General features: G+C 42.8%; 1 protein-coding gene across 4 annotated transcripts; it reads right to left on the reverse strand.

Moving 5' to 3' along the window:
- Window positions 1-15,637: 15,637 nt before the first annotated feature.
- On the reverse strand, window positions 15,638-82,886 carry PLPPR5 (phospholipid phosphatase related 5). 4 transcript variants are annotated; one of them, XR_004081238.2, is made up of 7 exons: window positions 63,685-63,962; window positions 41,235-41,367; window positions 38,803-39,053; window positions 28,396-28,572; window positions 26,628-26,747; window positions 17,222-17,777; window positions 15,638-16,676 (listed from the first exon to the last, which is right to left on the reverse strand). XR_004081238.2 is itself a non-coding variant. In XM_031053471.1 (7 exons), exons 2-7 carry the CDS (start codon window positions 63,871-63,873, stop codon window positions 17,745-17,747), a joined length of 903 nt encoding a protein of 300 aa, XP_030909331.1. In that variant the 5' UTR covers window positions 82,822-82,886; the 3' UTR covers window positions 15,638-17,744. The 4 variants fall into 4 exon arrangements, 3 of the variants coding, with proteins under 3 accessions (XP_030909331.1, XP_030909330.2, XP_033920261.1); XM_031053471.1 differs by adding an exon at window positions 82,822-82,886 and having other exon boundaries at window positions 15,638-17,777; window positions 63,685-63,873; XM_034064370.1 differs by lacking the exon at window positions 15,638-16,676 and adding an exon at window positions 20,802-20,929 and having other exon boundaries at window positions 17,160-17,777.
- Window positions 82,887-112,127: the final 29,241 nt, after the last annotated feature.

Here is a 112,127-nt window from a genome sequence, read left to right on the forward strand (position 1 = left end):
ATGTATGCAAAAGACTAACACATCAAACTAATGCTGGATGAGGTACTGTAGGTGATGACCACATCTGACTTCTTTACAGGTTCTTTCTTGACCTATCATATTTAAGTTATGACTTTCCTATTATTAACAATTTATTATTTCCTATTATTAACTGCATACTGGAACTATTTCTTCCATAGAAATCCAGAGGGGATTTGCATGTCTTGTTCCTACATGTACAGCACCTGTGTCTTGTGTACTTAAACAAAAGTCAAGGCGAAGGGTACTGAAACACCATGAGAATGACACCAACATCCTCTCTGTACATTACACCCAGCTATGATTTATGCTATTTCCTTGGCTGTTCTCATCTACACACTGTTTGCTAGCTACACAAATCAAATTTTCAGCATTACTGCCCCATTACAGTAAGACTTCACCTTGTATTTTATTAGTAACCAAAACCACTTTGCCAAAACAACCCAAACCAAGGGTCTGCTTTTCCAAAGTGTTTGTGTATTTAGCCAGGCAGAAAGCAGGAACAATGCCACATCACTGATTTACTCCTTTCTGATCCAAACAGGTCAAACTGCAAATGCTAAGCATGATGATTAAATTATTTGTAGCCAATTCACAGATAAAAAAAAAACGTCTGAGAGAGCATTTGTAAGCGTAGACTCAACTGAGATCCATTTAGCCCAGTATGCAGTCTCTGGTGGGTATCACATGGGATTTTTTCACAAGACACTGGCTAAGAGCAAATATGAAGTAAAAACTCCTTATATGAGAAGTCCTCTCTTCAGGACTAAGATTGCTTCCTTAGCCTCTTGGTTTAATTCTGTTGTAAATGGCTTGTAATCTTACATACAATATTCATGAACACTTCCATTATCTATTCATCTAATTCAGTTCCTGACTCTTCCTAAGCTCTTCGCTTCAGCACAACCCTGTGGTAAGAGATGCCCTGAGTTGATTTTAAAGGGCATCAGTTTTAAGCTTATCTCCTAGGCAAAACCACCTTTGTTACACATGGTAACAGCTCCTAAGGAGCTGGAGCTTTCCTTCCCTTGCTTGCTTGCTTTCACCATGGCCTCTTTTACTTGTTGCCACACAGAACTGGGTTCAGGCTTCCCTGGAAGAAAACATCTATTTTGCAAAATCCTTACTACTCAACACGCATTATTTGTTTCTCTCAATATTCCTCCTTTTCTCAGATACATTCCGTTTTCTCAATTAAACCATTTTGCTGCTGTTTCCTTGAAGTAAACCCCAAACACCTTAATGAGGGTGACTTTTCTATAGCCTTATTTGCTGAGCAAGGGATGCACATCAGGTAACACCATAGTCACATTACGACTGTGAAACTGAGCACAGCATGATGATGCTAAAAGCCTGGCTTTAACACTGGGGTTTACCAGTGCCTCAAAACCTGCTTCACCACAGCCCTGCGTTGCTTTCACTTAGGCCAATTTCCAGTGTCAATCAGTGCACTGTACAAAGCCACAGGGTACAAAGTCTGATGTACCTCACTCCTCACCCATGAGACATCAGGGATGTAGAAGATGCTGCTGCTCATGAGGAAAAAAACTCTGTTTCAGCAGCGCTGTCTCATCTAACGGAGATGCAGTTGTTAGGATGTATGCACAGTGCCAAGCCCCTTGCAATGGTGCTGAACATTAAAACAAGTCCCTTGTGAGAAAAGCCTCAGAAAGCAAAGCCAGTTGTCCCGAAATGCTCACAAAGGGGAGTGGCAGCTCTAAAGGGCCCAGTTCTGAGTTCAGAAACTAACTTGAGGATGAACCTCAACTTGCAATTCCATCAGAAACTGTTCTGAACCATCCTTCTTCCCAAAGGACTCAGATTGTGCAACACAATCTTTTCAGAGCTTCCCAATGCAATGTCTAATGAATGCGATGGGGGCCAGGATTCCTGCTGAAATGAGACCTCCTCCCTCAGCAGTACCCATGACAGGATGCTCCAAGCCCTGAGGAGTGGTTGCAGGGTGTCCTTTGGAGGGTGTCCATGCACCAGGACAGCACCAGGCAAGGCACACGGCAGCTTCCCACCCAGCGGGAGGTGAGGGGAGGAAATCACCAAGGGACAAATCAGTTCTCAGAAGCCATGGGTGCACTGCAGACAGGAATGGTTGGGGAACAGCTTACGTTACTCACAAGTGTCAGCTATATGTAGTATATGTCAGTAATGACTCAGTAATAGGTTGGAAATAGCTGTAAGTAGTGCACAAGGTGCATGAGTAAGGATCATTTTCCCCATCTCATTTCTTGCACATAAGGTGCTTTGTACTCCCAGCTCCTTGAAAAAGTGAATTTTGTTTTCCAGCTCCCCAAGGGGGAAAGGAAAGAAGAAATAGAACCACTCAATTGATGCTCAAGAGCATTTGTTGACAACGAATCAAGAAAAACAAAACCTCCACATGCTCCATTTGGTTCCTCTGATGCACAGAGGTGATGCGTGGAGGAAAACACTAGAGTTTCATTGGGGATTATTACCTATAATCTACTATGTAAGCCCTGAGGTGTTCTGCAATAGCCTGTAAAGGGCAAAAGCACCTGCAGCAAACAGCATGGAGAACATCATTCCTGGTTAATTTAGTACTTAGAAGTAGTTTAAGTCTTGTTTTTATTTCCAACTGATCTCAGCATCCAAATGTACAAAGCACCATTATAGCAGCTGCAGATGGTATTAAGAGAACTGAATTGCAAGTACACTTTGGACTCAGTCAGTGACTGCTGGAGAATTTGTCTTCTATTATCTTAAAAGTATACATATTACCAAATAAAATAGTCATGTATTCCTGCTATTATGTTACAGCACAGTGGGTACAGTGCAGAGAAACCAGGAAAGGGTAACCAGGATAAGCCTGCAATTAAACCAGTTTAATAAGTTTATAGTTTAATTTGTTACGTGAAAAAATGACAAAAATGATACATATATACTCTTGATCTCAGAAGGGATTTCACTGTATTAACTGCATTACAGAAGATGCTTTCACATGATTGGGTTTTTTATAATTTAGAATCATAGAATGGTTTTGGTTGAAAGGACCTTATAGCTCATCCAGTTCCAACTCCTGCAATGCGCAGGGACACCACACACTAGAGCAGGTTGCTCCAAGCCCCTGTTTCCAACCTGGCCTTGAACACAGCCAGCTTCTGCCTTAGATCTAACCTGAACTTCCCCTGTTTCTGTTTGAACCCATCACCTCTTGTCCTATTGCTCTAAACCAAACCAAACCAAAACTTTCAGTCCTCGGCCTACAAGCCAAAGAACAATTCAGCTCCCTAAACCTTTTCTTCTCTCTTCTCCTTCCAAAAGATATTAAGCTAAACTGGAAGCTTCGCACCAACCTCAGAGGTATTGGCAAATTAAGCGTTGTGCTCCTTTTCTTTCTGGTTTACTCTAAAACAAGTAGGGACAGAAATACTACTGCATCCCATGTGGTATATGCTGCAGAACTGGGCTTCCCAGCTTGAACTCTGCACAGCTCTTTCCTGCTGCCTTGTAAGCATGGGGAATCTCTTAATAAACAGTAGAGGCAAAGTGGAGATTTCTTTGTTTCAGATGCAATATTCCAATAGGGAGCTTAAATAGATTTAAAAAAGCCAGAAACTGTGACTTCAAAAAAGGGCTCTTCAGAATCCCCGAATCCACCACTTGATATTCTCAAATGAGGCTGTGATTTTCAAAGATACCCAAAAGCTAATCCACAGAACTCACACTGCAAGCTAAAGCATTTGACATTTGCTTTCTCTCTTTAGCAAATCCCTCAACTATGGTATATAAGCACCTTTTCTTGACTAAAATGAAACTGCCTCCTGCAGAGACTGTTTCATGGCTTCCCAGCCAGCACAAATACCGCAGCAGGAAGAAGCAAGGCCACTTCATAGGGTGAGCACTTCTTGCCATGTCCCTGCTCAGGGTGAACCTGTGGCCTGCCTTTTCCACTACCCTGCTGGAATGAGTTCTATTCTCTGCTTTTGTACTTTTCATTCCTGGGATTCCTTCCAGGCTAATCTGTTCCTCGTAGACTTTGTGGGCTGCCTCTGCCCCTGCTAAATCAGTGATGAGGCACTCATTGTTTTCAGTCCTGGCTGGCTGTGTCCAATGAGCCCGTCAAGCGCTTGAGGCAAATCTCAAGTTGAGCTCCTCAGAATGTCTAGAAGCCCTTTGCTGTGTCTGTCCCACAGTAATGTGTTTCTGCAGCTCAGCATCCTATGCAATCATACTTCTCTGCATGGAGCCAACAAACTGAGATTGCAAGCTGACTCTTGTAGGTTCATTCCAGCATCAGCTCAGTACTGCCAGCATATTAGACCAAATCTAACTGTTCAGCCTCATGTTAGACTGCTTCATCCAGAAATAGGCACATTCAGGTAGATGTGGTCAGTTAGCGTCTTTGAAAAAAATAAAAACATTTGAATGATAAAATGCATTTGAAAACCTTAGCTCAAGGACACAGAATAGTAAAATTGCTACCAAGAGTTTGAAAAAGCTCAAGTCAGCTGCTGCCTTAAGCTAGCTCTACTAAGATAGCTTTACTAACACAGCTCTACTAAGCTGGCTCGACTAAGCTAGCTCTAAGATAGTGCTACTAAGATAGCTTTACTAAGATAACACTACAAGGATAGCTCTGCTACGGTAGCTTTACTAAGACAGCTGCTTCGCTAGGATAGCTTTACTAGGATAGATCAACTAAGACAGATTTACTAAGATAGTTTTACTAGGATAGCTTTACTATGATAGTCCTACTAAGATAGCTCTACTAGGATAGCTCTACTAGGATAGCTCAACTAAGATAGCTCTACTAAGGTAGCTTTACTAAGGTAGCTTTACCAAGATAGCTTTACCAAGATAGCTTTACTAGTATAGCTCTACTAAGATAGCTTTACTAAGATAGCTCTACTAAGATAACTTTACTAGTATAGCTTTACTAAGCTAGCTCTACTAGGATAGCTCTACTAAGATAGCTTTACTAGTATAGCTTTACTAAGCTAGCTCTACTAGGATAGCTCTATTAATATAGCTTTACTAAGACAGCTCTACCAAGACAGATTTACTAGGATAGCTCTACTAAGATAGCCTTACTAAGATAGCTTTACTATGATAGCTTTACTAGGATAGCTCTACTAAGATAGCTTTACTAAGATAGCTCTGCTAAGATAGGTTTACCAAGATAGCTCTACTAAGACAGCTTTATTAGGATAGCTCTACTAAGATAGCTTTACTAGGGTAGCTCTACTAAGACAGCTGTACTAAGATAGCTCTAGTAAGATAGCTTTACTAAGATAGCTTCAATAGGATAGCTCTACTAAGACAGCTTTACTAACATAGCTTTACTAAGATTGCTTTACTAAGTTAGATCTACTAAAGTAGCTTTACTAAGATAGCTTTACTAGTATAGGTCTACTAAAATAGATTTACTAAGATAGCTCCACTAAGATAGCTTTACTAGATTAGCTTTACTATGATAGCTCTACTAAGATACCTTTACTAAGATAGCACAACTAAAATAGCTTTACTAAGATAGCTCTACAAGGATAGCGCAACTAAGCTTTACTAAGGTAGCTTTACTAGTATAGCTCTACTAAGATAGCTTTACTAGGATAGGTCTACTAAGATAGCTCTACTAAGATTTAATAGATAGCTTTACTAGGATAGCTCTACAAAGGCAGCTTTATTATAATATCTCTACTAAGATAGCTTTACTAAGATAGCTGCTTTACTAGGATAACTCTACTAAGATAGCTTTACTAATACAGCTTTACTAAGACAGCTCTACTAAGATAGCTCTACTAGGATAGCTAAACTAACATAGCTTTACTAAGGTAGCTTTAAGAAGCTTTACTAGTATAGCTCTACTAAGATAGATTTACTAAGATAGCTCCACTAAGATAGCTTTACAAAGATAGCTCTACTAAGATAGCTCTACTAAGATAGCTCTATTAAGATAGCTCTATTAAGATAGCTCTAAGATAGCTCTACTAAGACAGCTCTACTAAGACAGCTTTACTAAGCTAACTCTACTAAAATAACTCCACTAAGATAGCTCTAAGATAGCCATACTAGCACCTGTTCAGGCCTAAATCCAAGCTTACAGTAACCAGAAAGAGATCCATCAGTATAAAAATAGCAATGAGTAAAATACCACACTTTCAGAAGTAACAAAGCTTCTGCCAAGAAGTATTTAGAGAACTTCCTTAAGTTTACAGATTAATAAAGAACAGCTCCATTAAAAGTACAAATTAGAATACGATTTTTCTACGAAGAATGAATTCCAAAGCACAGGCTACTAATTCTTATATTTGGTGCTTTCTAGACTGAATGTTCTGCTTAAAACACACTTCCTATATTCCCAACATATTCCCAACTCCCCATCTCTCCCCTTGTGCTTTTGCACCTTACAATAATGATTCATGCATTTATTTCACCATCCTTCAGTTAATTCTGTTTTCTGTAATGAGATGTGAGAAATCTGAGCCACCAATCTCTGCCCCAGACTTCAGCTGACCCCTGAAAGGCACTGTTAAGCAGGCTACAGAGGATGCAAATACAAAGCCTAGTAAACAACCAACTGCCTTCCAAAATGAACCCAGGCCACCACTGTCACTGCATCACTGGCCTCAGGACAGTTAGCCTTCTTCAACCACTATCAGTTTGGCCCAGTGACTACCACAGGTTGGCTGTTTTAGTGATGCACAGAACACCGAGCCAAATTGAAGAACAAGGAGTGAGAACTGTGATCAGCTTGTTGGTGGCACTCAGTAAATTAAGCCAGAACCCTGTGGCATTATTCAGAAAACAGAATGTGCTATAGATCTTCCCATCACAACAGCCAAGATCTTGGACTACAACTAAGACTCAACTTCACTTAGAAAAGGAAACAAGACATGGCTACAAACTTACATCTGCACCAAGGGAGACCTCTACAATGCCATTTTTAAAGAACAGAGAAAGAGAAAGATGGGCTCAGACCTTATTTTTGCTGTTGTCTGGTATGTCCTGCTTTGATACAAGCTGAGACGTAAGGACCAGGAGACCACAGAACTGGAAACAGGAGCAATGCTCACTTCTAAGAGCTGCTGCTTTGCGGTTGGAAAGAGCAAGTTTCCTGAGGAGTGGATTCCCCAGGGCAATAAGCAGTTTTTAATTAGAGTTAGGTTAAGCCCAGCCAAGGGATCAGGCTCTTTGCTATCAAAACTAATGCATGAGCATCAAATTGGCTGTTTTGGCTGAAAATCTGGTCAAATTGCAACATGTTCTGTGACTATACTAGGATGAAAAAAAAGGACTTTTACCATAATTTTACTTTTAAATACCTCAGAGACCAACTGCTTTAATAGCTGATGAGTGACTCCATCCTAAAGCACCTTCTCTTAGCTAAAGAGTCCTTCAAGGCAGAGGCCCTATCTGATAAATGAAGCCCTACATCCTTACCTAAAATGCTGAATTAGCACTTGCACAGCTGTGCAACTGCCTTCCTCATGTGCCCCCAGCCTGATGGATCCTTCTAAGCCTCTCCAGAAGTAAATGAGCAGCGATGAACATCAGGACTCTGATACCTAGAGTCACACTGCACCTAAACTGCCCATTTGTTTGTCTAGAGCCCTCTCAACTGCTGGGATTAGAAACTTTCATGCTGTTACCAACAGTGGCAGTTCCTATTGCTAAGGTTGTAAATGGAGTGATCTGGTTACAATCTCTCTTTGTAAGAGCATGGGTGTTTGATAAGGGAATCAGTGAATAACAGATCCAGTAGCCATCACCTCCAGCTCCTAAGGTGCTGTTAACTAGCTGACACCACAAGTCCTGGCTGCACACCCATATTCAGCACACAGTGATCCTGAGGAGCTCCATTCAGGGAGCAGCAGGTAAGGAAACAAACCCTGTTGTGTAAATACCATCTGTAAATACAGTAAACTTATAGCTGGCCTATTCTTTCATGGTCACTGGCTGCCTGGAGCATCTCAGCACCTGGAGTCACAGCTGTAGGTTTCCAGATACTGTGCTCAGCAGCGGGATCCCAATTGTTTCCTGGACATAGGAAAGTGTCTATGGTATATTACAGGTAACATTTAGTGGTCTCATTTGGGATGAAAGCTACATTTGATATGGTGCCTGGCAGGCCCAGATACAGGTAATTCACAGTTCAAACAATCTGCAGTCTAATAGAGATCAATCACACCACACATGTGACCAGATCATAAAATCCCAGACTGGTTTTAGTTGGAGGGGACCTTAAAGCTCATCCAGCTCCAACCCCTGCCACGGGCAGGGACACCTCACACTAGAGCAGCTTGCTCCAAGCCCTTGTGTCCAACCTGGCCTTAAACACTGCCAGGGATGGGGCAGCCACAGCTTCTCTGGGCACCCTGTGCCAGCGCCTCAGCACCCTCACAGGGAAGAGCTTCTGCCTTAGATCTAACCTGAACTTCCCCTGTTTCAGTGTGAACCCATCACCCCTTGTCCTGTCACTACAGTCCCTGATGAAGAGCTCTTCTCCAGCATCCTTGGAGCCCCCTTCAGACACTGGAAGCTGCTCTGAGGTCTCCACGTAGCTTCTCTTCTCCAGGCTGAACAGCCCCAATGTTCTTAGCCTGTTTCCATATGGGAGCTGCTCCAGCCCCTGATCATCCTCGTGGCCTCCTCTGGACTTGTTCCAACAGCTCCATGTCTGTTTTATGATGAGGACACCAGCACTGCACACAGTGCTGCAAGTGGGGTCTCATGAGAGCAGAGCACAGGGGCAGGATCACCCCTCTTGACCTTCTGCTCACACTGCTTTTGATGCAGCCCAGGATATGTTGTACCACAGATTATGTGGTAAGAGACAAATAGAGATATAAACAGTGCTGCTTCCGTGTGTACTGGTGTGTGCTAAAATAAAGTCAAAGGGACTAACAGCAGTGGGCGAGTCACTAGAGGAAGGGAGTAAGATGAGGGAAGAGAGTCAATATTGTGTTGCTTCCTTGGTAAAAATATGGTCAGTCTTATCTGAAGAATGGTGTGAAAACAGATGAAGTGCTACTTGCACTGACATATCAGCGTGTTGCCTATTGGCATGAAGGGGTAGGCAGTAGCAAGTGAGAAAGTGTCAGAAAGCCCACGCATTTCTGGCATCACTTAATCTGCTTTGAGCCTGCTGATACAGAAACAGAAGGATGTGGACAAACCAGCAGAATACAGGTGTTTTTCTAACAGCAGCACTGAACACAAGAGCAGGACTCCAAAAGGACCACAATTGCCTGTGACAGGTCCTGTTTCATGAGTGGCTGTGCCAGCAGAGCCATGAGGACACTGCTGCCTGGACCAGAAGATCTCTCCCTGCTTTTGGTAAGTCTCACACTTCTCCTTGCCTGTACCACTGGAACCACATCCACTAATGCACAAACTGGCAGAACATCACTGTTCCACCACTGCTGCAAAGAGGCAGGAACACAGGCATTGAAAAGTACAAGGCAAAGCTATCTATTTGTCTATCACATACTCTAAGCCAAATGCTAAGCTGCAAACCAACATAGAACGATGAAGAAGAGGACACAGACAATGCCTAAGTGTAAAAATCAGCAGAGAGGTACAGCACTGAAGGGAAATGGAACATTGTTAAAGCTAGATTAATGTATGCTGCAAAGCTCTTTGAGCCATCTGGTAATAGGAGCAATAAAAGACCAATATAGAAGACTGAATAAGTCAAAAAAGTAATCACGAAACCGGCATGTGAAAAAAAAAGACGGCATCTGTTACAGAGGATGAATGGAAATCACTTTTGTCTTAGACTAAAGGGGGAAGAAATGACAAACTGAAAGCCTATTCCAGTAACATACTGTCCTAGAAAAGGGCTAGGCCAGGATGTCTTAAAGCTTCTGGGAGACACAGCTGATGAATTCCCATGGTAATTCCAGTCTCCATCTGGCAGGTGAAAGATCCCTTCCCTGTTTCAGGGCTAACTGCTGCTTTAAGGGAGCCTGCAGCCTCCTGTCACAACTGTGTCAGGAAGAACAATACCAACATAACAATGCAAATGTGCAAATAGTCATCAGCAACTAAGACCACGGCCCTTTCCCCCCCCCCCAGCATGCTGTCACAGAATGGCTTGGGTTGAAAAGGACCATAATATCATCCAGTTCCAGCCCCTGCCATGGGCAGGGACACCTCACACTAGAGCAGCTTGCTCCAAGCTCCTGTGGCCAACCTGGCCTTGAACACTGCCAGGGATGAGGCAGCCACAGCTTCTCTGGGCACCCTGTGCCAGCGCCTCAGCACCCTCACAGGGAAGAGCTTCTGCCTTAGATCTAACCTAAACTTCCCCTGTTTCCTGATGAAGACATCTGGTACTCTTTTACCCTAAGGGGAGGGAGCATGGCTGTGTATCTCAGCTCTAGCTATGCAACAGCAGTGACAGGTGAAGCTGCAGCTCTCCTCACAGCTAATGCAAAAGCTGTGTTTGAAGCCTTGCTAATGGTGTGTGGTACAGGCTGGAGCTGGGGTGACAGCAGAGGAGAGATGCATAGGAGAGGTACTGATAAGCATCAGGTGACCTACATTTGAGGTCTAATTCACAGCCTGATCAGGGTTGGGTGTGAGTTCAGAGAGGGGATCACTCAAAGCAGGAGGACACAAGGTGGCTGAAGGGGAGTGATCATGACTGGGATTTTCCTGTTGTCTCCCGTACATCTTTATTGGTGATTTTCTTTGAGTAGCTCCACACAAGAAGCGTGCTTTGGAAAGGGCAATTTCTGCTATCTAGAGTGCTGCTCCTGAGTATTACGTGTATGACTTGATGATCTTAAAGGTCTTTTCCAATCTAAAGGATTCTATGATTCTATTTGAGAGAATCAGCAAACATATAGTCTGATTTGTAAATGATAACAAGATACAAAACCACCCTTCCCACCCTCCACTATGTCTTCTGTTTAAATCTGGAACAAGTCCCCTGACTCCCACCTGGAGTTACACAAAACAAAGGGAAAAGAGCAGTATCTAGGCCTTTCTTGACCAATTTGATTTGCTGCTCTATTGCACACTCAGTTTTCTTCTGGAACAATCTCATATTCTGCTGTTGCTCTTCTCCCATTAAAATAATTGGTACCTCCCCACATTTTTTCGACTTTGTGCACGTGAAAAAATCCATTTTATGTTGCCAAAGTCCAACTACATCTCCTGGTTATTACACAGTGTAACACAGCAATATGTAACATCTAATGGAAAAGACAAATGTAAGAAGCAGAGTGGAAAAGTGAGGATAGAGCACAGACCCATGTAACAAAAGGCTATGTAGATATACAAAGGGCCAGTGAGGATGAAGAAGGAAGCTTTGGTACCGCTCTCTGTTGTGTTAACATTTATGTTTCTCACCAATCTTTCTCACCAATCTGCTGAATCCACAACCACAGTGAGCGGTACATTTGAAAACCAAATTGCACACTTGAGATCAAGCAGGTCATAAAGAGCCTTGTAGGAGACCAAACCCATATGGTATCTCCCACTGCAGTGCTCAAGACATGCAGAAGCTGGATCTTCCATTGAGCCTGTAGAGGTGGCTGTCCACTCAGCTTCTAGTTGCTTTAAAACTTCCAGGTTTAGAAGCTTCTGGTTTCAGGTTTATAGCAGTATCAAGGTAGAAGTGACTTTACAATCCCAATTTCCAAAAGAAATCTCATCTGTGGGGGAGATTTCCTTAACCTCTCCATGCAGATCACCAGATTCCTGAAGAAAAACTGTCTTATTAATTAAAAAATGCAGAATACAACCTTTTACCTTAAATGTGCAGCAGCGGCAGGTCAACAGGCAGCAAATCAAAACCAGGAGCATCGTGTCCAGTGCCATGTGAGTACTGACTTGCCTTAATCTGACAAAGAACCAAAGATCAAATATCTCATGATTATCTGTTCCTATAAGCAAAATGGCAATTGAAAGAAACATATACATTATAAGCAGGCAACATTCCCACTGGACATCCAGGATGATGGAATTCTGTCACACACTCAGCTGACATCAAGTCCCTCATCACTTAGTGGCATTTCCAAATAGACTCAGTGTGGGAAAGCTCTCAACCTCCACTGACAAGATAGAGTTTGTTTAGTCTTTGTGTTCCCCCTCTTCTGCATTGGTGTTCACTGTCTTTGAGTGTGACTCCACAGAATCAATAGAATACAAAACCAAGGGCATTCTCTGTTTCTCTCTGGAGGACCAAATGCTCCAAGCTGCATCCTGGTAATGTTGCAGAAGAGAGAAAAAAGGTATTAATCTCCAAAAGGATCCAACACCTTGCCTTGACAATAATGCAAGTCTTGCCAGAAGGCAAAGGTCTTGTTTTGCTCCTAGTGTTTCCTATTAGGATTAGCTTCAAGCCCCTCATCTTCAGTGAGAGTCAAAGGGGCTCTTCTTTTGTTTTCCTAAATAAGCACTTCATCCTCGTCACATCAGACCTATTTTTAGACTATTTGAATAGCATATCTTTAAGCTGTCAGTTGCTACTGTATAAATAGAGGTTGCTAAGGAAGGAACAGTAGCTGCTTCCTTAAGCAACAGTAGGTTAAGAGAACGGAACAGCAGATGATTTCTTAGCAGAGACAGCGGTTCCCTTCTCCTGCAGTATTCCAAAGATGCAGAAATGCCATTCACTAAAGTATTGCTATTTCACGTTAGAACAACAGAGCAAAACTACCTCAAACTGGCACATTTGCTGCCAAGCGTAAGAAGGCATTTTCCCTGCTTCTGAAATTCAGCCTCTTCTCCATGTGCATCTCTAGTTTCTCTTCTACAGTGGGAGACATCTTCGCTCTCTCTTTTTAGGGTTATTTGCCTGCTTCAGAGCAATCTCAGCAGTTCACAACTCAAGGATCTCACATTCAGAACCACATTAAAGATTGACAGCAAGGCTACAAATTCCATGTAGCTGCAGAGTATGGATTTAGGTAGAACACTGGTATTTAGGGATAGACTTGTCAGGAAGAAAAGGCTTGGTTTCTTATTTGTATTTATTTAGATCTGAACGTTGTCAGTTGAGAACACTGGTGCCAAGAAATGGGGTCTGGGGGCTAAAACTCTTTACTGGGGCTTCTAATAAAGCTCCCACCTTACAGGATGGATTCAGTAATGTTCCAGCTGGAGATTAGCATCGTGCCCATTCCTAATCACTTTGAGAACACAAGTGGAGTCCTCTGCACCCAGCCCACTTGTAGGGAGATAATGTCGAGCTGATGATTCTGCTGATGTTCTCACTCCAGAGCTGTCTCTGCATGTTATTCTGGCTGTAGTCACTAGGGGAAGATACTACAACAGCAGAGCTCTTCTGGGAAAAGGCTTAGGACTTGCCCACACAAGGGACAATTCAGGACAGTTTATCTGAATTAGCTAGAGATTTGCTGTGGATTAGTTAGAATCATATAAAACCTCTTGGGTGTACACTTGGATTTGGAATTAAATTATCTTATTTCACTTTACAATAGCTTACTTCCAAATGTTTTACACAGCTAGTGAGAACAGACCAAGAGCTGAAGATACGTAAAAGTCTGCTGATGACCACAGCCACTCTCCCCTTATGCCTCATGAATATCACATCTTACAATAGAATGTAGTATCAAGAGCAGAGGAGTGGAATGGAAGAAACTGAATTTAAGGACATGGTAGGCACAGATGTCACCATCACCTTCATCAAAAATGCTGCTGGAGCCTGGGCACCAGCTTCCAGATCATCAAACATGCCTGGATCATGAGATCCTTAGGCAAGTGGGAGCTAAGCACCTTTGAAGCTAGCCTTAACAACAGCTGTCTTACCACCAACTTGTCTGGGAGGGTGTTCATCAGACATGGGACAGGTTCCTTACAGGACATGGTGCACTTACTAGGAATCTCTACAGAGAAAGAACAAGCTCCAGTACTGAGCAGGAAACCAAGTACCTAATCCTCTGTGTTAAAGCCAACTGGGGCTTCATGATAGAACAAATCTGGGCAGTTTAGTGTCAACAGTAAACCTACTAAGAGCTGTACCCTGGCATAGCAACTCAGTGAGTGCTGAGGAAACAATGGCGCTTATCACAGTCACACTAAGGCCTCCAATTCTCACCCCCACAGGAGTATCTCTGGGGTGCTGACAGTGTCCTCTTCCCAAAACATCAGGTCAAGCCTGAAAATCCTATTTTCAGCCATTCTCACACCGGAGAGGACGACAGAAAGGCAACACTGTGATTCAGTGGAAAGTTAATAGCAAGAGTAAACCTTACACAACCCTAAGCACACAGCAGAGGTTCAAGTGGGCAGAAAGACTGTGAAGCTTCCCTTTCCTTTGTGGAAGACCCTGAAAACCAAAAAGCCTAGAAAGAGGAGCATGTGAAAAGCTGAAGCCACAACAGGCCCCCATCCATTTGGCTTTCCACTTACCTAAGTGAAAAGTGCTGGTGTACAGCAGGAAAGTCTGGTGTGTTGGTGTCGAATCAGCCTATGGAGGCAGCTCTTGGTGACAATGCCCTTGCTGTGCCTGGAGGGCGGTGCTGCAGGACCAAGAGGTCTGGAGGTCTGCTCAGCCCTTCTGCCTGCAAATGTTCCCGTGTGTCCCCAAGGCCAAGGCTATGCAGTTGGCCAGGGATGGAGATGATCAAAACAGACTATGATCTGTTTCTAAAATGCAGTGCACCGTTTCCTGTGTGGCAAGCCTCAGAAATACCCAAATTAGATTCAGAAGAGTATAAAAAGCTGCCTGCTAACAGAATGTGCAAAAGGACTGTCACACTCACTGTGAACTTGGACAGCAACAGAATTAGAAGGCAGCAGCAAAGAAAACTGCAGCTAAAAAATACCCACATTATCCTCTTTTAATACATATTGTTGAAATGAACGTTTTCAAAGCTGAAGAGATGTGAGCCCAGATGCTAGCACCGTATGTCTTATGCAATTTCTGATTACGAACAAACAGCAGCATACATATAAGGGAATGTGAAATGGTAGGGATACAAGCCCAACTGGTGTCCCCATATGCCTTATGAATTCCATTTTTAGGGACACAGCAGCACATAGCATTAGAGGTACTTCTTAACCATCTCATTTATAGAGTGGAGCTGTTTCACTGAAGAATGCACAGAAAAGGTCCATAAGGAGCACAAAACCAGCTGCATCCAAACCCAGTGACGTGATTCCACTGCAGTGCTTTGATCAGGAACCACTCTGCACCAGAATATTCCCTGAAGGAGGGATGATGCTTGTTTGCCATTAGGCTCCTTACTGATGTGGTTTTTAAATGCAACCACCAAAAAGCCATTGCAGTCAGAAAATGCCAACTTACCTTTGCTTTGGCAAACTGCTCCTACCAAAAGCTTTTTTGGGTCCAGAATGGAAGAGAGATGACCCGAGTGCCAGGGCAGTGGAGAGGTGAGTTCTTGCCACTTCTGAACATCAAAGTATGGTCTGAGCTTGGCTGGTCCATGGTGTGGAGAGTCCTTCACCAACAGTCTGCGGATGTTTCTGCAATACAGCTCTTCCTCTCCTGCTTTTTGGTTGCAGCAGAACCACCTCTAAGGGAAGGGAGTGAACTGTAGGGATTCCTGGTTAATTGTGAAAACAGAAGCAGTTGACAAGAACCATTTCCTATGCAACCAAAACGATTCTAGAGCAGAGATCTAAAAAAATACCCCCACCCACTAAATAGGAATGAAAAATTATTTTATTTAAAAATACATTATACAGCAGAGTGTCTCTTGTTTTGTTTTATCACTGCTGGTTCACAAAGATCATATGGTAAATTGAACCCAAATATTTGACTGGGAAAGATCCTGAGAAAGAGACCAGTTACAAGCTGATGATATACAGTACACTGAAAAAAGAGTCATCTCTTTTAACATAAAAGAATCTCTTGGTAATCTTATAAATCAGATCTAAAAAAATGCAGGTTTACTACCATGCAAAAATGAGTGAAGATTTCATTTAAACCTGCACATGGAGAAATCATTAGTACCTTGGACCCTAAATAGCTAGACTAAGAGAAGGGTAAGTGCCTAACATGGTGCTACAAACTTTGGACCTACTACAATTGTGTAAACACAGTTGATAGTCTAATAAAGGCAGGGTCTCAATCACCTAAGTAACACTGTTGTAGCTAAGGGCTCTATTCTTGGACTTTTCTCACCACTGATGTGTTTCTTTCTTCTCTAATTCTCAGCTCAGCGCAATGACTTTGTGAGATACGCTCTACTGCACTCAAAGGCGACTTGGCCTTGCTCTCTTTGCCAAACACTATTTAGGTAGCTGTATTTTAGTGAAAGCAAAAGGTTCAAAGAAGAATTCAAAAAGCAAGTCTTACCTGGATGACTATGAGGGAATGCATTAAAGTTCATCATAAAAAAATCTATACCTGATTCTACAGCCTCATGCTGCAAACATCTTCTAACAATAAGGAATGCCCAGGAAATACACTGCCTTACGGAAAATTTAAGGCCTAGAATATTCAAGAGCCTGCACTGAACATTCCTGTTTCTCAATGTGTCTCTAAGTGCCAGCACTGTACCAGCTGTTGGAAAAATTCCTGGAAGATGTTGAGAGCATCTTCAGCATCTACAATGTTCAGATCCATTCGGTGCTCCAGTTTTCTAGGACAGCTTCACTATGAATAGTCAAGCAAGGCTGTCTTTTGGAGAGAAGGCTCAATTTGCTTATTCACAACCAGAACAGAGATCCAACAGCATTGCCTGAATGGGAAGAAAAACCAATTGCACAGACTGACAGGATGGTTTTGCAAGAATCTGGCCCTGAAACACAGAGATAGAAAGATTTATAGAGAGAAAATCTGCCTGTCCTGGCCACTGAGGCTGAAGGAAATGAACAAAACCAGTTTGTTTTTTCCATTACTTCTCCAACAGGAAAATGGAGAACAGAAACTCATCTGCATGTTTCTCGCTAAGCCAGTGACACTCATCTTAATACCCATTATCCCAGCACAGTATCAGGGTGTACAACAGATACAAGAAGATGCAGCCTTCCTTGATCATTTGTTGAAATTATTTATCCCATCAGATTCGCCGAGCTAAGAATAGAGCCCTTAACCTTTTATGGGCTAGCATTAGTAATAAAATAGGTATCAATGATCAAACTTCCTATATTATTTTCATTTCTTTTAACCTAGATACATACATACCACCCAAGACATCCAAAAACTACAAAACAACAATTCAACTACAATTATGTCAGGAAAATATCCAAATAAATAAACTTTTAATTATGATACAATACTTACTACAGTAAAAATTGGCAATTTTTCTTTTTCTCTTCAAAAGCAGAAGCACCAGTCTTACATATAACATACTGTTGGAATGATATCTTACATGGAATACAGCGGAATACAATGTGCAAACAGCATTTTCATACAGAACGTAGTATCTGTCTAGTTTATACACTGAAATCACCTCAAATGGAAACAGGTTCATGCTGAATTGAAAATGTAGAGTTGAAAAACCAAAGTCAAACCAAAATATGAAGTGCTGCTGGAATAGGTACATTAAAAACAATGAGAAGCCAAAAGAGAATTAGTGCTCAGGTTGTCCCATCCCAAAGTAAACAGTTCATCTTTTTGCTAGGAAGTGAGTGACACTCTGAGATTTCAGACCTCTTCGAGATGCCGGTATCATGTGAATGATGGAGAAACCAAGTCAGAGACAGGACTTCTAAAAACTTCTGGTTTTGGGTAACACCGCAATTATCGTGGGTGGGCTGTGAAAAGAGATGAAGTCCAATGGAGGGAATAGACCTCAGCGTCAACATCATGTAACTTCTGCAAAGGCCGTGATGTGGTTCTATGGGTTAAAGAAGAAACAAAGAGATAAACCCCAGAAACCCCACAGGCAGGCAGCAGTTGCCATTGCGACAGTCCTTTTGCCTCTTTAGGGACAGCTTTATGCTTCAAAACTATTGCAGGAGGATGGAAATCAAACTGGTTCTCACTGCATGCTCTCACTCACTCCCACTGCAGCTTTTTGTTAACTGCTGAAAGGCTGGCTAGGGAAGTGTGCTCAACAAAGTCATTGGGTGCAATGGTTCTACAGGATTTTAGCTTTAGATGGCTTTCTTTTTAAATTAAGTGACAATATGAAAAACAGAGTTGGCTGGACTTGTACTGCTACCTTAGTCATCATTTATAGCAAAATCTCTAGAAATTAAAATGACAGCTTCTGACAGATTATAATATTCTATTCCAATATTAATAAAATCATGGCATCCCAGACTGGTTTGGGTTGGAAGAGATCTTAAGATCACCCAGCTCCAACCCCATGTCATGGGCAGGGACACCTCACACTAGAGCAGCTTGCTCCAAGCTCCTGTGTCCAACCTGGCCTTGAGCACTGCCAGGGATGGGGCAGCCACAGCTTCTCTGGGCACCCTGTGCCAGCGCCTCAGCACCCACACAGGGAAGAGCTTCTGCCTTAGATCTAACCTGAACTTCCCCTGTTTCAGTGTGAACCCATCACCCCTTGTCCTATTGCACTCAGCCATTGAGGACTCATACTCAAAATTTCTATTGCAGAATCACTACAGTGTCCTCTTCCTTTGCAATGTTATTCTCTCCTCTTGCCTTCAACTGGACAATTCTTATGAACACAAAGAATGTGCAATACACTATGAGCACCTACACACCAAAGCTGCAGCATCCTGTGCTGTTTGCCATGCTCTAACCTAAGCGATTGCCTCTGCAAACATTTGGTAGGTGAAGACTCAACTGTCCAGTGATGTGCAGGATCCATAGGAACTGGATGTTCCTGTTCGGCACACAGTGACCTTGACTGCCACCATCTTTGATTAAACATGCAGCACATGGAATGAATCAAGGGAATCTTGATGTTAAGCCATGTGTTTGTTTCCCAGCACAAAAACACACAGAGGGAAACAACACCATGCAAAGCACTGATTTGTGTCATCACCTCCCCTCCTGGAGCAGACCAAAGTCAGAAAAGAGGAAGTGTAAGGTGAAGAGGAAGGGGGATGTAGATAACCCAGTGGGAGTGGGAAAGATCTCCCTTTTTTGCTTAAGAGCAGTTCAAAGTCCTTCAGAAAATCCCTTATCACATCCCATAGAAAATGCTGTGGAGAAGCAGCAACCACCACACACTTTTCTGTTTCTCAGTTCCTCTTAAACCTGTCTGGGTATTTTCTGTCACCTTTCCTAAGAGAACACCACTAAATAGCAAACATCTATGTACATTCTTCTCCAAGAGCGAATTGATCTATTCTAAATGAATCTTTAAACCACAGCTAGCAGACTCGCCAAAAAGCATCAGAAAAAAAGACTTTTGGTTCAAATGGTTGCAGTGGTGACAAATGCCATTGTTTCCAGGTTTTGATTCTGCAGAAGAAAAGCAAAATTAGATTTCCTAATTAGAAACCAGAGCATTCACATTTCAAAGCATTTTAGCTGGCTGGCCATCTTCTGCTTTCAGTACAGGGAAGATGACACATTGGGTCAACCTCAATGACTCCGGAGTCCCTCTGAAGCTATTAGGATGTTTTCTTCACAGTATTTACTTTCTTTTTCTCCTTATTTAGACCTGAAAATCCTCCTGGCAGCTTAAACCAGCATCAGTCTAAAAGTACTCACTGTGCTGGGTAAGTAAGATGGTTTACAAATGAAGAACTGGAGGAATAAAAAGTCATCCTTATTTACTCAAACCAATTCTTGCATGGCCTGCTGAATGTTCTTTAAGCAACACACATTTGTCTGTGATGCAGTGAACCAAATGCTCCTTCATGTAGCATTAATGCAGGACTAGATAACTATTACTTAGGAAAGGAGAATGTGGTTCATACTCCTGCCAGCTATACTTCCAAAATAGGCAGGACACCATCATTGGAAGGACATGCAGAGCATGGGCTATAACACCACAATAAACCTCAATAAACCCTCAGGAAAAACTGCTTAAGCTGCCACTCATGGAGCTATTAATTTGGACCCTTGTGAACATTTGTCAATTCATTTCCAATGGACTCAGCAGGGCAATGCATAAGTAGGTCAGAATTAATCAGTTGCTAATGGCAAGAATCACTGTTACAGAGTCATGCAACTGTCTGAAAATGGTGCTTTTTTGCAGATGTTATCTCCAGCAAAACTACAACTAAGCTTTGCTAAGACTCTTCACAGGCAAAACCCCAAACTAACAGCATCCCCCTTGAGTAACAACTGCATTTCACCTCTCTTACTATGCTCTTTTGTTTCTGCTTAGATTTACTGTGGCAAAGTTCAGTGTGAGAGATGAACCAGCATCAGCAGATTTACACAGATGCAGGGGACAAGCAACAAACCCCATCCATAAGACCTCAGCTGCTCCAATTCCATCAAAAATGATTTTCCCTATAGTATTCAAAAGAATTGGGATGTGCTGAGGATCTGCTCAATGGCAGCAGTTTCCAGGCATGCCAGCTTTTATAATGAATAAGAAATAATATAGCAAATGGACAGGATCAGCTTGGAGTCAGCACTGTGTGAACAAAACATGCTTCAAAGCCATGCTCTCACATCACCACCATTAAAAAGGAAAGCTAAAGGCTAAAGCCTTCAGTGCAGGCTTCTGGGGGGTAATGATCCAGACCTGTATATCTTCTGGTAAGATCTTAAATGCTAATTTATCATAGGACAATAATCATGTTATACAATTATCTGTGTCAGCAAAGTATATTTGATGCTTTTAGTGGACATATCACGTTTTTAGGAAAGAGAATGAGTTCAAATGAAATTCCCCATTTAAAAGGTGGCAGACCTGCACTGAATGCTGCCCCACACTGCATCTGCCTCTGCTTCAATTCCACACACACACACATATGTTTATTGCCTTATATGAAGATGTTCAAAACGGTCCATTCCTGATATCCAGGAGAAGAACCTAAGGATGCGTGCTTTGAGGGGATTTTGTTGCAAAGGATCTTCTTGATTGTTACTAATGGCTTGATTCTGTAACACCTACAACACGTACATTTGAGGATGTCACACTGAATATATTGTTCCATTTTCGTGTTTTATTTCATTTGAACATCAGATGTGGTGAGCGAGGTTTGCATTCAAACAGAAGTAATTCTTGTACAATCCCACAGAAGCAGATTTAAGCAGAAGGGTAGGACATGAATGCAATTTCAAATGCCTGACATCAAAACAAAATTGCTTATGGTCTTTTCTGAGCTGCCTCTCTTGGGTATGTGTTTCTGTATGTGAAACAATGCTGTATTGTATCTCCTTTAACAGACTTAGTCTCAAGAGAGAAGCATTATGACAACAGAAAGCCTCCTTATAAACTAATGTAAGCACACAGATGCTAGTCAAGCAGTTCTGAGGATACACATACATGTACTATACCACTGCACGGATACCTATATACACACAACAGTATTTAGATGCTTCTCATCTATTTTGAAGCAACAGAAACAGACACAACCCCTCTCACCCATTTGCCCACAGTAAGAAGAGCTAAAACATCTTTGTGTTTTGCTTTTAGGCTGTGAGCTCAGTGAGAGCCCCAGGGACCAGACCAGACTAAAGAGGTCCCACTGTGTGTATACACGTGCGCATACCAGTGAAAGACGTAGTACCAAACTGGTTAAGACCAAGGAAAAAGCAGGTAACAATGAGATTAAGTTAAAAATACCCTTTTCTGACACTGTGATGAAATTGTTCTGTGTCTCATGCATAATCGAGATGGAGTGAATAGAAAAAAACATTGTACCTTAAAAATAGAAGGGTAAACCTTCACCAGTCATAAAATATTACCAGAATCCATTGCAATATCGATACTTCCTATTGTTCAAATGTTTTATCACCACCACTGCCTTTGGCACATGCACAATAAAACAAGAATTATAGTGTCAAACGCAACAAGCCAACCCTGCGAGTCACTTGCAATTGCTATGATAGGCAATAAGAATGTCATGTGAGGAATTCCAAATGATTACCACCATTAATACAAGTTGGAAATGGTTGAGAGAGACATTAAAGAAGACACAGAGAAAGCACCTAAACTGTCTTCTGCTTCTAGTTCAGTGATGCTAGAGTCAGTGCTATAGGTGCAGTGTAAGACACCTAACTCATTGTAACAAGGAACAGTGACTGTGTTTGGGAATGTGGTTTGGGCATTGCTGACAGAAGTAGCACTTAGAAGGAATATCAAGCAGAGATTTTGGGGATAAATGCAGCTTAGCTGTCAAACAGAACACTGCAAAGAACCCACTGTGCAAGTAAGTAATACTGAGCAGCTACAGAAAGCACTGATGATCAGACACAGTAATGTGCCATCACCCTACAGGAGAAGAACCACAGTGCCCCTCCTGACCCAACACTTCCTAACCCAACCTCTCATCCCAGTATTCTACTTACTGCCTCAACCAGTCCTAAACAGCTCCATGTTCCCTTTGTATTTGATTTTTATAAAGGTAGAGTATTTAAAAACAAAAAACCTCAAAGGCTAAGAGACTCAGCAGCTATGACAAGATGTGCATGAGCCCTCTGTAACCCCTGGCCAATTTCAAGTGACTTCAGTATGAACTAATGTCAGTCTGCCCTGGAACAAAACCCAGACAAAATAGGTTACGACTGCAGTGGATGAAGCTAAACTTTCAGCTCTTCCAGGAACCACCCAGAATATCCTTATTTCCCAGTAACTCTTGCAAAAGAATAGGAGTCCCTAACCTTGACTGATGTAGCAAGAACGCATCCATTCCGTAGGACAGCACCAGCTAACTGAAACACAAGTTGACTTGTAGGAGATTAAGAAGGTCAGAGACAGAGGAGAAAAAGGAGCAGATGGATGAGTGATGAGGCTGCTTGGCTTTCATTCTTTTCATTAATTCTGAATATGTCTGCCTTGCTGAGCCAGCTCTGGCAAGGGTTCTTCAAGGAGACATAACGCAACGAGTACCCATGCAGAACATCTTCATCATCTGCATGCACCACAATTAAAGACAAGTGTCATGCAAACAGTGATCTACCCATGTCATCAACCAGCAGCAGCTCAATTCAGAATATTACAAGTACACTTATTCCTATTTCAGTGCACTTCAAATGTAGCTCTTGACCTCCACCAGAACTCAGACAGTGGTGGCATGGTCAGCATGACAAACATGCCAAGAGCATTCATTATCCAGCAGGAAAAAGCACTGGAATAGCAAGTATCAGATCTGGAAACACAACAATAAGCTGCTTCCAGGTCTGTGTGATGTACCATGCATGTGCTTATATTCATTTACAGGTAAACTTCTAATGAAATTGCAATGAGTGAGGTCCCATCTGGTAGGAACATCTAACAAAGTTATTCTTTAAGGCAGCATCTTTGACTTGCTTGCTCCCAGTTGCCCATATGGTTATTAAATACCATTAAGAGATGTATTATCTCATGCTAGCACTGCTTTGCACGTGATAACTTCCATCAGTCAGGATCTGTGCTATTCTTAGTAGCTAATTTCTGACAGAAAGCTGCCTTTGATACTGGCACAGGAACTTGCAGGCTGAGAATAAGGAAAAACAGAGTTTCAGTAAGCCAAATGTAAATGTATGTGCATTCAGAATGTGGAACTGGAACAGCCCTAACTGAAATGTAGTGAAAAGTAACTTGCACATGGCTAAAGTCAGCAAAGGCAAGTAGCACACAAATTATTTAGCACCCTTCTCTCTCCAGAGGAGAAAAAAGGATGCAAAAAAAGAAGGAAGCTAAAAAAGTAAAGACTAAGTTAATAACTCTTGTAGTGATGGTAGTTAATGGAGGTGGCTTCATTTAGACTTCAGTTCTACATAAGTGTTATTCTTAGTGCCTTTCATTTAACAGGGTCTGGCTTCTATCTAAAACTTTAGAAGCAGCACTGGGGGAAAAGGAAACATTCCACAAAGCCTCAACACCCGAATCACTCCCATCAAGTAACCTTTTCATCAATTATGTGTTGATTTTTGAGAGTGAAAAGAGCAGCAAGCATTTTCCTACAACCAGCAAAGTCTCCACGTTATCAACTTCTCATCTCACCCTCTCTATCTGGAAAGGAGACTTTGCAATATGGAAAAAAGATGAACCCCTACACTGAGATCTCACCAAGTGTAACACCCTGATGACAGCCCCCACTTTAAATCTACACAAAAAAGTTCCATGGCAGCCAACACCTACCCTCTGCTGCCACAGAAATATGGGTTTAGAAGGAAAGAAGCTCATTCACATAATGGAGTCCCTGGGCAGTTCCCAAATCATAGAATCCCAGACTAGTTTGACTTGGAAAGGACCTTAAAGCTCATCCAGTTCCAACCCCTACCACAGGCATGGACACCTCACACTAGAGCTCCTGTGTCCAACCTGGCCTTGAACACTGCCAGGGATGGGGCAGCCACAGTTTCTCTGGGCACCCTGTGCCAGCGCCTCAGCACCCTCACAGGAAGAGCTTCTGCCTTAGATCTAACCTGAACTTCCCCTGTTTCAGTGTGAACCCATCACCTCTTGTCCTATCGCTACAGTCCCTGATGAAGAGTCCCTTCCCAGCATCCTTGTAGCCCCTTTCAGACACTGGAAGCTGCTCTGGGGTCTCCATACAGCTTCTCCAGGCTGAACAGACATCATCCTCAAGCAGAGCAAGCACAATTCCTGCCACCACGTTCCCACACTACCCCATAGCTTTCCTCACAACACCTCAAACTTGCCTAGGCAAAGGCTCAGGAAAAGATCTTGCTCATCATGAGCAAAAGCACATCAAATTAGGTAGAAATACTAACTTAATGTGAGGTCTGTATCACAACCTCCCCCCCCCAAAAGACAAACAGCAAGAGAATGTGCGTCTATTGCCTCTGCTGGTTTTTGAACCTCAGAAATGGCTGCTATTGCAGGAGAGCCTAGTATGTAAATAAGACATGCTCTTCTTAATGCGGTATGTCCTAAGCCAACTGACAGCTTGTTTTGTTTTGACATGTTACAGAAAGCTTACTGAATGGGTGATTTGGAAGATACACATTCATCTTCTAAATGCTTGTTCAAGCAAATGAGACTCTGACCTCCTTATGACAAGGTATCAACAGAAGGAGCTTAGACACATCTGGTTCAAAAAGCACATTATATCATTTGGCAAAGAGATCTTCTTTCCCTTCAAGGAAAGGAAAAAGAAACTCAGAGCTAGCAGCACTGCTTCCTGAAGGACAACTTCCACCACTTCCAGTGACTAAGACAGAATGGAAATGGTTAAAAAAAATATTCATATTAAACATTTTTATTCATATTAAACACATGTTTAATATGAGTAAAGTATTAGGAGTAATTTGGATTTAAAAGAATGCCACAAAAAACATACTTTTCGTGCCCAACCCAGTGTAGAATTGTTTACTATCTTCAAACAGCGGAGTAACAGAAGAGATTTTGAGAAATAATGACAAATACAGTCATTAGAAAATGGAGAATTGCTTTCAAGCTTTGTTTTAGTAGCTCAAACACTCCTCTAGTAAAAATGACTAAAATGTTTTATTTGGTTATGCTATTTCAGTGCTTCTCGGTTCATGAAATTGTTCAGACAATTTTACCTAGCACTTGCATAGTAAAACATCATGGAATCGTAGTAAGGTTGGGGTTGGACAGGTCCTTAAGATCAACCAGTTCCAATCCCCCTGCCATGGGCAGGGACACCTCACACTAAACCAGGTCACCCAAGGCTCTGGTTTGGGTTGGAAGAGATTTTAAGATCACCCAGCTCCAACCCCATGTCACGGGCAGGGACACCTCACACTAGAGCAGCTTGCTCCAAGCCCCTGTGGCCAATCTGGCCTCGAACACTGCCAGAGATGGGGCAGCCACAGCTTCTCTGGGCACCCTGTGCCAGCGCCTCAGCACCCTCACAGGGAAGAGCTTCTGCCTTAGATCTAACCTGAACTTCCCCTGTTTCAGTTTGAACCCATCACCCCTTGTTCTGTCACTAACATCTTCAAAAAACATACACTTTCATTATAGGAAGCCAGATTTTTAACACATCACAATACTCATGCAAAAAGTCTTGGTGTACACAGGAGGCTACCATGAACATGTTCTAGTCCAAAATCCCATTTGCCTTGGCTGGAGACCATGGCTTCCGTGCAGATACTGTAGGCCCCATGTTACTCCCTATTATCACTCTGTTATTATTCACTACATTGCCCTGCTAGAGCAGATGTCAGATCCCCCACACTGCAAGGTGGGTGCCCTGCCCTGAAGCCAGCATGAGAAAAGCCTCACAGCCCCATAGGTCCCCTGCATGACCCCGATGACGTTTCCCGAAGGAACAGGATATATGCCACTCATACTTGAATAGCACAACCCCTTGGGCTCAGGGGTTCATTTTCCTTCTAAGCATTTCAAGCTCTGTGGACTCTTGGCCAAAGCATTAATCAAACTTAATTGAGGAACACAAGGTAACAGGGCCTCAATTCTATTAAGCCTGACTCCACCAACTCAGCAGTGGCTACAGCAGCAAACCAGCCTGGTATGTAGTGACTGCTCTTGGAGGTGACATGAAAAGCCCCCAAGGAGTGTCTCTGAGTTAATTTCTCCCTTCTTTGTTCCTCATGGCCATGGCTCCTTAGTTGAACTCTGATTAACTCTCTTGTCAAGATAGTCTGGGGCCATCCTTCCAGGAAAGCTACATTTTATATCATTGTTTTTAAGTAAGTCAGACATTACCTTTTCTAAAGGGCTTTCTACTCGGGGTATGCTGATCATGGGCATCTGGGCCAGATTATCCATATGAGAATGTTCATGCTCTGGCTGACGTCCTCTGAAGTTATTTACCACACAAACAACCTAGAAAGGATTAGAACATAAATAGAATAGCTAAGGAACAACTCATTTCTTGGAGCTTTGATCCTGACATCCGTAACTAGGCAGAACTGACACCAGCTTTCGTCACAGTAGAAACACAGAAATAGGAAGTTCATGATTTACAGAAAATCCTGAATTAACATTTCAAGACAAAAGATTTTCAACCAATTCAGTATTATGTGCATCATCCAAGAACGAAAAAAATATCTTATCTAAAAATCAAATCCATTACCAAAGCTGAATAATAGCAATTATGAGCAACATCATGAAGAGATGTCCAGAGCATGTGTAGCAGAATATGAACTTAAATTCCTATGAAGGACCAAGTACCATCTAAGTTTTGTCCAGCAAAGACCTTCTCAAATGGAGAGTGAGAAAAGGAGAATAAGAAGACAAAGACCATCTCCAAGTTTCAGCTAAGCTGAAAACGCTCTTAGGGCAGCGGTGCCTCTCACTCAGGGATATTAGAATGTGATCTAGACCAGTTTGTTAGTGTTTATATTAATTCAGACACTCATCTAAGCAGCAGTGTTTGCACATTTGGTTTTCCTCAAAACTCAACTAAATTGGATGCTACTAAGGGACTGATGCAATATACATCAGAGACTGTGAGAAAATACTCTGGGACAGATTCTAGGTTCTTTTCTGACTTTAGGGGTACAAATAGAATGAAAAAAACTTCAAAATGAACAACCAAATAGAACTCCTGGATACCTTCTATGGAAGCGAACGTCTGGAAGTGAGAGCAGATCTACTTTAAAAGATACCTAAAGCTGCCCTCACATTTCTTAGAGGAGCTAAGCTAACACCCACCTCAGCCATCCTGGTGAGAGTTCCCAGCCAAGCCAAGTCTTCAGATCCAAGATCTTAAGATCAAGACCTTGAGATCCCAGAGTCAAGCTCAAAGGTGTTTTCATGGGGAAAAATCAAAGGTGTATTTATGACTATTCCAAGCTGCCAGGCAGACAAACCTGCAGGCAGGGAACAGCAGTGACTATTCTGTGCAACAGCCTTGCAGTGAAGTTATCGGGGAAGATAATTTATAGATTAGCAGCAGCTTTCTGACACAGATCCTAGTCACTGGGAACTGTGACTAACAATCTACTTTTGAAACACGGTTCCAGAACAGGAAAAGGCTAAACAAGGGATTTTCTGATACAATTTTGTAACATAAAAGGTCAATGTAAACCTGAATTAGTATGAAAGAAATTCAACATTATTACTTTAAAGTCAGAAAAGAAATGTTTATCTTATTGCTAGAATTGCCTATCTTATATCCAGTGTAGAGACCTTCACTGACTACTTATTCCCTGATGAGTGTAGGTATTCCTGAACTGAAATTCATACTTCATACATGAAATCATAACTAGCTCTTCTGGAGGATCTACAGTTTCTTAAAGTAGAGCTTGATGGAAATGCTACAATCTGGTTGGTAAGGAAGTGAACAAAAAGATCATTGGATCAGTCCTTTCTTCACATTCCTGAGTTGGTGGAAATATAACTGAGGAAACTGATAAGACATTAAAAACGAGAACAAAAAAACCCTCTTCTGCCAAGGCCCCCAGTTTTAAGAAATACAAAGCTACGCTCTACTTGTTTTCACACAGAAGTGACACAGATACACACTTACCAAAAATACTGCTATAGATATTCCGATAACAAATCCTGCTATTACATCTGACCAGTGATTTCGATACTCTGCTACTCTGTTGATTCCAGTAAGGAAAGCCATGCACATCAAGCCCAAACACAGAACAGGTTTTGCAAGCCTTGTTCCTCTGGCTTTTACTGTGTTGGTGATATACATCTGAAAATTAGAAAGGAAGACATTACAAGGCCTGATCGATAGCTCCCACTGAGTGGTGAATAAAAGCTCTATATTTCGTTTGAATATGCTATTTGCATTTATCTTTTCTTTTGGTAAAGAAACAAGAAATCAAGTGTTAACATCATCACACCCTTTCCCGAGGGATATAGAACAATTAGCTTGTACAGCAAAATTACATTTCATGTGAACCTAAAAAGCCCCAAAAGAACAGGCAAATGAACCAGTCCTAAGCTATTACTCCCAATCTTTGTATTTATTTATGAAGAGAGGTAAAGAGACTGATTTTTCATGGCACAGTGTTGACAATAATAGCAAACCATCTTTACCCTGAAAGTGGCTACATCAAGGCCTTGTTATCATTACAAAATGCCTTTCTTCCTCATAAACAACTTCTCCAAGTGATTAACTAGAGATTTGTCAAAGAGCAGTGAAAATGAAGCTAAATGCCAGCATCTGCTTTTAGAAATAACATATAAAAGCTCCAACCAGCGCTGAACCAATAGAGAGCCCTGTGCTTCACAGATGGTGACTGGGGATGTTTAGTACCAGTCCCTCCCGGCACACAACCCAATCTAAAGGCAGAAACTTTTATGCATCAAACTGAGAAATCAATGTGCCCTGCCTGCACTCTAACTCTCCCTGTGCAATACTACTGAATTAAAAGCACTGCCTGATGACAGAAGGGCTCTTCTGCCCTAAGGGTGCATTAGTGACTACTAGCCAGCACTTTCCAAGCTCTGATGGGCCAATGGAAAAAATCACAGAATCCCAGACTGGTTTGGATTGGAGGGGACCTTAAAGCTCATCCAGTTCCAACCCCTGCCACGGGCAGGGACACCTCACACTAGAGCAGGTTGCTCCAAGCCCCTGTGTCCAGCCTGGCCTTGAACACTGCCAGGGATGGGGCAGCCACAGCTTCTCTGGGCACCCTGTGCCAGCTCCTCAGCACCCTCACAGGGAAGAGCTTCTGCCTTAGATCTAACCTGAACTTCCCCTGTTTCAGTGTGAACCCATCACCCCTTGTCCTATCACTACAGTCCCTGATGAAGAGTCCCTCTCCAGCATCCTTGTAGCCCCCGTCAGACACTGGAAGCTTCTCTGAGGTCTCCACACAGCTTCTCTTCTCCAGGTTGAACATGCATGAAAACCAAATCTTTAATTTCCATTTTCTTCAATCTTGGCATTAGGACTGCTTGAGAGTTGTTGCCTTTCATGAATTATATTTCAACTAACAAGATTTTGAGGGAAAAAAGGATGTTTCTGCAATTAGACCTCTGAAATCCCTAAGACCTTCACAGAGTTGAAGTTTTTGTATCAAAGAATGTAAATATTTTCTCTGGAGTTTCACTGGATACTCCCAAATGTGGAATTCTGTGCCTCTGAACTGCAAAGGGAAACAGATACAGATGAATCTGCAAAGAAGAACCAGTACCTTTTGGGCCAACAAATGGGCAATGCTTTCTTTTTCTGTACTGTCTGAAACCCAGCTGCATTTCCTGGGTAATCAGTTATGAGGTGCTGCAATAATCCAGCTAAGAAGAAGTTTGGGAAGCATGGTTACAGTTATAAACTAAGTGAAGGAGGTAGGAGGCTGTCTAAAGGGAGCAATATCTGGCAGCAATTTTTGTTCAGAAGAGGACAAATCAATGCTTAAGCTTAAAATCACTTAGCTTATAATCACCCACAGCTGCAACACAAACATCTTCAATGCACCTTACGTGCTGGTCAGCAAGATAGCAGCAAGCTTTCAACTAATGCAGACAGAGGAAAGCTGGGGCTGGGGGTGAGTTTTGGGGTGTGAGTCCAAGCCACAACTCCCCTGTTCTTCCTAGAGCATTTCAGAAACAGTGTTTCTCCATTCACTGACTAACCTTTTGTCTCAGCTCCTCCTCTTTTCTCAGGCTCTCTTCAGTAAGTTACTCTTATCATGTGGAACACTGGTAAGAGAACTGCAACTGGTTTTGTACATGGCACAGACAGCAGTGAACACCAAGTTACTCAGCAACCCTCCATTTAGTCTCCTTGTATCCCTGGATACTACCACCATTATTCACATTCACACGACCTCCTAGAACATCTGGTGCTAGGGAAAATAGTCTAATATCCTGAATATGCAGCAAGACCACCCAATTTCAAATCCAGTTTGGGTGAAGCTGACAACTGTTTAAGTGATGATACAGTGTTGCATTTCAGTTATCTCTAACACCTGCTCATCAACCAAGAAAATGATCTCAGTTCTTACGAAGTCAAACCAGATGTGTGTAAAGCACTGATTCTGCAGTAATCCAGCCAAACGGCAGCAGTCCTCATTCAAAGCTAACCTGGAAAGCGCTTTGCAGAAAATCCTCACAATCTTTTTACTGTCAAGCATGTCTCTCAAATGCCTACTCAAAGCACTGAGTGAGCAGAAACAACAGCAGACTTAGGCTGTGCCTCATATGAGTAGTAAAGACATACATTTGCTGAGTCCCTTCCTATATGTGCAGCCAAGACTGTCATGCCCAGCCCACTACTGAAAATAACCTGGGAGTTCTGTCAGCACAGGTAACATTTCTTTTATAGAATCCCTGACTGGTTTGGGTTGGAAAGGACTTACAGCTCATCCAGTTCCAACCCCTTCTACGAGCAGGGACACCTCACACTAGAGCAGCTTGCTCCAAGCCCCTGTGTCCAGCCTGGCCTTGAACACTGCCAGGGATGGGGCAGCCACAGCTTCTCTGGGCACCCTGTGCCAGCTCCTCAGCACCCTCACAGGGAAGAGCTTCTGCCTTAGATCTAACCTGAACTTCCCCTGTTTCAGTCCTTTTCTTCAAAGAACAGACAGCACTGATGGTAGTAATAGTATTAAATTAAAATATTATTAAAGAATCAATAGAAACAGGATAAACTTTTCCTGAAAGTGAAAATTCTGTACATTTACAAAACTCTATACAGCAAATGCAGACTCTTCCAAGGCATGATTCATAGATGTCCATTCTTAAACTTCACCTCTTGCAGCTCTAATGCAATACATTAACACTGTCAATTCATTCAAGGATCTGATTTGCACTAAGAATAAAATATAGGTAAGCAGCTGTTTTCTTCTTGATGCTGGAAGGAAAGCTATAAACCAGCACAATCAGGAACTGACAGCAAAGAAACATCCTGAAAGATGACAGTATATTTCCTCTCTTAATTTTCATAAATATTAAATGCAGTATCAACAAAAGAAAATAGCTCAGTGATTTAAAACATGAGTGAGAAGGAATTGTAAGTCCATCGTTACAAGTCCGTCATTATGAGTCCATCTTTACAAATCCATCTCAGTTCCTTATAAGGACAGAAACTGGGAGAGAAAGAATCTAATCAAAGAAATTGTTGAAATTAGCCAATGCAAGACCAGCAGCAGAGATTTTGTATGTAAAGTCAAAGATCGATACAGTAGTTGCAATTGATTTTGCAGTCTGCACATTGTCCTGTGACGTCAGTGGTAAAGCTTCTCCTGAAGAATTTCTGCTATTGCTTTTCCTTCTTCCTGAAATAAGATTTTAGTATGAATAGATATAAAAGGTGATACCAGCAAGTAGATAGTGGCAGAGAGCCATGTAAGGAGGTGCATGTTATCTGATCATTCTATAGGGTACAGAGTCAGAATGGTTAGGGTTGGAAAGACCTTAAGATCATCTATAGACCAATATTTACTGGCCTTTAAGGAGAACACAAACATTTGTCCTTCAGTCCTCAAGGTGATGGAAATGAAATCTTCAGAGAACCTCATAAATTGAAAGAAGAACTTTACTTGAAGTGGGTTTGAAAACAGGTATTTGAAAGAGTCAGAATCACCACCAGCACCCCAAAGATGAAGCTACCTTTAACTTGAGATTGCTGACGTGACTGTCTCAGGTCACAATTTAAGGAATAATCATAGTGTTGGAATTTAGCTTGTAGTGGGAAAGCTTCCCAAAGTGTGACGTTGCAAGTCTGACTCACATGAAGTATGTCCTAAACCTAGTGCAACCAAAATCATTCCGAAACCTGTTAAGAGGAGAACAGGACGTGTATGTCAAGTATGCTCACCAACGCAAATGGCTGTGCCCACAAGCACACAGGTAACAGGTCCCAGAGCCCTGTTCTAGTTAGAGCAGTGATAGTTGTCAAGCTGGCTGCACCAGCCAGGAGGGAGGTTAGTTTTCCTAGCTGATTCCATCAGCCTGGGGCCCAGAGATGCAGGTAGGAAGATCCCCTCTGTGCTTGCTATTTCAGTCCTTCCTGAAGCAGATGGTCTGGGGGACTGTCAAAGAGACAGACCAGTCCATTAGTGGGCAGAGAACAGTGACTCATGAAGCCACAAGCAGGAAGAGGAAGGGATCATGGTCCAGGCACCTATCCCAGGCAGTGCTACAAATATAAGAACTGCTGTGTTTTGTTTATGATGTGCTTTCAAAGTCAGGGTTGGCAAAGGGAAAAGAAAGCTTTAGAAATTCTGGACCTTACTATAAAGTTTCCCACTAGGAGCTCCCCACAGCTGTAATTCTAAACAACTGGAGAAGGAAAGAAGCATCCTTCAATGTACACCAGGACTGTAAGATACATCCAAATATTAATTAAAGCTAATTGAGTCTTCAGAGGTTATTATCTTGAGCAACTGAATTGGAATGAAGAATTGACTGACAGGGAATACCCCAATATTTTTAGATAAATCCCCAGATCACATTGTAATGTTAGTTTTCTATCCAGCTGGCAAGTAACTAATATATCCAATATATGAAGCCCATGATATATGCTGTACAAGCAATGTCAAGGGACACTTTCATTTGCTGTGGCAGACACTGCAAAGAAATTCCTTGTTCCTAACACTGCCTCTGAAAAGCAGCCAAGAGAATTTGTTAATTCTTTAATTTCCTGACAGGAAAATGGACAACAAAGCTGACTCTACAATAAGGTGATTCTGCTACTCCTTTTCCTCCTGAACACTCCCTAAAGCTTATCAAAGAAAGGTTTGTCATGCCTCTCCACCAGCTGCCCAAACAGGTGCTTCAAGATGAAGGAGAGGTGAGACAAGGCTGGATGAAGGAGTGACAGGGAGCAGAATGTCACCACGCTGCTAGAACTGTGGCCCACACTGCCTTGCTGTCTTTTCCCAGTGACCTATAAACACAGTAAATAGCAAAGATGATACAGCAGAATGCCAGGAGCTAGAACCTTGCAGGAAAGATGATCATAGCCCCAGCAAGAGCTCTGCAGTGAGGAAAATGTCAGCTTTACCTGCTAGCCTTGCCTGAGGCTGCAACTGAAAAAAGGGTTCACATTTACAAAGCCACATGAGCAGGCTACAGAGCTAAGGGCTATGTCAATTATGAAGACATTAAACCTACCCTCTGTCATTACAAATCCAATGAAATGTAGGCAGTAGCACTGAGTTCAAACATCAGCCTACAGAGGTTGGCTGCCAACTGCTCTTGTCCATTGCAATAAGTATAAAACAACAAAAGAGCAAGATTTTATACAATGAATTAAGACTTGTCTGAAACCCCAAGTAAAAATCCCCTAGGTCTGCAGCACCAAAGGGCTGCTGTTAGTCACAAGTCTTGTATTTCAGTCCATGGGAATAGACTGACTAAATCGTCATATATCACTTTAGAAACCCTACTAAAAAAATACTCATGACTTCTCATTTCTATGTCTCACTTGTGGAAAAAACTTGGCTGCTTCAGAACAGACTTCTAATTGTCCAGGCTGTGTCCGCTTACATCTATCAAAGTGTGGCTCATCCAATTATATTGTCATAAACTTGCAGTATTTGCCTTAATACCTACGTTAGCAGATGTTGCTCCAGCTGAGAAAGGTTGAACCGCAATGCTGATAGGAAACAAAAGCAGATGTACTCAGGTTATTAACCCAACTCAAGTAAAACAAAGCAGACAGAAGACCTAAGATGAGTTGGGCAGCTACCTAAGGAGAAATCCAAGTAGCAGCCAGCCTGGTTGGACATTTTGGGATAGATTTACAACATTTCGTTTTGAAGACTGTGGTACCCTGTGAAAAATAATCCTGAAAGCCTGAAGAAGACAGGAAATACATCCTTAAAAGTTTCTGTGTTTGGAGCAGGGTAGAGAAGACACTTCACAATAGTGCTGCCATTCAGCATTTCCATTGCTAAGTCCTTTTTGATAGGTACTGAGGGAAAGTAAAGGAGGCAAGAAAAGAGAGATCTAAATATTAGCAATACAATTGTTGGCAAAAGGCTGTACTTTGAGCAAGAGAGGAATTCAGAGTTACCATAGCAGCCACCCACTCTTGAAAGGAGGGAGGGGGAAAAAGAGAAAGACTCAAGAACTTAGATTGAAAAAAAAAGGAGCTTATTGTTAACAAGACAACGTGCACAAATGCCAGGAGATAAGGACCTGGCTGCACTTAGATGGAACGAGATAGGGGAATTAGTAGATAAAAGTATAGGCTTTGCTTCTAAATGGGTTGATGAGGGAAAGCACACAAATCTGACATTGTTCACTCCCAGCAAGGATCAGCTTGTTGCCTGTTTACAGCTCTAAGCTGGTGTTTTGTGCACAGCTGGCTGAAACGCCCAGAGAGGATTCGGGAACAATCCCTCTCTCTCTTCCAAACATTTCTGCTAACCAAAAAGAACATGCATTTTGTATCAGAGATTCTATGCTCATGAAATCCCAGCTAATATGTGACCATGTTCTCAGTAACTGTTGCACCACGGCTCACGCAATGACCTGGGTACTCTTTAAACCTTCTACTCGAGAGAACAGTGATGAGGAAGCTGTTATTCAGGGCCAGCTATCCTGATAAAATGACAGTGTAGGGATATGACCCCAAATATTGGAACACAGAACTTCATTCCCTGATTTTCAGCTGCAACCACACAACAGGATTAAAAAACTTAAGGACTGCCAATATTGCATCTAGAACCTACTTTTGCAGGCTACAACCCAGTTAATACATGATAGCAATTCACTTTATTAAGCAACATGTAAGAATTCAGAAGTCCTGAGAGCAGTTTCCAGTCCTTTAATTAAATGATGATAGTGTTGTATATCTATAAAGTCATGAAACAGACCACAACAGTTCTAATGGTTGATGCTGCTAACCACAATGACTAGAGAGGGCATAAGGTTTGCATACTCTCATTCATGTCAAAAGCCATTGATACTATAGGCATTGATTACCATTGACAGATATTAGTCTTTACTAATGCCTATTTCTTATTTTTAAAATGCATTAATACCTTTTTCCTTTCTGCTTTGCAGTAGCTGAACAGTTGGTTTCCTTTGGTTACTATGATTCATGGCAACAGTGGAAATCCAACTTTACAGATGGATGAGAAAAATAGGAGCAATTAAAATGAAGAATGCTGGATATTGTCTAAAATAGCTTGTGCCAAATTTAGAGGTATATTTCAGTGAAGCAAAGCCTTAGATATCTCCCCAAATAAAGACAATACTATGAGGAGTCTTACACTTGCCTCAAGTTAGAAGTTTATTGCTCATCTCTTATTTGCAGATAGCACTTGCCTGTACTAACTCAAGATCCACATCTCTTAAACAGACATTGCTCACCAGGAAGCAAGTAGTTCTAGAGTCATATTCAGAACTTCAAGGAGTTGGCAGTCTGTGGATGGGGTTGGGATCTTTGCCATGTTGCCAAGGATCAGTTTCCAGATCGATCACGAATTAAGTCAGCTCATTAAATACATGCTCAAAAGCAACACACATGTGTATATATATATATGCATATATATATGCACACATCCATATATAGAATCACAGAATGGCTTGGGTTGGAAAAGACCTTAAAGCTCATCCAGTTCCAACCCCTGCCATGGGCAGGGACACCTTCCACTAAAGCAGGTTGCTCCAAGCCCCGTCCAACTTTTCAAACCTAATGAGGAACCAGTCTGTCTCTTCCCACTCTGCCAACAGTGCAAGCAATAAAAAGTTCTTCTTGTGATTTCTTACAAAACCTTGGCATCTCTATCTCCTGCTTTGTATTTCCTCCTATTACTCTCCATTGCTTCTCCACACTTGGATATCTCAAAACCAGAGAACTGTATTTGGAACAATCAGAGGTAGAAATACACACTTTAGAAACTTGCAACTTGCTTGTGGTTATGGTTCCCCAGATAAAATCCTGACTTGTCTGCCAGGCTAAAGAATTCATACAAGTTGGGTTAATAAAAAGGCAGTATTTCCAAACTAATTACTTCCAAGTTTTGCTCCTTTTAGCATCTGGCCAAAGCTGGTACAAAGTTATATGGAAGATGACTAAACAGGAGCATGAGGTAACATTTAAATTCTTCAACCTAATTTGAAGAGCAATTAGCCTTCCTGTCCTGCCCAGAGATTATATCTATTTAAAGGCAACGACTACTGCAGTAATGCAGAATAACATACTGAGTTTATGTTCTGGTTTACATTAAAACCAGCTGGTTGGAGATGGCACCAGTGTTGTTCTGGTAGCTCGGCTTCGGTGTTGTAATAAAATGGAATGCTGTTTTTGGTGACCTTTCTGCTCATCATGCAATAACTGTACAATCCTGGTCAACATCTTGGTCAGACAAATGGACAGTGGGATTAAGATGTCTGTGATGGCACCGAGCTGTGCGGTGCAGTCAACACGCTGGAGGGAAGAGATGGGATCCAGAGGGACCTGAACATGTTTGTGAGGTGGCCAATGCCAACCTCATGAAGTTCAACAAAGCCAAGTGCAAGGTCCTACACCTGGGTTGGGGCAATCCCGCGCACAGCTACAGGTTGGGCAGAGAAGAGATTCAGAGCAGCCCTGCAGAGGACTTGGGGGTGTGTGCAGTTCTGGTGTCCTTAACATAAGGACATGGAACTGTTGGAGCAAGGCCAGAGGAGGCCACGAGGATGAGCAGGGGCTGGAGCAGCTCCTGTATGGAGACAGGCTGAGAACACTGCGGCTGTTCAGCCTGGAGAAGAGAAGCTGCGTGGAGATCTCAGAGCAGCTTCCAGTGTCTGAAGGGGGCCTATAAGGATGCTGGGGAGGGACTATTCATTAGGGACTGCAGCGACAGGACAAGGGGTGATGGATTCACACTGAAACAGGGCAAGTTCAGGTTAGATCTAAGGCAGAAGCTCTTCCCTGTGAGGGTCCTGAGGCGCTGGCACAGGGTGCCCAGAGAAGCTGTGGCTGCCCCATCCCTGGTAGTGTTCAAGGCCAGGTTGGACACAGGGGCTTGGAGCAACCTGCTCTAGTGTGAGGTGTCCCTGCCCGTGGCAGGGGTTGGAACTGGATGAGCTTTAAGGTCCCTCCAATCCAAACCAGTCTGGGATTCTAAGAACTGAGTGAGAGGTTAAGCCTGGCCACAGAGGTACGCACTGTCTCATTTCCCAATGACACCATTAGGGCAGCCCTCAGCCCATCCAAAGGGCTACGATGAGAAGCACAGGTCAGGGAATAGACTTCCACAGGCATGTGCTGTTTACTTAAGAAGAAGTCGTGCTTCTGCCTAAGACTAGAATGACATGTACTGCCAACTGAGCCAGGCACAGAGTTACTTCTGTGGGATTCATTAGTCACTCTGCCTCCCCACACTTCTCAGTAGCCCCTAAACCACCTCTAATACCAGCTGGTAAACAGCTTTCATCCCATCCCTGCTCATCACTCCCTGTATCCGAGAGAAGGAAGAAAAGCTGTATAGTCTTGTAGCCCATCTCATTGCAGAATAAGAGCCAAACGGACTTTGCATGAGCACTGAGGTACCTGTAAATACCAATTCTGGCATGCAGAGAAATACAGAGATCTGGGGAAACCTGCAGAGATCAGACACTTACATACACCCACTCTTCTGCTTTACCCCACCAAAGAATGTGCAATTCTACTAATCTGTACTGGGTTAAAACATGGAGAGGAACAACTACCAGCCACAAGCAATCCTTAGCCTTATTCTTTATCACCCAACAAACCTGGTTATCCTAAATCTCTCACCTCTTTTGGACAATTAACCATCTCTCAGCATTGCCTTAGCTTTCAAGGCTCAGAGAACCACTACGTATGTGATGCTCAGAATGAAGTCCAACGAATCAAATTCTCCAAGGCCTCACAGTAACTCATAGAAAGTTTGCACACATAAAATCAGCCAACAGTTGTTGCATCTTCTCCCCATTCCTCCCTCCTCCCTTCACACTGTGATCTGTTTGCTCCCAACAAATACAGCGATATTAAATAGTACAATATACTTACAGCCAGATACATAGCTGCATATACGCTTAGTGCTGCTTCTTTGGATGGGAATGTCTTTCTGGCTTTCATGATAAGGTCTGGATTTCCAGTACAGGCATGGACGCTACTGATGAACTGTGTATACTGTTTACATCCAAGTGCTGTATAGTTGGGTTTACAAAGTGCAAGAAAATGTGGTGCAAGATTCCCTGTTACTACTTGTCCAGCATTTACAAAGATGTCTGTAGCAAACAGTCCAAATGCATAAATTCCTAAGGAGGAAAACAAAGAGTTACATTTAGTGACAATTTCACTCCAGGGAAACACATTATAGGATTTATCATAGTAAATACCAGCTCCTTCAATTTAAGAACATGACAAACCCTCACATGTACTATACCCTAAAGATCCAGGCTCATGTTGGAGATGTACCTTCACAACCACAGCAACAACACTGCATGTACCTCCACATCTGATGTCTCTGCACCCTTCAGAGGAGCATGCTCAGCTCTTGTGCAAGTAGCCTGCTTCCCCAGGCCCCATAGGCAAGAATCTCCCTTGTTCAGGATAGCTAGCTATACTGGTATCTAACTTTGACCCATGTTCACTGAACAGGAGTGACAGAGGCAAATTCTTCACCCTATAAATCTGCTGGAGAACCAAGGAAGCCAGGCCATGATGGAGAAGCAACTTGAAAAGTCACAACATAGACTGGACGTCATTTTCTCTTCCCCTGCAGCTGTAAAGAAGCTGAAGTACTAAATAATTTAATATTGCCATGCATGAGCTGTCTTCATTTTACCTGCTACTGGGTACCTCTCTATGCAGAGCATATTAATCACAAGATCAACAGTGAGCTAAAGACCTATATATTGGAGAAGCTACGTATGCTAAAGAGGGTTTGTTTTCTGAGACCTATCAGCAAGACATTAAACACATGTAGTCATTCATTAGAATGGAAATGAATGTATCTGATCACTTAAAACAGATGAGGTCCCTTCCTATTCTTTTGGAAGCAGAAAATGAACTCTGCAAGAAAATACAAACACAGTACCCTGACTGGGAGGCAAAGCCAGCAGCTCTGTGTTCTAATCCCACCTGAGCTGCAGATTTCCTCATGGATTTCCATGGGCAAATCACTTTACCTTTCCCATACTTCAACTCACTGTGAATTCTGACCATTCCCAACTACATGGGACACCATGAGGGCTCTTCCAAGAGGTACACCACAGCAGACATGATCCCACAGAAACATACGTGTTTCTACAGGCCACTTGTTTCCCTCAGCAAACCTAGAGGACTGCAGACGAGCTCCGGGATCCTGGCTGGTCAGCAGCATCACACTGACATTAATTCACTTTGAGCTGCTTGACACTGGTGAGCAGTGGATTGTACCTGGCCAAGTGGCTGCACAGAAGGGCCCTTTCAGAAAGCCCTGAGGGTGTGCACTGCCCCACCATAGGTGGGCACATCCCTCACTTGGTGTGAGCACAATGGGTGGTGATGCCTCATCTCTTACAACAGTGCTTTTTTAAACTTCTGTGAGCAAGGAGAACCCCCCAAATGGGAAGGAAATGCAGGCACTGATTGCACACAGAACAAATGGGGCAGGAGGAGCTCCTCATTATCACCCCCCACCTCCTCTGCACCTGTGCAAGACAGTCTGATTCTTAATGACTTTAAGCAGTCTAGCAAGCAATGGGCTCTCAAAGGCAGGCCCAGCTGTTACACAAACACTGCAAATACAGACACATCTGCCCATCCCGTCCTTTCCCCTGCGACTGGGGCACGCAGGAGGATTAGCTGCCCCAAGGCTTCCTTCCTCCAGCTGCTTTGCTTAGATACAACCATCAGCAAACAACATCAGTGAGCTCTGCTGTGGTAGCCCTGCACGTACTGAAAAGCAGCATCTGGGAATATTCAACAGCCATTTGGAGCAGTGGTATTTCTCCCTCTGAACACATTTACAATGCACTAAGTTGAAAGGATGACATATCTACTGAGGTCAATGGGAGAGTTACAGCCGACTTCAGTGGAGTACAGATTTTGTTCAGTTTTCTACTAGGGACTGTAAAATAATCTCTAGGCTCAGAAAGTACATAAACCGTGGATCAAACATCCCCATGTCTTCAACTTTGGCTGCTATGTGTCAGAAAGAAAACTATCAAATATAGCTCTGGCACAAGGATATCTCCTTTCTCCGGGCCTGCTGGTTGTTCTTCCTCCTTGTGATCCCAATTTTTTCTCTTTTTACTGCTGCTTCTGCAATTGGCCTTTATCCCAGCTTCCAAGAAGCTTCAGTTGCTACCCAAAAGGAGAGAACTCGCTGTACCTGAGTTAAGACTACACATGAAATGGTGTATGGCTATGTGAATATTCTCCCTGGGTCAAAATTAAGACACAATCGATCACTGTCAGCATTCAGAAAAGGAAAGCATTAGTTTTGCTCATACCAAGGAATCTGATGGTCCTGCGCACCAGTGGATTTATATAACAACAGTCTCCAGTTAATATTGTTTTCTCTTGGTTTTCAAAATCCTTTGTAGCTAACTGTAGACAAAACACTGCAGTTTCTCCAACGATAATCTTAGGGAAGGAGAAAAAATGGGAGAGAAATAGTACATCAGGTTACAGCAAGTCCAACATACTGGTGTTTCAGAGATAGTTATCGCATCTTACAGAAACAAGACCAAACCAGCACAAAAAGATAACGTAAGTGAACCAAATGTTAATCTTCTTATGCATTATGGCTTTACTTAATCTTCTTATGAATTATGGCTTTACTTTATTTGCATTAGAAGAGAATAAATTTTTACAACCAAGACTTGGAATTAACATGAATGAGTTTTCAGAATGAGGGGAAAGAGAAAGATATCTGTCGGTTCAACACCACCAGATCACACAACACACAAGATGTGGACCAAAGCAAAGGCCTCACCCTGGGAAATACTGAACATTTCAGTTCCCACATGGTTTTCAAGGACAACCAGCACTTCACAGGGCTCTGAATTCTGAACCATGGGGTCTACTGGGGCAAATCACAACAGAGTTCCTGTTCACATCAGAGGACTGGTTTGCCAGGAGGTGTTTAACAGGGTTTGATGCAGATTTTGCCAGCTCAGTTTATCAGGTCTGGCTTTAGCTTTGTTCCTCACGCTTGAGCAAAGTGTCACCACTGATATTTTAACGTTAAGCATGGCCTGTTTCACCTTCACGACACCAAAATGAATAAAGTTCTCTATAGATTGTTCACATTTTGGTTGGCAAAAAATAAATAAATTGAAAAGTACAGAATTTGAATGTAAAATATCCCCTCTAAGATGTGCAAGAAAACATGACCTTTAATGTATTCATTATAGTTATGGTATTGAGATTTATTAGCCAAAGCCAAGCCTTAAGCATGGCTCTACCTAAACCCATGACACTGAAGCTTTACAGTAGGTATGATTAAAAGGACCAGAAGGGTCAGATACTGACCACTGTATTCCAATTCTGATTCACTGTGGGACTTAAAGGCAAGGCTCTCCCAGTAACCAGTAAAGCTTATTAAAGTTTATCACACTGTGATAAACAGGAATGAAGACCAGCAAACTGAAAGTCTTCATATTATACATATTATACAAAAAATAATGCCATCAAATTTGATTCAGTGTCTAGGTCTTCCTAACCCTTTGACCTAGCAGGAAATGAGAAACCTTTGCATAGATGACAATAGGTCTGAACAGTTCTACACACAGCACTGGTTACAAATCAAAATCCCAACAAAACCCCCAAAACCAAGATGCAGAACAACTATGGGTGATGTCTCAAAAGCAGAGATTGCTGTCAACACGAAGAATGTGATTAATGGTCTTACTTATTTGTAGATCTACACAGATGACTTTGGGGTAAATCGTGACACACAGAGGAAGAAAATGCTTCTTACACACAACAAGGCACAAATAGCAAAAATCACTGTGGTGGCAAGCATGTGCAAAGCAAAAGCCAGTTTGTTACAGAACCAGTCATCATCCATTACTTCAGACTGGCTTTAGATCCTAATGGCTTTTTTAGATGAAAACCAAATGTCAACACCTGAAGTAACAGCTATCCTCCTTCTACTTTAGTGCAAGCAAATTTTCAGCTTACTGAAGTACATTCCTTCATCTATAATCAGCAAATGATGGGTACATGTATGAAACATAACCTTGAAATCATGGTCATCATTCTGACTCTGATAAGGAGAATTCAGCCCAATGATCCCTTCAGCTTTCATGAAAACAAACAACACAAGCCCAGTTCCAATAAGATTCATATAGGTGAGAGCTGAAATACTACTGTTTTCACTGAGAGCCATAAGAACTCCCTCCTTTCCTCTGGAATAATGAACCATCAAGGACTTGAGATATACAGTGCTCAACCTAGGCAAGAACACCAACAGCAAGTGTGCCAGCAAGCTCAGCTCTCCAGCTCTGAGATGAGTCCAGATCTGCTGATCTAGTAATACAGGTCTTGTTGGCAGGTGGGGAAGTTGGGAGAACTGTTCATTCAGCTATAGGAAAGGAGATCCTGACTTCCAGCCTTGCAGCAACCCGCCTTCAGCAGGTCTGTGCTGCTGGCAGCAATCCTTCCTTATAATCCCCTGTCTTTGATGGTGAGCTGGATGAAGGGAACACTCTGCTGCAGGAACAGGAGGGAGCAGTGTTCAAGTTCTGAGTAAAGTAAAAATACCCTCAGAGTGGGTATGGAAGTGCAAGGGTCAGAACGATGCAGAACTTAGCTAAAGACAAAACCTTTGCTATATTAGGCCTAGTGCTCTACCCTCAGCAGTAATGAGAGTGGGATATGCCACTGAGCACAACAAGTATTCACCTCTATCCTTTTGTGGCTTGGCTTTGATAGAATCCTTCTGGAATTTGGCAATACATACAGGTTCTGTGTTTTTCTGCACTGGCAGCTGTTCCTCCTCCATCTTTCAGCACAAGCACCGCTTATCTCAGTCATCAGCCTATTGAGGCTTCAGAAATGAAAGGAAAATCTTTTTCAATCTCCTAAATCCCAGGAGAGGTTCTGTTTCCCAGTGCAATTCTTCTTTCCAGCACTACTGGCAATAATCAGCTCTACAGGGCAAAGGAAAGGGAGAGCAATCTCCTTCTTGCCCATTAACATAATCCAGATATGTGGTATATTCCAGGAAGGAACAATTTCTGCATTCCCCCTGGCACAGGGACCATCATTAACCCCTTCCACTACATATGCAAGTTACAACCAGTCAACAAATGCCATTTAATAGAACAGGATTACTTGTGCGCCTCTTAACCAAGTCTTGGGGCAACAAGTTTTTGCAATATGCCATACCTGACAGTGAAGAATAGCTGTGGAGAATCTGACAGCTCTGACAACATCAACTTTTGGACAGAGCTACACAAGCTCAGCTATAGAAATAGAACTTGCAATGGAAAAAATGAAGTTATTAGAAGTGTGTTTTACCTTATTCTGTCTAACACGGTCATACTACTTTAGATCACTGTATGTATCTCCTGAAGTATTATCTGTATGAAAATCCCTAGCTTAACAGATATTTTAACAGCTGTTAAAAAGCAGAGGCCATCCATCCATCCATCCCCAAGGCTCAGAAAACCTTCTGATATATAATTATAGCATGTAAAGTATGAGGAAAAGAGCAATTTTCACCTGAAGACTAACAAGACAAGTTGCAGGCTTTTTGGTTTTTAAACACCATACATATGAATTATTTTCACAGTCCTTAGATAAAAACACAGTGTACATAACTGTTACAAGAAGGAGTAAGACAAGAATGATCACCCTACAGGCACTGGCCTAAGCTCTGTTGAGTGATGATCAGGCCCTTGATCTGCTACAGCTTCCCTCTGTAGCCGCAGGGAAGGACATTAGACCTGGTTTGCAGTATAAAGCGTAATAGGAGCAACACAAAAATCACCCTACATAACAATATTTATTATTAATACATCCTTCATAAATAGCCTTTAGATAATCATTTCTTTTCATGGAAACACAGAAAAGAAATATTAACACAGCAGAATCTAAATTCCAGGAAAAGTTCTCGTATCCATCTCCATGGTAATCACATCCTGTCTGCGATGTGACAACCCATTCAGCAGTCAGGAACAGTGGGAGGAATGAGATCTAAAATTAATATTTCTTCTTATTTCACCTCTTAGCTCCTGATTCATTTATGAGCTGAGTGATTTCCATGGTGGTTCTGCAGTAATAATACATTCACTGCCAACAACCCAATGCCAGTCCCCCTTTCCTTGTTTTCCACGCAGGATACTTATAGCATTGAGCACTCATTCCTTACACTGATTCCTTCCTCCCAAATAAGTTCAGGTTTTCTCTGTATTAGTCATTTTTCCGAATTCAGGCAAGCTGTTCTTAGTTTTATCACTGCATGTCAATTCAGAAACTGAGTTTGTCCTTCCCAAAATCATCTATCAAGTATGCTCTTAACTGGGTTCAAAATTCTGAGCTCTTTTTCAACTTGAAATGTCAAACCTGACTCATCCCGAACCTCAGCGCCAGAGCAACTCTGACCTTGTTGATTTTCCAGTGAACTGGCTCCCTAAACAAGCTTCCCCTCGTGTCAAGTATGGTTTACAACAGCCAGCACCTATATAAATACACGACCTAAAATCTGTACTTCTGAAATACTAATGAGATTTATTGTATAGATTGCCTTCTCATGCATGATGTTACTGCCTATCAAAACGCGGGATTCAAGTGCAAATAGAATGTTCATTTGGGTGATAAGCTATCTGAAGGTACAGGAATGCATTTAAACAAGATAAATCTGGAAGTTTAAGGTTGATAATCTCTATTTGGGATTAGCAATGGAATTTCTGCATAAACATTCATAGATCTTTCCAGATAACACCTAAAGAGTCGAGCATACAAATGTTCATAGAGGCCAGGGAACGTGGTAGAACACACAACTCCCTCTCTGCCAATTCTCAGGGTTATGCTGTAGCTACAGCAACCACTCGGATGGATGAGTAACGCTGAAAAACAGCTCTTGCATTAAAAGACCACTAAATACTCATCCATGTTCTGAATTTATCCAAGTTAAGAAGAGCTGACAATACCATGCACTGCAACTTCTCTTTGGACTTGTCATTTATTGTGTCTCTCTCATTTTGGCATGACTTGAACCCTAAACAAAGGTTTTGCAAGGCCACTGTCAAGAAAAAAAATGGCAAGGGATTGTTGTTTTGGGGAATGAGCATCTAGGGCAGTCCACAGTGCTGCTTTTCTCTCTAGGATGAACTGCCTCATGCTTCCTTAATAGTTAGGAGGGGAAGCTGGGAACTGGAGCTATAAATCTGGGGGATGCTCCCTGTATCGCTAGGCAAATCATTATCATTTCAGTTGCATGGGCCCCCCACTCATTTCACTTACAAGTTCTCACTGCGAAAGCGTGGGGTAGATTTCTTTGTCAAATCTGATTTCCACAGGCTTTGTGGTTCCTGGTCTTTATTTTCCTTTCTTAACTTTAAGCAGTGGGCTATTTCTGGCCTGCTTCTCCTTGAAAAATGCCACCAACATACCCCAGAGCACAATGGTCTCAAGAGTTCAGAGAATCAAGCAGCAGAAACCTTGGTCTTTAGTGATGCTGTACCTAAGCTCCGTGGTCTGCTTTAAGCTAAAATTGCTGTGTGAGGTGACAGTTCTGGCAGGAAAAGCAGCAACAGTATTTCCAGCAGTAGCAATTTCAAGTTCAGTATGCAAAGCTTTCCCTCGAGGCCATTTTCTTTGTGTTTCTCTTGTTCCCATTACTTCTTGCTTGCTTAAAGCTGACAGCAAGTGCCCTGGTTGATTTTCACAGAACTGCATTTTTCTATAGGAAAAAAATTACAAAAATAGTTATGAGGAAAATGAAAAAATAAATCCTGGAGAAATGCTACTGATGAAATACAAAATATCCCCCTTTGCATTCAGCATGGACATACAGGACCATATGGCAAAGCAGCTTCTGAAGCTTCTGAAGGTCTAGAGAAGACTTTTGAAAACAAAATTGCTTTTCTAGAGAAAGATAGGGTAAAAATACTCAGCCTTTTCTTCCAGTCCATTCTTTTTTCAAAATACATATGCCTTTTTTTGTCGGTATACATTTGGTCATGGCCATTTACAAAAGAAAAATAAAAATATAAGATTACAGATCTAATAGTCAAATAATACCTGCTGCTTTCTCTGTGTTGCAGAGTATGGCTATACGCTACAGAACACTAATATTACTTCTGACAGGGACAAATATTCTTTATTGCTCTTTGCCATACGGAGCACATGTACTGAGTACGTAACAGTAAAGGTTTCTCACTTCATGAAGTCTTTGTTGCTATTTGAAAGCAAAAGGCACATAAACCCCAAGTACTGATAACCAGGGAGCTTCAAGCACATATAAGGCAGAAGCTCTTCCCTGTGAGGGTGCTGAGGTGCTGGCACAGGGTGCCCAGAGAAGCTGTGGCTGCCCCATCCCTGGCAGTGCTCAAGGCCAGGTTGGACACAGGGGCTTGGAGCAACCTGCTCTAGTGTGAGGTGTCCCTGCTCGTGGCAGGGGTTGGAACTGGATGAGCTTTAAGGTCCCTTCCAACACAAACCAGGCTGGGGTTCTGTGATAATCACAGAGACATGGACAACTGCATCATTCACCAAATTATCTTTATTCACTACCATATAACAGAAGAAAATTAAATATTTTTAAGTCCAGTGTCTCTAAATCCATCCTTTTGGCTTTTTCTCCCTTCTTTTTATTTTTTCCTAACCAAGCAATTTTTTGTGTATGCAAACAGCATACACAGAACTCACCTGCCTTAACCAGCAAGCAAAGCCTCTGCACAGCAGCATGCTGTCACCAGAGCTGGAATTCCACAGTGCTAGAGCAAAATCTGGTTATCTAAAAGGTCATTTACAGAAGCAGTTATCAGGACCCTGCTATTGTGAGTATCTAAGAGAAGGGCCTTGTACCATCACCACAGAGGGCGAATGCTGGTGTGTGACAGCAGGTCCTTCATTTGAAACATTGAGAAGCATCACAGACTAGTTCGGGTTGGATGGACCTTCAAAACTCATCTTGTCCAACCCCCTGCAATGAGCACCTTCAACCAGAGCAGGTTGCTCAGAACCACATCCAGCCTGGCCTGGAATGTCTCCAGGGATGGGGCATCCACCACCTCTCTGAGCAACCTCTGACAGGGTTTCACCACCCTCACTGTAAAGAATTTCTTCCTCACATCCAGCCTGAATCTCCCTTTGTCAGTTTAAACCCATCATCCCTCATCCTGTTGCAACAGGCCCTGCTCAAAAGTCTCTCCCCATCTTTCTCATAGGCCCCTTTCAAGAGCTGGAAGGCCACAACAAGGTCTCCCCAGAGCCTTCTCCAGCCTGAACAACCCCAACCCTCTCAGCCTTTCCTCACAGCAGAGGTGCTCCAGCCCCTGATCATTTTGTGGCCCTTCTCTGGATCAACTGATGCTCTGCAACAACACCAGAAGGACGAGCAAGCAGCCCCATGGGGTGCTCTGGCCCTGCATTGGTGGGTCCATTTGCTCCAGATTCAGCCCACTTTACCCACTGTGCTTGCCATCACATTCCTTCCTCGTGTCTCCTAAGCCTTTTATATAGCTGTGAGATGATGAGTATACACTGCAGTTCTCCAGGGGTTTAGAAATGGCCCGGACACTAGGAAAGTAAGTTTCAGTCATGTTAACATGTCTGGGGGCAAGGAAGTGTCTGGTACCCGACTCCAAAACTATCTAACTGCTGGCATGGTTTCACAATGCTGAAACAAGTATTCTCAGTGAGCACATTCCAAGAGGCAGTGGATAACAGATTGTGGTGAGAACTTTGGGCTTTTCTCATTTTAGAAACTAACATACAAAAGCTAGGGAAAAAGATATTAATCTAGAGAAAATTCTTCACATTTAAAAAAACAAAACACAAAAACCAACCCCAAATTAAGTAATTTTGATCTGAAAATAGTGAGAGGAAGAGAAAAACCTGCCTTCAAAAAGCATCAATTCACATTTCAAAAGATAAAGTTACTTCAGGCTGAAAGACTCCAGACAAGGCTCTTCAAATAGGTTTGAAGTTGCTCTCATTTTCTGTTTACAAAAACAATGATGCCATTATCCAGACTTTCCAAGCTCCGTAATTTATGACCAGAGATCTACTGATTTCAGTCCACTGATCTCTGAATGATACCTGAAAAGGGTTACATACAAGTACTTCATTAAGGATTTTGAAAGATAACTATTCATCGAATGTGGAGGGTTTTTTTTGCAGGTGCTTAGCTTCAACCTTTAAAACACCATAATGTTGGAGAAAGAGAAATAAAACATTCCAAACCCTGCTACCATTTATCTCCCCCATCAAAAGATGAATTCCATATGGCATGTTCAACTCTGCACTCGGCTGTATCAAGGAAGTCTTCTATTGGACTTCAAGTGATCCATGTGAAGAAGACTGCAGTTCCTTATGGCCTGGCCTTGGTAAACCCCTTTGTTTCTTGCCAGTCCAAGAAAGCAGTACTTTGTTCTGTCTGTTGAGAGAGATTGGTTTCTTAACCCTTCTGCCCATCCTGAAAACATCATTCCTATATGAGCACAATCCCAATGCTTATGATACCCATGGCAATGATCATCTCCAACAGCAATGTTACTTAATGCTTTAAACCTTAAATGATCTCCACAACTGCACTTTTCTACCCACATGAACATTCAGTTGCAAAATTCAATATAAATGGGCTTTTATCCCTGTTTGAATAAAAACTGATCACATAAAAGGCATCTCTTAAAGATTCTGCTCACAAAGTAGTGGTTTTACAGTCAGCATGTGACTGGAGCCAACTGTTCCCAGAGGCTGAGAGGAAGGAGAAGATCTGAATTTCCTGCTTTTCACACTGTCTTACTTCTATCCCACTTCTACTCCAGGCCAGCCGCGTTTTGGAGATACATTACTCCTGCAATCAGAAATGCCATCCCCACCAAACAACTGAAACTGAAGGGCCACTCTATCAGTGTAATCACCCTGTGTTTTAACATAACCATGAGAAAATCATGTTGCACATACAATTTATGCCACATACAATTTATTGCCATTTTGTGGCAAAACGTGTCTGCAAAACATACACACGGGATTGGTTTTCACTCATATTTGTTACTGTCAATTAGGATTGGATTTATGATGCTAAGTAGGCAGCTCAATAAAACAATTCTACACTTTTCTATTAAAAATAATCTTAACAATATGATAGCTTTCATTAAAAGCACATAACTAGCTCCACTCCTATAATGGCTTCTGTACAAGCATCTCTACCTTTACAATTCTTTTAGGCTAATTGCCAACCCATCACATACACTAAGGTCATTATCTTCTTCCAGTTGAAATCAAAGGTAATAGCCCCACTAAATGCAAAGGGGCTGCTTTAGCTGTGAAAACCTGTGGCATTCTAGATTAAAATCCAACACTTCAGCCACAGTGGGGAAATGCATCTTAGCTATGAATGCCATCCCAAGAAGAAAACAAAACTAGGAAGCTAAGCAATTTTACAAGGGAATAGTACTAAATAGTTGGGAAAGAGGTTTAACAGGTCCAATAAATCAGAAAGAAAAGTCTACAACTGTAATGCTCACTGCTGACTGTATTACCATAACATTATTCTTCTTAGAGAATACTTTCTCCACATTGTGAGCATTACTGCAAGGGATCTGATCTAGAACTCTGACTTGAATTGAGCCATCTCACATTGGGGTTACTTGCACGCAATATGTACACTCAGCATAAAACCAGCAGTAAAACTGCTGAGTAACAAACCCTGAGAGCATTAATCCACATTTCTGGTGCCCGTGAAAGCCAGGAAACAAATGACCAAATAAAAGCCTTTAAAGAAAAAGCAAAGACTATGACTTGTACTGTCAGCAACACAGTCTAAGCAATGAATCCACGCTCTACCAAAAGTAAGTTCTGAAGCTTCCCTGACTTCCCTGATGTTATTCCTGACATGGTCACTAGAGATGCTGGTCAGTGAGAAAGGATGAGAGAGAAAAAGAGATCAAAAGTTCCTCTTCCAGGCCTGCCCCAAGCAGCCTAGATGCAAACCAATGTGTGACCATTCACCTGCATCTCTTCCCTCAGACTCAAAAGCTGTACTTTCACAGTGTGCAATTATTTCTCCTTACGAATGTTATTATAATTAATTAAGACACTGAAGTGGTGTTTATTAGAAACAGAATCTTAATGAAGGCACAGAAGTGGGAGTAGAGAACTGTTTATGAGCATCAGAAGTTTTAATAATTGCTTGCCTCTTAACAATGCAATGGCACTGAATTAAGCAGCTTCTTCACAAAACACTGCGGAGCAGCAGCATGTCCCATTTGTCTTTATTTGACACATCTACACATTGAAAGACTGCTTCAGGAATGATTCTGTACATCCTGCAGATCAAATATGGGGCATTTACTTTATGGTTTTCTGCAAATATGATCTGCACCACTCTCATCACTCTTTCAACTCTGCTACACACTGTCCATTTTACTGCTCCTGCCACGAATCCAGATGGCTGCAGATGTGCAGCTGGCAACACTATGTTGTCTGACCCTGGTTAGGAGTTTACACAATGTAGTGCTTGAATGGAGAGGAAGTCCCAAGTGCCCTCATTAGCACAGCAGCCAATGAGCTGAAATAGGAGCAGCAAGAGTGGGAAATCTTAGCAAAAAAATCCCTCGTACAGGAAATGCCTCCAAGACAGAGGGGAGATTGTATGCTTTGCTGTGAAGACACCAGAGCATAAAAACAGCTCTTTTAGGCATGCAGTGGTATTCTGAAAACTAATTGTGAAGACTATAGGCCAAAGTAAGCCCAGCTACTCTTCTTCACTATGTGACTGTATCTCCTTCCACTCATAAACTAGGGCATTACACTTTAACTTAATGCTTACCAAAGGATCACCTCCTTTGCACTGTAAAATACTAGCAAACGTGCTGCTGGTTTAATAAAATACCTTAAGAAAAGCTCAAGTGGTGAGAAAAGTGTTTTAAGGATGAATGAGGCTATTTAAGAATTTCAGATCATGGGAAGCTTTGACACTGGCTGTCTTCAAGGCAGACTTGAGAAGAGCTGGCATTTGGTCTTCTCTGTGAAGGCAGTAAAGGCATATTAGATAAAATACATGATCATTATGTAAATGCATGAACACTGGCTTTTAATTAGCAGTGGATGTAATCGCTCATTATTGGAGCAATTGAAGTTAGTACCAGAAAGAGAAGTTCAAAGCACGCTGTGTTGAAAGGTGCCTTCACAAGCTCAGAGATACGATCCCTGTTTAGATACTCTGGTGTGTGAACTCATTCTTTCAGGCATTACTTTTTTGTCATTGCATTTGACCTTAACAACACAGGTGAAATCGACCATGGAAACATGACTATTTTGGGGCAGCATGTTGTGCATACCCACATCTTGAGTTTTTTAAGGAACAGAATCATAGAATCATAGAATAGTTAGGGTTGGAAAGGACCTTAAGATCATCTAGTTCCAACCCCCCTGCCATGGGCAGGGACACCTAGGCTCTACTTGATGATTTTCTTCTACTTCTGATCATGCAACAATCACAGTCCATTCAGAAGCAAAAGAAATTCAGAGTACAACTGCAATACTGACTCTTGAAATGAATATGGCTCCATACAAAGATCCATTCAGCATCACAATACAAAGGTCCAGTCAGCATCACAATACAAAGATTTGATCAGCATCACACTCATTCCCTTATACTATTCCACCTCAGGAAAACCTTGCCGGTTCAAGTAGCATTGAAGCTTGTGATTAGAACTCAGCAACACTGAGATAATAAATTCAAAACTACTACATACCTAGCTCTTGTTTAACTCTTTTCATGCCCAAATCTCCCAGTGCTTTACAGAGAAGCCTGGTTTCACAGTTGCCACATGACAGCTAGGCAGTAAAGGCTAAATGAACATCCTGCCTGAGTGGCCACATCCCTTTATCAAGGCAAAGGCTGACAGAGCTCCATGCATTTATCCTGCCAGCTGCAAATGTCCACGAACTCCTCACATACCCCAAGGCCAGTTTGCCTACAGATCTCATCTGCCTTTGCTAAATGCTCTGGAAAGGATCCCTGTGACTGACTGAAGCACTGACTTCAGTTGAGCTTGAGTGCTTGGCAAAGAGGGCAAAGAGAACCATTGTAACAGCCAGACTGTCCTCACCACCATTCACAGGAGCTCACTTGTGGCCTTCAGTCAAATGCAGCACAAGCTCCTCATTCCTCCCTTGGGCCCTTCAGATGCTCAGACTCACATCTGTCCAGTTTGAAAGCACCAAGGCAACAGCCTCAAGCCTGGCCAAACGCAGATATGCCCCAACAAGTTCAATGACACCCCCCCTGTAGGAACAGGAGAAACAGAAACTGAGCAGTGAAGAGGTTCTGGACACTAAGATTAATCTGTGTAAGTATGATCAAACTACTGCTGAGTATATGCTCAAACTCCTCCGTGTCCACATGTTGTTCTGCAAAGAGATGAACTTCTGCACTTCAGACATAAGCCAGAAGCAGTGTGAGCATATGAGGTCCTACCAGTCAGCAGAGCCATGTTACGGACACTCTGTGCAGCCACTGTGTGAAATAAGGTACCATATATTATCCTGAGCCTTAATTAAAGCAGGTCAAGATCAAGCTCATGCTCCCCACAGGCTGTAAGTTACACATGGTTGGTTACTGCAGCTCTGCTGACCCATGATTAACAAATCTTTAAGCAGAATTAATTCAGTCATGTCTGAGCCCTAAATCACTATGGACAGGTCACAGAAATGCCTTGTACCACCCAAAGTAAGTGTGCTGGGAACCTGGGTTCCACTTACTGGTTCTCATATTTAATACTTGATTTATAAAGAGGCAAACTACAAATTGACCAAAGAAAGTCCTCATAATATTATTCAGAGTTTGAACAACAACAGGATATGATTCAGATCCCTTTTAGAGCCAGCATGAGACCTACCAGCCTAAACCAAGGGGTGTTTCAAAATGTTATACAGAGAAAGGAAAAAAGAATCAGAACAGCAGGATACTGCTGAGCTGACTTCTGATCATGACAGGTTTTCTATATATATTATTTAGAAAACAAAAGCCTCTAGTTTAGGAATGAATGCCTTCATCCATACTCTTTAACTCTTACATGGGTGAAAGGCAGGAAGGAATTATACTATTTGTGAAGAAAAAGCCCTTAAATGTGGTTCTGGGCAACCTGATCTGGTTGAAAGTGTCCCTGCACATTGCAGTGGGTTGGACTGAAGCTTTGAAGGTCCCTTCCAACCCAAACCATTCTATGATTCTACGAAAACAGAGCTCTACTGCATTTGTAACTGATTCTACATTAATAAGTACATAAGGTTAATGACATTTTCATAGAAATATATACTGGATTATAATTATACAGTACGTAATTATGATACATATATACAGTACATGCAAAATGACATTGAACAGTGTATGTGGTCCAGCATGGGAAGCAGAAATGTAATCCACAGTTTACTGAGTATAACCAGAGAGGGGGTTTATGGTGCTTCATACCCCAGGAAATGGCATCCAGGATAGAGAGTCAATTGGGAAGCAGTACTAAATGATTTATTAGATTAACAGTAGAAAATACATATATTTATATATATATACACATACACAGTAAGTTTTCTACAGCAGATTTCTTAGTGCTTTCCACTGAAAATAAATATATTCTCACTTGAGATGAATAGAAATGATCTTAGCAAAGCCTAGTGGCTGATCAGAGACAGCAAGTGCTGTAACTTTGGCTTTCCTAGGCCCTCTCCATTACCATGTTTACTGTACCATGGGTGACTATTAAGCAGTAGTATATTTACAACAGATCTTAATCATTAAAGCAGCACACCACTTATACATGTGCTGGTGATGGGGTACATCTACCTCACCTAGGCTTTTTATATGTGATGGGTGAGGTACCACACCTTAGCTAAAGCACCATTTATGATGAAAGCTGGGCCATCACTCACTCCAATCCATCCCAGAGATTCTGCAAGGGCACTGTAAAGCTCTTTAAATATCACACTGCTTTTAAGGCTGAAAAACACAACAGCTAAAGCTACTTACAGTTCTACTTTGGCTGTCATTCATTATGTATCATGTAGACTCCCATCTCCCCAATCCTGCGTGATGTACAAGAATTGTTTGCTTGAGAAACTGATACTTACTTCAAGCCTGCTCTTTTAGATTACAAACAATGCAGACAAATGCCCCCACCATGCAGGATTAGGCGGATTAACAACTTCTCACTTCAACATAAGTGCATCGTTTAGAGGACAAGCAGGCATTCAGCTGCTGCAGACAGCCTTGTTCACATCTGCTTGCCACTTTCCTTCCAGAGAGCCCATCAAGGGATGAAGCATATGGCCTCCATAGCATTGGTGTTTGCAAATAGCATCATAGGAAGCACAGCAGAAGTTATATATTCAATTTGAAGTATAACTTCTACAGGCCCTGTTTGTATCAACCATCACAGCACAAGAGGAAGACAGCCAAAGAATTCCCAAGAAAACCCACAATGGTTCGGAATCTTTTATTGTTCCTCCTAGTTACAGCTCTCTTGGATTAGTGGCTTTATGCTGGGATGAAAACACAATCAGATTATCAAACCATGTATTTATCTTGCTATGTGTCCCAACAGGCCAATCATGACATCTGGTACACAAAGTTGCTGCAGACTTTAACAGCGTGATTTAGTTCTCATTCTTCAGTTAAGCCACAATGCAATTATCCCTTCTCAAAGGAAGGGCAGGACATAAATTGGCTCTTAGCTTTCATACCTCCTGCTGGCACTCCCCACTTGCTGGAGCCCCCAGCACCTGCACATCCAAAAAGAAGGGCAGCAATTTTTACACATCTTTTGTCTTTTTTCTCTTGTCCCTCCCCACTAAGTGTGAGTATGGAAGGGAAAAACAATCAAAGAAAAAGAAAGACCAAGGAAAAGAAGTTGCAGCTGCACGCACCGATTGAAACTACAGAGACGGAGGCCAAATGGGCCCCTCAAGAACAGCGCGATCATAGAGCAAACCACTCTGGCAATTCCTTCTTCAGGTAGTCTTAAGAGCTGTAAATGTGCCAACAAGAGAAGGGCACAGAAAGACACTTTAGCTAATCAAAGATGCTCCCGGATTATTGAAATAGATCATAAATCAAGAAGGTAAAGTGTATGGATGTACAATTATAATCTTCTGTTGCATTGTTATTTCCAAAAGGGCATTGGGAGATGGTCAAATCTTGCAGCTGCCTACCTACCTAAAGAAGCTTACTGGCTCTCCAAAAAAGAGCAACAGCACAGCCTGAACACTTTGCTGGATGATTCCTTTAACCTGCTCTAGAAGATGGACATAAAAAAGGAAACATGAATACTGCACTACATACACTTGGAATTGCTTTGTCCTGTAACAGCGAGCTGCTGGCAACTCTGCACTCTTGTATTATTTATCAAGTTGCCTTGATTTCTTTCTGGCAAAAGTGACAAAACAGCTCAGTCTTCTCTGGGATGCACCGAGGCCATTTCTATTTCAAGCAGCAAAGCATGAGAAAAGTCTGGCTGATTTTGCCCCGTGCTTTAGTTTTTTCCAATAGTATAGAACCCCAGACTGGTTTGGGTTGGTAAGGACCTTAAGATCACTCAGTTCCAACCACCTGCAATGGGCAGGGACACCTCACACTAGGACATGGTGCCCAAGGCTGTGTTCAACCTGGCCTTGAAGTATCAAACTGTCTATGGAAGCTAAAGAGACTTGGTACCAGCCATGTCATGGCTTGTATGACAAGGGGACATTCTTTGATGACTACAGCCTGTTAGGGAAGGATGGGATCCACCTTGTATAGAAGAAGCAAGGGAATCTTTGGCAGCAGGTTGGCCAACTTGGTGAGATGCGCTTTAAAGTGAAGGGATTGGGGAGCGGGGTCCAAAGCTCACACCATCACATCCAACCACGGAATAAGCCAACACACACAACGTGGGGACTAAACAGAAAGAATTAGGGGTGTGAGTTCAGTCACAGGGCCATGACCTCATTGTAAATATAGACATGGTGGGATAGCTCGCATGACTGCAATGCTGCCATGGACAGCTACCTACATTTTAGGAGACACAGGCCAGCAAGGGGAGGTGGTAGAGTTGCTTTTTAGGTGAGAGAGCAGCTGGAATACATCAAGCTCTGCCTACGGGTGGAGGAAGAGCAAGCCAAGAGCTCCTGGGTAAGAATTAAGGGGCAGCTAAACGTGGGTGACACTGTTGTGGTCAGGAAGTCAATGAGACCTTCTGCAGACAGCTGTAAGTAGCCTCACAATCACAGGCCCTGGTTCTCATGGGGAATGGGCACAATCTGAAACACAGGAAGTTCCATTTGAATATCAACCATAGAGTCATGGAATTAGCAGGGCTAGAAAAGCCCTTTAAGCTAATCCAGTCCAACCCTTACTCCAGCAGTGCCAAGGCCACCACTAACCCATGGCACTGAGGCCTCGTCTCCACGGTGTGTGAACACTTGCAGGGACGGTGACTGCAGCCCTGCCCTGGGCAGCCTGTTCCAATGCCTGAGCACCCTCTGGGGTAACCTAATGGTTCCTCAGCTCCATCCAAACCTGCCCTGGTGCAGCCTGAGGCTGTTTCCCCTTGTCCCATCCCTTGTTCCTTGGGAGCAGAGACCGAGCCCACCTCATTACAGCCCCCTGGCAGGTAGAAAATAATCAGCCTAAAATAGCTGGAAGAAGCATTGGTGAAGGCAGTGCTTTGTTCTGACTAAGGTCAGGAATGAAAAGCATCTTGAGCCCTCAGGTATGAGGTAAATTGACAGATTCTTGGCATGGCAACTTCAGAGAGGACATTTCCAGAGACACTTATTTCCCAGAACTTTAATTCCAGATTGTGTTTCTCCTGAAGATATGACAGATAACAGAATATTGGGATGTCCCAGAAACAGATCACAACCCAGCACCCTTTTTCATGTACAGCACTAAGTTATACCAGAGTAGAACAGTTTCAGTGAACTACAGGTTAACTAAAAGCTGCACTGACAAGAGCATTTGGAAAACACAATCTGATAAAATCCAGTCAGTCCCTGATGCCACAGCACATGGCATCATAGATGTCAGAAGGAAAACAAGATAGGATCATGCCCAGTCACATCAGCCAGATCTATGTTCTGGAAACCAGCAGAGCACCTTTTTCAGGTCTCTGCATATCCTTCAACAGCTCGTGAGCTGCTCAGACATGGAACCATCAAGAGACCAGCACTGAAGAAGAAAGAGGTTTATGAAACCTGTGCTGATCCTTCGAAAGGCAGCTTCTCTTTCTCCCTATTCACAGAATGAACCTCATTTTCTCAAAGCATGAGCGCAGAACAAGTGCAATACCTGCACAACGATGGCGCATCTCCCACTGTACAGTATTTTCTACCAGGTATCAAAATTCCTTCCTCAAATATTGGTGGAGTCACCATCCCTGCAAGTGTTCACACACGGTGGAGACCAGGCCTCAGTACCGTGGGTTAGTGGTGGCCTTGGCAGTGCTGGGGTAAGGGTTGGACTGGATGAGATTAAAGGGCTTTTCCAACCTGGTGGATTCTATGATTCCATCAGAAAGGAGAAAGTGACTGACTAAAGCTAAGCCGAAGCAGAATGCCTGATTTCACACATCCACTCTGTGGTTGGCCATGCCTATTTAAAGATTCATCCAGTCTACTAAAAACCAACAGACTACGATACCTTCTGTCTGAATGGCAGCTCTTTTTTCTATTATGATATTAAGAGGAATATCCTCAACCAAATTAGTCTTTAATTAGTTTACGGAGAAAACAGGGATATACTAAGAATTCACTTAGGCAAACAGCATCTATTTTATGCATAAATACCATAATCATCCACTTGTTACTTGAAAATAAGAACAAACAACATTTGCATAATAAAACTGTTTGCACGTCTTAATGAACATGTGTCATTATCCCCTCCTGGCTTTTCTACCACAGTCAGCATACATCTTAGGTCCAGTACACTGAGTTTTACACCAATCATCACTTAAACACTTTTGACATTTTAAGTAATCCATATTAGCACTGGGCTCATTGAAAGAATCCTTAAATACAGCTAACAGTATTTTAGAGCTATCAAACCTATTAGGGTCTACCAGAAAGAAATAATGCAAACCTGATCACCCTGTAGGTTCTGAGAACACAAGAAATGGGCCTCAGAGATCTACAAATCTCTTCTACTGGAAGCTAAAGGATTTGACTGACGTATATTTCCCAAGCTACCTCTGTCATAACGAGTCTAAAAAAGCAACCAGCCCACTGAGCAAGAACTGGCACTTTGGGAAATGGCTTAAATAGCTCTGAGCTCTCAACTAGCACTTTTATGCTTCTTACATATCTGAATAGACTCAAACTGAGTGTGTTTCTTCTCACCTTCACAGTCGGCTTAAAGAATAAAATAGAAAAAGGAAGACAAAAAAAGGGGGGGGGGGAGGAAAAGCGACTTGAGAATTCCTCAGTACACCAGGGATTTCTGGACATTAGTGCTATGGAGAGTAAAAGGATGGAAGTGCAAAGCCAGCAGTATGCTTTCAATCCTGAGTCACAAAGACAAATGCAAGGAAGTGAGCCCACAGGGTACTGCCTCTGCAGGAGCCTCATTCTTCCATCACAGCATCTCCTGCTTAGGGCTTTCACATTTTTCCAATGGCAATTTCAACCTCATCTACATTTTGTAGAGCATTTTACTCTTAGGCTGCTCCTAAGCAAATACATCCACTCATCCAAGGCTTTACTTTACCTATGCCTAAAGTGAGTTACAACTTAGGAGACCTCCCATAAATAATAGTCTAACATTGGAATGAACCATGTATTTTCTTATATGTTAATATGCTGTTGGTTTCAACTCTTATTTAATAAACAAACCCCAACCAAACAACAAAAACCACCACCAAACCCCCACAAACCAACTCAAACATTTGGGCCCCCAAAATTCCCTAGTGGAAAAACTTAGAAGCTACAGATTTAGCAGATAAGAAACAGTGCATACACCCTTCAGAAACATCCACAGAACACAGAAAACCAATGTGTTAATGTATGCTGCTTCATTCATGGAACCTGTGTTAAAAAGCTGGGAAACCAACTGGAAAAGGGGAAAAGATGAAGCTCTTCTCATCCTACAGAATGGCTGCTTTTATGGGTTTCCTACAGATGCTGTCATACTTGTGAATCATAGAAAGGTTTGGGTTGGGCTGGAAAGGACATTAAAGCTCATCCAGTCCCAAGCCCCTGACACAGGCAGGGACACCTTCCACTAGAGCGGGCTGCTCCAAGCCTCTGTGTCCAACCTGGCCTTGAACACTGCTAGGGATGGGGCAGACACAGCTTCTTTGGGGCAACTCCAAAGCTGCAAGGACTTCAAGCAGAGATATCTATTAGTGGACAATAAACTCATTACTGTTGAAGTGAACAGCACAACCATTTCAATTTTTACTAGCTTCTATAAGACCTAGGAGATACTGTAGAATAGAGTAGTTCAGTTGGAAGATCATCTAGTCCAAATGCCTGACTGCTTCAGAGCTGACCTGACTTTTCTAATATTAACTCAGCCAAAGACTGTATGTATATAAACCCAGTAAGTCCCAAGTGCAGAGTATTAACCCACCTTCCTTCAGTCCCAATTTTCCCTTCCCACAGCACAGCACCCGCAAGTCAAGCATTACAGTAGAGTAAGCAATGTCTGCTTCTGCCCCAGGACTCTACTCTCCAGTTCAGACTCCTGGGGAGCTATGACCTGACAGCCAACTCCATCTGTCCTTGGATGGCATGGAGAAAGCAGACAGACTCAGGGATGGAAGCATGGCAGCAATGCTGCACTAGGGATGAAGGAACAGATTAGGAAATAGTGTTTTAAAGACTAACAGGAAAGTTTTCAGGCTTAACACACTGCTCACAGGTACATCCCTGTCAAGTGACCCAGCTCATTATTTACACCTCAGGACAGGCATGCTATGGAATCATAGAATGGTTTGGATTGGAAAGGACCTTAAGATCATCCAACTCCAACCCCTGCCACAGGCAAGGATACCTTCCACTAGAGCAGGTTGCTCCAAGCCCTGTCCAACCTGGCCCGGTTGCTGCCCTGTGACCAGACACATTACATCATGGTTTGACACTAGGGTCTGCCACTGTGGCTCTGGTGTGGCACAAGTCCTTTGCACAGCCAGCTCTGTGACAGCCCCCCATCAGCAAGAGACCCATTGTTGATGAGATGGTTGTCAAGACAGATCCAGCTACCGGTATTTCAGTTGTGGAAAGAGGAAAGTCACTGGAAAAGAACTAATTTAGTGTCTGATTTTAGAGCAACTTCATTTAAACTCAATGCAATGGAGTCATCAGTTGAGTTGCACTAAAAGAACATGAACATCCTTGAAACACTTGGTGCCAAATCAACATCCCTTAGAAACCCCAGTTCCTCCAAAGCCCATGGTAAAACCCCTTTGCTGCTCTATCTCAAAACTCCAGAAAGAACATTAACCTCAGGCACCAAACTAACAGAAAGAGAAAAAGGAAAGGGAGGTGGTAAAAAAACCCTCTCACAATCATAGTGTTTAATAAACTCTGTTCCATAACAATTCACTTCAGTTCCATTCAATTTCATTCATAGAAATCCATTTCCTCCACTGGTCTATGCATCTTTACAGGCAGAAATCTGGCTTTGTTGCATGGCTCATCTGGATGCGTCACTTATAGGAAAAGAACCAGGGTTACACAAAACAGCTGTATTCAAGCCATCACAGAGCAGAAAAATGAAGAGAACCTAATTAATCCCTGTAATCTTGGAAAAGATGAACTACTGCTAATTGCAGATGAGTTGCTCTGGTGAAGGAATGTTACCTTCAGCATTTCTTTCAATGAAAAGAAGCAGCAAAAGCAATGTCTGTATCTGGCACAACCAAGCACGAGCTGTCCCATGCAAACACCAAGTCCAGGAGCACTGACCAAGGAGAATCAGAGCAGAATCTTACCTGAAACCTAAAATATGTTGCCGTTATTAAGTAACATGAACTATGAGGCTTTAATGCTGTTGAAACCATGAGATTCCATGGGGCTGAATTCTCGAGTTCAGAAAGTCATAGTTAAAAGAGGAAAGTGCAACACAGGCACCAGCATCATGGTCTGCTATACCCTGACCTCCCCTTGCATGATATCTGTCTGACTGGGGGAGCAAGCACACTTCTATAGCATTACATTCTTCCCTTTTTAGCAAGGCTCATTATGAGACAGCCAACCCAAAATGCCACAGTGATTTCTCTGATGTAATCATCAGGCACCTAGGAAATCAATGGAAACTCCCAGTCCATTCTGGTGACACAGATTAGGAAAAGGAGGTGCTCATCATGAATAGCTGACATAATCTTTATGGCTTCCTGAGCCAAACAAAAGAAATAGAATTAAAAGCAAAACAAACATCGGATAGGAATGACAGGAAAAACATCACCACCCAAAGCAAACCTTCAACATCTCAGTGCTGTTGGGGTTCCAAAGAACGAACAGGTCAATCAAATGGTCAACTAATAAAGGAAATATGTTAATGTTATAACAATATAATGTATATTATATTCTATATTTTATTATTATATAATATGTATTATATTCTAGATATTATATATAATCTATTATATAATATAATAATATATTACATGTAAATATTAGATATATATAATATTTAGAATCTATATTACATAATAATAAAATATATAATAATATAATATGTTAATGTTAAAATAAAATAAAGGAAACCAACTGGCTACAGAACATCATTTGCCAAATGACCCTGTTCAACCCTTAGGAAAAAATAACCAAGTCTGAAATGTCTAGGCTGAGCCCGACCATGACGTTTTATGTTGGATACCATCTGAGACCTCATGGTGCTACAATGCAGAAGGGAATTGTGGCTGGGATTACTTTGAAGCTTTTTCTTCTCATATTTGTTATATTTTCCTGAAAAGCAATTAATCTGTGAAACTAATAATTATTCTCTTAAGAGGCATTATTTTATCAGGGTTTTTTTTATCATTCTAATACTTACAGCTGATTAAAATAAACTCTTAACAAAGAGTTTCTCTACATGTAACTGTGCATGCACCTGGGCAGTCTATATATAACCCATTCCTGGTGGTTAAACACTCCCATCTCATTCCCTCTCTTAGCCTTTGCTCCACAGCACGGTCAGGGATTATTAAATGATGCTCATGTCCTTGTTACCTGACAACACAACCAGTACATACAGTGACTCAAAGAGAACACATCTCACTGCTTTTCCCTCTTGGCTATTTCCCCCAAGCCCCAAAGAAAATCAATGAAACAAATCTCCTTTTAGCTACACCTACTTAAACCTGACTGACAGACGATCACATTCCATTAGAGACACACAGGTTTAGTTGGTACACACAGCAGTAACCGTGACATACAGAGACAACTCAATCCAGCAGAACGGCTCCCTGCGCCTTGCACGTACTAGTTTACCCTCAAAAGACCAGGCTGACAAGGGGTTTTCTGGTCAGCACTGGGTAAAATACCAGCAAAGCAGCTGCTCACAACCGCGTCCCCTCGAGTGCACCCACCCACAACCGATACACGCTTTGGAAAACGTTATTTTCACCAAAAAGCCCGGAACGGGGCTGGAAATCCCGGCACCAGCAGTTACATAAACCGTGCTAAAAATAACCTCTGGAGGCGCGGGGTGGGCAGCGGGGCCGGGGTCGGGTCCCCACCGGCCGCAGCCACTCCGGAGCAGCCCAACAAGTCGCCCGAGTGGGGTCGCGGTTGGCCCCTTCTTACCACCAGCACGGGCACGCCTGCGGTGAGCGAGTAGAGCAGCACCGGGGGCACGGCGCTGCGGTCCTCCGGGCCCGGGTAGGGCTTTCGGTACGCGCCGTCGTAGCAGAAGAAGCCTTGCACGTTGACGGCGAAGGTGTCCGTGTACTCGAAGTAGTAAGCCAGCATCACGGTCCCTGCCATGATCACCATCTGGAAGTAAAGCATGCTGCTGAGCGGAGAGGGCACTCGCATGTACGTGGGCTCCGGCGGCCGCCGCGCTCCGCCCGCTCCCCGGCGGCATCCACGGCGGCGGCGGCCGGCAGCGCTGGGCACAGGGCAGCGGGGGCCCTGCCCGCCGCTCCGCCACCGGCTCCGGCGCCGGCTCCTGCAGCGGGCGGAGCGCGGCGGCGGGAGGAGGCGGCTTCGCCCCGCCCCGGAGCAGCCGCGGCCCCGGACCCCGGCCCGGGCGGGAGGAGGAAGAGGAGGAGAGGCAAGGGGCGGCCGGGGGCAGCGTCGGAGCGGCCCCACCCCGCGGACGTGGTTAAGGACCCCGCCCGCCTCCTGCGGGTCCCTCGCTGGACACCGACGTACACGAACCCGTGCGAGGGGCAAAGGATGTGCCCGGAGAACTGGGATGTACCCGGATCGCGGCTGTCTGTAAATGCCTCCAACTGGAAATACAGACTCTGAAGTACATGGGTAGCTATGAAAGGAAGTGATGTTTAAAGCTTTCGTGTAAGAGCTGTAAAGAAAACTGGCAGCTGAACATGAAGCTATACTCAGCCAAGTGATGTCCCACAGTAAGAGGATAGTCTGTTACAGGGCTGGGAAGACTCATGCATAGAACCATAGAATCCCAGACTGGTTTAGGTTGGAAGGGACCTTTAAAGCTCATCCAGTTCCAACCCTCTGCTGTGGGCAGGGACACCTCACACTAGAGCAGCTTGCTCCAAGCCCCTGTGTCCAACCTGGCCTTGAACACTGCCAGGGATGGGGCAGCCACAGCTTCTCTGGGCACCCTGTGCCAGCGCCTCAGCACCCTCACAGGGGAGAGCTTCTGCCTTGGATCCAACCTGAACTTCCCTGTGTCAGTGTGAACCCATCACCCTTTGTCCTGTCGCTGCAGTCCCTGATGAAGAGTACCTCTCCAGCACCCTTGGAGCCCGCTTCAGACACTGGAAGCTGCTCTGAGGTCTCCACGCAGCTTCTCTTCTCCAGACTGAACAGCCCCAATGTTCTCAGCCTGTCTCCATACAGGAGCTGCTCCAGCCCCTGATCATCCTCATGGCCTCCTCTGGCCTTGCTCCAACAGCTCCATGTCTGTCTTATGTTGGGGACACCAGAACTGAACACAGTGGGAGTATATACAGGTATACAAAGGTATATACTAGGGGTATATACAAACACAAAAGAGTTCCATTTAAAATGCATCTATAGCTCATACACATACACTTAGGGATAGTCAGTTGTGCCCAATACTTGTACAGCTTCACTGTGTGCAGGCTCTATTCTGGATTCCCAAAGCCAAGAGTTAAAGTCTCTTAAAGGTCATCCCCACCTGCCTCAAAATGTTATATGGCCAGGAAACAGTATTCAAAAGGACACCTTCACCTTAAATATTCCATTTGACTACTTAGCAAAGGCTACTAGAAATAACAAATGAGATTTGATTTATAACCAAATGGTTTATAATGTGTAATCATTCTTCCAGTGCTGTACTTGGCCTTTAACTGCTCATTTCCCTCCCCTCTCTGAAGAATCCTATTCCCATTCAGTGATGCTAGTCTCTCTGCATTTATTTTTAACCCGCCCTAGCAGAACACACTCTTCATGCCTGGATTCCACATCCAGGCTATTTTTATGTGTTCTTAACATACTCCCCAGAAGAAGCCAAAGTGTTCCATTTACATGGCACTCTCCAGACTTCCCTGGGTAGCTCCCTTCCCCTGTGAACAGTATGTAGTGAGACATGAGACATCTGGTGGTCAGTTCTGCCTAGCACAGAGCTTATCTTCATTTCTTTAGCACAGCCCAGTAGCCATTACCGTACACATAAAACCTTAAATTTCATCCCAGAAATTGCACAGAAACGACCACCCTCCCCTCCCCCCCACCCCATTGTCAGGACCTAAGGCCTGATCCAAAGACAGAAGTCAACAGCAGGGCTGCAGTGAGCACTAAGCTCAGCTCTTCTGTTCTGCTTGAATGGATGGACCAGAGAAACTGGCATTTCTGCCAAAACCGGGCATTAGAGGGAATCAACCTTTTCCCAGTAACCAGCTAATAAGGTACTCCTGCGTTTTGCTATTACAAGCCAACTGCTATTACAACTATACCAATGGAGCATGTAGGAGTTAGAGGACATAAAAGTCCTGGTTTTACAAAACCTGTTTGAAGCTGCTGTCAGAACCTCTGATGGATTTGGGATGGCAGATTTCAGAAGGAATCTTTGCAGGTCACATAGTCAAACCAACCGCTCAACACAGCTCCTGTTGGTGCTCAGTCCAGTCAACTGCCAAGTAGCTCAAAGGATAGAGATCCCAGAACCACTCTGCATGCCCAACCACTGACATGGAGAGCAGTTTTGCTTTGTACTCGAGACAAACATTAGCAAGTATATGTTGGCTGTCACTAAGTGAAGCACAAGACTTAAAGGAATTGTTAAGGGGCATGACAATTAAGAGAGTTTGTCTTTATGCTTTTCTGTTACTCTACAACACTGGCACTATTTAGCCTCTAATATTTAACTTGAAATCATTTAAAAACATGGTGTGCAACTAACAATCTATTGGGTACAAGATTCACTTGTATTATTTGGCTCACTTTGGTGCCCATGCTTTAAATGCTCCAGGTGGACTGGTCATTTAATAGTTACAAACCAGAGAATACAAGATTTAAGGTGAAGAGGAGATTTAAAGTCACCTTCCCTCTTGGTCAGCTCAGAGCTATCTGAGTGAACGCAGGTCACTGTGGAAAAAAAACTAAGGCATCAAAATGCCAGGCTCTGGTTTTCATCCCAAAAAAGTGGTGCTCCATGGGAAATGGATTGATTATCAACTTGATGCTTCACTGAGGAATGAAGGGAATTAATTATTCCCCTTCTCAAATCTCCACGTTTTAGTGTAAAGGTCATTAGGTGAGAAAAGCAATGAGGTCACCTTATTGAGTACTGAGGGGCCAAAAAGCTTTAAAGCAGAAGATATATAAAGAAAAAAAATCTGCATTTTCTTTCTTTGAAAGCCCTGTAAACTTATTGTTTTTGAAAATACTGAGGGACTGTTATTTCTTTTTATAGAGGTAAGACCTGCCCTGGCACTGTCATCCCCTATAGAGTAATAGAATCACAGAGTGGTTTGGGTTGGAAAGGACCTTAAGATCATCCAGTTCCAACCCCTGCCACGGGCAGGGACACCTCACACTAGAGCAGGTTGCTCCAAGCCCCTGTGTCCAACCTGGCCTTGAACACTGCCAGGGATGGGGCAGCCACAGCTTCTCTGGGCACCCTGTGCCAGTGCCTCAGCACCCTCACAGGGAAGAGCTTCTGCCTTAGATCTAACCTGAACTTTCCCTGTTTCAGTGTGAACCCATCACCTCTTGTCCTGTCGCTACAGTCCTTTCTTCCTCCACTCCCATTTAAAGTATTTTTTCGCCTTAGGACAAGTCTGCAAGGCTTTATTTCTTGCAGGTGATGAAGTTCAAACCTGGATTCCTTCTATCTGATTTGCCCCACTTGAAGAACATACACGCACTTGATCCTTGCTGCTGTTCTCCTCATAGAAGTTGACTTTTGCACAATGAGATTGCTATTTGTTTCAACAATGAGGGGCAGAAATGCTTGGCAATGTATAGCGGAGGCAGGTCAAAGCTTCACCAGCTGCTTAGACAAAAGCAAAAATATAATCATATTGCTTTCTTTTAATACTTGTACACAAGGCCCGCACTTGCCTTCCTGGACATGCAGGTGCCTGATCAAGTAAAACCAGAGCTTTACTTTTCATTATAATGAACATGATGTTTATCTGCTGCATGGTTCAATATGCAAACAAGTATTAAATCAAACAGAAGCACAAGAACACAGTCCCCAGTGACTAATGCAGCCAGCTAAATATATTCTGCTAAATAATATCACAGTATTCCCTGCTGCTTTATGTCAGTTCTATGCAATGACAGCAGAATGGCAGAGAAAAGCCCAGAACCCACAAGTTTTGTTTCGGAAGGCATTGGTAGAATTGTCAGTTGAAACTCAAGTGACAGACAGGGTTTGGAAAGTATCTTTCGTGGGAAGAGCATCACTGATCTCAGAGCAGGAGTCCTCCTGATATTCCTCATGGATTTATTTTGTTCTTTTCATTTACTACTTAATTTTAAGTGAAATATCAGCTCAAGAGACATAAGTGTAAGCAGCACAGACAAAGGGAAACCTTAGCTTCACTGTTCTGCAATACTTTGAAATCGTGACCTTCATTACAAGGGGATCTTTCCAATTTCAAACCACATTCAATACTCTTTCATGTGCTTACATCAGCACCTTTCATAGTATTTTCTAGTTCTATATTGCTATGGCAAAAGGGGATAAAGAAACAAAGACAACCCAATAAAACCTCCTCAATGGTAAGGAAACTAAGAACTGGTATCAAATAATCTGCTGCTTTTCCCTTTCTATGTACCTCCTTCATGCTTTCCCAGGGTGCCAGCAGCTGTCATGGGAACGCCATGGCCGCTTCCCTGCTATATCTCCACACTACTACATCAAACCAACCATTTCTGAAGGGAATGCTGTATTCATGTTGATGGCACAGCGCAGGGAAGAGACAGAATGAATCAAAATCTTCAGATACTTCCTGGCTTTATTCAGGAAGGAAATTGGGAAAAGACCCTTAATTTGGCAAACACTAGACAAGGGATTTACTCGCATGCAAACTTTAGAAGAACGTTGTATAATACTTCACTATTTGATGCAATTTGGCTTTACTCTGCCAATACACAATGTATTCAATATATTTAATGACAGATACTGTTAAGAGATAACTAAAAGGACATTTTGTTTAAATAAATTGTTTCATGATATGCAGTGATTTAAGTCCTGAAGGCCAGGGCATGTAAATGCTAAGATCTATGCTTGTAGGACCATCATAATGCAAGAGAAAAATCACTTTCTAGCAGTTGGAGCAGAAGCAGGATGGAGTCAGAAATGGAGGCTGTGCCCAGAACACTTGCAGTATGATTCAACAAGTTAGGCACCAAATAGAAGCTTTTCATATGGTCTTAATACCTAGCTGATGGAGAGAGACAACTCTAGTAGGTGACTAAGCGCCACTACATTGGGACAGGATGAATCATCCTCTGAAAATGTCATTCAATCCATCCTAAGAAATACCAATTTCTGAAGATAGCACTTGCAACACTAACGAATCGAGTTCTGCTGACTGGCTTTGACTAGCACTCTTCTTTTAAAGGGCTCTAGTGAGATATGATCAATTTTACCCTTAATATTCACTAGCACATAGCTCAACTAGCTCCATAACAGGAATGGTACTTTTCAAGAGTTACACAGAGAGAAAAAGAAGTCAAATTAGCAGCAGCACAAGCATTAACAATAATTTGTATTGCAGCAGTATGGAAGCTAAACCCTATTTCCACAGAAGGTAACATTTTGCCCTTGTAAGCTTGGGCACTTCATACGACACACTGCAAATACCAGAGAGAGTGAACAGATGGAGATGAAACAAAGAAGGAGGAAGAAGGGGACAAGGCAACAATGAAATGATTGAGTTTGATATAATGAATAGCAGTCATAGCATATCAGTTACCTAGTAAGTGTTTACATCAATAAGAGAATTAATCTCTTTAAATCTGCTTGCTATCTTCAGATTCAGTATTCTTGCATGGCAGCTCTTCATAGGTGAGAACTGAAATTTGTTATGCCAGAGGGACACCATGTACCTCTGGGCTGTACATCCTCAGAACTAAAACCTGTACAAGCACATCTACCATGACAGTACCAAAATAAAACACTACAGAACACAGTTTTGTCAATGAGAAATGAAACATTTACATCTGAAAGCTCAAATAGTGATTATTTAATCTTACTCAAGATAAACTTAGGAAAACAGCCTACTTGGAAAATGATCACTGCAGCTCTGAGGTTATCTTCAGGTCAGGTTGGTAGATCCATCTTCAGTAACTGCAGGGCTGTACAAACTGATGGAAAACTTGGAACCTTTGGTTCAATAAAAATCACAGACTCACAGGAACTACTGAAAGGGCCTCTGGAGATCACCCAGTCCAACCCCTTGGGCAGCCTGTGCCAGGGTTGAGGTGACACTTGTGTTAGTTTATGGCCATTGTTTCTCGTCCTGTTGCTGGGCACCACTTGCAGAGTCTGACTGACCTCAGGATTTTGGAATAAACTTCCTCATCTCATTCACCCAGAATGCAAACATTGTTATCATTGCCTCTGATGAAAGGAAACTCCTTTCCAAGGTAGTCAGTGATTCTTTGGAAGACTGATGCAACAGATACTGAAGAGCAGCAGAGCACTGCTGCCTTTCCTACATGCTGTAGTCAAGTGGAGTCACACAGACCTGCCCTGTACAGTGCAGTGTGTATCTGTGCAGCCCATTTTGTACATAATATGGCATTAGCTCAGACATTTGTAGAATGCCTGAAGGTTTTACAGCCCAATCCTGAAACTCCCTTTACTGAATTCATTTCAATCATTTGAATACAGTGGTTTGCTGTGTTGCAGTTTGCCTTCTTTTTGTATCTTTTCATTACAAAGAGTGAGGCTAATAATACAACTTATAGAATCATAGAATGGTTTGGGTTGGACAGGACCATAAGATCATCCATTTCCAACCCCCCTGCCATGGGCAGGGACACCACGCACTAAAGCATGCCACCCAAGGCTCTGTCCAACCTGGCCTTGAACACTGCCAGGGATTGAGCATTTACAGCCTCCATAGGCAACCCATTCCAGTGCCTCACCACCCTCACAATAAAGAATTTCTTCCTTATGTCCAATCTACACCTCCCCTGTTTCAGTGTGAACCTATCACCCCTTGTCCTATTGCTGCAGTCCCTGATGAAGAGTCCCTCTCCAGCATCCTTGTAGCCCCCTTCAGACACTGGAAGGCTGCTCTGAGGTCTCCACGCAGCCTTTTGTTCTCCAGGCTGAACAGCCCCAATGTTCTCAGCCTATCTTCATGCAGGAGCTGCTCCAGACTCTGATCATCCTTGTGGCCTCCTCTGGACTTGTTCCAACAGTTCCATGTCCTTGTGATGTTGAAGACATACAACTTACCAGCTAAATATTTTGTATTTAGCCATTAAGGGCATGCACTTGCCCATTTCTCAAGATTCTATGTTTTCAGTATGAAACTGTCATCAATCTGAAAGCGCAGATGTATGAAGGAAGGAAATGACTGGCCCTTTCTGTGCCTGCCACATATAGAAGAACCTGGACTGCAGCATTCTCCAGTGCTTTTGCACATGCTGGGAACACACTGCTCTAAGATCTGTGAGCAACAGTTGAAGGTACCAGAGAGATGGAGATAAGTTTAGTTTTAACGGAAGGAAACCTTTGCCGTTAGCAGGAAAGCCTGTGTAAAAAAACATTCCCTGTCTACTTGCAGGGCTGTTGTTTTACAGCTTGGTCTCTATCTGGATGGATCCACCCTCTCATTTTTAAACTGCACACTTAAACAGAAGAGAGACTAATTCTTAGCTCTGCACACTTGCCATCATTATCTTTTGCTTATACCATGACTGGTGAGTAAACTATCTTGTGATACTGAGGAGGTGAAAGGCAAAGCCATCCCCGAGTGTATAAAAGAAATCAGACTGTCACTTTGACATGGCATTCTGCATGGAATTCTGAGGTCTTCCATCAAAGACTGAGGATTCCTCAATTCAGGTGCAGCTGCATAGTAAAACCTGCAGTAATCTCTTTCCATAACCAAGCTTGGCCCTTAGCAATTGTATCATGAATAGGTATGGTATATAAGAACCCAAAGATACTTTCAAGCACATCTCTACATAAGATGGAATTAAGCCACTTATTAACCTTCCCCTCAAAATGGAAAGACAAATAGGCTAATATCATAGAATCATATCATAAATTATGCACCATAATCACTGCATATTCCAGCTCTGGTTATCACTTAATGTATGCAGCTCATCCTGGCAGGAGTCCAGTACATCCTCTGTAACTCTGTATTTTCTGCTGGATAAGCTCATACAGTTGTGCAGCAGAACTACTTATGTTCTTACAAATGATACCAGACATTTCTCATTAGCATTACACCTGAAACCTCATTTCCAAGTTGGGTATTATCCACTGCTTCATAAAATTAAGATAAAAAGCATAGAATGAGCAAGTTCAGGATACCTTCAGCAAGTGGTTCAATGGAGAGCAAGGTCCCAAGGAACAAGGACAGGACAAGAGGAACCAGTCTCAAGCTGCACCAGGGCAGGTTTGGATGGAGCTGAGGAACAATTCCTTCCCCAGAGGGTGCTCAGGCATTGGAACAGGCTGCCCAGGGCAGGTCTGCAGTCACTGTCCCTGCAAGCGTTCACACACCGTGGAGACGAGGCCTCAGTGCCATGGGTTAGTGGTGGCATTGCCACTGCTGGGAATGGTTGGACTGGATGAGCTTAAAGGACTTTTCCAACCCGGTTGATTCTATGATTCTCTTTGACCTGGTCATCACTTCTCATCATTACTACTCCCAGGCACAAGTACACTCATGAACATTAGAAGGAGACTAAGGAACACAGCAAAGGAAGAAATAACTTCAACAGCTGGAAAGTCCCTTCTGAGAGACACATCAACAGCCCTTGCTGCTTTGAGAAGTGAATCCTGAATCTTAAAGACCAGCTGGAAAGATAAAGAGCCAGAATAGTAATAATATAAAAAATAAACCAGCTTCTGAAGATCCTTTGTGATAACTTGCTGTCACTGGCAGCATGAATTATGAATAACCACAGCTTTCAAGCTCTTTCCTACATTAACTTACTTGAGACTGCTTCTCATTTAAAAATATTCAGTGTTTAACAAATTGTTAGGCTAAAGTGTAAGAAATGTATTAGATCCGAATACAAATATCACTGAAAACATGTAGACGAGGCCTTTAGTGCCATGGGGTAGTGGTGGCCTTGGCAGTGCTGGGGAATATTCGGACTTGATGATCTTAAAGGTCTTTTCCTACCTAGTTGATTTTATGAAACAACAGGGGACACAGTCAAGTTATTAGGTATCAAAGTATATACTTGTTTGGTTAACATATAACTCTTTTTCTTTGATCACTGCTTTTGGAAACCCCTACTCATTCAATGCCTCACTCATCCAGCTAGCCAGCTTAATTCCAGACAACCAATGGCATGAACAAAAAGAAGTGGCAAGTGATCATGCAGGAAAAAAACAAAGAAAGGGAAAATAGGGAGAGAGAGATTTGTTCAAGGGTGCATTTACAAAGCTGGCAAGAAGATCAGCACTAAAATGATGGGTTTCTTGGGGAAAAATGGAATAAGTGGGGGATCCTGCAGGCTCCTGCCAGAGCAAAGGGATTAAAAGGTCACATTGAGGCATGCCAGCAAGATGAGATGAAGACAGTTTGATTGTGCATAGGCAGCCTGGCTCTTGGGAGGCCTGGCTGGTGGTAGAGGGGTAAGAAAGCTGTAACACTGGGACAGAATCAGGGAATATAAAAGCTCTTCGAGATTCAGTTGGGGAGAGGATTAATTAATCCCTGCCAGAAGCAAGATCAGTGCCTGTTTTCTCTTATGACTGTCTAGTGACTTTGCTCTTATGGCCTTAAAGCATCATACAGATGTTATACCCTTCACATTGCCAGAAGCTATTGTTCTTAGAAGCACATAAGGCTCATTTCCTTTGAACTGACTGCCATGTGCTAACGTTGTAAATATGAAGTACAACTACCTCCGAAATAGAGAGGCATTAAAACATTAGTAGTGTTTGGTCTTCCCTCCCTCTCCCTCCCGTAAGACTTCTGTTGATTTAGAAAAATTAAAATCAGTAGGAGCTCTGAGTACAGAACATAAGGGCTGCAGAAGCAAATTCTCACTCAGCAGCACAAAACCTGACCTTTGGGAAATGGTGTGGGCAGCTGCTAACAGGATACAACCATCTGAGGACACATAATTTTTATGGCATTAACCTTTTCTTCATAGAGCAATGCCTGTAGCCAGCATGCTTAATACTGCTTCTACAGTAACTAGGCCAGTCTCCAAATTGGATATAAGCAAATTATTTAGCTTATTATTATGCTCATGTCCAGTGTTTAATTCCATTAGGAACATTTAAAAAGAAAAGAAAATTCATCTTACAGAAATGGGAAAAATAGCAGCTGATCTTGGCATTACACAGCCAAAAATTAGGAAAACCATGAAACTATGCATGGTGTACTATGTATGAGTCTAAAAACTGCATAGCATCCACAGATTTTCATCATGCACTCTCCACTGAGCATCTCAACTCCCTTACAATAATGTTACACCTAGCAACTCCAGAAAGCAGGTTCATTGAAATGGGGCTGCAGAGCAGCTTGGCTCATAGAATCTTCCCCAAAGATAGAAAAAAAAACCCTTGGAAGGAGAAATTTTCATTGCAGTTGATACACAGCAATTGAATTCTGCACCAGTAGCTGGATCTTACTCGTTTTATGTAATGAATAGGTACTTCTACATCATCTTTTCATTTCAGTTCTCAACAGTAGTATCACCAGTGTGGGTATTTCAAAGACAGAGTATTAAAGCTTAGAAACCAATGGGGATAGTTATTCTATACAAGCTTTTAGAAAAGAATTTCACTGCCTAAAAATACCCTTAAGCATATTGAAAACATCCCACAGAGAAAGGGAAGTTCAATTCCTTGTTCATGCCCAATAGATCCAGAACTCACGATGCCCTCCCTTTCTCTAGCACAGCTAGCAGGAAAGGTAAACCACAACCTTTTCACTGGATGCCAGGAGGTTTTCTTCTCCCTGAGTTTCTCCTGGTCAGGGCTGGAAAAGTCATTACAGCAGAGAGAAGAGGCAAAATTCTGGAAATCTCTTCAGACTTCAAGACAATGGCAGAAAAAACATCATTGATGGATTAGTTTTACTCAGATATAGCTCCCTTGACTCCTGCTGGCCTTGGTATCTTCTCTTCCTGCTGCCTTGTGCTTTGATTTCTTTCTTCTATGCGAAACAGGCATCATGAAAACAAGGAGAAACAGCACCTGGTTCCTGGTATTCACTATCACAATCCTGGTCAGTACCAGCAGGTGAAAATGACCAAGAAGGGGAGGTGGCTCATTCCTGCACTGCCAGGAGAGACTGACACAACACTTACATTTACTTCCATCTGGTTCTCTATTATGATCTGCTACACTGAAACTGCTTACTAGGGTGTTCCTGGCTTTGAGAGCTAAGCTCAGAAACTGCTTGGGTAGATGCCATGACAAATAAGGAACATTTATTGAATGACTGTGCTTTATCCATTTCAAAGAGGCAGCAGCTTTCCAATGCTTGCCTTGTCAGTAGAAGACATTAAAAAGTTTCATTAGCACAATTAGTGCTTTTCATCTGCGTTGGTCGCTTCTCTCTCCGTTGCATTGCTCTCAGTGAATGATTAGTGTGGAAATCTTCTCTATAAATGTTTAGCATCCTGTTAGATATGGTTGGAAGTTGAATTTTTCAGGGCATTGTCAAGTAAAACGTGTTCCTGTTCTTGAAAGTAAAATACTACAGATAGCCAGAGACCCCTGGGGGCTGTTTCTAACAGTGGGCTATTCCTGCCTGGCAAAGATAGAACAGAGATGTATTGTGGCACATGCATTTTCCATTGCAAAGCATTACTAAAATGAATTACAGATATTAGCAACTGAAAAGAACTGTGAAAGAATTGCTTTTCCACAAGCTATTTAAATGATCAGAACAGTAAATGTAGGTTAATTAATACATGGCAATAATATCCAGAAGTCTCAGATTTCGAGCAGGTAGTTTTCTCTTTTCACAAAGGAAGAATCTATTGGAATGAGACCCCCACACACAGTTTGTAGAGGTGCATCTCCCTCCATGCTCTTTGTCAAATGATTAATATAATTCAGCAAGATTTTAAATGGACCAACTTTTTTCTTCCTGTTTTTGGAATGGGATTAGAGGCCAGTCAGTCATGACAACTGCCCTGGAAGATGACCTACCTATAATAACCTGGACAAATTCAATGACGAAGACTGCCTAAGCAATTCCCTTCCTAGTTCAGAGCTCATGTTATTGCCCTAAAGCAATAAATCTTTGTGTCTCCTGTTTGGATTGTATTTGTATCTGAGGTCATAAGCCAGGAGTAGTTAATGGGATGCAAGATTAGTAAAAACAATCATCTCTCCCAGTCTAGATGCTCCAAGAAATACACAGGACAGTCACAAGTCTATTTTCCCTAAGTGAAAATGGGTCAAAGGGAAGGAATGGAAGGAACAGCTTTCCACCAAGCAGCAAGTCAAGGACAGCCAAAGGCACTGAACGCTATGAAGCAGGGCATTCAGCTACGCTTCATTTATTTCTGTATTATTTATGCATGAAGACAGGCTGAGAACACTGGAGCTGTTCAGCCTAGAGAAGAGAAGCTGCGTGGAGACCTCAGAGCAGTTTCCAGTGTCTGAAGGGGCTACAAGGATGCTGGAGAGGGACTCTTCATCAGGGACTGCAGTGGTAGGACAAGGGGTGATAGGTTCAAACTGAAACAGGTTAATTCCAACAAATATAGTTAGTAAAAGCAGAAACCACACTATATTCATCTAAGAGCAGACTCCAGGATCCACATCTAGTGTTTCACTTCAGTGCAGTACCTTTAAGATTCATTGAAATAAAACCATGTAAAAGTCTAGATTTAAAGAAAAAAAACGTATTTTGAGAGTTACAAATGACACCAAAGATTGTCTGACAAGTTGAGATGTGAAGAATGGCTGTTTTGATGGGAGATGTGAAATACTTTTTACTTCCTTTCTTGCTGGCTTTTCAGTCTCACTATAAATTTGAACAACTGCAGTTCAGTCATTCACATGCAACCAGTTTCTGCATCCTACATACTAATGCTAAATGCCTTCCTGGCCAGTTTTTAAGACTTCTGACAAGCTACTTTGATACTGGAAACCAAACAAATAAAAAGAGGAGAAGAAAATGGGAAACTGGGAAAATGGCACAAGAGAAGGATTACAAATAGTGTCCTTCTTGGGCAGATAATAAATCCTTAGCACCCAAAGGGTAAAGGAGAAGCTAAGATTGACCCACTGTTGAATCAGCTGTAAATTGTCTGAGTCATCTTCATTTTCAGCTATGAGAAAGCTCACAATTCAATGGAGAATAAATTGCATAAAGAGCTCTGCAGAGTCAGAACCAAGGCAGAGATAAATGTCAGCCAGGATCTCCTGAGATACATGAAAAAAAAGCCAGTGCTGTGTTGCTACAAAACATATGCCCAACCAAAACTAAGAAAGAACAAAGCCTGTGAGCACAATTCAGAGCTCTGTGCTAAGAAAGCAGAAGTCTTTGGGCCCTACAAGGATGCTGGAGATGGACTCTTCATCAGGGACTGCAGCAACAGGACAAGGGGTGATGGGTTCACACTGAAGCAGGGCAAGTTCAGGTTAGACTTAAGGCAGAAGCCTTAGGTCAGGCTAAGGCTTCTAACCTGCAGGCTGCTCTTGATACAGGCACATTTTCCGGAAGAGGGTGAAATAGAACCTAACATGTATGTAACCATTCATTGTGCCTCTGCAAATAAACAAATAAACCCTGTGAGGGTGCTGAGGTGCTGGCATATGGTGCCCAGAGAAGCTGTGGCTGCCCCATCCCTGGCAGCGTTCAAGGCCAGGCTGGACACAGGAGCTTGGAGCAACCTGCTCTAGTGTGAGATGTCCCTGCCCATGGCAGGGGTTGGAACTGCATGAGCTTAAGGTCCTTTCTAACCCAAACTATTCCATGATTCTATACATTATGGGATTTGCCCACTGCCAGAGTCAGTACTGTTCTGATTCCTGCACTCAAAAAAAAGGTAAGTTTAGTAATTTCCAGAAGTTCTCTAGAGATTCTAGTGAGGATATTTATGTGCATAAGTGAGAAAAAAATAAGAAAAGCAAAGCAGAAAAAAGAGATTAAACAGATTGTTTAAATAGTACCACATAATGATTTTAGTAGGAGAATGTCTAAGCCTACAATTGCACCACCGTGCAAGATTAAAGAAAGTGTGCAGCTGGTGATATTAAGCAGTTACAAGATCAGTACAGTTAGGTTTAGGTTAGTTAAGACTAAGTCCAGCAGGCATTCTTGACAGCTAACTGCCATGTGCAGAGTATCTCAGTCCAAGAGAGACAGCTGAGGTTACCTTGTAGCTGTTTTCAGCACACCTTAGAAAGATACTAAAACCACTAAACAACAAATGGTTCAAATACCTGAAGATACTAGCAGCAAAACAATACAGAAACAAGTGCAGAATTCAATGTCTGCTACAGAAAACCAAGTGTAAATGATGCCTTGAAACAGCCAGAGGCTCTTGACAGCAATAGCATGTAACAGATGCTGGCACAGCTCAAGCTCTGCCATGCAGGGTCAGGTTTGGAGCTTTCAAAGTCTTACAGATTTCACATGTTTCAGTCCATGGACCATCATGTGCAAACTCCTGGTTCCATCCCCTAGGACTGACAGATAAAAAGGTGTTTATCTCTTTGAATTAGACTGATGAAAGTACCTGGAGCAGCTGACAGAACACCCAGGTGCATCTTTGCTCCCAGTTGTGCATTGAAAAGGACAGCAGTTTTTGCAAAGGCTGACAGCAATCACTTACAAGGCTGTTCGGTAGGGAAAACCTGACATTTGGGAAGGCAGAAAGCTCAGTGTCACCAGAAGGATGATGTCTGCAGAGACCCTGGTATTCTTACTGTGGAAGTTTCTGTGCATTTCATCTGTTCAGACCATTTTTCTCACAAGGTTAGAAGTAAGTCAGGAAAAAAACTCTGCTAAATACTGCAAGAAAGGCCAAGAGCATGAGAAACTACATCTACCAAATAAATGATCTCATGATGTAACACATCTCATTGCTTAGCAGTGTCAAGTCCATGCTTGGGAGCAAGCTCTAGGAAGTGCAGGAAACTTGAGTATGTCTTGTTGCAAGAGTGAAACTACTTTTAGTATTGTCCGGCTGGAGACCAGTAACGAGTGGTGTCCCTCAGGGATCGGTGTTGGGACCGGTCTTGTTTAATATCTTTGTCGCTGACATGGACAATGGAATTGAGTGTGCCCTCAGCAAGTTTGCCGATGACACCAAGCTGTGTGGTTCTGTTGATACGCCAGAGGGAAGGAATGCCATCCAGAGGGACCTTGACATGCTTGTGAGGTGGGCTGATGCCAACCTCATGAAGTTTAACCATGCCAAGTGCATGGGTTGGAGCAGTCTCAGGCACAACTACAGGTTGGGCAAAAAGGAAATCCATGGTAGTCCTGCGGAGAAGGACTTGGGGGTGTTAGTCAATGAGAAAATGAACATGAGCCAGCAGTGTGCACTCACAGCCCAGAAAGCCAACTGTATCCTGGGCTGCATCAAAAGGAGCATGACCAGCAGGTCAAAGAAGGTGATCCTGCCCCTCTACTCTGCTCTCGTGAGACCTCACTTGGAGTATTGTGTTCAGTTCTGGTGTCCTCAACATAAAAAGGACATGGAACTGTTAGAACAAGTCCAGAGGAGGTCACGAGGATGATCAGGGGACTGGAGCACCTCCCATATGAAGACAGGCTGAGAAAGTTGGGGCTGTTCAGCCTGGAGAAGAGAAGGCTGCGTGGAGACCTCATAGCAGCCTTCCAGTATCTGAAGGGGGCCTACAGGGATTCTGGGGAGGGACTATTCATGAGGGACTGTAGTGATAGGACAAGGGGTAACAGGTTGAAACTTAAACAGCAGAGGTTTAGACTGGATATAAGGAAGAAATTCTTTCCTGTGAGGGTGGTGAGGTACTGGAATGGGTTGCCCAGGGAGGTTGTGAATGCTCCATCCCTGGCAGTGTTCAAGGCCAGACTGGATGAAGCCTTGGGTGATATGGTTTAGTGTGAGGTGTCCCTGGCCATGGCAGGGGGGTTGGAACTAGATGATCTTGAGGTCCTTTCCAACCCTAACTATTCTATGATTCTATGATTCCCCTAATGTAAATGCCTCTGATCTCCACCTTTTCTTCTGCTGCTAACCTGCAGGCTGCTCTTGATACAGGCACATTTTCTGGAAGAGGGTGAAATAGAACCTAACATGTATGTTACCATTCACAGTGCCTCTGCAAATAAGCAGCTGACAGCCCAATCCAATGAACTGTATGGATATGTCAGGTCTCTACAGCCAATCGCCACCAAATGACAATCACCGCTACTGCCATTGATACTTCATAATTTCCATTCCCTTTTATCAGTATAGAGGACTTTGTTTTGTGGCTGTGTGGCTGCAGACACTTGAACCCTTACCTGGTATCTCCTTTTTGTTCTCCAGTTACAACCTAAGTGTAAGCACAACTGCTGCCTTATCATGTCTTTTATGTATAGGAGTGGACTGATTTCTTCTTCCAGAGATGTAATGTACAATGAGACTTTTAAAGGAAGCCTGAGAAAAGCTCATGGACCTTTTCACCACCCAGATACTTAACCCAGGTGCTCAAATACTGCAGACTTCTCTTACCCAATTGCTTTAACAAAAAGAATTACAGCTCTTAGAACATTTGGATCACCTTTTGATGCTGGAGAGCAATAACAATAATAAGTGATTACAGAACACAGTATTATTGCAACACATCTGTTGTTAGGATGTTCCACCTGAACATGAGCAAAACCTTCTTTACTGTAAGGGTGAGTGACTGAGCACTGGAAGAGGTTGCCCAGAGAGGTGCAGAGTCTCCTTCCCTGTAGGTATTCAAGAGCTGCGTGGACACAATCCTGATCAATGTGCCATAGGTGACCCTGCCTGAGCGGGGAGATTGGACCTCTGGTGGCCCCTTCCAGCCTCAACCATTCTATGGTTCTATCCATGGATCTCATAAAATGTGAGCATAGAATTGTTATTAAGGTTTTACAAATAATGAGCCAGAACCTGAATAAGGCCCAGCCCCATCCCTGGCAGTGTTCAAGGCCAGGTTGGATGGGCTTGGAGCAACTTGCTCTAGTGGAAGGTGTCCCTGCACATGGTCTTAAGGTCCTTTCCAAAGCAAACCATTCTGTGACATCCTCAATATTCAGGCACAGGAATCATGTCTCCTGATCCCCATCTACATCTCCACTGGCTATGTGCAGTGTCCATAGTGGCTTCCAAGACATAAATTCATACAACAGTATCAAGACATCATTAGAGTTTTGGATCCCCTAATGCCATGAGATGTGATGATACAGAGGTCACTCATCTTGATGCTGTCTCAGTGTGAGACAGCACAACCAAGAAAAGACAGTGGATCTGCAGTGATGTGTGTCACTGTCCATCACCAACATGACCTGAAAGCAGTGAAACTGAATTGGCAAGTTACAGCTAGCTAAAACAGTGTGACAGAACTCATGCCAGACAATGAAGCACATTTCTATCCACTTAGAAGCAACTTCCGAAATGTACTGATAAAAACCCCACTGTCATTTAAAAGGCAAAGAGAAAGACACCAAGGAGGGTAATATTTTCATCAGGAAAGGGCGCTCAAATCATGATGTTTACACCATAAATAACTTTTCTTGGGCATGTTGCTATATTCTCCTTCAATTTATGAGGCTCTGCAATTATCAGGTATCTCTAAATGTACCACAGGAGGATCTAAGCATCCTACAGTGACCAAAATGCTAGTTTCCAAGGCTGTGTGAGGTAAGGAGGTGGATACCAAGACAGAGTGAGTCCAGGAACTAGATCCACAGGGGAACCCTAATGCTCCTCAAATTTTACTTCTGAAGTCCAATATTAAGCACCACTGAAACCCCCCTGGAACAAATGTTATCAGATGGCCTAAAATCCAGTGTGAAAATGACCAGTTGCCTCTGCAGTAAGGCTGAAGAGGTAAGTCTGTCTGAGCAGAAAACAATGCAAATCCCCCGCTCTCCCTCAGCCTAAGCAATATGCATCTGAGGATGTTCTACTTCCATCGGCAGTCCACAGAATCCAATTGATACCAGTGTGCACAAGTTAAGTCAGGAAAGACTGTGCTCAAAAATATAACTTAATCATCTTCCTGAGGCTCCCTTATATCAACTCAGCTGGCAACCCTGGGAGAACCATTAGAACACTTCATTATAATTAGCATGCATTAAAAGATAAGCAAAATGGTGACTTTCCATTTGGAGACAGGCTGAGAACATTGGGGCTGTTCAGCCTGGAGAAGAGAAGCTGCGTGGAGACCTCAGAGCAGCTTCCAGTGTCTGAAGGGGGCTACAAGGATACTGGGGAGGGACTCTCAATCAGGGACTGTAACGATAGGACAAGGGGTGATGGGTTCAAACTGACACAGGGCAAGTTCAGGTTAGATCTAAGGCAGAAGCTCTTCCCTGTGAGGGTGCTGAGGCGCTGGCACAGGGTGCCCAGAGAAGCTGTGGCTGCCCCATCCCTGGCAGTGTTCAAGGCCAGGTTGGACACAGGGGCTTGGAGCAACCTGCTCTAGTGTGAGGTGTCCCTGCCCGTGGCAGGGGTTGGAACTGGATGAGCTTTAAGGTCCCTTCAACCCAAACCAGTCTGGGATTCTATCACTTTATACGTCATCCAGATGTTTTGGATGTAGAACGCCTTAAGAGAAACTCTGTCAATATAAATGGGCACAATCACCCTTAACTGAGTTACCAGCGCAAAACCTGCCCTACAAGATAGCTATGTTTTCCTTCACACCAAGATTTTATCGGGTTCCACATATTCCAATGTTCCACATATCGGGTTCCACATATTCCAATATCCAATATATTCCATATATTGTTATGTATTATATTATTTGTTACAATACAGTTTAGTCCATTCTCCAGAAGTGAGATTGCACCTAGCAGGAAATAGAGCATTTACACATAGCCATAATGAAGTTAACCAAAGTGGGAAAAGACAGCATCCAGGCCCTCCAAACCCCTGCTAGGTGGCAAGTTTTGCTCAGTTCATGGTGGGGCTGAAGCAACCCACCTTAAAGTCGTATCAAATAGAGCCAAAGAGATCACTGCTGTGCTGCAGCTCCAGCTCCACTGCAGGGCTGGAGCTGGGGTCCATTCTGCTGTACTTGGGTCATAACTGGGGTCCGTTCTCTTATGAGCATGATCTACAAATATCAGAATAAAGAAATGGATTTTTTTAATGAGGACTCATTAAGAAGAGTCTCAAAGATAAAAGCAAAAGAGATGCAAACTGCTTTGGGTGGTGTTTAAGTTGCTCAATATGTATTATTCCAAAATGCCTCCTGTTCCTGACAGACTGAATGATCTTGAACAACTAAAGTAACTTGCAGTGCCACTGGTCCTTGTCTTTATAATTAAAATTATAACCTTCACTTTCAAGTGAAAGGTGGAGTAAGAGTGATGAACAGAGAGAATTCTAGACTGATGGAGCAGTATTATCAAGATTTATCACCAATGTCTCTATGGGTCCAGCTCAGAAACGATAGAATCATAGAACCCCCGACTGGTTTGTGTTGGAAGGGGCCTTAAGCTCGTCTAGTTCCAGCCCCCTGCCATGGGCAGGGACACCTTCCACTAGAGCAGGCTGCTCCAAGCCCCATCCAACCTGGCCTTGAACACTGCCAGGGATGGGGCAGCCACAGCTTCACTCTCCTGGATCCTGGCCCTTGGCCCTTCAGAGCATCACATCTACTTACAATGAAATTGCAGGCACAGGGACCCCCTCCATCCCTTCTTGTGAAAGAACCGGGCAAATACGGTATGGGGACAGCAACGTTCATGAGAGCTGCCCTACGTGATTGCCACCGAGCAGAGCAGCCCATGGGGAGACAAACAGAAACGTGTTGGGAAAACAGAAATCAAAACTTAGCAGTTCACCTACAGTGTTTTCTTACCTCAGCTAACACAAAGCATGGCAACGATGTGTAGCTTCTCTGAGACGGATGCCTGCTCTTTGAAATCATGTTCACCTATGAAGGAAACAAAGTCAATTGTGTCCATCTGTAAGAAGTACCGATTGTTTAAGGCAGATTTGTACCAGAATAAGGAATGGTGAAAGTTACAACAGGGATGAGGACTGGTCACGTGTCCTCCTTTATTCCAGTATGGAAAAATTTCACATTAATTTAAGCTTTCCTATTTTGTTAAATTGATTTTTGTTCCAAACAACAGTATCTATGCAAAGCTTTGTTTTCACTATATCTCTCCATACTTCAACAAAACAAATCCTTGCTTTCTTTTCAACAGAACTTTTTTAATGACTTCAAAGAAGCTTTAGCGTGTTCTTACAGCTTATATTAGAGGGCTCTGCTGAAGGGGCATTAGTTGAAGGCTTACAAGTTGTGTCTTGCACTCACAGTACAGTAGATGTCCGGTTCTGAAGGCTCCAAGGAATGTTTGCTCTCAGCACCACAGCTACAACCACTCTCCTAATCCCTTGCAAGAATACTAAGAGCTGCTGTTAAAACTAAGACAAACCAAAAGAGCAATAACCACCTGGAAGAAAAACCTGCACTACTCATCTCTGCCATAGGAAAAGAAGAGCAGAAAACAACACACTGGGTGCAATGATGCCAGGAATCAGCCTGTCACTGCAACTGATTCAAATCTATAGAGGACTTCGCATCTCCAAAAGTTAGGAAACTTCTAAATGCTGGGCATCCTCTCTAGATTGCTCTCTTCTTCCTTAAAAAACCCTCTAACCCCAACACTATTGCTTGACTTCTTTTGTAAAGCTCTGGTTTTCAAAGCTTTTCTCTAGGCTCTTCCAAAAAGATACTCAAACAACCCTTTAGCTCTCTTCTTTTTCAACTGTGCCCTTACTCTTCCCCATCACCATTCCCTCCTTTATGTTCTCTCCATCTGCTCTTCCTGTGTTCTTCTGCCAGTTTCTCTTTATCCTTTTCACATCCTTCATTTTCCTCCTTCAGCTTTGCTCATATAGCACCTCTTCCAACACCCTGCATCTCCTTCTCTGTCTCTTCCATGGTTCCCAAATCTTTCTTTGATTCCCTTTCTTCCTCTAATGGTTTAGTACACTGCAGCTGACACATCTCTCTCTCTCTTCCTCCTGTACATGTGCATGTCTCATACAGGGCTTGGGACCGACCAGGCCAGAAAGCAGGATGCTGAAGAGAGAAGAGAAAGCAGATGCTTCTGAGGAACAGCAGACAAACTGCTTCTCTGCTTGGACCCTGTCACTCTGGGCAGTTTTAGATCCAGCCTTTGGTGCTATGAAGCACAGAAGTGGTTTTCTGCATTCGGCTTGTGTTTATCCAAAGCAATGAACAAGGAAATGCTTCCTATGCAAGCAGCATGACATGGTCTTGACAGGCCTCCCACATTGTTAAAGGCTGACTTTACTGGTCAAGCAAACGGAAAACGGTGGCTCTGCTGTTGATCAGTTTATTTGTATGCATCCAGGGCCAAACTCAGTTCCTATTCCCTTCAAACCCTCACTCACACAGAGTCCCAGAGACTCCTTGACACCCTTACCCAGTTACAGAATAGAATTATGAATACTGCATAGGGAGATATGCCTGCACAGCAACTGCACATTGGGACTATAGGCTCAGTCCATTACAGAGACCAACATGGCCATTCTTTATTATTTATTGAGTGCTAATAGTTCTTTGAAGAGAAACAAGCTCTGAGCATCAAGGACTAATATGTGGACCCTCTTCAGCTGTAAGCTCAAGAAAGGGCCTAAGACTTGTCTTCTCCATGGAGAGACATGGTCTCACTAATCACAGAATCCTATGGGTTGGAAGGGACCTTCAAAGCTCATCATCACCAGCACCCTGCCATGAGCAGGGACATTTTCATCTAGATCAGGCTGCCCAGAACCACATTGCTATGAGTACTGCAGACAGGTGTCTGCCAATGCTTAAAGCCCTCCATGCCCCAAAATAGGGATGAATTGAAGAACTTGAGGTGTGTCCCAGAATTCCCTTTTCCATAACATGGAGACGGACACTGCTTAGAGCCAGCAACACCCTTTACACAGGGTAAATACATAGCATGTGTGAAATTGCCTTTCCAGAGGTTGCTGCTGTGAGCCTGGAGGAAGATGAGTGAGCCTGAGTGCGGCATGAAGAAGCCATGTGCGAGGGCATGGCTGAAATGCTACAAGCATCCCTATAAATAGCTGTTGGTAGAGAACTGGTTCTGTTTTAGCAATATAAAGCCTTTTTCTGTAACCAGTTACTAGGCAGCCTATGAGACATCTCCTCTGGCCCTACCCCACTGCATGCACGAGGCAGCCTGCACACCCCTCTAGGAGGAGCCTGGGCAACAGTGTGTGACTGAGCAGTGGTACCCCCCTGCAGCTCTGAGGGATGGGCAGTGATGAGCCACAGCTGGATTTCATACTTGGCAGCTGTGGGGTGAACATCCTTAATACATCCAGCTGTTGCAAACATGCCCTCAATGTTTCTGATCCCATTTGGATCAAGATCTGGTCAAGAGAAGAAGCCTCATCACTTCTCAACATGAGAGAACTACATTTATGTTTCTAGGGTGTGCTTGTTAGCTTTTAGTTTCCGTGTATTCTTGGCAGCAAGACCATGGCCAACACAGCAGAATGTTTTTACACCCTACAGGTGGTTTCTAGGCATGCCTACCAGCTCCAGTACTTCAGTTCACAGGGAGACCTCCCCTTTGGATGAGACATCAGCAACAAGCTGGGGAAACTCTACAAAAACTTTTAATGTAAACCAAGTAAGATGCCTGGAGTTTAAGCATTTCCAGCATTACTCAGAAGTACTCAGGCTCACAGCTTGAATACGACTTCAAGTGATTTCCTTCATACCACATTTCTACCAAAGCCACAAAATGAACTCAAATAGCCTTAATTCTGAAAGGGCATTCCCTCATCTTCTCATTATTTTCCTACCTATATTACCCACACTTGCCATTTGCATGACTGCCTATGTCCCTTTGTTGGCGAAAGCCAGTTTGAGGAGAATCTGGTGCTGCCCATCTTCCGTATCTTGCTATGCAAGTGCCAAGCAGATCTAAGACAGTTCTGTATCATTATGTCTGTTCCATTACAGCTTTCCCTGCAACCAAGTATTCAGCTAGAAATGCAAATAGCATATTCTATTTCATTTGTGTCTTTCCAGCTATGGGTGAAGTTCACCTACACCTACCAAGGAAAAAGGTACTGATCGATAATTCAGGATGTAAAGATCTGCTCTGAACTAAAAAAAACCTACTAAAATGCAAATAAAGCTCACTAGAACTATCTGTAGCACTCAGAATCCCCAGTGTGGTAAAAATGGAGAGGCCTGACAGAAGGTAAAGAGAGAATCTGTCTGAGGAATGTTGGATTTGTCAAGAAAACAGGAAAATAAGGTCACTGTGCTATGAAGAAAACAGATTTTTGTGATAGGAACCCATTTTTATGTGTCAAATCTATGTAGTCTTCATAGAGGGAATGGAGAATGGAGAGAATAACACTTCAATGAAGAAAAAGATAAAAACAACGAAGACACTTTCATCTGAGACACTGACATTCATAGTGACCATTTGTGTCTATCTTATTTATCAACAGAGAGTGAAGATATCTCCTGTTTTCAGCCTGTGTTCTAGCTGCCTCTCTGCTCCATGCATATGCACAGAGGCAGCTGCTTTTTCAACCTCTCCTCAGGCTTCCACAGAATGAAGTCTCTGTTCTCTCAGAAAGAACATGATCTAAAGCTGACAAAAGTCAGCTTCACCTGATATTTTAGCTTCTCTAAGGCTGAGGAAACTCATCACAGAAAACCACTGTAATAACCTGAACTGTATTTGTGGTGGAAATACAGAGGAATCTGAAGAACACCACAGTTCATTGAGTTTGCCACATTTTCACACTATTCTTTGTCTTTCTTCAAGGAGATTTCTGTAACACCTTAAGCTTTGATGCTGCCGTAATTAAAAGCCTCTTTTTCCTGATGCTGATATTAGTGATGAGGTTAGAGTGAGAGAAGAGAGAACAGTTAAAGCAAGGGTAAGCTAAACTCTAATAAGAATAAACGGGTGCTTTGCATAACTGACAGAATGGAGATAAGCCTGATATCTAACATAACCCAAATATCAAACCAAACTGCAGTTCTTCAATAGAAGAACTCATCTTTGATAGGAGTGATAAAACAGGGAATTTTTGTACACTAAAATCTGTACCTTTTTGGTGTAAATGTTATGAGTTTGCTCTCAGCCAAGTGTGTGACATTCTTCCAAATTGCTTTTCTCCTATGAAAATACTGTACAATTAGAAAATAGGAATGATGATCCTCTCAGGCTCCAGATCCTCTGTCAGAGTAAGGAAAGAAATACATGAGAGCTAATTCTCCCAAATTGGAGAGAAAACCTCTCTCTTATGCACATAACAGGGCTAAGGAACAGAAGTAACACAGCTCATAAAGATAGTAAAGATGCTGCAGGAGAAATTACTGTGTAAGATAAATGGGTACAGATTGTACAGATCAAAGTCAACATTTTCATGTGTATTGAAAAGCAAAGTGTGAAGCTAGTGAAATCCAGACTGCAAGAATAGGTTGCTATCAGCTGAGAGACACATGAGAGAATCACAACTGCAAATTGCCCTGATGAGAGCAGGAAAAGGCTTGGCTGCTTTTGCTACCTGAAAATTCAAGACTGCCACTAACTGGTGAACCTCAGTAATGAGCTTGGATGCTCTTTCCCTCTGAAGCCCAGGGCAGTCACTCACTTTGCCATTCCCTCCAAATCCTACTTCACCTCACGGGTGTATTAACCCCCAGCCAACAAGCACCCCCCACACCATCAGTGACTGCCAACAGACAGCAACACCTATGTTAAGAGTACATGCAACGTGGACGAGAATGTTACCAGCAGGTTGGAGGCACTGCAACACCTACCAACACACTATTTCCCCCAGTGATTTCCACATACATTGCACCGATCTTTCTTGTTCATTCTTTGCTGGCCTTCTGATGGCTGCACATCTGGGATGATGTTGAAAGCAAATTCGTGCTCTCCTCTCTTGAAATTAAACATAAACCAGTTGAAAGTGTGTAGAGAGACAATCTTATTTGCAGGAAAGATGAAAGCTAAGTACCAGAGAAACTATCCCTCTCTTTCTTAGATTACTCATTAACTGAAGATTAACATGAGGAGGACGTGGAAGCCTGTCAAACACCAGATCAAAAGCTCCCCACAGGAGTTCAAACAGTAGGAACTGTTAGCAGCAAGAAGAGGATTCACTGGATTATGTCTGTGGCAACAGGATTAAGTTTTGCCCAACAAGCTGCATTATCAGAAATAACAAGGTCATTTTTACATTAAGAAGATGAGGGAAGAATGAACTTTTGCATGCAGGCAAATTAATATGGGATTAACCAATAAAAGAATACCACACAATTACTTCAGTTGTGAAATCAAGGCAAATTTAATCCTAGCTTTGTATTTAAAACAAGTCCTCACTGAAGTGAAAGAGCAAAACCCTGGACTTGACATGAAATCCCATCCAACACAGATACAACAACCTTTTCATGACACTAACAGGAAGCCCCTGCCACTCAGAAGGTACCTACAAAGGCACCTTCCCACAGCCAGGCAGCTGACTAGGGAATCTCTGCAGAGATGCTCACTGAAATGGTTAGTACAGCGAGCAATTCCCATATGGATCGTGGAACCTTATTGTTTTCTATCGCTCTCTACAACTTACCTGACAGGAGGTTGTAGTCAGCTGGGGTATGAATGACACAGGCGATGCAATGGGGTAGCAATATTGGGTATGTTTTAAACCCAGTGTAATTAAGCATTGAGTCCTTAAAGCTCTGAGCAAATAACTCACAAATAAAACATAATTATGTGATTTTAAACCTTTTGATGACAGTACAGTGCTGCTGCCAAGGGCCCTTCACAGTCAAGGCTGGTATGGCTGTGGAGGCAGGGGGGTGAGTCAAGCTTGTGTGACGCATCCATGATTGGATCTACAGATAAGAAGCATCTTTTGTCCCACTTTTCACTGCCTCACTCAATGCTCAGTCGCGTTGCAGGAGCTGGGCCTGGTTAGTCTGGAGAAGAGCAGCCTGAGAGGATCTCACCAATGCAGGTCAATAGCTCAAAGGTAGGCACCAGGAGGATGGGGCCAGACCCTTTCCAGTGGTGCCCAGTGACAGGACAAGGAGCAATGGCCATAAACTAACACAGGACAAGTTTCACCTCAACATGAGGGTGTCAGAGCCCTGGCATAGGCTGCCCAGGGGGTTGTGGAGTCTCCCTCTCTGGAGCCGTCCCAAACCCACCTGGACACGTTCCTGTGTGCCCTGCTCTGGGTGGCCCTGCCTTGGCCAGGGTTGGACTGGGTGATCTCCAGAGGGCCCTGCCAACACTGATGGTCCTGTAAGTCTTTGATCTGGAATCGGATCTGAAACTGCTGCTGATAAAACTTACCCAGTTTGTGCATCTCACAGCATTAACAGCATTGTTAGAACAAAACAACAGAGGAAGTGGGGTCAGACTGTGGTTTCCTCTCATTTCTTCAGTATTAACATTTCTTTCCTGATTTTTTAATTCTCATTATTGCCAAATATCCAAATGTTGAGTGGTGCTGATTAGTTTTGGTAGATGTAACTATCATTCATTACTGCTTCTGCTAAAGACCAGGTCCAGCTTGTGTTCAAAGTTAAAAACTCAACCTGTGAAATTTGCTATTTCTAAATGTTGGGGTTTTTTTTGCCAGAAAAAGAAAGAAAGGAGCAGTGCTGATGTTCACCACAAGTACACACAACAAAGCAGCAGAAGCCACTGCACTCACATGCATATCAGAACTAGTTTGTATTTAACAGCTGCCTTTCAAGTTGTCTTGAAGTGCTGATCTGCAGGATTCCTGATGCTGATTTTGGGCAGCTGGGCTGAACACACTGGAATGTTTTTATTCCCTGCCTTTCTTTCATAGGTTTAGGACTTTCTTCACGTGACTCTCTGAGCAAATTCTGCATTGCCAAAAAGATGTGCTGGATCTTTTCCCAGATGGGAGCGGATCCGATTCTTTCCTCAAAACCAGAGATCACCATGTCACTGGTGAGAGTCCCCATGATATGGCAACAATCTGCTTACCAGTGATTTCTCTTTTAGTCCAATGTGATGGAAGCTGGCAGGGATAAATCTCTATATGCTACTTACTTGTCCTATTGCCTTCTGGTCAAATAAAGTCAGTTCATTTCAGCTCATGGAAGACTAAAACCTGGCATTATTTCTGTTGAGATCAAATTCACTGACAGTTCTCAGCTTCTGCTAAGACCTAATTTATGTCTAATAATGATTGTAAAAAGCCACAATTAAACTTCAAAGAACTTCAGCATGATAATCATCTTTCTACTTCATTAAACCAGTAATGACTTCACCTTTTCCCGCAGAATTGTAAAGATCTCCATTAGCTGATGTATGGGTTATTTTCTTCTTTCCCTCTATTCGCTAAACATAATCATAGTAAACATCTTGGAGGAAAAAAAGCAGAAGAAAGAAAACATGAGGGTTTGGTTTTTTTTTCCCATGGGGTATATTAAAGTACAGACCCATAAGTGAAGGTATAGGAGTCGACTGGCTGTGTTCTGCCCACGCTGGCCACCTCAGTACATCTGCTGAATCCTACAGACTCCTCAAATACAAGTACAGATTTCAACATCCAAGTGAAACAGCGCTTCCAGGTTGTGTTTGCATCTTCTGGTGATAAATTATATCCTTCTTATTCAGGCAACCGGGATATTGCACAAAGGGTGGGTGTGAGCTGCAGGGTTCTGCTAAATCCCATACGATAACTGAAGGCCAAGTAAACAGAAAATATAACCTCAGTATGCTATGGGAGGTTCATCACAAACAGTTTGTGCTGTGGATCTACCCATGAAAGATTCATTTTCTAAACATGCCATTGCAGCCACTGATTCAGAAGTAGAACACTTCCATCTGGCAACAGATGGTCACGATGCATCTTATCTGTAGGAGAGTCTTCTGCTAAAGAACCAGTTCTCACCACAGTCTGTGTAATCAGATAAGCAGCTTCTTTCTAGTATTACTGACATGAGAAACCACACCAGCACCTTATCTCACAAGATCCATAAACTTATATACAGCTACATCCCTGCTTCAGTATTAAGCATCCTTCTATGTGTCATGGCCACCTCTGCATTTCACTGCTCCTTTGTAGTGGACAGCGTGATTGTTACACATGTAGCAGCCATGTAGTTTCCCTAATGTGCTAGTTGGTGCTCTGAACCTATGAAGCATTCAATCCTATGTTGTGATGAGCTTATCAGTTCTTATTGACTGAGGGGCCCTTGTAGCTTCCTAGTACTGTTTGCCAAAGGTCTGCAAAGCTGTTCCCTCAGACGGAACCTACTGAATTGCCTTTAAGCACTCATGCACAAGGCGGCAGTGTCTGTGGGAGTAACAGATGGCTGCTAACAAAGTTGGTTTATCCTGCTTCCTCCTTCACCATTCCAAATACATACACAGCCCATTGCTGGCTTTCTGCTCTAAAGGTTTTGGGAAGAATATTCCAGAGCTCAGCACACCCTAAACGAACCATTCAAGATTCCCTCTTTGTCAAAATCCAACAGATTCTGTTTCACAAGAGCTAGAAAAGGAGGAAACAAAAAAGGGCGACTTTCCCCAAATGAGTTGTTCCTTAGGAGATGTTCACTCAGCTCTACAGAAAAGGGCTCTAACATCAGCTCTATTGGAGAGTTGAGTCATCAGATGAGAAAATTCAGCTCAACCCATTTTAATGTGATCTGCTAAACAAGAAAAGCTCTGCAGAATTATTTCAGTGCTGGCTTTGGTCACGGAATCTGAGGCGGCTGTTGCCATGGGTACACAGAATCAGGTTCCTAAAGGGGATTTAAGGACGTGATAGAGGAGAAAAGGCAGCATAGAAGATTCAGGAATTGAAGAGCTCTTGAAGAAAATGAGGATCTGAAACACCGAGTACCCAGAAAGAAAAGTAACTGTTGATGCCATGAAGACAAGGTAAGAGCAAAGACAGCCCACTGAAACAAGGAGAGGAAACTGACAGACACAGTGAGGGGCAAAGAAGAGCGATGAGCTCCGTAAGAGAGGAAGGGGCAACGAAAATAAGCAGGGACTGGATCATGAGGACAATGCACTGCATTACACAGAAGATCATGACAGAGATCAGGAAAGAAGGAAAATAATGGATAAAGAAATAACAGATGAAGGATAATGGGAAAAGCTCATTTGCAACATGAAAACCAGACAGACATGGATGACTGAGCATTGTCATTAGAATCAAAAAGCAAGTCATCAGAGCTTATCTGGAGAAAAGAAAGATATGTGGTGTGCTGTGAGCAAGAATACACTACAAAAAGCCATCATCACAGACTGGTTTAGGTTGGAAGGGACCTTTAAAGCTCATCCAGTTCCAACTCCCTGCCACAGGCAGGGACACGTCACACTAGACCATGCTGCTCCAAGCCTGTGTCCAACCTGGCCTTGAGCACTGCCAGGGATGGGGCAGCCACAGCTTCTCTGGGCACCCTGTGCCAGCACCTCAGCACCCTCACAGGGAAGAGCTTCTGCTTTAGATCTAACCTGAACTTCCCCTCTTTCAGTGTGAACCCATCACCCTTGTTGTGGCCTCCCCTGGGCTTGCTCCAACAGCTGCATGTCCTTCTGATGTCGGGGACACCAGAATAATCCACTAATCCTACTTCATGGTGAAAAATGTCACTGCAAAATTCCATCAATGCCAGATGGGAAAGACTGGCTTATCTAGTCTGTGACAGAATTACTCCAGCCTCAAGAGGAGAAACATGAAATACAAGGTTAAATAAACGGGGAGATAAAGACTGATCTTAGAAGGAAGGCTTTAAGTTGCTTGGCCACTCAATAGAGGACTTATCAGGAGGGAGGACTTTTTAAGAAAGGGACAGTAAGGAAATACAAAGGATAATAGTAAAGAAACCATCAGCTGAGTCAGTGACACAGGTACAGAAAGCAGCTAAAAAAGCCCCCAGAACAGGTTACTTATAACTTGAAATCTATGTGCATAAATAAGAAGAACCTCTAGGGGGAAAGCATGTTGAGATGGCAGTTATGACAAGGACACCAGCATCACAAAGAACCTGGTGGCCAGGAGAGGGATATGAACTGAAGGGTGGGGTTGACTGAAGAATAGGGTGGATTGAAGAATGGGCTTGACTGAGGAACAGGGTTGTAAACATGTAACCTCAAGGACGTTAGGCTTCGTTAGCAACTACAGAGAAAACAAAATAACTAAGATAAGCTTTGCCAGAACCACCTGGTGGTTACTGATATGACAATGATCCTAAAACAAAGTGATGAAGAAATAACCACCGGGGCCCCAAAAGCCCACTACCACATTTCTGTATGCATACAGGAGGCATTCTCTAAGAAGTAGGATGTAATGTATGTAATCTAATGAATACGTATTTTTAAGGACAATATAATCACAGCCTGCTTGACGCCTGGGAGAGACACGCTTGGAGGAGCAATCCCCGTGTCTCCCAGCGCCCCAATAAAGAATACCTGCTTGTCAACTTAAAACTTTGTTGGTGACTTTGTTCCTGGAGTTGTCTCCGAATCAGAACCTAAATATAGCAAGATACCATTCTACAGGTAAAGGTGTGACAGACTCTAAAGAAGTAAGAAGGGCTACTGTGGGTGAAGCAGAACCTAGGTAGGCCAAAAGCAGTTCTGATGAGCAGTGTCAGAAGTGTGTGATCACCTCGACCGCCTCTGTGGATCTTTGTTGTGAGATCACTTGCAGTAAACGTCCATGTAAGTGTTCTTAGCTCAAAGCACTTAGCAGAAAACACAGGGTTACCTGCTCAGATGCATTCACTGAGGACTAGATCAGCTTTTAAACACGATGATCGAGCTGAACTTTCAGGTTACAAAGCAATAAATCCAGGATGTTTTTCCAGGGGAAGGATCATGAAGATATACTCTCTACTACTTCTCCTTTTCCTTAAGCATCTTTTAATGGTCACAGTCAGAAACAGGAGTCAGGCTGGATGGCCCTCAGGTCTAACTCACCGTGCCTGTGCTTTGAGTTTGATATTGAAATATACCTTTGTAACGTAACAAGAGGGAATAAGAACATTTACATCCCTGTTACTGATTGCCTGACTTCTTTATCTTATGGAGTACGGATTGGGACACAGTGATCACACAATGAGCCTTCACTCCCTACCCTGTTTGCAGACAAAGAGCCAGAGGACTTAGTTTGATACGGTACTAACTTCAACTCCACACTCTTGGACAGAAGACGACTTGAGAGTTGGAAAGCTGTATGGAAGCTACAGTCTTATCTGTGGCTACTTCCAGGACTTTACTGCATGAAGCAACAGTGCAGTCTAAAGGAACATCCTGGAATATATGAACAATCCATAGAAATGACTGAAAACCAAAGTTCATGCACTATGGGAAAATGGTAACTTATTTCAACTGGATGACTTCCTTTTGCTGTTAAAAAAAGGGAGTTCCCTCAGCCGTTCCCATCACACTTGTGCTCCAGGCCCTGCACCAGCTCCAGTGCCCTTCTCTGGCCCAGCTACAGCACCTCAATGTCTCTCTTGTAGCAGGGACATACACTGGAAGAACCCCCATTTGGGCAAAGAGGAACTCGAACGAAAATGACCTCTGCATAATCACAGTCCATTATTTAGCACACGCTGGATTGAAAACTGAACTTTGAAAAAGTTTTGGACTATGGATATAGCCATGGTCTGCTCTCAGCTTAGCTACAGCTATGACTCCCAGTTCTGCTGGGCTTCTGGCTAACTTCCCTCAAAGAAATGCTCAAATGGCAAGCACAACATAGTAGAAAAGGGGGCAAATGCATCCTGCTGTCTCAGCCAGTCACAGATTTTCTTCCATGTTTCTCCTTATTATTAATATAGCATCTGTTCCTGAGGCCCAGATGGTACTGCAATAAAACCAGTACACGACATAGATGGAAAGACACATTAACATCTTGCTGTATATCTTTAAAAAGGCACCTATTGTGAACAGACTTTTGTCAAAGGCAGCGGTGGTAATAATAGACCAGGCGGTGACTACCTGACACTGAGATTTGACACTGACATTTGAAGGATCACTTGAATTGTGCTATTTGAAAGATTCTGGAAGAGCATTTAATCCTTGATAAAGATTTGTTTTTGGTGTTCTCAGTTCTTTCCATGTTCAAAAAAGAAAAAAAAAGAAAGGAAAAAAAGACAGAAAGAAGACTAATGACCCTTCCTATCTGCTGAAATGAATGGGACTTTTGGCCTTAATGTGCAATAAAAACAAATCTCATCATCCTGCTATTTTCTGAAGAGGTTTGTGCCTTTCCTTTGGGCCTATCACTTGATTCTTCTGTGCATAACTTCCAGCACCTGACGATACCTTTTCTTGAGATGGCATTCTTACCTTTCTAAAAATACCCTCTGGAGCTGTGGATACTGGTGGCACCCAGACTCACTAGCTAGTGAAGTGCTAGCTTCAGGTGCCCTCAACATCTACTTGCTATTTTTCTATCCAGCAAATTCTAAAGTGTGTTTGCAAGATAACAGAAGGAATCTTGCAAGATTTTCTTGCCCTACCAGTATACCTGCTTCTGTCTCCTCATGGAGGGTGGATACTCTCATCCTTTCGGGCTTCTACAGACAGCTTTTAGGCAATGAAGCTCTCAGTCTTTATGGAGCTCTAGCTTGGTGCTGTCTGTATCTAACATGGACTAACACAGGTACATCAGACTCTTCCACAGTGCAAAGTTTCTAAGCCTCCTGCTATGTCCCCAAAAGCATAGCGTCCAGTTCTGGGTCTCCACCATAGAGGAAAAGAGCAAAGATCCATCTAACTTTATGTCTTTTCTGAACAACCACTACTACTCCCCAAAACATTAAACTCCAGGAATGCACTGATAGAAAGGATGCATTTCTTCCCATTCTGAGTAGCTGATCATTTTGTGCCCCAAAGCTTCAACATTCTTGCTGCTACAGCACATGCTGAGCACACCCCAGCTACCATATGTAAAGTTCAGTATGGAAAAGCATCATATCCCTCATAGGTCGAACTGAACAGCTCTAGCGCAGAAAATATCTTCCGTCAACATCCACAAGTCATTTGTGAGATGGGAATTGTGTATTAGAAGAAAAACCAACCTGAAAAAACAGGCAAATATAGAGCAGTTTATTTTAAAATCCCAGCTATTGCCTTCTAGTACTTTATTCCCCACTCAGGAAGCCCTTGACATCAACAAAACCCTCCCTGTTCGCACCCTGAAGGTTCTGCACAGATTCATCCTGTTAGATGAACACCTCCAGAAACCAGATTCCATTTTTCCACAGGTGTTGTATCCAGCTCTGTTACAGCTGTGAGAGGATTGCTCTCCCGATTCACATGCCAACCCACCACTCAGCACATACAGATGTGAGCCACACACATAAACATGTACCAGATTCCAGGTAGTCTGGTTTGTGTTCTACACTTTAAGGGATTCTGAAGACACAGCAAAGGTTTACTTTTTAGCCTGTAGAACAGTCTTTAACTGTAATTAGTATTCCTAAATACTAATCAGCATTTCATCTACATGAGTTCTTAAAACATATTTGGTGGCCTTCTATGATGGGGCTACAAAAGTGATGGACAGGGGTGGAGCAGTTGACGTCATCTACCTGGACTTGTGCAAACCATTCGACACTGTCCCACACAACATCCTTGTCTCTAAATTGGAGAGACATCAATTTGATAGGTGGACCACTCAGTGGATAAAGAACTGTCTGGATGGGCGCACTCAAAGAGTTGTGGTGAATGGTTCAATGTCTGGCTGGAGACCAGTAACGAGTGGTGTCCCTCAGGGATCGGTGTTGGGACCGGTCTTGTTTAATATCTTTGTCGCTGACATGGACAATGGAATTGAGTGTGCCCTCAGCAAGTTTGCCGATGACATCAAGCTGTGTGGTTCTGTTGATACACTAGAGGGAAGGAATGCCATTCAGAGGGACCTTGACACACTTGTGAGGTGGGCTGATGCCAACCTCATGAAGCTTAACCATGACAAGTGCAAGGTCCTACACCTGGGTCAGAGCAATCCCAGGCACAGCTACAGGTTGGGCAAAAAGGAAATCCATGGTAGTCCTGCGGAGAAGGACTTGGGGGTGTTAGTCAATGAGAAAATGAACATGAGCCAGCAGTGTGCACTCACAGCCCAGAAAGCCAACCGTATCCTGGGCTGCATCAAAAGGAGCGTGACCAGCAGGTCGAAGGAGGTGATCCTGCCCCTCTACTCTGCTCTCGTGAGACCTCACTTGGAGTATTGTGAGCAGTTCTGGTGTCCTCAACATAAAAAGGACATGGTACTGTTAGAACAAGTCCAGAGGAAGGCCACGAGGATGATCAGGGGACTAGATGATCTTGAGGTCCTTTCCAATCCTAACTCTCCTATGATTCTATGATATTCAGTTCCCCAATGCATCACACAACATTTCACTGCATATTTCAGTCTCTTTGGTTCATTTCTTATAGAGAATAGTTAATTCTAGGTAACTAAAAAAGTGTAACTGGTCTTCTTAGCAACCTTAGTTTTAACTCTTTCTGCCTGTTAAATCAACAGCAACAGAATCAGGTGCAAAGTAACAGGCGTTTTCTGCCTCCTTACAGCTGCTGCCAGGAGCAAGAGAAATAACAGGGTAAAAATGAAAAGCTCCAATAGCTTCTGACTGCTTCTAGATTACATAGACTCACTGAAGAAAAGAAAAGCCCAAATGTTCTGGGGGGTTTTGAAGCAACTTTGATGCATATTCACTGCTGAATTTCACATTGCACTGTGTCAATGAAGTGGAAAATCCCAGCAGGGATTGCCAGCTGAATCAGGATTATGCACACATGACTGGCAGCCCCTCACAGCTAAGGAAGAAGCAAAGCAAATCACTGCTGATTGATTTTTACAGACCAATTATGCTCAGAAAACAACACATTTCTATCTCCTATGACAGAATTCCTGGTTAGCTGCTGGGATACCAGGACTAGAAATGGATGTGGCCCTCTTTCCTCATGGATCCCACAGATGAGAACCTGGGTAAAAACACTAATGACACATTCTGGCACCATGAAAAGAACTGAAAAGGAGCAGAGCCTGAGATGACAACAAACGGGCAGATAAGTGCAGGGAGGAAACCTTACCATCATCAGCAGTGCTCAGCAGAGGGCTCCAGCCCTGCATGTGCAGTTCACTGCAGGCACCCACACACAAGAGGGAAACTGCAGTTTGGCCAATCACAGGGAATTTAAACCTCTCTCTTGTAATTAGTTATTTGTTGTATTAAAAGGAGAAGAAACAGGTTTCATGCTTTCTGTTTATTCCATTATCTGGACATCATTGTTATTCCTCACAGAATTGAAAAATCAATGGTGTTTCTACACTGAGGAGCTGCAGAGACTGAAATAAAATCACATCCTTTTAGTTTCTCTGAAACATCCAGCACACATTAAAAAGCAGACAGCAGAGCAGGCACCATGCCTGGGTTTGTGTGCCTGTGCACTCTGTATTAGTGACATACCATAACTTGTTCTGCTGGAGTCAACAGTGAAATACTTGTTCTCTCTCATTAAAGATACCCTTCAAAACACATCTGGGTGTCATAGAACAGTTTGGGTTGGAAGGAACCTTCAGAAGTCCTTTGCCCAGAACCACATCCAGCCTGGCCTGGAACATCTCCAGGGATGAGGCATCCACCACCTGTGCCAGGGTTTCACCACCCTCATTGTGGAGAATTTCTTCCTCATATCCAGCCTGCATCTCCCTCTGTCTGTTTAAACTCATCACCCCTGATAGGCCCTGCTCAAAAGTCTCTCCCCCTCTTCCTCACAAGGCCCTTTCAAGAGCTGGAAGGCCGCAACAAGGTCTCCCCAGAGCCTTCTCCAGCCTGAACAACCCCAACCCTCTCAGCCTTTCCTCACAGCAGAGGTGCTCCAGCCCCTGATCATTTTGTGGCCCTTCTCTGGACTCTCTCCAGCAGGCCTAGGTCTTTCCTGTACTGAGGACTCCAGAGCAGCATGCAGCACTCTTGGTGTGGTCTTGCACCACGTCAGTCTCTGCTCCCACCTTCTCCTTTACTGAGTGCTTTCTAGGCTACAGAGAAAACACTGAAGTCAACTACCAACAGCACCAACAACTACTCTCAGCACAGAAGAGCTCTTCTCCTGAAGTATGCCACTGTCAGTAGATCAGCTCTTGTTCTAAATTAAACCCTCTTCACAAGAAGATCCAGAGCCTGTAACCCACCCTTTATGTAGTGCTTTCTAACATATGTTGTCTAGATGGTCATACAAACAATTATCACTTCCTTTTTATTACAGTCATATTTGGATGGTCAAAAAAGTAAAGCAAACAACCCTCCCTCACTGAGCAAACGTTATAGCAAGGCTGAAATCACAGAAAATCTCCATTTATGATGGGTACCCTGGAGCTGAAGGTTCACTTTGGTAGAGATGTTGGCTAAAAACCCAATATTTTGCTTCTCATAATGTTCAGTGCCACAAATATTCATTTGTTCCCTTGGTAGAAACATCCAAAGGGAAAGAGAACTGCCCTGATGCTGTATGTAATATGAGAGACCACTCTACTGGAAAGCATGAACATGCCAATAGAAGATTCCCTGGTCTCATAACTGCAACTGCTGGCAAACTGCAATATGGAACAAACCAGAAATACAAGGGTTTCTCAGGACAGCCATCCATGTACATACCCATGCAATGCCTGGGATTGTTACCATTCCTTTTCTTTTCAACTATAGGTAGATGATGATTGTACATTTATTTTCCTGATGAATTTGAAAGCTCAGAAAGAAAAAAAACATCCAGAAAGGAGAAAATGCAGCACTAGGATGGAAGTGAAGTTCATAGAATCCCAGACTGGTTTGGGTTGGAAAGGACCTTAGAGCTCATCCTGTTCCAACCCCTGCCATGGGCAGGGACACCATGTACTAGACATTCCACAGCCAGGGATGGAGCATTTACCACTTCTCTGAGCAAGCTGTGCCAGGGCCTCACCACCCTCACAGTAAAGAGCTTCCTTGAGGGGACACTGCACCTCTTCCATACTTCTAATCTAGTATAAAGAGGGAATCCCCACTCTTTTGCCTGAAAATTCCTCTCATTTCAATAAACCTATTTAAGACCAGGCTTTGAAAAACACCATTCTTAAAATATGCATTCCTATCCTTCTCTGACTTGTTTTTCTTAAGCAGCAAGGGAGATCAGGAGCAGGCCAGGAGAATTGTATGCGGTGAGTTACGCATGCACAAATGAGAGTTGGAATGAATACAGTCAAAACAGCTTTTACAAGGTAGCACATTCAGGACTTAAGACTGTCATCTGCTCAAGTACCTTATCACTGTAAAGAAGAAAAAATAAAAAAAAAAGAGTACGTAATCTCAATAAAACTATCTATCTACTTTAATTACACCCCCAGCAATTTGAAATAGAAGATGTGCATTTTAGAGCTAAGGAGAAGTGCAGGTTCTCCTCTTTGGTTTGCTTGGTTTCTCTGCTAATGGGAGTTAAAGTTTTCTTCTCCCTGTTAAATAATAAAGCACTCTCAAGGCTAAGTTAGACTTTTCATGACTCTGTTACTAAGAAAGACATGTAACAGCTTATTAGCTCTTTCAGAACAAATGTAGAACTGCACTGAAACTGCATCATAGAATGCAGAGATTTAGTAACTGGGAGCTTAATGTTAGAGCACAGTTAAAACAGCCCTTACCAAGAAACAGGACGCTCGACCTCTACAGATTTAGCACCTCTTTTATCCCAGTGAAGTCCATGGGGAATAAAAGACTCCGTTTTAGAGAAAGGAAGAAGAAAGTCTCTGTATGGAGCCACACTTACCAGTTACATCATGGAGCAAAGACCACCATCAGTTCAGCCCTGCCTGGTGTGCTTTAGCAATTGGAGCACAGATAGACCTTGATAAACACCAGCTGCTGTGACAAGAAGTGCTCCACTCCATGAAATACAAGGTTGTGATTTCATGTTTCCACCACAAACATGACTTGGCGTTACATTTATTGAAGCTCCATTCTAAAGCGTGCAACTCACAGTGGGTCTTAGCTTAATGCTCTATATGCAAGATGCATTCTTTTCTAATCAATCCTGGTACTCAAAGAGATGTCTTTTCCCTGGCATAGCAGAGGGATAAAATACATACCAAGGCCGGGATTCATCCAAATGTACTCCATGAAAAACCTGGGGACTGAGTGCCTACACTTGGGCAGAAATAATCTGTGCCCAGATACCTGGCTTAGTTGTCAGTGGTCTCCACATGACATGGAATAATACAGGACTAAGGGAAAGTATTGTCGTACAAAGAATAATAGAATAGACACATCACAGTAACTGTGAGAACGTAGCTAATACACTACCCAGCTCACTGGGGAGGTAGCAAAATCACTCCTCTCTGTTGCTGTGCAAGACATTTAATACACCTTTACCACGAGTTCTTTTCTCTTTATACAGCTATTTCCATTAAGCACAGAGCACTGCACTTCCATGCTGACAAGAGAATAAAAATGATCAGTTGACCACAGGACACTCCATAATGACAATTTCTCTTCCAGAATTGATAAACTTTGCGTAAGTGACAAAAAGCAGTTTTTTCTCCAAGCATCTTCCATGTATTTTCACCACAACACATATCCCTGATGACTGCAACGATCTAGGTGCCAAAATAACCTTGCTTTTTCCAAGGAGGAGGGGGAAAACCCTCAGAGAGGAAGGTGAAGACAACTGTATGTGTTTCAAAGTACGTACTCCCTTTGGCACTGCATCTTCAGGCCAACTCCAGGTTTTCCCCGTTCTCAAGTTTGGGACAAGCACACAGGACATTCAGAGAACTACTCTCTGCTTACTTCCAATTTGAAAATTAATGAGACAACTTGACTTAAAATATACAGTAAATAAATGCCCCAAATCCATATCGGAAGGGAACGTGTCTTTTGTTCCTGCAAAGCGTCCCAAATGGACTTTCTGCATTACAAATACACTAAGTCAAGGCCTTTTGCTTGATGGAGCTCTACAAATTTGCTTTATTGAGAACCTTTTCCTTCTGTAATGTGTATGTTTGGAGAGACAGAAACCCAAAGCACTAAAGTATGCTCCAAATCCTCCTGAAAACAAAAGGCATTCCTCTGAAACACCAGGAAGTAATATTTGCTTCTGATGGGTTTTGCACACAAGGTGGTTATGTTTTCAGTAGTATCTGCCAGACAGACAGTTTGAAAGCTTCATTAGATCCATTGACCTCAGTTATATGCTAGTCACTGGCTTGCAATAAAAATGAAGCCAGAACGCGGCTATGCCTTGGTTCAGAACGCAGCTGCATGGAAGCCATAGCAGCACAGCAGGAAACAGCAATATTGGTACAGCAAGGTTTGAAGATCTGAGAGACTAATCAAGACTTTAGAAAGACTGTTCGATAGGCAGCTTAAAAAGTCTCAGGCAAGTTTGGACAGAACTGCCCTGTGCGTACAACAGATCAATGTGAGCTTTATGGAGGCATCATTTAATAGTTTTCCTCCTTAAAAGAAAGGAACACAGCTTCATCCCAGGAAGCTGTTTTTCTTAGAGAGACAAAGGAGTGCAGGTCCTCAAGAAACACCTGAAATTACAGTTTGTTTCAAGTTATGAGCTTCAGTTGGGCCCAAATTTTTCCCTCTTAAGTGCAGTATTAATCTGAAAGAGGATTATGTTAAAATAGTCAAGTTTTTACACAGTGGATATCATCTCTATTGAAATATTAAAGGCTGGACTTGATGATCTTAAGAGTCTTTTCCAACCTAGTTGATTCTATGATTCCAGGACTAGGTAACTTCGGTTGATCACACCCACAAAACTATTGCCTTCACTTCTATTTCACTCCTAAGAAAACATGACGGAAGCCAACATCTTTTAGCTTGATTGGCTGGTTTGGATCAGCACAATCATTTGCTAAACAATACATTTTCAAAGAGATTGGGGCTGTTTTGCTAAATATCATTAGTGTACCCCATGTCCTAAATACAATATAATGGCCTGAAAAGTCTGGGGGTAGGGTTATCTCAGTGAAACCTCCACCACCTCATTAAATACAATTTAATGCAACTGGTCAAAGGAGCAAGGCCAGAACATGGACAAGCTTCATTTTTTGCCTTCCTGGAGTCATTTAGCCAAGGAAGTTGTGAATGCTCCATCCCTGGCAGTGTTCAAGGCCAGGTTGGAAAGAGCCTTGGACAGCCTGCTCTAGTGTGAGGTGTTCCCATCATGGCACGGACTGCAACTGGATGATCTTAAGGTACTTTCCAACCATTCTATGATTCCATGAAACTGGAACCCAGTTGATAAGCCAAGCCAAGCCAGGCTTAGCACAGAGCATGGCTGAGCATTTCCATGGCTGAGTAGGTCACTTGTCCAGAGTAAGTTGCTTGGGCTTAATGCTCATCACTGACTCTCTCACAGACAAGCAGAAGGCAAGGGGCACAGCACAGGGGTCAGCTCAATGGCATTTGAAGGCACTGATGTTACCAGGCATAAGTGAGTAACTAATTCTAATCTGCCTCAGTTCAGTTGCACGTGGGGATTCTTTGAAGGAAAAGACTTGGCATGATTTTCCCATCATCCAAGGTGAAGCACTCAGGGCTGGAAGCGAGGACAAAATACTGCTGCTAGTTTTCAACAGTGTTTACAAGGGAGACTCCTGAAGGGAAAGCTATCGTCCTGCTATGCCAATTACTGCAAAACCTAGTTAAGGGCAAAATGACGCTTAGAGGAATGTTCCATTCCCAGGAGGTTGAGTAGGTTACCTGAAGGAGGTGGGAAAGGGCAGGGATGAGGAATACCCACCAATACTTTGAGCTTTTGCATTGAATGCAAAATTAAGGATGACACATGAAATGAGGCATAAAGTGCACTTCTCTGCTCTGTACCTTACTGCAACTGTTCTTGCTGAGATGAGATTATCTAGCAGCAAATTACTCAGACAAATGATTTCACTTTTCCTTTTCTTGTGAAGTAGCCTGTTCACTATAGAACTTGTGGTAACAGGGCTGACCTGAACATCAATGCAAATTGCACCTACAGGTGCTCCTCCATCCTATTCTTGAAGTCCACACAATTCCTGAAGTAAAAATCCACTGTGGAATATTACACATAGGGTGACAAACTCCTTTTCAAATACACATTTTTCTTTTTTGTCCTCCTGAACATGCCAGAGGTACGTTTATAGACACACTCTGTAGAAATGACAGAATCCCAGACTGGTTTGGGTTGGAAAGAACCTGAAGATCATCCAGTTCCAACCCCTGCCACGGGCAGGGACACCTCACACTAGAGCAGCTTGCTCCAAGCCCGTGTCCAACCTGGCCTTGAGCACTGCCAGGGATGGGGCAGCCACAGCTTCTCTGGGCACCCTGTGCCAGCACCTCAGCACCCTCACAGGGAAGAGCTTCTGCCTTGGATCTAACCTGAACTTCCCCTGTGTCAGTGTGAACCCATCACCCCTTGTCCTATCACTACAGTCCCTGATGAAGAGTCCCTCTCCAGCATTCCTGGAGCCCCCTTCAGACACTGGAAGCTGCTCTGAGGTCTCCACGCAGCTTCTTTTCTCCAGGCTGAATAACCCCAATGTTCTCAGCCTGTTTCCATATGTGAGCTGCTCCAGCCCCTGTGCAGCCTCGTGGCCTCGTCTGGACTTGCTCCAACAGCTCCATGTCCTTCTTATGTTTGGGACAACAGCACTGCACACAGTGCTGCAAGCAGGGCCTCACAAGAGCAGATCAGAGGAGCAGGATCACCTCCCGCAACTGCTGCTCACAGTGCTGGGGATGCAGCCCAGCACATGGGTGATTATAATATTTTGTTATAAAACTGCACCAGAACCAGCTTCCATTTCTCTGCTATTCAATAATTCTCTAAACCACAAAAGCTGATCTTTCTCAGAGCCGATTTCCATGACATCTGATCACTGCAGTGCTCACACTACTGTTTCACCACATTTCCAGCATGGGAACAAACTGGAAGATCTCAGCAATGCTTTGCCAACCTTCAGGTTTTTCTCTTTGCTATTTTACATTTTAAAAGATTCCTTGGAGCCCCAGCAAAGACTGAGCAAAAAAGTGCTTCAGAACTCAAGTACAACAACAGATGATAAATCATTACATTTATATAAGAATCTTCTATGTTATATTTAAGAGGAAAACCTGTGCTGGAATTCATAGCACAGTACTAATAATAACTCAGATTTCTGTCTTTCTCTGACATTTCTACATGAATCCCTTCGTGTCATTAAATAAGTGTCACTGAATTAAAAAACCGAAGACATCAGCCATGGGAAATACCCATTTAAAGGCATCACCTCAGGTTCCCTGTCTCCCAGAGGAACTTTATATATTATAGGGATATTTTCTCTGCAGACACAGTAGTAGCTAACAACTACTGTCTAACTATTTTGTGATAGTGTGACTTGAAGAGGTTAGATGGAGTAGAAGGTGAACCTCCTATTATCACACCTGATTCCAAAACTTTTAGGGAGAGCAGAGGATTCCCATAGCTCCCCTGGGAAGAGGACTCTGTCCATAATCAAAATGCACAGAGTCAGAGATTTTAACTATTCATTCTAGGTCTCCAACATAGAATCATAGAATCAACCACGTCAGAAAAGACCTTTATGTCCAGCCATTCCCCAGCACTGCAAGGCCACCCCTAACCCATGGCACATCTTTAGCTGTTCCTGAGAAATTCTGACTCCCATCAAAGTTGGTAGAAATTGCACCCAACTATCATCAGAACTACAGCAACAAGAGACTTTCTTGTAATGATCTCACAGCATTGGGTTTAACTACTGTTTACAGAACCCTCATATCACCTAAGGCTGAAAAGGACATTATCCCCATTGTACAAAGTGTAACTTCAGCATAGAGAGCTCGTGAGAGATCCAACAAAAGCATGGAACAAAGTAAAGAAGCAACACAAGTTTCATGCACTGTCCCAGTGGCACCCTCCTGCTTTTTGAAGGGGGATGCTGTAAGCCCATTCTTCTGGGTCCCTCTTCAATAGTCTTCTTCCTTCTTCAATAACTCTGGGAAAGAGTGGCATAAGTGGGGAAACTGAGTCACTGGGGAAACAAGCTCACTTCACACAGAGAAGTGTCAGAGATACACACGAAGCAAACTAAACCACAGACAAGCTCTCTCTAACCTTCTGTGTAGACATACTGCTTCCTAAAACAGATGTTGAAAACATTCCAGCCAAGGAATACGGTGACTTAGTTGAAAAGGTCCATGAAAATAAAGTATTGCTTGGAGCAGGGAGAGGTAAAGGTTGATCCTTTGTACCTGTCAATGTCTCTCATCACATCTTTGATACACCAGATATCTGTTACGTACATTCTAAACAAAAGGTGAACAGACTGTGCTTAGGTGTCAGTTCACAACACTGATAGCAATGCTCAGCAGCTCATTTTAAATGCATTTTCCCAAACATTTGAAAACAATCAAATTATATGAATTGGATATAGAAGAAAACATATCTGCATATGCAGAGGACTCTGCCTAGGCGAGTGTTTAGGGATGCAGGACACTGGTGATCTGTAATTCCATCTCCATGTAAAAGCGTGCTGTTTCTGCCAAACTTTGCAACAAGAGATACCGCTTCCCATTCTGTTCCTTATCTTTGGCTAAACCAGGGTCTGAGCTGCCTGCACATAACATCCTACTGACTCCAGCATCTTGCGACTGCCATTTGGGATCAACAGATACCTCCCAACAGACTGCAATGGGATTACTAGGGTAAGAGAAAGAGGCTTCCTGGCTATGTCTGCTGGTACACTTCTGAGAAGCTCAGTGCTAAAACTAAAGCAGGAAAAAGTAGAAGGACAGGATGGGATGGAACGGGACAGATGGGATCACCAGACATACCTGGGACAGCTCCTCAGCTTCGCTTCTGCCTGTGCAAACAGGATGGTGTCACAATGACCTTGGTACCGGTAATGCCAAGAGGGGTATGGTGAGCTCAGGCACACACACAGGTAAAGAAAAGGGTGTTGTATCGCTCTCCAGGCTTAGTCTCCTGGTTTCTGCTTACTGACACAATGAACTCTTGCCCTAAGCAAGGCTGGTTGGCTGGCAGTACCCAGGAGACAGCAGGACAGGCAAAAGCAAAGTGGAGCCCTGTTGAGAAAGAAGCAGAGAGTTTGGAAATAGTCACGGGGAAAGCAAACAAAAGAGGGTGAGAAGATTAAAGTGGAAAATGAAAGAGCTGGATGAGAGAAAAGGAGAAGGAAGGGAGGATGGGGGAGGAGGCAAGAAAAGTAAGAAACTATGTAGGAGGGAGCAAAGGCATGAAGACAGAAGAAAGACAAAGTGTATAGAAAATAGAGCTCTAGAACTGAGACAATGAAACAGCAAGGAAAATTATATGGAAGAGACACAAGAAATACAGATCTGGAGAGCATAAAGTAAAAGGAGAACATACAGAAATATGTAGCCTGTATTGCGAGCAGTGATACCTGCTTCTGGAGCATTACATCCTTCCTGCAGTCTCCAAACCTTCCCATCTCTATCCCAAGACAAAGCAATAATCCCTGATTCAGCCACCAATCTATTAACAGATTAATGGATACACGTTAACCCTTTGGAAGGTGTTAATAATTTCTATCATCTTAAGAGTGGTCATAATCTTGGCATCACAATGATTAAAAATGTAGCATTTTAACCTGTACAATTAAGATGATGGATGCAGTCACTGGTTTCATCTTCTTTTGCACCATAACTAAATCAACCAATCATACCTCAGAGTCATAAACAATTTCCATCTGGTATTCAAAAGACTGACAGAGTTCATTTGCATATTCATCATGTGGCATGTACACAAACAAGAAAGGTTTGCTGATTACTTGCCCTACTTCTACTCTAGTGACATTCATAACCGCTAGGATCTTCTAACAGCAGATCAGACTAGCTGAATTTAACACCAGTGTGAATGAAAGGACACGTTTCCACACCTTATTAAATTATGATCAATTAAATGCAGAATTCTCCATCAAAACAGTAAACTTTACTATTGTCCAAGTAATGGGTTAGGTGGAGGGAAAAGCAGTGAAAACAAATTATTGCCATGAAAGAGATTGATGACCACATCCAAAGAACAGAAAAATTCAGTAAGCAGGAATGAAAAAATACCACCTCCTTCATATGTGTTTCCCTCTTTTTAGACATCTAATTTGCAATTGGTCACAGTTCCCTATTTATCATTAGAATTTGTATCTGGAAAGCACTCTGCCAAGACAGGAAGGCAAGTAATAGTAATGAAACACACAAGAAAACCACATGTTACCAAATAAGTGCTTATATTAATGTGCTGTTTTCAAAGCCTTTTAAATCCCAAACAAATAAATCCCTCAATCAGCATAAATGGACTCTTGGGGAAGATGAACAAAAGTGCACTGTTGTATGTTTGAATTAATTTGGAATTAAGAACATTCCTGTAAGGCTTTTGCTTCTTCCAAATCCAACAGTGTGCTTTTTAATTCAAGTTAGATGAAAACTATCAATAACTCTGTTCCACTGAAATTCAGGGGTACAGCTGAAAACCAGGTAAGGTGACATCCATCTGTCCACAGTGGGAAAAAGAAATTTTAAACAGCTCCTGCTATCTCATTAAACTGCATATTCATTTGAGAACTTAGTACGAGAAATGCTGTGAGCTTTTTAAAGTAGTATTTCAAGGGAAGATGCATTGCTTTTCATGGATTTACAAGTGTTTGGATGAAATCACTTTCTTGGCTCTTGGTTGTGCACATCTATGTTCAGTTCAATTTCCATTCTAGACACAGAGTTTGGCAGGAGCAGAGTTAAGGCTTCCCACTTTCCCGTCTGTTCCCATTTGGATACAATTATTCAAATAATGGGATAATTTGGATACCAAAGCACAGGATACCAAGGCTGACTGGAAAGCCTTTGCTGAGCCACATTCATGTGTTGGAGTAGCAGAAGATCTTTGTCTGAGGTTTTGAGGTTGTAGAAACATTTTGAGCTACTCTGCCAGATTCTAAGCTGTCTGGATAATGAGGGATGTCAAAACAGCCTGCCTGATGGGCTTACCTCTGCTATGAAGGCACTATTGCTAAGCATCATCTTTTAAAATCAAGTGCTATTTTCACTCATGATGTTGCAAACTGTACAGTTATATCATTATTTATATCAAGGAATAATCACCCAGGTACTAAAAACATATTTATGTGCATAGGTACACATAGGGTAGGTTCTTATGCATTGGTTTTAGTAATTGACAGTGAAAATGAAGATAAAATGGCTGGGGACAGAAGTTTTCTTCAGTCCTGAGGTCACCTCATTTGTGCCCTTAACACTGGGATCATAGATTTCCAGAAGAATTTATGTCCTCATAGGAAAAGTAACATTGGGCTTCAACATTACAAATCCAACAGATTTTGGTCTATTGTGAATTTGAAACATCTCAGAACACTCTGCAAAAATACATATTTCTGTATTTTAAGCTTTTTACCTGCTATTTCCTGTAAGCCACTACCTTGTGTTTTTGTTATCCACTTGCTAACTTCCCCCTCTCAAAGCTATACAAGTTTGTCTTGTTCACAGGATTTGAAACATACATTTTCCATTAAGAGGTATGGAACCACTTTGTGCTCATGCATGTTGTTTTAAGGAAAAAGCATGACATCAGTCTTAGAAATGGCAAGACTATGCTCAGAAGCAAATACGTGCACTGGTTAGATAAGGATGGATTAACATCAACAGGCTATTGCAGCAGTAGTGCTCAAAATGTCAGATATGTACATCAGCCCCTTTCTGACATGGTATTTCATACAGACTGGCAAACAGGATTCCTGCTGGGAATTCTGCATTCCCATTGAGTCAAATGGGTACTACTGGTAATTGCATGATGCAGTTTGCCACTCAACTTCTGCCTCGGCTCATGCACCAAGAGGCTGATGTTTAATTAGCTGGTGGTGAGCAGCTGGCCTAGATTCAAGCAAATCTCTGTTGTTCAGATTCAAGCAAAACCTCTGTGACATTTAACCACATAAAAATGCAGATTTGTGCCTTAATGATACCTCCACAAAGCTGCTTTAAAGAGCCACAGATAAGCACCGGTATTGTAGAAACAGTCTGGGATTTCCACATTCTGCTGGTTTCATGCCTGTAACTAAGATCTTAAATGCAGATGTATCCAGGTAACCATTATTAGCATAATAATAAAAGCATAGTGGGCATAATACATAACAGACTCCTTTTCCCACATTCCACATTAGCCAGCCACAAGGCAGCTTCATTAAAGAGCCATGTAGCCATTCAGCCTGATGCTGACTTAAGAGGAAGCAATTCATACAAACCCCAGTCCAGCAATACACAGCCACATAGCCTGCAACCCAAAACTCGCCTTCGGCCAGAAAGCACAGGCACTTGTGTCTGAAACGCACTGTGTAGATGTGCTCATAAGTAGTATTTAAAGCCACGGATTCAGAAGAGTGATCCTAGCATGACTCATGCAAAATTCATTTTCTAGACCAAACACGGCACTGTAAAAGGCAGCAGAAAAGCCAGGAATCAGTCACTCATCTGCTACTTTAAAGCAGTGACCTATATCTAGTAGCCAAAGACATTAGAAGACACAGCTTTATAGCAACAGGAGATCAGGCTTAGTGAGGAAACCATTGCTTGATGCAATTACAGCTTCCCAGAAGAATTGAACCTTCCCATTTGCACTGTGGATCTTTGTTGTGTGCTTGGAGCTCATTCCACTAGGAATCTCCCAGTGCTGTCACATGTCATCTATCCAAGCGTGTTCTGTGTGGCTCACATGGGGAGCTACAGATGGGACAAGAGGAAAACTTGCACTGGAAACATGGAAAAAATTCGAATTCCCCCAGCCAACCATTTTCCTGAGGGACTGGGGGAAAAGAAAAAGAAGAACATATATACATATATATAGACACATACACCACACAGATCCATATTTCTGTATTCTGATATGGCAAGCAAAGCAGAACAAAAATCATCTGTCAGTTCCACACAGCATAACCCCGTGCCCATATGCCACTCGTTCTCTAGAAGAGTATTACTGTTTCAATATGCTGAGTTCACATCATTTATTCCATGCTCAGTGGGCAAAACAAACCCAAACCATCCATCCATATAATAAGAAAGAACTAACCCTCATCCGTGTACATTCCCAGAAATGGCCTTGGTGCAGGGAAACGGTGGTAAGCAGGGGAAAGGGAGTTTTCTTATGCTACTAAACAGTAATAGCCACTGCAGC

This window comes from Melopsittacus undulatus, chromosome 6, assembly GCF_012275295.1.
Source record: "Melopsittacus undulatus isolate bMelUnd1 chromosome 6, bMelUnd1.mat.Z, whole genome shotgun sequence".
Taxonomy (NCBI): Eukaryota; Metazoa; Chordata; class Aves; order Psittaciformes; family Psittaculidae; genus Melopsittacus; species Melopsittacus undulatus.

Excerpts from the sequence above, each read along its gene's own strand:
- PLPPR5 (XM_034064370.1), bottom strand. The coding sequence starts at position 63,915 with ATGCGAGTGCCCTCTCCGCTCAGCAGCATGCTTTACTTCCAGATGGTG. Across the intron at positions 41,368-63,684 it reads CAGGCGTGCCCGTGCTGGTG|ATTATCGTTGGAGAAACTGC; the intron begins GTAAGAAGGGGC and ends TCCTTCCCTAAG. Across the intron at positions 26,748-28,395 it reads TATCTATAGCAGTATTTTTG|GTTGTTTGTGTGGTAAATAA; the intron begins GTAAGTGTGTAT and ends AATCCTTTCTAG.